Genomic DNA, 121,896 nt, shown 5'->3' with positions numbered 1-121,896 from the left:
GGGACTAGGAACGTAGATCTCGTAACACACGAGAGATTGGGGTCACCAGTGGCCGGAGGCCACGCGTTCTCTGGCGAGAACGCTCGAAATAGATGTCCAGACGGACTGCGTCCAAGATGGACGCGCCACGTGGTCGCGGCAAGGAGGAACTAGGTTATGCACGTGAGGCCCACTCCTCACGAGTAATAAACACGTCGGGTAGCAACCAAAAATAACGAGGTTTATTTGAACACACTCCGAAGGAGAGCTCGCGACACTCGAGAACGAGTCGCGACAGCTATGTCCGGAACCGGCACGGTCCTGCGGCACCACGCCGCAGGATAAACTTATCGTAGACGAGACGCTATATACGCAGCGAGGTTCTCACGAAGAAGGCTCGGAGAAGAAGGAAGAGTCGACGACGAACGCGACTCGTTCCATCCCATGCGACTTGGCGCAGGCGCACAACGTGCAACCTACGCGCCATTCTCCCGTAAGGCTGGCAGTCTTTCTAAATATCTCGTCGGTGGTCCGGTTCTGTTCCAGGAAAGACGGCCCGGTTCTGTGCCATGCTAGAGCGGCGATGTCACGAAAGTGGTAACGCCGAAACCCCGGGCGTGAGCACTCTCATGACTCTCATTCCTCTCTGATGAGACTTCTGTCAATGTTTTTACTCAGTCTATGATTATATGATTATTTCCTTTTTGCTTACAAGTTTCTAAGGTAATCTATTTGGTATACATTTGCCAAAAGAAACAACACAAATAATGGTGGTATAAATTTACAGTTTTCTACACATGTCAAGAATTCTTATTGGCTATCAACGTAAAAATTTAAAGTGTCCGTAAATTCTGCGGCGCAATACAACATTCCATAGTGAACTTTTTATAAAATGATAGATGTTAAAACCATCGTTAATGACACACAAGATGTTAATCACGAGCCAAGAGTGCGAAGTGACAGCACTGGAACGATACCATCAACTCCATCGTCGTCGTCGGATTACATGACAGGAGAAGCGGATGACAGTTCAGATAGTAAAGCTGCCATTCCTTTCAGTCTAAAGTCGGTGGAAACTATATTATCATTATCCAAGGTACAAAATTATTTGCCTCTCATGTTTCCAAATTTATTGCTCATATTTTTGTACATTTTATAATTTAGGCAGCATGCGAAGAAGATCTTAAAGAAATGGTACAAAAATGTAAGCAAATGGTATTGGAAAGCGCAGAGTGCTCCGATGAGAGGAAGTGGCTAGTCAGACGCTTGATTGAATTGCGTTTGAGGGTACAAGAATTGAGAGAAGCGTCACAGGAGAAGTTACTAGAGACTCAAGTAATCTTAGGACACCACTTGGTACCACAAAAATACTATATAACAACTTATGGACCTGTATACTGTGATCATTGCAGCGGAACAATTTGGACTATGCTCCAATCGTGGTACATGTGCAGTGGTAAGATACTTTTGTTGCATATCTTCATATTATACAGGCATATTATTGAGAGCTTGGCAGTTGGCACAGAGGCAGTACAAAAATATCAAAGGTAGTCCTACATTCCAAAAGTATTGCATCAAACAATCGTGCTCTAAAATATTCCCGGTACAGTTGTTACACCTGTATTGTATTTGTACAGATTGCAAGTTTTGTTGTCATTGGAAATGTTTAAACAACATATGCAGAGTCTGTGTGCATGTTGTTGCCAGTGAGGCAGGTGGATACACATACACAAAAGACATTTGTCCTGAACAAGGACTGGCAAGTCAGGGCTATCGATGTGCAGAGTGCAAAGTGAAAATAACATTCAGTAAGTAACAGTAAGAAATACACTGGATATTTCCTAACAGAGCTATTTGCGTTCTCCTTGTTTGCTAATGATTCTCTTTACAACTTGTTCGCACACAAGATATCTTATTTACCACACGATTAAGCAATGTTTCCCTTACAAGCTTTCTCAAAAGGATTATCCTTATCTTGTTTTGGCAGTCCATCCAAGGGTTCAGGTAACAGATGATAAACAGAAACGATTTGTCTTAGATGTTTTATTTATGAATTTTGTTTTGAGTATTTAATTGTTATTAATTAAACAACGCTGTTATAACAGAGAAATTAAAATATATCATTTATAAATATAGACTCGGCGTGGGTAGAACCACGACTTTGTGACTACAGTGGATTGTATTACTGTCAAAGGTGCCATTGGAATACTGCAATGGTAATACCTGCAAGAGTAATCAGAAACTGGGACATGGAACCACGTCTAATATCTCGCGTCGCGACGCAATTATTAACTCTTTTAGAGGACCGACCTGTTCTACCTCTGGAGGAATTAAATCCAAAATTATTCACTTTGGTTCCAGATTTATCATTAGTAAAGGTAAATAATATATCTATCTGCGATCAGTAGACTGCGGATTTTATGCACTTACGACAAAAATGGTGTAATTTGTTTGTCAACATATTATTTTCAATATGTTACAATTATTAACGAGATAAATAAATGTTTACTTAGCTCCTGTATCTTGTAATTGACGTACACAAATTTGATCTTGCATAAAGATATGCAGTCTAGCGATCAGAGAGCGGGGTAACAGGAAATAAATGGCAAAATTCATTCTCAATAGAAATTCCGGGAGGAAATGCAGATGATGAAGCGCTACTTGGTTCTGTGCACTGACGCCAACAACCACGGATTACCATGGAAAATTGGAATACGTACTCACATGATCGAGAACTCGGGCAACTATTCGATCAAAGATCTGATTGATCTCAACAACGGAATTCTTCTGGAAGAGGTTCGCGCCGCGTACGACACTATGCACGCTCACATTACAGAACAATGTGAATTGTGCAAAGCTCGGTAATTTATCAGGATTAAGAACTTGCGATTCACTTTATGGAACATTATGCAATTTATTTTTGTTGTTGAAATTCGTTGCGAAGTGTTTGATTAAAGATTCAGCCACCTTCTGATTTTATTTCGTAACTGTAAGAAATTTATTTTTAATTTTTGTCTTCTTTGTTTTTATCTCCTACATTTGGACAGGAAAAATTACATAGAAATGTCATAATGAAGTTTAATAATTCTTGGCATTTCCAGATAAGAAAGAGGTCGATAAGTTTCATTAATTATTTTAGGGGTCACCTGTGCGAACTATGCGGCAATGATGAGGTCATATACCCGTGGGACGCGAATTCTATCATCTGCCATCAGTGCACGGCTGTTCACCATCGTATTTGCTGGTCGAAACGAAATCATTGCTGTCCACGGTGTACCAGAATACAAACACGGCGCAGTATGCAAACTTCGGACACAGATGATTTCATAGAAAAAGAGAAGATTACAGTGGAATTAGCAAACAGTAAAGCATAGTAGCATTTTTGTCGAAAGTACTATAATCATGACGGTTGACGAAACAAGTTTCAAGTCACTTATGTGCAATTATCGATAGTTTTACTATCTGCTATCGTCGTACGTGAATTCATTTCTACGCAATACCATGTAAATATCGGTGGAAACCATATATACAGTTCTTGAAATTTGCGTCCTTCAAATGGACAAGCTAAACCGATTATAATCGTGACATTACTGCATAATGGGCCTGTAAAAGTTTAAGGTTGTTTTGTAAAATAAAGCCAGCTCACGTTTCATAGTTTCAAATGCATTTTCTCTGACTGTGACATGCAATATGATTTATTATCTGTCATATTATGCGCAACTTTATTTTGCGAAACGCATGACTGTACCGTCAATCAATGCATCATACAAATGTTTAATTCCATTTACTGGATACTTAATAACTAATGTATATATCACTTCTGTCGTTTCGTGGGCTTTGTGGCATAAGCTAGCAAATAAAAGTCCGCGGAACGGCAGCGGAATGGGCAGTCGTCGATCCGCTTGAGAAAGCACAGTATCGGAGCCGTCAAAACATTCAGGTACGCGCACTAAAACTAGATTAACACTTTACCTACTGAAAGTCTATTAATTAGTTTCTTAAGAAATGTACCGTATACAGAAGGTTTACACGCCACTAAAAGTGGCTATTTTACATTACTTCATAAAAATAAAGAGAATGTGCCTATCCAAATTTTTTACAATATACACCTAAGGAAATAAATTTGTTGAATAATTCCTCATGTATGCATCTTTACAGTTTCAATAATCGTAAATGGAAAATATTAGAACGCGTCTCGTAAAGACGTGTGCTAAAGAACTTAATAAATGTTTTCTAAATAACGATTTCCAAAAAAATTATTGAAACGCGTTATTAAGAGTGTCTTACTGGTTTACGATTGAAATTGTTAATTGCTATTGCTTTGAGAAATTGATTAAGCTCGTTGGTAGGTACAGTGTTACTATCGCAAGATCTCTGATCGGAAATTATTCGAAAATTGAATGCAGCTGAGTGCAACAATGTCCCGGTATTGGCTATTCTTCTCGGTCATCTTCGTCATCGGCGGTGGAAGATGTGATTATTTTACCCAACCCAAGACCACTTATGTAGGTCCCTTGGAGAAATTCGTGATTGTGCTCACGAATTCCGGACGAAAGCTCGAAGACGCGATTACCAATATTCCACTGTTATCCGACATAGAGAAAGATACTTCCATCAGCAACGTCTTGAACCCGTACAAAGACAGAATTAAACTTATATTCCCAGGTATGCGATTAATGTTTTACAAAAATGCGATAAGAACGCGTTTCCCGAGATCTCATGCGAGATATTTGTTAACTCGCTAATTTCCGACGGGCGTACTGCAATTTATGTAATTATCGGACTAGACATTTGCAGTTAGTTATTTAATGCGAACGTGCTGACTTGTAAACTACGTACTTTACGTTCATAACAAACGTAAGCATTACGATACAACACATTCGTTATATTTTTAACTGCTGCTTTTATGTTGGGCAGATAAATTATAATTTCACAACTGGGTGTGATGAAGCATTTAAATTGTTCTACTTTAGTGAATCAATGCTCTACTGGTTCAGCCTTTTTCTAATTAGTACATTATTTTTTGTGGCCCGTTGAATGTAAAATTACATTTTGGGACCAGAAATATTCTAATATTTCCAAATTGATGTCCAATATGAAAAATTTAAACGACTCAACTCGCAATTCATGCGAACAATTTTTCTTTCGCACAAAGATCCTAACTATTATTTAAGTATTCAAGAACACTGTTGCAATTTATAAAATTTGTGGTACATGTAAGTTTAGGAACTTATTGGTGCGGCGATGGAGACATAGCAAAGGATGAGACCGATCTTGGACGCTTTAATAAAACGGATTCCTGCTGCAGGAATCACGATCATTGCAATAATTCCATTTCAGCGCAATCACAAGAATATGGCCTTATTAACAACGGCATTTTCACAAGGTATGAGAAATTTAATTTCGCAATAATGAACACGCTGACAACAAAGCAAAAAAACAAAGCGGCAGTTGACAAGCCCGAAATTGCGAAATGATTACGACTCTAAATCTTTCGGGTCTGCAATTAATACAGAACATTTTTCTTTCGCATGAAAATCCACGATCTAGTGACAAAAGTGTTAACCGTGGTTGAACATATTTTGATTTCGTGCCTAGATCGTTCTGCGAATGCGACCATGAGTTCTATAACTGCCTGAAGAACGTCGGGTCGCTCGTATCCAAGGGTATTGGAAGCACCTACTTTAATGTTTTGAGGCCTCAATGCTTCGACGAGTATTATCCCATCATTGGTTGCCAACAGTATTCAAGGTAATACATTCACCGCTTAATCTCACATCATTCACAAAGAAATGAATTGAATTTTAAAGACTGTTAATTTCAGGAAGTTCCTTACGGACGACAAATGCACGCAGTACATTTTCAACACGAGCGCACCTGAAGAGTACGAGTGGTTCGATAATCCAGATTTTTGAACGTTCTTTTATCTCTAGACTCTATCTACAAATTTTAGGATAGTGCTGTGTGATATAATTGACTACTACGGCATGATATGTAATAATAGCATTCAACATTATTTAATGCTCAAGGGGTAATAAATGAAGATTATACAGTAATTTGTACGAAATCGTTATCACTTGCGGGAAGCACAATGCATAAGTATATGCCACTTAAATCGGGATTTCGAACGCGTCCTTTGGCGGAATTCCCCGCTTAATTACGTGAGGTATTGTTTTAGGCACCATTCTGAAAATATAACATAGTCATTGTAAGAAGCAATGTAATTGCTGAAATATCTACGTATATTACAGGTAAGTAAGACATTCAGAATAATAATTTAGCGTCAGTCTTTACGTGCTACAATGATTCAGAGCTTTGTAACATTGACAAATGACTGTGCTTGGTGTTGTTACGTCGGACGTGACCTTGTAAAACAATTTCTGTATGTTATTCCTTTCTTAAAATACAAGAATTTTTTTATCTGTTCTCATCGGAACGTATAATGAGAGATCGGTTTTTAAAGAATGTTTCCATCCATGTTTTATGTAAAACCTATTAATAAGTTCCACTACTCTTTTGATTTTCGATAAAAAAAATTTCCGAGTAATTGTGTTCGCAAAAAACATAACAAAAACCAGAACAGAAGGCTTACGTTATGCAATCGATGATAGGGCACACGGAGAGGCACAGGTTGCAACCGGTGCAATCGTCCGTCACTTTCGGAATGTGCGTGTCTGGATCAAAGTGGATCGCTTGGTAGCCGGAATCAGCGCAAGCCATGTAGCATTTTCCACAGTTTATGCACATATCCTGCCAATTAATAAATTAACTGCTATCAACGAAGAATAAAAAGAAAATAACGAAATTTCGTTGAAACATACATCGTCTATCAATGCCACAACTTGGCGTTTGTTATCCAGCTGTTTGAACGGTCCAATGTGACTCACAGCTTTGCTAATCACGTCTTTTACAGACGGTACAGGTGCAACCGGAAGTGGCGCGGGCCTCGTGATCGCGACAGGCTCATCTAGTGGATTCGAATTCGCTTTGATCTGGGCGATCTTCTGTTCTCGAAGTTCTTGGTACGCTCCAAAGTAAGGTATATTCTAAAATGCAGGTTGATTGTTATGGTGACTCCAATTACAGTCTAAAATATCTGGTTCTTCAATAGATAATGTAAGTTTTGTATTTTCGGAAAATGAAATACAAAAGTTCCAAACAGTGGCCCTGAGTATTAATTTATTTAAGATGCAAATTTCATTATCAAATAACTAGTAATAATTATTAATAACTCTGATCATTTATACGAGTGAAATAGACAAGAGAATTTTGTGAGCGGCACAAAATTTACTGTACCAAAAGAAAGCTTGAAAATCATATTTTATGTAATTATCCTAAGCGTAAATATTAAATTATGTTATTGAGGGTGAGTTGTAGGTTCACGATTGTTGAAAAAATAGTCATGGACCATGGACTTTCAAAAATGAGGAAATAATCGCGATAATGTGTTAAAAGCAAGATTTTCTGCAGAACAAAGCCTCGTACGAATAGAATTTAATCTAAATTTCTGTCTTAATTGTCAGGTGTAGAATACTGAAAAAACCCTGTACGTGAAGCTACCGGCTGCGATTACGTTTTCGCATTTCACCTTCCAAAAATATGAAAGGAATTATGCTTACTTTGCCTAGAGCATGCTGCAGGGAAACCCGTTTCCCCTTTTGGTGCTTAAAGGTCGGTGGACTCTGGCCGTCCCAATCTTTCACCTGTCCGAGGCTCTTCAAGTACAGCAACGCTTTCAAACCGGTCACGTAATCGTCGATCAGCGTGAAGTCTTGATTTTGTATGGCGCTGCAGACCTGGTTCGAGAATCGGTATGATAAAGTCTGTGTATCTCCGAGGGGAGATTAAGTGGGTCATGGATTCACCTGCAGGACCGAGGCACCGCAATGAAGGAACTGCAGAGCAACGTCCGCGGAATCTATACCGCCGATGCCGAGTATGGGGAACCCGGGAAGAGCCGCAGCTATGGCGGACACTGCTCTCAAGGCCTGCGGTCTCGTCGAGTTCCCCGACATACCCCCATAGGTGGTGGCTTTCTGGACACCGACGGCTGGCCAAGGAGTACCATCCGCGTGCAGACCCATCAAAGCTTGCACCGTGTTTATGGCAGACACTCCATCAGCGTGACCTAAAGTAAAGCGTTCTATTAGCCCACGTCCTATGATCCCTACTACTGAAATTGAGGAGATACTTTCAGCTGAATTTCTTTATTCAAGCAGGTATATATCATTCTAATAGTCGAGGAAAATCTAAATAAATTTAATCTTGGTAGTTTTACTAAGCAACGTATACTAGTCTCGTAGTGACTGCAAGTAGTAGTGCATGCAAGTCATGTAGTCTCTGAATATTATAATGTATACTATGACTTTAAATGTATAAAATTAATTTCGCTGTCTTTAAGAAAATTGCAAGATTGTGAGGGTCACGTATGTATGACCCAAACGATGATTTAAGGATGAGTCTTCTAGATGTCTTTTAGTCTTCTAAGGACTATTTCTCACGTAACATGAACATGTTCCTCTGGAGTGTATGGTAGCTAGCATGATGAAGGTACCGACCTTCGTAAGCTGCTTTTGCGATGGAGACTATATCGGTGATGTTTGGAGTCAATTTGACGAAGAACGGTATTTTCACAGCCTCTCGCACCCACCTCGAAATGTTCCTCACCAATACTGGATCCTGAAAAGCAATAGTAGCTATATAATTATCAGCAAAATGGGAATACAATCGATAAATATTACAATAACCGTACTTGTCCGCAAGCCAGTCCCATACCAGACTCTTTCATCCCGTGTGGGCAAGACAGATTCAATTCCAAGGCGTCAGAACCAGCTGCTTCAGCCTTCTGAGCGAGTTCCGTCCAATCTGACTTGTTGTAAGTACACATGATGCTAGCTATGACGATCTGAAGATGAACAAGACATCGTTAACATTGGCATTATCATTGATCGAGAGCCATTCTATGTTAACCCTTCGTACTCGAAAAAATGGTTATACTATTATTCAAAATATTTGTTACATGATTATATTTTTATTTAACCTTCACTCTTGAATTTCTTTCTTTTCAACATTTATTTTTTCCCATTAACGCTTCAAACATTTGACGTTCCAACGATTATATATTAAAATAGAGACATCAATACGTATTCCAGAGTCTTTTAGATTTGTTAAAACCCAGCACAGTAAACAAATTAGTCGTGAACATAAACCCAGTATGCAGATGGCGTCGATAAAAATAAGGTTGCAGAAGGTTAAGAAATTACTAAAAATTTAAGTATTGTATGTATAAATTGGATAAGTTTCGTATGAATAAAATTTTCTTTGAAAGAAATGTTTGGTTTTAGAATTAAAGTAGCTTCAACTGCGAAGGGTTAATCTCGAACCTTGCTCGGGAAGTCTTTCTTCAGCTCCGTGATGCTTTGGCACCAGTAGGCCTCCGTTTTCTCAGATATCAGCTCTATGTTGAGGAAGCTGCCTTGTTCGGGACCATAGTGGTGGCGAGAGGTGGAGCCTTTCGTTATTCTCGGTGACACGTTTATGATCAAGTCCTGAAAAATGAGATTGTTGCAATATCTTAAATCTTTATAAATATTTTAAAAGTATATATACCTTGTCCAAGGAGAACGTCTTCGTGACAGTGAAGCCCCAGCCTGCTTCAAAGGCTCGTCTGATCATGGCGCTGGTGGTGCAAGGTGGTGCAGAAGCAAGGCCAAAAGGATTCTCGAACTTCATACCACACATTTCGACCGATAGATCGACATCATCGATTGGAGTGTGGAACTTAGGCAGCTGGGGATCTTCTGGTATCTCCAAACCATGAGAATTCTATAGGTAAATAATGAATATCGTAATTTAACGCGTTTGAACAATATCTTGGAGAATGGAAGTGCAACCAAATCATCAGAAAAGTGAATGAATGACCTGAATAAATTTATGCATGTACCAAGCTGCCGCTTTCCCATCATTCACAGATTCCACGGTGGTGTTTGCAACGCCAGCGAGGTCTCCGCCGCAGAAGACCCCTGGCACGGAGGTGCTCATAGTCTCATCGTTCGTTTCCGGTAGGTTCCATTTGTTCAGCTTGACGGGCGCCATCGCTTTTATCACTGAAAAACATTCTTCTTTGTATTTTTCTCAGGAGGACTACAAAAGGGGCACGAACTTTTGCAATCATCTAATATATGGATCACTGTGATCAGTGTCCTCACCGCTGATGTCCTGCAGTCCAGATCCAAAAGCTGAGATGACGAAGTCTGCTTTCAGTCTGCACACTTGATCCTCATCCTCCACCCAGTCGCCACTCTCCGTTTCCTCTGTTCGACAGAATTCTATAGCGACTATTTTCCCGTTGCGAGTGATGACTTGCCTCGGAGATTGGAAGGGGATGAACTCGCATTTCTCTACCCTCGCTAGCTCGAGCTGAACGTACGTAAAAACATGATTTGAGGAATAGAGGGAAAGCAGCTTGGACCCTCGGAAGACGGGTATATATTCATTCATCTTTCTAGATTTTCTGTTCGCTCTTCTTCTCACAAAAAATATTAGGTCAGTGCAAACATTCGTGCCTGATTCCTTGTATTTTATTACGAAATCGGGCAGGAACTTTTGGACTGACCTAATATTTAGATCAATTTCGATAAGAAGAAAGCGTTCAAAAAATCTACAAAGAAGAGTATACTGTAAGTAATGCCACCGCCGTCCAAGGGTTACCAATGCAGCGAACAACCGTCACCTCTTCAGGAACAGCTCGAACATTCGTGAACCCTTTCCTAAACACCACATAGACCTTCCTGGCGCCACATCGCAGTGCGGAAGTGGCGCAATCGAAAGCCGTATCGCCAGCTCCGAGGACCACAACGTTCCCATGAAGAGAGGGCAGCTGATAACTCTTGCATTGACATAATCCCGGCTTGCTACCCGTTGCCACTTTCGGTAGGAAGCTCTTCGACGTGAAGAATCCCATTTCCGCTGTGAGGCTCGCAAAAATCGGACTGGTTTTTGCTTCCGGGAGACCGATTCCCAGGAAAATGGCTTTGTATCCGTCATCTTGGAGACCCTACAATGATGATAGTTGTATAAACATCGTTGCTAGAAATTGCATACTGTCAGGAAAGCGTGCAGACACCTGTATCGTTAGATCCTGTTCAGACAGGGCTCTGCCCAGCTCGATCTTCACGCCTAGATCCTTAACGAGATCAACCTCGAAGTTGACGACCTCGTAGGGCAACCGATACTGCGGGATTTCCGACGAACTTAGACCACCGATGTAGGACTGTTTCTCGAAAATCGTAATGTCATCGTAACCCAATCGCGCGAGAAACGTGGCGCAAGACAGGGAAGCCGGACCGCAACCGAACATCGCAATTTTTGTGTCCGCGTGTGCTACCTTCTGCCCTGGGATCCGCGTTTGCGGGATGTTCATCTGCTTAAAGATCTGTGGACCGGGAAACGCGGGTTTAATTAGACTCTAATCACCAGAGAAAGGATTAACACGTTCGCTACCACCGTCACGCATATGTGACGTACACAATCTCGCAGCTTACTCGTAGATAGTCAAATTAATTTTAACGCCGAAGGAAACAAATGGTGGTAGATATATTTTAACAAATTTAGCCGAAACTAGGATAACCGCGGATACCTTAAATGCTCTAAAAAGTACCTATATCGCTATCAAGCTTTGTTTGCAGCTTTCTTGTGCTAGCAACGTTAGCAAAATAAAACGTCAATCGGCGTCTCCGGTCGACAATGTATTAAGTTGGGAATCCATCGAAAAGCTAAACTTGCAAGTCGGTAGCTAAGATTCGCTGTAACCAGTTTGCGACTGAAATAAACTGTGATATTGGAAAACTATATGTATAATAAAAGATAGTACGCTAGAACTAACAGTTTAAAGAGGGGAAGTTGTGCCTCGTTGTGTTTTCACAGAAAACGCATAGATCTCGAATAGCATGGCCCAGCTTTGCTTAGCCATATCCTCTATTTTAGAGTGATCTTACATCCGTTTTTAGTGGAATAGGTCTCAAATAGCACGGCTCAGCTTTGCTCAGCTGTATCCTCTATTTTAGAGTGATCTTACATCGGTAGCGAACTGCTGAAGGCCACCGATATTGATGGGCCCCTCTTCGGACGCGTGCAGGTTGCATCCGCCCACGCAAAGGTCGCTCGTAGGGCAGACCATGCCGCACGTCAGCCCTAGCGGATTGTCGGAGAGGATCGCCTTCGCGGCTCCATAGTAATTCTTGTTGGATATGGAGGTGATAAAGGACTTGATGTCGAGCTGCGTCGGGCAGGACTTCTGGCAGGGTGCATCGGTGCACTTCAGGCATCGCGCGGATTCCTTGAGCGCGGCACGTTCGCTCAGAGTGGTGTGCTTGATGTCGTCGAAGTTCTTTATCAACGGTGGACATTTCTGTAACAAATTCGTTATCGTTCGTACGTATAAAATCTTTATCGGTACCGATCCCCGAGATATCGGACATTCCCGTTACATAATTTTTCTACAAACGTTTGATCATCGCGATCCGCCATAACACTGGTCTTACAATCGCGGAATCAAGGAGACAGCATTCGACGGCAAACAGGCTATAAATAAAAAAGAAATACTCTTACGCTGCATTTTTCGTTCACGTTCCTCTTCCACTTCTTCTTGTTCTCCTTCGTTTGCGCCGACGGGACCAAATTCGCGAACGGCTGTATCTTCGGATTTAGGCTTAGAAGATTCTGTAGAGAAATGATGCGCAATATAAATGACAACTCGATTCGTGACAAACGCGCGAATTTTTGCTTGCCTCGATGTCAGCCACGTCTTTGCTGAGCACTGCGGAGGCTGCCATGGTCTCTCAGCGTTTGTGAAGTGCACTGTTGATCAGGTTCTGGTGTAGACGACAACCGCCGGGCAATACAGTGATTTCTCTATACATATATGACGCAAAGGGTTGGCTGATAAATATCGCGGAACTATCCCCACTACCGCAAATCTCGAGAGGCTTCGGGCACCGAGGAGTGTAAACAGAACACAGGTCAGGTATATCGGTGTGAGACCAGTAGACCACTACTACTCCAATAACAAAACTTCTTTATTTTTCATTATTTTTTTATGGAACTTTCAACAAAATATTCGTGGCACTTTTCTAATTTAAATGATACCAAATATGATATAATTCCGATGATATTTACTTGCGTAATGAACGATGAAAGTTGCAACGCAAAAAAGGACGGAGTAGTGGGTGAAGAGGAATATGTGTGTGGCTAGGCGCAATGACGACTGCATGTTGCGACGATGACCCAACGATGACGCTTCGTGGGCAAACGTCTATTATTTTATATTGGTTGCAACTAGAGTTCACGGTTTTGGACGTGTATTGAGGATACACGTATTCACGTATTTTAATCCGTGTACTTCTTTATACACGGATACACGGGTACTGAAGTAAACGTGTACACGTGTATCGAAATACTGATGTTATAGTTGCATGATCTTCAACTTGTGTAAGACTTATTGGAAAAGCGTACTGGACAGGTTATGCAGAAATAGATGCCCACTGTTAAATGTGTTAGCAGACCGAACCGTCATCACTGCAACCATGGCAAAAAGTCTCGAAATTTCTGAATGCGAATGGACAATAATAGAATCCCTTGTGCCTCAATGATGAGACCTATAATTAAAAAAGTCGTCGAAAAACATTTAAACATACGTGATAATGATATTTTGACTACAATAAAGGAAAGGTTCATTTCCGAAATTACAAAACGTTTCAAATTCGAATGGAATGACGGTGATACTATTTCACTGTTCCATATAGCTCCCTTTTTAGATCCACGGTATAAAAATCTTGAACATGAAACGAAAAGTGAAATGTTCGCTCGAAGACTCTCCTGTTCGAGAAGTGAGGACAGAAAACTCAAAAAATAAAAGTGCCCTTCAATTTCTTTACGATGAAATAAATGATGTTAATCATTTAGATGCCGAATTTGAAATGTACATACATCTCTGAGCCACAACTACGGTTTGATTTGGATCCATATGAATGGTGGAAGGCAAGGACACACAAGTATCCAAGAATATCCAAAATCGCTAAAAAATATTTAACTATGCCAGCAACGTCAGCCATGTCTGAACGGTGCTTCTCGTCTGCTGGAAATATTGTTACAGCAAAAAGGAACCGTCTTTTGCCGGAAAATGTAAACACTTTGGTTTTTCTTCATCAAAATAAACAGTTAATTGATTAAGGTTTATTAACAGAAATTATGCTGTTTGTTAATTTTCGAAACCTATCATGGCAACTCTTGTATACTTCAATGTACTATCCGTGTATCCGTATATCCGTATCAAAATACACGGATAATACACGTGTACCCGTATATTCAAGTTCACAGTTATACGTGCATTATCCGCATATTTTTATACACGTAAACACGTGTATTAAATAGTATCCGGACTTCTGCACGGATATATTAATTACACGTGTACGGGGACGTGTCGGGACGTGTACGTGTACGTGTATAGGGATCACTAATTGCAACACAGCAAGAGATAGCAAGCGATATTTTTTCGTGTACGCGTCTCTGACGCGACGCTCTGTGGACGGTGGGCCTTAGGGAAAAATGAAAGACTGGCGTGGGCTCAGGCCTTTAAATCAAAACTGAAACTTTTTTATTATTAATTATTTTTTCATGAGACTGACCAATATATTTGTGGAATTTTTTTTATTAAAATGATACCAAACACGATTGGATCAGTAGTGTTGTTTTTAGACTCTTCGGCGTCTGAGGCCTGTCGAACTTCGCGGCCCCTCACGTGATATACCCCGCGGTGGTGGGGATATATAGAGAAATCACCGTAACTTTCATCGTTCATTACACAAGTAAATAGCATCAGAATTATATCATATTGGGTATCGTTTTCCTTAGAAAAATGCCACGAATATTTTGATGAAAGTTCCATAAAAAGATAATGAAAAATAAAGAAGTTTTGTTGTTGGATTAGTAGTGGTCCTCTGGTCTCACACCAATATACCCGACCCGTGTTATGTTTACACACTTCGGCGGCGAGCATCGCTTTCCTTTCCTACGTTCGGAACGGATCAAAGAATAGTGTCTCCTGGACAATACACGACGCTGGCAAGACCCGTGTTGTTGACATATATCGAGAATTCACTGTACTCGTAAACTTACGGTAACTGAAACAACTTACTTCGAGCACCCTGCCGACGACGAAACTTCGTGATAATCAGGCTATACTCGACTGGAATGCAACATTCCTCGACACCATTTCTACCGTCGAGAGGCTGGATCAGCGGCCAATCTACATATGTATAATTCTGCACAGGGCCGCCGTAAACTTCTACAGAGCCGAGTTCAAAAAGTGTGCGGGCCAAAAAGAAGAACACTTCTAAATAAATGGATTATAATAAACACATTATTACATATGATATAGAATACTAGAGTATTATTATGTAATTTTTCTGGCCTTTTTCGTTGCAAAGTCTTCAATTATGTTTTAAAGTTTTGTTATAGATATGACGCATAGAATACAATGCAATAAAAAAAGGTAATTATTTACAAAGAGGTACTCCTCTCCGATTTTGATAAAATTTAAATATGTTATAAATTTCGATATTTTGAACAACTTTTTCCTTTTCTGTACTGACTTGAATTTTCCGTATTCGTGCACGCTACATCACGGTTTGAATTATGTAATTCAGTTACAACGTAGTTGAATTACTATATAATTGAAATACAATGTAATTCAATTGTGCAATTGAATTACAACGTAACTGAATTAGCACGACTCTGGCTCCGTGTCAATGTAAGCCTGCTCCGGCGTTTGTTTACTTTTTTTTTTAAACACGTTGTAGAGATCACAGAGAAAACTAGGTCTGACTCTGGTCATAAATAAGGTAAACTTTCAATTTCGAGATACTACTCCTGGATTTCCGTATGCGTGGTCGGGCCATCATGTCCTTCATGTTGGTACCACATTATTGTATTTAGTTCTTCTGCAACAAATTTAAACGTACCATTAGAACCTGGACTGTGCATTCACTGTTTCAGGGAAAAATAAACTTATCTGTCGAACGATTGCTTCTTTTTCTACCGTAATATTCAATGACGCTTTATCAATCTGTAGAGCGATGGATCAACTGGATCACTTTATCGGTGGCATTGTGACATATTACACTGATAGATCGCTCGTTTCTTAAAAGGTATACTGGCTCAAGATTTCTCCTATATTCATTGAAATGGGTGATTTCTATGCAAAATAAAAATTGCGAAATACAGGAATTACAGACATTTATTTCTTCTTCCAAGAATTATATAGAATTGCAAACGATGCAACAATATCCCTAAACTCTTTAAATGTTTTTTGCTGTTCAACATTGGATCTACTAATTTTTATTATTGCTGCATAAGTCTAGTAAACGAGTTTTCTTTAGCGGCGTGTTTCTATAAGTAAAATTTATTTAATCGATCAGAAAATTTAGCGCACCTTCCGGAATTTGTCGAAAATTTTTCCGCTGTGGATTTTAGCCTAATAATTGATAAATCCACTTAGTAGTTAACGCAGAATCTAAGTAAATGCTAAATGAAATTCGCTGGACGATGGGGACCGGAAACTACGACGCGCGACGACGTCCGGCCCGCAGAATTCGTGCGTGATACTGTACCTGCGTGTACAAAATTAATCTGCGGCTACTTATGGCGCATCGATTCGCCATTACGTTTTCATGCGTCTCCTCTGTAATCAAAGAGTGATGCACTGTAACTTCATCCATCAAACATTACTCGATTAAATGGAAACGCACGGAAACAACGCAATTGTAGTTTAGCGGATCTTGAGGTCCCCTAACTGAGGCCTAGCAACCCTACGCGGAAACAATAGGCTAATACTTAGCATACTGAATACACGACTGTACTGTTATCAAACAATTTCTGAGTACAGCAATATCAAGGCATTTCCCTGGAAGGATGGACGTGTTCGCACTGAACCGAACGAAACGCAGGCATATTTCGCCAAATAAGCATTTGCACATCAGTCTGTCGATGATTTATTATATGGGAATGTGGCCTACCAGTGGCAGATATCGGTGTTTGTATCTCGTGTACACTGTTTGCAGTTTCAGCTTTCTGTTGGGAGTCTTTCTCACCACTGAAATCGCACATATTGTCGTGAAACGGCACAGCATGGACGAAGTTGTTGCAGGAGCAACTGTCCTCATGACTAATGCTACCCACGCTTACAAGGTTCGTACAAGATAATTGCTAATAAATTAATCTTAAATGGTAAAGAGAATTCGTTGTCTATTTAAATGAAAATAAAGAGCAAAACAGTAAATCCACCGCTGAAATTGTGCAACATTATTGCATTATTCCCCTTGTCTTATAGTACTGAGCCTCGTGACAAAGAATTTATATGACCTAAACCCTTTCGGACAGCCATCTTTATACTTTGATTTTGTCTAAAGTCTAAATTATTATACTTCATTTTGCTTCATTAAAAACTATACAAATGGAATAAAGTTTTACACGTTCCTCGTCAGTTTTTATAATTCTAGAATTTTTTCAACATTCCTTGGAGCATATGAAAATATATTCTCAAATTTCCTTTTGCTTTTAAAAAATGATTGACGACAAAATAGTCTCGATTAATATAGCTGTTAAAAAATCCGTAAAGAATTCACATCTAACTCAGGGACCAATATTTCTTCATGAACAGATCTTTTTAAGAACTGTTTAAACATTTTTCGAAAATGTCTATCATTGTGCAATGGCGGTGTAACGGTCATAGTAATCTACCAAGCAGTTGATTTCCGGGTTCGATTCCCGGCCATCGCACATTTCTTTTCATTCAAAATAACGCCTTCAATTTCTTGTCGATTGAATTCAATTGAACTGGCGAATTAATTTTCACGGGTAGATTATTTATATTCTACGTCGGCATAACCGCATTCAGCAGCTAATCGACATCACGGACTGCGAAATGTTCAGTCGGGACAATGTGAAATACGAACGAGTTGTAACATATTACACTTGGCAAGGTATTTTTCATCACATCACGTATCAATTCTTCGGGACGATGGCCGTAGTCTCCTGGGGAGCTAAACCAGTGATCGATCTGCTCAGTAAAAGATCTAAGGAGCTACCGTTATTGGGCTGGTATCCCTATAACACGACATCATCGCCAGCTTTCGAGATCACGTCTCTGTATCAAGCTGTAGCGATCATTCTTTGCTGCTTCAACAATATAGCGATTGATACTCTGGTGACGGGACTCATTACAATTGCCTGTTGCCAGCTAACTATTCTGAACCGCAACATTGCTTCACTGAACAGCGAAACTCGACAATCAATTAATATAGAAAATGAGAACGATATTAAAGCTTCTAACAGACAGTATGAAAATTTAAAGCTCTGCGTTGAGCATAGCAACTTGATATTCGAGTAAGTTACCAAGTAAAGTATCAGGTCAGGTAACGCGAGTCTAAAGGTGCGAACACACCAGCAAGTAACTTGCGACATTTTCTTGCGGGAGCAACTTGCAGAAACGTGTACACTTGTTTGCAAATATTACAAATATATTGTTTCACTCTCTGAGTTCACACGTGTCACGAGAGTCGCTCTCACAAAAAATGTCACAAGTTGCTAGTGTATTAGCACCTTTAATATGAAACTCGTATGGTACAATAATTTAACATTTGCAGCTTCTCGAAAGAGGTCCAGAATATTTTTGGCATGTCGATATTCTTCCAATTCCTAGTGAATTGTAATATTATCTGTTTAATAGCTTTCAATATAGCACAGGTATATATCGTAATTCCTATTGTCCGTTGTTCTAAATATAGAAGCGTGCTCTGCATTTATTGCAGATGAAAGTTTATGTTCCCCATATTCTGTTCGGCATGCTGATGTATATGTGCTGTATGACATATCAGATCTTTATATTTTGTTGGCATGGCAACGAGCTGTATCTTCACGTATGTAACCATTGCGAATTGGTCCGTTTGCAAAAGACGATTCGGTTCTATTAAAACACTGCCTTCGCAGAGCTTAGATATTAGTCTCGCCGCGTACACGAACAAATGGTGGCAGAAAACCAACAACTTCAAACAGGCTATACAAATTATAATTACCAGAGCTCAACGACCGCTCATTCTATCTGTCGGGAACATCATGGAGCTGTCGTTACAGAATTTTGTTCGCGTAAGTATCCTACAGAACGCGTCATATATGTTTCTAAACGCGTCAACATAATCTTACAGATTCTGCGCATGTCTTACTCCATTTTTACGGTCCTACAAACTTCGACGAGCGCTTGAATCCGATGCTCATAATAAAGACCTCCCTGTAGAAAATGATTAAAAAGTATATATTTTTGTAACAATTAGTAACATTACATTCCTTTTAACACTATATATATAATATACAATCATATTTTTTTAACGTGTTTCCTCTTGTATACTGCGTATAAAAAATATAAAACTTGATTGTGTTTTTCATAGTATATATATCTGTTGAAGTAAATCACGCTTATTGCACAATTCGTATTTTCCAGTTCGACCCTTTATAATTACAGGACTTCCACCATTACAGCAATTCCTTGACCTCCGCCAATGCACGCAGAGCCAATTCCAAACTTTCCAGTTTTCCTTCGTCTGTAAAGATAATAAATTTTTACGGTTCATAGACAATATGCAATATCGTGAAACCTAATATTAAATATAAATGTACCTGAGCTCGTGTACCAAGTGAGCAGTAATTCTGCTGCCAGATGCAGCCAGAGGATGTCCCAGAGCAATAGCACCACCGTTCACATTTAATTTATTAATATCTAAGTTAAGATCCTTTGCACAGGCTAGCGTTTGAGCCGCGAAAGCTTCGTTAATCTAGTAACAAATATAAATTACTTAACATCTTGTTGTAGTCTGATGAATGGATACTTAAAGCACACTTTATAATTATTACTTCTACGAGCTCCATATCGTCCAGCTTTTTGTTTGTGATTTCAAGAAGCCGTTTGATGGCTGGCGCAGGGCCAATTCCCATAATACTGGGCTCTACACCTACAACCGTGTAGCCTACTAATCGTGCCAGTGGCGTAAGTCCTTCCGTTTTTACGGCTTCTTCGCTAGCCAAGATAACAACTCCTGCACCGTCACAAATACCCTGTAACAAGCATTTACAAGTTTAAACGATGCCAAACGATAATTATGTACTTATGTTTGACGAGCAACTATTTCCTGAACTATCTGTTATTCAAAGTGGTCAGGAATAACTTCTGAACGTTCGATATAAAGATAATACAGTGCGCGAAAACGTTTGGGATTCTCACATATTTGAGAATTCCCGACATTTTCGGGTTCTCGCACACCTCTACAAGCTTCCCCTTGAGAGTAAAGTTCAGGAAATAATTGATCGTAGAACTGCAAATGGAACATTTTGTATTATGTTTAACATACTGATGCAGAACCGGCTGTAACCAGACCATCCTTCTGAAAAACTGGAGCTAACTTAGCTAGAGTTTCAGTAGTCGTTTTAGGTCGTGGATGTTCATCCGTGTCAACGACAACATCCTGTTTCTTAACTTTGACCGTTACAGGTGCCATTTCCTCCTTGAAACGACCGGCATCGTTAGCTAAAATATTTAAAATTCGTTACTTATTTGATCAATCAATGGACAATATGATATGCATAGATGTTAACCAGCTTTCCACATCTGTTGACTTCTCAGTGCAAATTGATCTACTTCTTCTCTTTTTAAACCGTATTGGGCTCCAAGCTTCTCTGCAGTCATTCCCATAGGTAAATTGCAATAAGTATCCAGTAGCCCAAGCCATAGGGAATCTTCGAATTCATATTTCTGTCCTAACATTGTACCAAAGCGAACGTTCCTCACAATAAAAGGTGCTTGGCTCATGTTATCTGTGCCTCCCGTCATAACTACTCTAGATTCCCCTGTTAGAATACTCTGAAAGATATAAATACTTGTGAAAAATACTCCAACATTTTTTTAATAGCATAGCAAAAAACAAACTTATACTTGTGCTCCAGATGCTATCGACTGAAATCCAGAACCACACAGTCTGTTAACTGTTAAGGCTGGTTTTTCTATAGGAATTCCAGATTTTAATGCTGCGTGCCTTGCCAAGAAATTTCCATCGCTGGATGAAGACTTTAAATTAAATTATTATACATATAGCATGACAAATAAACCTTTGATTGTTCATATACAATTTATATATACATACAGATAACACATTGCCAAATATAACACTGTCAATCTTCTCAGGCTTCAATCCCGAAGACTGTAAAGCAGATGTTGCAGCAACAACCGATAATTCAGTTGCACTTTTATTCTTAAATACACCACCCATTGTACCAAATGGGGTGCGTTTTGCTGCAACTATAAAAACACCTGCAAAACAAAAAATATATAAATATCGATGTATCCATTACAGCATTATCATACGTCACATCTATATTTTCAAATGTTCAGTGATTCGAGATCAATTTTCCTAGATCATATTTATCAGATGAGAACCACTGGCGAGGAGAAAGTCCAAAGTTCGAAGAATGTCGATATTTAAAGATAAAAACATTATCTCAATTACTAAATCGTTAACAGGTTCATAAAATTTGTTTACATGTATTACGTTTATCGATAACTTGCAACTCCAATTACTGATTATAATAATACTACATATGTATATAGTTAAAATTTCCTCTTTACCATTATTGGAAAGTTTTATTTCATTTGTCACCGAAAATTTTGTTTAATGTCATTTATTTCGTTGTTCATTGTTTTATTAAACATCTAGAATTGCCGAGTAATAATAAAAACTTCAATAAAAGAGTTCGTCTCAATTGATATAAGTACACGCAACGTATATGTATTTAATGTGAAATGAAACCGACAAAAAAAAATAAACAAATAGAATTGTACATACCTTTTGTTACGACAGACATCGTGTTAGCAAAATTTATACTGCAACAGTGAGATCCAAACAAGGTTCAAAGTCTAATCTACTTTGTACATATGTAGGTAAATATAACAAGTGTCGTGAGCGTGTTGTCTGTACAACATTCGCACCGGGAATGAAATACCTAAAAGACTACTCCAAGAATGAACAAATTTATTCCCACTACTGATTTTCTTATTTAAAAACACAAATGCAAACTCTCTCGTTTTTCTATAACCTTGAGGTTTGACTACTCTCGGAGCGAATACTGTATTTAAAGCTGCACACGCTATATAAATATATATATGGAGTTATCAGACAAAGGGGAACGGGGTTCGTCGGTGACGTTGCATGTAATGTGTTTACCTTGGCTAACATGAATTTTATTTTTTACCGCGATACATACTAATTGAAGTCCAAATTTTTTGAACCTTATCAATGAGAGGCACAAATAGCATGTGAACACATTCTGAGATAAAGTCCTTTATTTTCTTGCTCTTCGTTGTAACATAATTTATTTCGTGTAACACATATAATACTTCTCCCAATTATTCGGGAATATTAGGAATGAAACAATACAAAAAACATAAACTCATAATAACTTAAAAATTACTTATTATCTATGTAATTATACGTTGACGACGTCATGTATATAATAAATGTACTATATAATCGTACGTAAATGTCTTCCACATATCCATGAATTACTAGGTTTGTATCACAGGTAGATCGCTCAGTATTGGTGAGCTGTTTGAGCATCCAATGTTTTCTCTTCAATGTCTTCCCCACACGGAATCCGCTCAACAGTTATAACAAAACTTATTTAACGTTTTAGAACTTAAATAAAATGTTCATGAGTAAACTAAAAATCAGAAAGTCGTGGTATGTCTCTTATCGAAACTGTGTGTTTATAAAGCTAATAAAAGTCCGGCACGTTTGGCACAAGTTAATTTATTAATCAAATGTTTTCACTTATTATCACGTAATTCTTAAGAGTAAAACACATTCCGAGTTAATAAAAAATTCGTTTGTTTTCCATTCGCATATTCTTAAATAGTTTGTACGGCCATTAATTACTTAAATACACCCGCAATAGCGGCGATGATATTGAAATGAATCTAATAGATTTATAAATCGAATTTAGACTAAAATCAAGTATTTTACGTGTACAAGAGATACAATACGCTTTAATACAAGAAATCTTACAAGGAAATTTTACTCTGCTGAATGGTTGTCTACTTTTTGCCGAATTAAAATTGCAGAAAAATAGAATTGGAAAGATTTGTACATTTCTTTTGCGTCCTGAACTGATGGAAACACTGCTTTTAGAGTGTACTTTTTGTGTGACCCTGCAGGATCGGTGACCGTCCAAGTGCATTCTTTGTCATGTACCTTAAAATCAAAATGTTGAAATCATTAGCGATAAGGTCGTGACCAAAGTTTAATAGACCCAAATTCAAAGGAGGGTTTTATCTGGGGAAATTCATCACTATGCATTTATGACATGTAGAAATCTTCAAAATTTACAAGACTCAATAATAATATGTACCTGCTACAGAATAATTGTACTATTAAAGAAAAAATTGCTGCCGTGAATTTGGGCCCACTTTATAGAAATAAAATAACATCCTTACCTCTATTTGAGTGTCTGCAGTGAAAATTGTAGCGCTGACAATTTCATCAGTCTCGTCGGCTCTTAATATTATTCTTCCAATCATATCATTACGATTATAAGACATAAATAAAGTTCCTCCAGCCAGGTGCTTCCATTTACCATCTTTGTTCCTTAACTTCATCAAGGTAGCTCTGCGCATAAAAATACGTTCGACGTCCTGCTCTTCATCCTCTTCTTCTTCGTCTTCATCGTCTTCCTCCTCCTCCACTTCCTCTATATCATCCAATTCTTCGTTCTCTTCGTCATCTGGTTCTTCGATTACTGGTTCATCTTCTTCTTCCGCAGCCTTTTCGCCTGAATTCATAGGAACAAGATTAAAAATACGCGTGCAAACATATGGAATCGAATAAATGAAATAAAGATGCAGGAGTTAAGCAGACATTGATAAAGGCTTACTTGTTATTTTTGTGTTATTCTTGCGTCTTATGAAATATACGTGGATATATTTGATTGTGTATGGTATAACGTCACGATGAATTTATACATATATTAAGTAATAAGAAAAAAAATGTATAAATAATATTTTATTGAATCAGATTTTATTCGAGCGTTCCGCAAATAAAATACGTATTTCTACAACTTGTTTTGCTACAACCGAATTTATTAATACAATGATAATCGACTTCATAAAAAAGGTTTATTTATAATATCGTATGGTGTACTTTTACATGTCTACGCTTCATTTTTTTTTGTCAAATGAAAACAGTCGCATGAACTTAACAAAGATTTGGTAAAACAATTTTGTACATTTCCGCAATGGGAATAAATATCACCATCATATATCACAATCGATTTGAAAATCAAATTCATCCGTCGGAAATACTCAAACATAAAACCTGGTATCGATTAAAAAAAAAAAAAGAAAAAGAACTAACTATTCCATTGTTGTAAATCATCGAGGAATAAACAATCGCGCATTAAAAAAATAGTCTTAAACAATAGTACGTTCTACGTGTGAAAATAAAGCTATACTTCTCTTCGCAGTTTAACGAAAAATATGCTTTTTAAAACAAGTAACACAGATTTGGATGTATCATGCAGCCAAAAGCAATAACAACCATGAACCGAGGAAAGCTTTACGAACTACAGATGTTGTCTTTAATCCTTACGGGTTTCGGTTAGCTTTTGTTGAATTTTGTCGACGGTATCCTTGAACTTTGAGGCCAGTTCTGGATTTTTAAATCTAACTGCTAACTGTTCTACACATGGTTGCTCTTCTGCATAATTCATGCCCGCCCACACCCAAGCGCGATCCGACGTCTTCAGTGTAGTAAAGTGGACGTCCGGTGTGAGCAACAGGTTACATACTACTTTGTGAACTTGCTCTCTACGCAACAATAATCTATAAGTCCCGTGTTCTGTACTGTGCAAGATTTTCATCTCTCCAACACCTCTTTCTTTCCATTCGTGTGTCGTACTGTCATATCTGTATAATTTGGCTCTTTCGCAAAATACTGCAACATAAATATAAACGTCATCAGTGATTCTTTTGACCACTAATTTTGCATATGCCCTAAACCCATGAAGATCCACAGATACCGTACCTTTTTCCTCATCTTCTTCTCCGGTGCGCACCTCGATAATATCGGGCAACGGTACAATAGGCTCAAAATGAGGATCGTGTTCTTGCTCGTTGTCATTTTCATCGCCTTCTTCATCCTCATTCTCAGCTTTCTTTTCGTTCCTTGTTTCTTTCACATTTTCAGACCTGTTTGCAGATTTGGAACCAAAGACAGTTGCTCCGGCTCCAGCAAAGGAGAAGTTCGGATCTGCAAATGTGAATACAGTCAAGTAAGTAATTTCTGTTGAACATAATTTTTTTCAATTGGACAGAGCACCTTAAATAACATCATCCTTCATTTAAGGGGTATTTTCATTTGAAAAAAAATCACACGTGCTCTTCAAATATCAGTAAATATGTGTGCAAAATCCCGATGCAAAAAGTGCAATAGTTTTTTTGAAAAAAATTCGTCTCGAAAATAAGAATACCCCTTTGAAGTATTACATTTAAAGTACTCTAAAATACGCTGCCGTACCTAACATGAATACTTAAGGTACCTTTTTTAAACGCCTGCTGAGGAACGTTCGCGGCTAAGTCTGAGAAGGACACCTCAGGCGCCGCTTGGAAGCTGATCTCGCCTTCTTTCTGTGTCTCGTTCTCCGAAGTTGTGGCTTTCGTGTCGAAGATATTGGTGGTCGCGGAATTCGAGATTCCAAACGGTGACTCGGTTGACCCGAAATTCAAGTTGAACGAAAATGGAGTGGGCGTGACAGCGAATACCGAGTTGGTCGGCTTAGCGGTTGATCCGAATACAGTTGTGGTGGTCGTGGACGTGCTAAAAGGAGACGCAGTACTGGTGGTCATCTCTAAACCAGTTTTGGCCGTGGATTCGAAGATCGGTGGAGTGGCGCCAAATACAGGTGTCGCGGAGACGTTGGTAGGTTTCGACTGAGAGGTGAAACTGTTTGAGAATATCGACTCCGATCCATCCGTGGAAACGTTAAAGGTGCTAGGCTTGATAAGTCCAGCCTCTTTCTTCGATGATCCTCCGAACATGTTCTTCCCCGTGCTCATGCCAAAGATATTGTCCGATTTAGGTGTACCAAAAATGGACCCAGTAGTCGACGTGCTCCCAGCTCCAGAGAATAGAGACGACGCTTCGGTCGTAGTCTGGGAGCCAGCTGGACTGCAGACGTTCAAGTTATCAATTCCAAGAACATTTTGCTTCTCGCCTTCAGGTTTCTGTGTCTCGCTAGTTTGACTCTGAGACAATCCAAACGAGAAACTAGTCTTCTTGTCGCTGGACGCGGTTAAGTTGCTACTACCAAACGGAGGCATTGAATTCATCGTGAACTGTGGTGTACTTGCACCGTACAATCCAGCCGTGAAAACGGACGATGTTGTATTCGGCGTGGCTGTCGTGGAAACAGGCGTCTGAGGAATTGCGATGTTGGAATCAGTAGTCGCTGCCGTGATGGTTGTAGACTTTTCGCTTCCAGTAGCCGTCTTTGAGGATTCTTTCCCAGCAGACGTAGCCTCGAACAAGGGTACTGGAGGTTCCTTGCAACCCCTACACCCAGGACAGTCTGGATTCCGCTTGTATCCATAGAAATTCTCTGGGAGCTGCAACTTCAACGCAGCTTCTCTTTCTTCAGGCGTTACTTTCATCTCGTAGACGACCTCTATTTCTTGACCATTATCTTTCGCATCCGAGCTAGCCTCCGGTTTCTCCTCGATCACCTGAACATCTTTCCCAGCCAGTGCGTCCTCGACTGTATTCTTGAAGTTCTTCGCGATATCCGACGTTTTGAAGCGGCAAGCGAACAACGTGTGCTCGATCTCCCCTTCACTGTAATCGGCAGCGATCCACATCCACGTCTTCTCGTCCTTCGGCGTGAACTCCAGGCTGGGTAGCACGAAGTGGTTCAAGCAGAGCTTCAGTATCTGTTCCCTCCTCATCACTAGCCTGAGTTTACCGGTCTCCTTGTGTCGTAGCAGCTTGATGTCCCCTAAACCTCGCTCTTTCCATTCGTTCGCCGACTTGTCGTGCCTGAACAGCTTCGCTCTGTGACAATATAGCACCTCCTCGTCCTCCTCGCCGGTCTTCACCTCGATCTTATCCGGCATCGGGATGATCGGCAAGAAGTGGATGTCGTCGCTTTCGACGACCTCTTCCTCACTGTTCTCGCCATCGGCGACAGCCTTCGACGGGGACTTCGCTACAAAGTTGAAGCCGAAAGACTTCCCAGGCGAGCCGAACGTGAACGGAGCGTCTTTGGTGGAAGGTGCGCTGCTCGCCTGGGGCATACCGAAGACAAACTTCGCGCTGGAGGTGTCGATCTTAGCTTCCGAGTCTGCGGACTTCGCGTCCGTCGTCTCGTTGGACGAGGGTAACCGGAAGCTGAACCCGGTCGTGTCCTTCTTGGTCTCCTGCGGGATACCAAAAGTGAACGTGGGCGTGGCTGTGGTGGTCGGGGTGCTGATCAAGAAACCATCTGTCTTCGGTTTCGGAGGGATCGATGGATCCTTCGGTGTGTCACAGGCAACGCAATAATTGTTCCCAGACGTGTTGACGATCTCGCAGATCTTGCACTTCCACGAACCAGCGGGCAATTTAAACATTTCTGACAACGGTGTTTGGTTGGAGCTGACCGTGGTCGGGGTGGTTTGCTTGCTCGCGGATGGATTGACGGATTTGCAGGCGACACACTCGTTGCTGGACGCTTCATTCCTCGTGTAACAGTCCGTGCACTCCCACGAACCTGTCGGTGGCTTAAACATCTCTGAAAGTGACACCTGGTTCGTGGCAGCGGCAGCCGGAGCGGTTTGATTGGTGGTTGCTGAAGGACGAGGAGCTTTGCAAGCTAGACATGTGCTGTTGAAAGCTCCGTTCCTCGAGTAGCAGTCCTTGCACTCCCAGGACCCTGTTGGTGGCTTGAACATTTCAGACAACGGGGTCTGAGTTTTACTAGTCGCGTTTCCAGCCGGCCCTTGCTTCTTCATGCTCTCGGCAGAGATGCTGTCCTTAACCATCTTCTGTTGATTGCTCACGATCATGCTGTGGAACTGAGAAGCTTGTGCGGACGTCTTGAACGTGGCCGCGAACGTAGCTGCTTTTTCGGATCCGTAGCAAATAGTCCAATTGACGACGGTATTGTTGGTCTTCCAAGTGAACGGTGTCTTTGCCCGAACACTGTAGTTATAGCAGACCTTCGAGCGGTTCTCCTCAGTCATCAGTAACCGCATCTTGCCGGTTTTCGTGCTCCATAAAGCCTTCATTTGCCCCGTGCCTCTCTGATCCCAATGTTTAGTCTCATTGTTGTAATACTGAAGAGATACTTTAGCTTCAAAGAGAATGTCTTCGTGATCTATCTTCGCGTCTGTACTTTTTACGCCTACCAGCTTGGTCATGCATGCTGGAGGCGTGTGAGGCCTTCTAAGAGTTGGTTGAGACGAGCTCGTTGTAACAGTGTCAACTGTAACAGTTGGTGCAGTTGTGGTCTCAGATTTAGAAGGTGTTGCAGCCTTCGCGAACGAGAAGGTAGATGGTTGAATTGGTGCAGTAGGCTCTGTAGTTGTACCAGGTTTACTGAACGTGAATCCCGCGAAAGGACTGGTTTCGGGCTTGCTGGGAGCCTTCACTGGTTCCACAGGAGTGGTTACTTTCTGAATGATGGGCGTTGTCGTGAACGAGAAACCGCCTACAACTGTTGTCGTTGATGTGGCGGCCGGTACTATAGCCGCTGGCTGCTTCTGGCCGATCAGCGTTGCGCCTTTTGGTTCCGCAGTCTCTTTCTTCTCGACGTTATTCAACACAATATTCGTTTTAATAGCCGTTTTGCTCTCGACAGACTTGTCGGTGGCCTGAGAGAGACTCGCCTTAGCTTTATCAAACTTGTCCTTGAAGGACAGACCTTCGTCCACCGTCTTGAACCGGATGCAGAACTTCTCCACTTTCAGCTCTCCATCCGCAAAGTCGTGTGCCACCCAGAACCAGGCCTTCTCGTTGTTGGCTTTCGCCGTCAGCTCCATATCGGGCGCCAGATAATGATTAGCGCATACCTTCAGCACCTGTTCTCTGCGCATCAGTAGCCGAACCTTGCCCTCGTCGTTCCTGAGCAGCTTAACGTTGCCGATACCACGTTCCTTCCACTCGTTGTCCACGAACCGGAAGAGCTTCGCTCTGGCGCAGAATAACACTTCTTGGCCCTCTTCTCCAGTGGTGACCTTGACCTCCGCGGGCAGCGGTATTACGGGAACGAAGTCCGGTATCGGATCGTGTTCCGACTCGTGCTCGTGATCAGAAACGTTTGGCGAACCGGTCGAACAGATGTTAACATTCTCGCTGGCCTTCGGCGTCGTGGGCATGGTGATGTTGGCCGGTGTGGTGGTCAGAGTCGTCGACAGTGGCGGCAGGTTGACGGTAGTCAACACGGTCGCTTGAGAGGGCATGGATATCTGATAACAATGAGGAGCTACGGACTGTTCTGCGGTGGCCAGCATGGACACGCCTCCTTGTCTGAAATGCGGAGGAATCGTTACGCTAAGTGTAGGCTGGACGACCGGCACTGTGGTCGGCAAAGTATCTGAAGTGGTGATAACAACGTTAACCGGCGGAGCTTTGTTCACCGGAGCGTCTTTTATCGTTGTCTCGGACTTCGGCGTCTCGACCTTCTGGAGCGAGATCTGCATCGGTGGTTGGTTCGTCGGTGGCATCAGGTCCGGCATTTGCGCGGGCAACCTCGGCGGGAACAAGCCCTGCGGGAGTATGTTCTCCGGCATTTTCGACCTGGTGGTGTTCGGGTACAACACCGGCATCGGATAGATGTTCGTGCAGAACGAAGCCGCGTTCGGGTCGCTGAACGACATGCCTCCCGGGAAGTAGCCCTGGAAAGCGGTGGCCGTAGCCGCCGCGGATGGGTAGATCAATTGAGAGTACGGGTTTCTGTGCGACGACTGGAACATGTTCCCTGATATCGAGGACACGGGGCCAGACGGGTTCGCGTTATAGTTCAGTTCGTTGAAATCCTCTTCGCTGAAGCCGCACAAGTCCTCCTCTAAATTCGGGTTTAAGTTCATCGGCTGGGTGGTGCGCTGCCGCTGAACATCCTTCCGTAGCTCTGCCACTTCTTTCGTCAACTCCTCAAGCTTCTCCATCATGGTCTTGCTGATATCCAGTATACTCTTGTTCTGCTCCGTTATAGACTGCATCATGCTGTCCTTCGTATGGATCATCTGAGTGATCGCTCGGATCTGAGCATCGAGACGTTCCGGGCTCGGACGTGCCTCCGTACGATTCCGTGATAAATCCAATATATCATGGTGTTGCGGCCTGTAAGGGGTGCTAGACTGTTTAGGGGTGCGATGATGATTCTTCTGCGGCGTGCTGACCATGTTGATAGACGCGCTGAGCCCTGTGAACGTTGGCAGCGTTGGATTCCCTGCCTGCTGTTCCACGCCACTATGCGCAGAGGAATAACTGTCGTCCGACATCCCGTCGCACTCGTTTCTACTCAAATCACCCCTGGACAAGTCCGGATCGATCCTCTTCAGTTTGTTCTCTATGTCCGCTATGTGAGTGGAAAGCTCCGAATTTAGAGGATGTTTCGGATTCGTTCCTGGACTACGTAATCTATCCAATGTTAAATAGAAGCATTCCCTAGCTTTCGACAGCATAATGATGTGTTGCGACCTCATCTCCGAGGTCAAGCTCTCTTTCGGCATGGAACTGACGATCTCGTCCGCGAGCATTTCGTACATTTGGCCCTGCTGGAACGAGGCCTCCGGACATTTCAGTGCTTGCAACGCATCGATCGCTTTCTCAAATTGTTTGTCCCGCACGAAACGCTGTGCCAGAAGCAGCTTGCCTTCCTCCAAAGCCTTCACCAGCTCAGCGTTGTTCATCTCCTTTCCTTGGTAACTGAAGAACTTCGAGTTCGTCACGCGAAGGACCTGATTGTTTTGCAGTCTTTCTAAAAGCGGCATCGCAGTTGACCAATACATCTCCGAGCGAGCCTCCAAGCTCGGTATCTCGCTGTTCTCTTGATTATCTTCCTTCAAGGTCTCCGCTCTGTAATGGAATATCCGTGCCAAATGAACCAGAAGAGCAGGATGCAGCCCGTGGTTCCCGATGCAACGAACCGCTTCCAAACCCCGCTGCAGTTCCAACCTGATGTCTCCGAGATCTTCGTCCAACGGTTTCTGTTTGTCAATCGAGTATACTTTGTAAGCTGCCGACCACCATTTTTCCTGAGCGCAGGTGCAAAGAGTGTTGGTGAGGTCGGCCGGCAAAGTGGGTAATTTTTCAGGATTCGTAAAACCGCTTAGTTGTTGCTCTTCCATTACAGCGCTGGCACAGAAGATCGCTGCGTTTAAAAAGGCGTCGATGTCCAAACGACTTAAGCTATCTGGCGATGCCTGGTTCAGGTTGAAGACAGAAAACTGTAGGTCGTAGAACACGCGAGACGTTTGATTCGGCAGGGGCCCGCTGTCTTTATTCTGTGAACAATGGGGTCGAGATCTCAAGCCAAGCCAGATTTGATGGTGCAGCGAGTCTGGCCAAACTTCCTCCGAGATTTTATCGAATCGTTTCAACTCATTGTACGAACACAGACGCAACGGTGGATTCGGAAGGGAACTCTTTGCGAAGAACGATGTTGTTTTACCGTCCTGATATAGTCTACCAATGAAGATCCTCTGGTAAACCCGTTCACGCCACAAATTCGTGCAAAACTTGTCAATTTTATCCAGTAGCTTTTTCGTGTTGTCCCGAGCAAAGTCCTGTAATATGTGCCCTACTTGACTGCATCTATAAGATCCTTCTCGGTACCATACGTGCACTTGATCCTTTAAACGATCCTTCAAATGCATAGTCCACACAGCTGTGAGATCTATCGGTGTCACATGTAATGCAGTTAACAAAAGAGGTGCGCATAAACGTCCAGCTTCGGACCAACTGTCCTCTCCTCCCTTGGTCTTCCGTAAAAATAAACAAGCCAAATGAAAATGTAATTGCCCCCACATGTGTAATAACATATTCTCAATGAAAACTGGGTGATTGGAAAAACTCGCCGACTTAAACTCTGTTAAACATTGGTCGAAACTGCAACACAAATTATTTCATTCAATAATGCGGCTTACATACGTGTGTTCAACTGTAGAAAAATACTTACTTGAATATTGCTTGTGTAGCATCCGATATACTTTTCCTGATAAAATTACCTTGCTCTTTCAAACAAAGAGCTGCATATCTTTCTAACACGTTAATGTAAAATATCCAAAATGTCCAATCTGATTGTTTGCTCTGTTTACACTTCATAAGTAATTCGCTTAATAACTGATACCAAACAACACTGTTCCTATGACTATGCGTTGATTCTATTTTGGCAGCATGATTATACGCATCTTCGAGCCTGTGATTTCCTAGGTAGTGTTTTATCAATTTCACTTGTAGATGCACGTCTGTTTGCCGTACCGACAATTCAGCTAGAAAAATGATATTGTTGGTATAAATTGGCATTTAAAGCGTTGGATCTGGAGCCGATTAAACAGGAAGTAACGCGAGAGGGTTCAGCCAATGCATAAGCATACAAAGTTTTAGTTAAAGTCACAAAAGAGTAAAGACATAATTTGTGAGCAAAGGATTTTAGTTTGTTTCCTAGGAGTCGTATGCAAAGGTGCATTTTGCAAAGTTTAGTAATATATTGATTATTTTCAAAAATACTTGTTGCCCACAAGGACCAATGGTTAAACAAAAAATACAACTTCACTCCCTATGGACTAATACCACCCAAACAGAAAGTTTAGTCTCGTCTCCAAAGACCGCTGCCACACCCAACATGTTAACAAAATAAAAATGTATTACTTACAGGTAATCAGCTTCTCCAAGTCGTCGTTGTTACCACTTGGTTTTTCTAAAGTTAACATTTTTTCCTTCAATTGAAAAACTATTGGATGATGTGGAAACTTTTTGTCGGCTCTTTCTACCCAGTACTTAATTCTATTCACATCGATTTGAACGTTTACATCAGTTAGAAGTTCACAAACTGAGAACACAATAAAATAAAGGGATAAGTATACAGTTTTTACAATGTAAAAATAATTGATTCAAGAGTCAAAAAATTACACCTTTTAAAACAAGATCATCTTGCTTCGGTTCCAATTCAAGACATTTTTTGTATTGCATGAAAGCTGCTTCCTGTTGTCCTAAAGCTTCGAGGGTCTGACCCAACAATTTGTAAGCTCCAGCACATTTATCCCTTATCTCCAAATAATTCGAGACATATTTCTTTGCAGATTCATAATCCCCGACTTGATAGTATAGCTTGGCTATGTTGTAACATCTTAGATGTTTCTATAAATTAGGGTAAAGTCAAATTTATATAAGATCGAATTATATCGCATTTAGAATAAAAGTGATGGTTCTGAGTAGCGATAGGGGTACAATTTTTTATATTATTTTGTATTTGTTTTAGTAACGTTATTAATCAAATTAATGAAAAATTTTCAAATAAAAATGAATTTGGAGATAACTTTATTCACAATAATGTTTGTAATATGATAACAATTGCAAAAAATAAAAAATACGAAAATTTCAGTTATCATTTGAAGACGACTACAATTGCCGCGCCTTGAGACTTTTGGCCGACCGGCAACGCGGACAAAAATATTCCGTGCGGTTCTAAGATATAGGCAGGCATCAAATAGCCAAAAGAGGTGGATCGACAGTCAAATAGTAAATAAACAGTACTATATCCCTTTAAAAACCGCTAAATCGTCCTATAGATATTTATACATATACGTATACGCATTGTCTACAGAGGCTAGTCAAGGACTTCAACGCTATAAAATATACTTGACGTTAAATAAAAAGCGATGCGTCTTGATATTTCGACGCGCTTCATTCAGAATAATAATAAAATCGGTGCATAAAATCACAGGGAACAATTGAACGAGACACAGTTCACGACAATGTCCGGCAGTGTTTGGTAGTAACGACTTTTTAGTTAAAAAAATAACCTTACCTCCTCTGAATTTTTGAGCTTAATAAAAATGTCTTTCACGTGTCGGTCGACGTCCTTCTTCGAACGAAACATTTTTGTGGAAGAATGCGAAGCCCTTCTCAATTCTCTTGCGTCGAATTAACACTCAGTATCTGATTAAATTGAAATTCGAAACACCGTTATGTGGTGTGAGCTCCACGATAAGACTTCCCCCGCACTGCAATTTCTCTTTCAAACGGTCTCATCAAAATCAAGCGTGCCAACTTTCGTTCTACCCTTGGAGCACGTTTGCAAATAACGTGAGCGCGATACAATTTTAACTAACATTTTTCGTTGCACGATGAATTTTTTACAATTTTTTTCTGCCAAATGCATTGCATGAAGATTGATAATATCTTGTTAACATTCTTGCATATCGAAAATCAATGTTACATCATTCGTCGCAACCATGCGAAGTTGAGCGCGGAATTCAAACACGTGAAACGGATGGGCAACATTACGAACGCAATCGCAGAGTACGCTCTGTGGTACTCTAAAGATGGTAACCGGTATTTATTGTTGTTTTTTCTATTTAATATACTTCTCGAAGATCAACGTTGTTTAAAATTTATAAATTTTCGCAGAAAATGTAGTATTTTAATTTATTGCGGCTACTGTAGAATATGAAATTTTGACAACTTAGAATACTTCGCAGGAGAACAATATTTTACAGGATGAACATAAATAGAATACTATATCATTGTACCATGCTCGTTGTCAAATTAACGCAATTGATTATAAATTTGGTAAAATCACATTTGAAAGAATTTATACAATTTAGGCATAGAAACAATGTAAATATATTGCACCAAAGTGAAAATTTCTTGGTAGTATCTAAGCCATACGACATGTATATCAATAGCAATAATCCTGAGAAAAAGGTATGATATTCAGTCAGTCAATATTCCATGTACACGAAAAGAACTGATCTCATTAACGCATATTTAAAATTTTAGAACACACTACAGTCTGAATTGAAAAAGAGTTTACCAAATCTGGCTAATCCGAGTTTGTTCCATGAATTTCATTTTGTACATAGATTGGATTATGTGACTAGTGGTGTAATATGCATCGCATTGAATAAAAAGGCTGCACGAGCTGCTTCGAATGCATTTGAGACACGAACAGCAAAAAAGTTTTATTTAGCACTACTTCATGGCCATATTAACAAACCCCATCTTGTTATAGACAAAGCAATTGGTTGGTAATTTGATAAAAAAATTTGTCAACAACTTCATAATTCGTATGAAATGATGTTTCTTTATTAGGGATTGATATTAGGGAAAAAATGGGGAATCATAAGATGTGTATTAACGATAATGATTATTGCGAGAAACCACGTAAATCTTGTACAATACTTGTTGTACTAGAACGTGGTTTCAGAAATGGAAAACCAGCTACTAAAGTGTTGTTATGCCCAGAGACTGGTAGACGCCACCAATTAAGGGTACATTGTTCTTATATTGGCCATACGGTGATAGGAGACTATACGTATAGCGAAAGAAAAGATGTAGAACCTCATAGAACATTTCTACATTCCTTCAGGTATTACCATTTACACATTTGTTTCGCATAATGTATTGTCAGCATTGACGTCTGCTTCTTCTTTAAGGTTGATACTAAATAACGATGTTGAAAACTTAGATGTAAAGAGTACAGATCCATTCCAAGCCTCTGACCCGAGGAATCAATGGTCGCCGACAAATGTTGCTCGAGTTTTAGATGAGAGTATATTTTTCGAGATTCATAATCTTATGCAATAAAACTGCAAATTGTTTTATAGTTCATCTTGTATTACTTACACTACTGCTGTAACTCCAGATCCTTGTACTTCAAATGGGATAGTTAATTCTGGCAAATTCGATGATTTGATACAGGCATACCTAAGAGACTCTATTCTGTAGAAATATATAGAGCTAGTTATCATGCTCAACCATGTGGCTCCTAAAGCTGGCCGATCGCTTGATTTATCATTCAGTATATTGTCGTAAACTGCTGCTGTTACCTAGAAATTGATTTCTTGTATAGTTTCTAACGACTCTATAGCAGTCTTTGTTATATAATATAGCTTTATGAATACTAATTTACCTGATTAATACAGACTATACAAGTATCATTTCTGCACAATTTGTGCAGTTGTTGACCAATTGTTCTTAATCGTTTTGCTCTACTATTGGATTCATCTTTCCAGTCTTCTACCCTAAATGGTGCAGCAATCGAATCTACAACTATTAATCTTATCTTCTGTGCAGACATTAATATAGGCACTCTTTGCAGCAAACATGTTTCCAGTTCCTCCTATAAATATGACAAATGCAGTGTTCCATAAAAAACTTCTATAATTATTTTACGAGTTATACAATAATTACCGTTGTCGAAACGTGTTCCACAAAGATTAAGTCACCGGTTATTCCGTATTTCTTAACGACTTCCAATTTTTTTATCAACTGTTGCAACCGTCTCGATGGAAAAATAGATTCTGTACAAATGTACACAGCACCTGCGTTAACCATTAAGTTAAGAATTGTGTATCTTTGATACTGATATTGTTATTTGTTCCTGAAATATGTAAATCGAACAATACCGGCTGCGAAACCACCTTCTGTTGCTGGTAATTGCACGGTAAGACAAAGCTGCAAAGCTAGTTGAGTTTTTCCTGTATTTGCTGCACCATAAATTTGTGTAATTCCGCGTGCAGCGATACCGCCACGAAGTATTGCGTCGAATTTCGAACAGCCGGTCGTAAGGAATTTTTCACGTTCCTTCAGTGTTTTCGCGCTTTCTGATATAAAACGATAGATATATAATTACAACGCATTGATTTTTAGTAAAAATACATAAACGAAGAAAATCAAAGGAAAAATATCGGTGTCTCGTGTACAGCTTATAAGAGACATTTACAAAAATTTCGAAAATAACATTACCAAAAAAATCATCTTTTGATTCCATTTTTTTAGATATAAATTTCAAGAGTTTCAGTCAATTAACACTTAAAAAATTCATTGTAATATAAATAAATTCGCTTACGAACGAATATGAAGTATGTTTTAAAGTAGACTTGTACAGTGTTTACATTTCATTGGCGGTTTAAAAGATGGCGGTTCATTAAAATACGAACCACGATATGCAAGTATGTGCAAAAATTGCAGTTTAAAGGGGCCATAATTGTGGAAAACATGTATTTGGATATTTAAGGAAAAAGACTTTAATTGTTGCTTTATTAAATACAGAAAAACAAATTAAACATTACTTTTTACAATTTACTCGTATTGGCAGGTTTCAAAATATTTCTCTCCTAATAACAGTGACTATTATTTTTTCTTTAGAATCCTTTCCTTCCGTTTTTTTACATGTTTCTTTGTTTTACTTTTCCTTTTTTCTGCTTGTTGCTCTTTTACAGCCTTCTTCCGTGCCTGAAACGAAAACCTTTTAGATACCGAAATCTCATTTAAATATACTTTGCAAGGACTGTAAACGGAATATTACCTTTTTACTTTCTGGACTCTCGTGTCGAGGTCGAGCTGAACTCACAAATTTCGTTTCTCCTTCTCCTACATTTTCCTCTTCGCTGTCTTCCCCCTCCTCTTCGGAATTATCAATATCTTCCGATAAATTGGACGTTTCTTCATCGTTATCGGTTCGTTTTCTTTCTTTGCTGAGAATTTCCGGAGTGTCCAGAGGTCTGGACAAGTCTGCTTTTAAACCAACAAGGGTTTTATATATCAAGTCTTCTTTTCCGGATTTGGCAAGACTTATGTCACGCTCAATATCAATGACCTAAACATGCTTACATTAAAATGGTGTACCTGTGAAAATTAATATGCAGATAGAAGTTCGCATATACCACTCATTATAGGCATGTGCGTTCTACTATTCTCCAACATTACCTGAGTTAAATTTTGCGGAATATACGCTTGTTTAAATACTTGTTCTTCGATCTGTTCTATAGGATTAACCTGTTGATCTTTACACTGTGTCATTTGCTCTGATATTTTATCTAAATAACTATCCATATTCTCTTCGGTTACTGTTGGATCTGTTATGAAGTCAAATAATGCCCTGACATTCATTACAGCTACGTCATTCTTCTTAAAAAATTCTATAAGCATAATTTGAACAATTTAATTCCCAGAAATAATGTGTACCTTTCAGTCTGTAAAAAATCTTTATGTACCAGTTATATTTGTACAGTCTTTTCTAAGAAATTCGAATGCCATAGGGTGATCATGTTCAACTGCCTGGGATACATCTATTATTACTATAGATCCTTCATGATACAGCATGTTGTATTCGCTCAAGTCAGCATGAACAAGCTTGCATTTGTTATACATTTTCCACATTGTTTCAATGCATTCTCTGTACAATTTTCTTGGTTTCGAAGATGTGAGGACGACATCTTTCAATTTTGGCGACGGCCAGCCATTTGTACCTATGAAATCCATCAGCAGCACGTGACTACGCAATAAAAGCGGTTTCGGAGCGTTAACTCCTCCCTGTTGAAGACGCGTCAAATTTCGAAATTCTTTCTCGGCCCACGTTCGTACCATTTTACGCGGATTATGTCTGCAATATCCGTGACGAAACCGAAATTCGCCGGTAACATATTTGTCTCTATCCTTGAATTGTAGGATTGATGTTTTATATATTTTTATCGCAAATTCTATCCCCGTTTTCGACGTTGCGTGATAAACATTAGCTTCTTTTCCTGTTGAGATACAACCATTAATTTCTGCGATTATGCCCTGATTTAAAAGCTTAAATAATATCATCCTTGTACGAGGATCCAGGACTTGCTCAACGGTTGCACGATCATGCTTGTCTTTAGTCCTGAGTCTATCTTTCTCTGCACGTTTGTCGTTCTTGATTAGAAGATTAGCAGCATGTCCCGGTAATGATGGCCCCTCATATTTCTCAATACTAATTTTATTCGCGTAGCGACGGAACAATTTATCCGATGGTTGATAATTTGTGATCTTATTGGAAACATTTTGGGCATTAGAATGTTTGGTTCGAGTGTCCTTCACGATATCTTTCCTGTTCTCATCTACATCCCAAGCAAGGGTATCGTCATCATCCAAATCATCGTCATTATCTTCTTCTACTTGTTCTTTCTTGTTATTTGATATATGCAACTTATCTACATTTTTAGATAATTCGTTACAAAATAGTGGTTGTCCTTTACTCTCCTCTATTCTATAATAAGGCAGTATAAGTAAGACAAATATGTATTATTAGTAGAATATAAGTAAATAATATACATACAGTGTTTCATTCTCATCAGCATCACTAAATTGACCTTGCTCATCTTGTACCGACATAATGACAATTATTTTATAATATGTATCTTAGTAAAAATATTAACAAATATTCTATAAAGTGACGACTGTTAAAACAGGACTGTTATTAATCACGTTTTCCTAAAGCTTTAATAAATATTAGGTTATATTTTAGACATGTTAAGGCGCTTTTCAATCGAAAGAAAATGTACAGAGCCCTTTCCAAAGGAGCAAACTTTAATGTAATTATTAATTGTAAAATATACATTCTCTTGTATTATACTCCTATATTAAGAACAATAAACTAATTATACTACGTTTTAATTAAAGTTTTGTATCCTTTCTGAATATTCAAAAATTCATCAACGTATGAAGAAATTCAATTGTCCTTCTTTACTCTTCTTTATCCGTGATTAATGCATGACAACATTATTTTGTTTACATGAATCTCTATTTAAACTGTAAAATTGCGTTGCAATGACAGAGAGTAAGTTATTTATTATAATTTCTTGTTCAGAAACTATTAAACCCGTAAAAGAATTGCAATTTCTTGAATACATTTAATATAATGTTGCTAAATATCAAAACGTTTTATTCACAGTTATACTATATTAATTACAAAATAAAGAATGAATGAATTATGTACAGAAAAGGTTTACGATCGAAATCCGCGTTGTATCTTTTTTTATCAGTATAAATTGTTTGATGTATTAGAAACTTAATTTAACATGTTACGTTCAAAAATCTTAACAATACCTGTGAAATAGTAATATAAATTCTGTTTCAGATTCTGTGAACATTTATTTTTTTACGAGAATGTGTAACGGTATGATTGTTCTGCTTTATTGTTGCGTTTCTATGTTAAAAATTTTTCAGAATTATGTTCACCTATAAATATAAATTACTCTAACGCTGTAAGAAATTTTTTTTGCATAAATAATCACATAAAATCACTTAATTTTTTCAATGATTGCTCTAATCAAATTTTTGTTTCTTTAAGGTTTGTAAGTAAAAAAAAAATATATGACAATGCAGAATATTATGCGATCTATAGAAGAATGCAATGCCATTCGGTATGCATCATACAGAACTGCAGCAAAGATGCAAATCTTACACAAAGAACTTAGCAGTAAGTTCAATGTTACAATAATGATTGCAGAGATAGCATCGCTTAACAATGACTAAATTCTATTTTTGCAGTGCAATATATTCAATTAGAGTTAATTGCGGGAATCTTCGAGCGACACAGACTTTCAATCACAGAAAATTGTGTGAATCTAGATCCAAGTGAAATTGAAGATGTTCTCTCTGATATTTACTTTGCAGCTTGTAAGGAGAATAATACTAACTTCGATGTTGATAACACTACAAAACTAGCAGTGGATTATATTTTAACTACATTCGATAAGTACGTTATCTCCAGTATTGTGCACTTTCTGTTGAACATATAATAATTATTTCAAACTTTTTTTTAATTTTGTAGACAATATACTAGAAGCGTTTCAGTACTTTCAGTGAAAGTTGCTTTAATATTAATGAGCTCTGGAAGATTACAAGAGAAATATGGCTACTTTTATCAACAATTAGCTGATCATAATGCATGTTTGTCTAAAGCTAACTTGCACATGTTATTAACGAATATTTGTAAAATAACCGAAATGCTCGGAGAAAGTGCTGCTTATGGGTATCAAAGTATCCAATCTCACATTGATAACTGTTTTTCAAAGGTATAACAGAATTAATTGTCAAATATATCCGATTTGAAGTTAATCGATTAAATTTTATAATAGTCTCAAGGATGCCTTGGAGTCACAGAGTCAGAGTTTGCAGCATGGATTATGCAAGAACCTCCTTTACTTGTGTGGATAACAACGTTTAATCGCATGAAGTCTGCAGAGCACAGTACGTGTTACACTATAATACTAATAAATCATTTTACATTACATGAAATTTACAGAAATTTCCTTTATTTCAGTTACACATAATATAAGGTGTTCTTCCTGCAAAGTAACACCTATTCAAGGACCACGTTATACATGCATGAAATGTACAGCATATCATCAGTGCCAACAGTGTTTTCTGTATGGTAAGGTATCGGGAAAACACAAATTGAAACATCCAGTTCGTGAATTCTGCACTAAGGTACGTCCATATATTTTTAATCTTTTTATGCAGAATAATAAATATAAATACTTTTCAGACATCAAATCGCGAAGTAACGAAGCTGATTATTGAGCTAATAAGGAATAAATTAAGACTCTGCTCTACCAGATCAATCGAAATGAACACAGAGGATCAAACACCACAGATACCTAGGTAATTATAAGGGAGATAAAGTACGAGCACTTTAAAGTGTTCTAAATAAAAATGTCTTTCTAATATTTGCTAAAGCAACGAAATAGGACATACGGACAACGAGTCAATAAGAAGTACAATGAGAAAACGAGTTTTAAACGATCCGCAAAAAGAACTGCAGAGTATAATAACTCACCTAGAAGAAGAGAATAAACAATTGCAAATTGAGTTACTTGATATACGAGGTACTAAAGCAGAAAGACTCCAACGACATCGAGCTACTATCGAATCACAGTTGCAACGTTTAAAAATATTAAAAGTAAAATAGACTTAATTATTTACAAGATTATAAAAATTATAACAGTAAAACTGAAACATTGTTTGAACTATTTTTAGAAATATTTGTTTGCTGATAGAACTCACATGCCTCGTATAATGAATTACATGCAAAGTACACCAATGATTCCTCCATTGTCGTCGAGATTAGTGGCTTTGCCCATAAATTTTGAGTTGAGTCCAATTATTCGACAAGAAAGCATAGAACAGAACACAAATCTAAATGATACTGATATGTTGCAACCAAATAATTTTAATCCAACGCTATCCGGCGAATGTATCACCGAAGAAAACAACGATGTCGAGGAAGCCTCCACCAGCACGAATTTTGCCAATACACTGGAACCGACTCATATAGAACTGAGTACATGGATTGGAGGTACATATTAATATTATAGCATACTTTTCTCAACAGTTGTTCGAAAATATTTGATTTATAGGCAACAAAAGATCGGAGATAAATGCCACTGACAGCGGTTTCTCGCAATGGCTGGGGGGATCTAATGATTCTGGATCGAAAAAAGAAAAGTATTCAATGAAAACGGTGACACCAAGCACCGAAAATGAATCACCTTTGATTATTTCCGACACCCTTATGGGTATTTACAGAGATAATACACCGTCTTCTCTTCAGCGGCCCGATAAACATTCACAACATAGCAGTTTGCAAAACATACAAGGAGATTTAAATGATATATTAGATAGGTTGCAAAACATGGTTGCAGACGACTGTTTACTGGATGGTATGTTATATTATGGCAGTACAAATTTGTTTTGTTATACATAAATGTTTTTATACAAATTACTGTTGCAGATTCTTATGTAGCTAACGATAATTGTAAATTGAAACGTGCTACAACGGAAATGGAAGATTTATTAACAGGACTTATTCAAGGTATGGAATCCCGTAAAAGCAAACTTACTACTATCGTGTGACGAATTTTTAAATTACAAACAGTGTTTCGTAATTTTTTAAATAAATGTCTCCGTCCAAGAAAGTATCGCTACAAGTCATGCATTTCAAATGATATCGATTTATAAGTAACTGACATGAAATGTTGGTAAGGTATTGTACATTTAATAGATATAGATGATGTGCAATGGTGACAAAGATTAAAACAATTTCCTTTGTATTAAAAAAGAATGGGAATGACATTATATACAAGTTTATAATTAATTTGAAAACGTTAGTTCTAGCTTAATCTTGTGCGTGAATTTCATTTTTTCATTAAAAATTTTTAAACAATATAATAATAAATTATTTTTTACACAATTTCAAATGCAAATAAAGTTATATATATATTAAGTTAAACGTATATAACATAATAGTATATATAATAAAGTAACGCAGGAATATTTTCTTTTTCGTTTAGTGCATATATCTTCGAAGTTTAAATAAAAAAAATTTCTTTCACGTCATAAAATAAACACGAAATTTTGATGTAAAATATATATAAATACGTTTCATCGTATCGATGAATAGACTAGATGATTGAAAATGATGATTCATATGTCAATAGAATACACTCACTTGCAGCATAAAGCGTATGAATGGTATTACATGTCTGTTTCATGTAATAATGTATCTGTTAAGTAAGTAACTTTAAGCAAACGTGAGATATGTAATTTCTCTGATGGTAGATTTACTGTCCATGCCATTACACGAACACCACGATTATACCAGTTTTGTATAACATACCTAAAATAAATAACATAGAAAAAATATTTTGTTCTTTGTAACATGAATCATAATGAAACATCGTATAAATACGACTTATAGAAATACCATAAAGGCTTGTGTACATACTGATTTATCGTATCTTTATGTAACAAAACAACTGAAACACCTGCAACATAGTACACAAAATGGTAAAGTGCCCACTCATAAATATGATCTAGTAAACAAGCTGCCATATGTTTAATTGGATTGTTAAAACGCGGTGGCCCTGGTTTCTCAAAAGCAGAAAATGATGTTCTCGAAAAATATTGTGGTCTCCATGCTAAACTTGTCACAATTTTCGGATTCTTTCTCCTAATCTATAATAACAGAATCGTTATTTAATCTACTATACTACTACTACTATACTATAATTATATATACTATAGTATATACTATACTACTTCTACTATAATTATTAAGATTTTGTTTTGTTCAATTACCATGTATATAAAAATAGGATTAAAACTGGATATAATTCCTCTTTGATATAATTTCGGATACTTATTGTACGCATCTAAAACTGTTTGTACAACTTCCGTTCCAGTTTCTTTAATATCTATAATGATCCTTTGATCCTGGTTTAAACATGTATCTAAAACATGTTCCAATGATGGAATATTTTCATTTCCATCAAACTTATCCCTATAAGTAATGAATTGTATTAAAAATTTTCTTCTTGGTTACAAACATTTTCGAACAGAATTATAAAGTAAGTACTTAAGTGGATGATTATGGGTGATATCCAATTCCTTTAATTGATCCCATGTCATATCTCTTATGCTTCCAGCTCTTCCAGTAACTCTATCAATCGATGGATCATGAAAGACTATAGGTACATTATCCTTTGTAAGACACAAATCAATCTCAACTGCTTTGCAGCCCTTCTTTTTGCTCTGAAAAGTATATTGTGATCATTATTCCGATGAAGTTTACAAATAGTAACGCCTCAAAATAGTAATATTTCTGTTAGTAACTACTATATTAGTATTCGTATTTACATTATGAAACAATTAAGCAATTTTTCTCGCTACAAAGGTACCTAGTACTCCAGACTAAATACAGTCAAACCTCTGTAGTTGCGGAGCACAATTGTATTAGTTGTAAATATAACTATACAGAATCATGTTACAGGTAGAGATGTGCGAGAATCTGAAAATGTTGGGTCGGGACAGGTCGAGAATTTTATTTGGGTTCGGGACAGGTTTTCAAATATATCGGGATTCTTGACAATAATCTTGTTCTGACCATTGGGTAATCGACATTTTCGGGTTCTCGCACAGCAGTTCTCTAGTTACAGCAGTATAAAGGTTTGACTGTAACAATAGACAAGATGATATGTTAATTCTCCTGCTAGAGTAATTTCTAAATATAAAACAAAAAACCATGATTAAATGTAAGATTTTACATTACGAAAGGCTGTTAAGCTGTTCTCAGGATAATCATATGCTCCACCACGATGGGCCACCACTCGCATGCAAAACTGGTCTCCGTTACCGTGATCCTTGGGTACGTTATTATCTTTTTTTTGTAAAAGGGGATTCACTCCAAGCACTTCGTTTCTTATCTGTAAATTTGGCTGCGGAATTCTGGCTACTTTTAATCCGATCAGAATAATTAGGGTACCCCACATAATCCATGGTACGCAAAAATTATAAAAAACACTGATTACAATGCTCCAGATAGTTTGTAAAAGTATCCACAATGAAGCGCTGCATAAAATTAGTTCAACAAATCCATGCATCTTTTAAAGGAACCTTTAGGCTTGTTAACGTTTTTTATTCTTTCAAAGAGAAGATAAGAGTGTTATGAACTCTATGCGAAGAGGGACGCTGAGCATAATACTGTTTCACAACACATTATATTACTTGAGTGTATGATACTGCACATTTTTGTTGACACTGTTCAAGCTTGATAGTGTACAGTCGTGTTTGACAATGGTTTTCGCACTTTCTCGTATCTACAGTCAACAGGATGACAACCGGACGCTTTTTGTGTACCTGAAACATTTAATTAATTTTCAATCGTATACGATCGAAACATTACAGTACAACGATACTATCGCATGCCGTTACTATTTTCTTCGTTTCCTATTCCGTTAACTTTATTCTACTCTACGATACAAACACGATACACACACGGATAACAATTTATAAATTCAACCGGCTCAAAGTTCGGCCGATATCTTACGTTTTTGTAATTGCAATACAGTCACGACGAGCAGCTTGAACCGTCGTTGCAGTATCAAGCAATATTTGTTAAACAAATAATACGAAATACGTGATGTGTTTTATAGTAAAAACGTACACAAACGATGCATGACACAACACTCACATTAGCATGCTATACAAAGCATGACCTAACTCGGAAATTTAGGCTTCCTCTCCCACTCCCACTATTCGCCGGAGTACAAAGCTCCGACGCATAGCATTGCGCGTAAAACAACAGCGAGATTACATTCTCGACAAAGTTTTGTAATTACCATTTATCAACATCTTTTTCAAACGGCAAACGGTATCGAATGCGAACAATAAAAAATCATATTTAATAAACAACTCGTTTGGTTATGTGTAAACGATTCACTTGATCAATATAATGCTGTAACTAATCGAAATGTCATGATTAAAAAGTTATTATTTACAGCAAGGAAAAGAATCATGTCACGTTGGCGTGTAACCAACCATGCAGACAAAAGGAATTGAATCGAGAGATTCGGAGTGATATATTGACTAACTGAATACACAATGTCTGATACATTAGACTTTCTGACAAAATATCACAATATATCCAATAAATTAAAAAAGTAAATATATCATTACATGTTTTATATTTTCTTGCTGATCTTGTTATTGGTAATTTCATTTTAGACGATTCTTGAGGAAGCCAAATGTTGCTGAAGCAAGCGATCAATTTGGTAAATTTTATTATTTGCATTATATGTACATCGATTGTAAATACATAGTCGAAGGTGTACAATAATATTCCTCTTTTCAGGACTCCTGGCTGCGGAATGTGAGCAAAAAGAATTATGGCAATACGCAGGCTTATGTTTATTAGCTGCAGCTAGGTGTCAAGGGACATTAGATAATATATCATTCGAATTAAATTTTTTGATCAAAGCAGGTAGAGAATTTCTTGTGGCCAACAAGAAAGATAAAGATATAGGATGTCCTTCCATAGGACAGGAGAACACACAGGTTTAGAATACTTTTGTATTTGTAAACAAACACAGCTTATCATAAAATATTGAATTTTCGATTACTTTTTATTAGGCTGCTATAAGTTGTTTTGGTCATGCTCTAGCACGTTGTCAGAATCAAACAGGATTTAGTACTATGTCTGCTGGATTAGCTTTAGAATTGGCAATAGCTCTAGGTCCTACTCCGGCAGGTATACAACAATTACGTAAAGCTATTGACATCTTTCCAACTGTGAAAGCCATTAGTACATTAGTGTCTTATCATATTAAACAAGGTAATTATTTTTGTTAATGATTACGATTAATTACGACACGAATTAAAGTACTATTTATTTAGGAGATTATGTATCTGCTTTACAAATTCTTAACGAGTTTGTCGAGTTTATCGAGATTTATATTAATACTGGAGCAAAAGGCAACTACAGTGTCATACTACATAGGTATAGAACATAATAGGAATAATTATGTTACATTGTAAGAAGAAGTATAGTAATTACTTTTATTCGTAGGTGTGAAGTAACCAGACTATTACTGCTACTTATACTTCAACCATCACCACAGAGGCTAACACCTTCTTTGGCTCAAGTTCTTGAGAAGTATGCTTGGATAGAAGAAACTCCAAATATCGGCAAGTAATTTTACACCGTTCTTAAAAATATTATTATGACAACAATGAGTAGGTATAATTTGCATCAGTAAAAACATAATACTTGAAAATATTGTTGCATTTTTTTCAACTTATTAAGTGGGTGTACAACGTACTCATACACCTTTTAAAAACAAATAACTTTTTCAAAATTGGACCAAACAACTTGAGTTTTTTTAAGATGTTAGAATTTATAATTAAATGAGTGAATAATTTTGTAAAGAAAATTAATTTCTATTTCACTCCAATTTGTCGTAATTCATTTTACACATTCTAATTGTCCAACAAAATTACAGATTTCAATATGAGCGAAGATGAGTTGCTGCTATTGCAATCTTTAGTGTTGGCATCTCAATCGCATGATTACCAAGCACTGCTGGAACTGGAAGGTGAACTGTGGCCCTACTTGGACGCAGAACAAAGGGAGTTGCTGCGCAAATTGATTCAAGTATTAACGACGCAATGAACGAACAATGTAGAGATGATAAAAGCAAAAAAAAAAAACGTTATAAATATTTTAATAAACGCCCACCCAGCGTTTCATCTTTCTCGTTTTTATGATGGTCCAAAAATAGATGTATTTGATGAAATAAGTTGTTGCTTAAGTTTAGTGGATTTTAATGAGTCAGTCCTGTACAAATCGTGAAGATGATGCAATCGGTAACAGCTACGGGTTTTCTACGTGTGCCATCGTCACCTCTATTACATACTGGCATCGCCCGAGGAGGCCAGGCAAACGGTGCGACGATGTCGGTGTGAAAGGAAGAACTTGTTGCAGCAGAAAGCAAGGACTCAAGAGGGTCGAGGTTTCCGAGTGTGTGTGCCTCGACAATGATTAGTATGATGGTATTGTAAAAGAGGGGATGCGTCGCGTTCCACGAATATACTATACTCTGCTTTCTTATACCAGAAGACGAAGCCAGTGGTCGGGAGGTAGTCAGTGATTACGCGGTCGCGTCCTCGAATCCTTCTGTACCAACTTGACGTATATTTTGTCGCTTTTAATCTTGTTATCGAGGTAAACATTCATTACAGACACATTTTGTAAGAAAAAGATACTCGAAGCACATCCATACTCTTTGTAAAAAAATACATCTCTATTAATATATTTGTATACTTAAAACAGAAAAGAACTTCGATTTTTTTTAATTAAAGCGAATTAAGTGTACAGCGTTCGAATTACTGTGTTAGCTGAAAAAATGTTTGAAATGCATCGCACGCGTTTGAAGATACCGTTAAGTACACAGGTGTAGAATGAATAATTTTTTTTTTCAATTATAAAATATCGAATAGTAGTATTTTTCACCATAGTATTTTTTTACTGAATTTTTTCTTTAAGTATATCATTAATTCAGTTCGTTAAATTTTGAATATTATTGTAAGTTAAAAATGTTATTAAATTGAAACAATTTTGATTTAAAATAAAAATTTGACTAAATCAAGTTTTATATTAATTGTAGACGCGTGTATTGAAAATAAAAAATTGACCGTACCCGTCATAATTATACTAGTATACCACGTGTGCTAACGACCTTGAACTCCACATAGTTCACTACAGGTGAAGCACCTGTGCTTTTCGTCTCACACGTACGATCGTCTTTACAGGCGAGACGCGTTGATTTTTGTTTTAAAAAGTTACTGTAATTTAATTTTAAAAATATCTCGGTAATCCTGCTTTGATTCTAGAATGAGCACCGATTGGAGAACTATTTTCGTGACCGGCGGTGCCGGTTACATCGGTAGCCACTGTATCGTTGAACTTTTGGAAAGTGGGTACGATGTTGTAGCAATAGATAATTTTGCTAATAGCGTGATCGAGGGTTGCGGTGACTCTGCGGCTCTTAAAAGAGTTGAGCAAATAACGGGGAAGAAAGTTACCTTTTACAACTGCGATCTCATCGACCGAGACAAGCTGGAAACAGTTTTCAATAAGGTACTCGGCAACAGTGGGAATACTTCAGAAATTCTTGAAATGACTCTAACAATACTAATAAATATTTTACATTCCAGCACAAAATAGATTGCGTAATCCATTTTGCGGCTATAAAGGCGGTCGGTGAATCGATGCAAGTTCCTCTCCACTACTATCGAAATAACATTATCGGCGCTATCAATTTACTAGAGGTAAAATCCGATTCAACAGGCTGTCAAGCAACCTATAATAATTGTATGGTCGTTCTGTTCAGGTAATGAAAGCTGCTGGGTGCTTCCAATTAGTTTTCAGTAGCTCTTGCACCGTGTACGGAGAACCGAACGAACTTCCAATTACAGAGGATCATCCGACTGGCAATATTACAAACGTGTATGGCAGGACAAAGTACTTCATCGAAGAGATGCTTAAGGATATATCCAGAGCCGAGAAGGTGCGCTTAAACATATTGCATTTCATGTATAATTCTTTGTCTTTGACAAAGGATCCAGAACTAATGAAAAGATGATTCGCTTTTCTTCAACAGACTTGGAATATCATATCTCTAAGGTACTTCAATCCAGTAGGTGCTCATCCCAGTGGCTTGATTGGAGAGGATCCTACGAAACCGTTCACGAACTTAATGCCTTACATTGCTCAAGTCGCTTTAAGGCATAAGCCTGAACTTGTTATATTTGGCGGCGATTATCCTACGAAAGATGGTACAGGTAGGTAGAACAAGGACTCCAACAATTCTAAAAGTGCGAATATACAAGCAAGTAACTTGCGAGACCATTTGCAGAACACTTGTTTGCAAATGTTATAAATACAACTGGGCAGGAGATGATTCTACATTTAAAAATAAATCAAAAGAAGGAATAACATTTTTTCGCTTGATGTCTCGTTTTCGAGAAAATCGAGCAAAGATCCGTCGGGTTCGCGTGTTTTAGTATATGCAGGAAATAGTCAGACGATTTCTATCTAATAGCATACGTATTCGCTGCATTTTCAATGTTAGACCAAAATTTTTTCTTATGTTTTAACGTAGAATCGCCCTCTGCCCGGTTGTACTACGATTTCCGTCCCACCATATATATTGTTTCGCTCTCTGATAGCAACTGTCGCAAGTGAGTTCTCTCGTAAAAAATATCGCAAGTTACTTGATAGTTTATTCGCACCTTTACTTGAATTTCGTACAACGCATCATCGGTATTCGCGTTTGTTCACAGGTATACGTGATTATATTCACGTAATGGATTTGGCGGCTGGTCACGTGGCGGCCCTAAACGCATTACACAAACGACAGTTGAGGCTAAAAATCTACAATTTAGGTACCGGCAAGGGGGTGTCCGTGCTCGAACTAATTAAAACTTTCGAGAACGTGACGGGGACAACGGTGCCATACGTTCTAAAAGATAGGAGAGACGGTGACATAGTGTCGACGTATGCTAACACGGATTTGGCAGAGAAAGAATTAGGATGGAGGACCAAGTATAACGTCGAACAGATGTGTAAGTCAATTAATGATTTACTATGGGTTTCAACCACGAATGAAAACTAAGAATAAAGAACTAAGAATGTTTTTAATAAATAGGTGAAGACTTTTGGAGGTGGCAAACAAAGAATCCACATGGCTATCGTACAACAGTTAAAAATGGTGTTGGCGAACATGTAAATGGCACTTCATAACAATATAATTCAATTGTTATTGAAGTACGATTAATTTATGATTGTAATAAAGGACAGTACCATCGAAATATTTATTGTATCACTGTGTTTAATTCTACTTACTTAATTTATTTACATCTGTTTTGCTACTATTTTGAGCTTCTCGTAACTCCTCTATAACTGTATAGAGCGACAGATGCTGAAATTTTAAAACTTCTAGTCCCCAACTTGTCCAATTCGGAAGCAGGTATCTTGCAAATATTTCTAAACACTTTGGCTCATGTGGAAGATACGCTTTCATGACTTCTATAATTTTCAGTTGTATGTTTATGTAAGATCAATTCTGGATTATTTTGTGCAAATTAGTATGCTTACCTGTAATAGGTGGTTTGTGAGAATGCACCGCACTCGGAACGCTTATTATTAATTTTCCATCAGGAATGTTTACTTTATTGTTATTTAATACAGATCCCAGCAATAGCAATTCATATGGCTGCTTTCCAAGCGCCGAATTAAAATTACATATTGTATTTCCTGCTTGAGTAACCTGAACCATAATTTGAATTAAATGTTAATTAAATTTTAGTACAGTCAACCCTCCTACAACGCGATTAGTTCGTACTGCGTTATAAGAAACTCAGAATTAGTACAAATCAGATCAAATTAAATTAAATTTGATAATAAATCAAGTCGCAATTTTTGCTCCGCGTTATATGAGAGTTTACTGTAAACTATAGATTTCAACAATCTTGTTTTTATAACTGCACGTACTTTTATCCAGTACCATTTTGCTTTAAACGTCACACCCCACGACGGAAATATATCGTTAAAAATACTATTCAAATGTGTGGGTGCATTGGTACACCAGATTGCCACAAGTCCATTTGCGCACAACAACTTTCCAATTGGTATCTTGGTTAGTTCCTCGTTGTACATCATTTTATAACTGTTAACAGAAGAATATAAGACTCAATTCGCGTAGAGTACAGAATATATTTGGTAATAGACAGCTAGTAGTACTTTGCAAAAAATAATTCCAACTAAATAAAATGTAAAATATAACACTGTTCAACAAATTTTAACTTTGGTCGTTTGTTATTGTAATGCAAAATTGATATTGAACAATGTAATCAATCTAAAATGCATCAACATTGTTTTGATATTGTATAACAATACTTTTATGTTGAAAAGTTGCATCTAAAATCTTATTTACCCATATTCTTGAAAAACTGAGAACAAGGAAAACTTATACTATTATCAAAGTCCTTATTCTCATTAAACTGTTCAGAAAGTTTGTTTTTTTTTTCTATTGGCTTATACTGAACCATACAAGATCACCTAGCTTCCAGATATTTGGTTTTTTTCCTTCTTATAGACTTGTTCCACCAAGGGGGATCCAACAATATAAAATCATACTGATTGTTCAGCTCCAATTTCTTGTCGATGTCTCTCACATCATAACAGTAAAATTTACATTTCCTTGGAAATGCAAATTTCTTTTCTTTCGCTCCTGATACAATAGCTTCGTCTGCGTCATTGCAACCATAAAAATATTCTTCCTCCATGGAGAATGTGTCCTGATAAAATTTCTGTGATCCTAAGCGTGCTGCCTCATTATTAGTAGGAATCACATCGGAAGCAAATAAGCCTTCCACTTTTGCAGACATTACTATTTGGTTAAATGCTTGTTTGACATAATTGATCTGCAAAATATATAATGATTGTTACAGTTGCTCACGAAATCTTTTATAGATCTGTTTACATACCTCCTTCAGATCATTTTCTGGCAAAAGTTTCGATCTTTTCCGTTTTTTACTCTTATTTTGCAACAAATTTTCCTCGTGTCGATCGAACTTAGTTATTTGATTCTGGCGTAAATATTGCGAATTAATTTCAAATAAAGTCTCATTGAAGATTAACTTACACTGCGTGTTGCAGTCCTTTACATTTTTGTAAATATCATTAAGATATTGCAAGTGGGATATTATCCATCCCTCTTCTGTGCTAAAAATTACGCTCATAATTGGCTATCGGTGTACTGAATTAATCATTACGAATAATCATTTACTTTTAATACATTTGATCGTCGGAATTCTCCTCTCTGTTGCATACACATTTTATATGTACTGCGAGATGCATATACACACATATACGCTGCACAAGTTGTACAAAATGTATGTATGTTTAGGTTATCCCATACATCATGTTGTTTCTTATTACACTTCGTGAATATAAATGTCCGTCTTTTGACCAGGCGATATTTTTATAGAAATTTCTTCTAGTGCCATTTAAAAAATATTCTACAGTTAAAAATATACCTTCAGCGCATTTGTAACAATATTTTATATTTAAAACAGGTCGAGGAATGAGTATGAACTAAATTTAAAGTTCGCGCTCAACGCCAGACAACAATACAACTTCCGATACATACCTAACTTCACGGTATAATAGTTGTTATAGCAACAAACCTATTCCGTTATGCTAGACAATGGCGGCTACGTCAGAAAGTTGTTAGACTAGGTTGTATGATTACATTACATGTTTTTCTTGATATTTTATTAATTAGACAGCTAAGTGAGACATAGACGTTATCAATTAGAAAAGTGAAAGATTACAATTAAAAAGCAAACATGAGAATCGCTGTAGAAGGTTGCGCCCACGGGGAACTAGATATTATTTATAATACTGTTCAAGAGATGGAGAAAGCTGATAAAAGAAAAATAGATTTGCTTATTTGCTGTGGAGACTTTCAGTCGACAAGAAATTTAAGCGATCTCAGTTGCATGGCTGTACCTGATAAGTATAAGAGTATGTGTACTTTTTATAAGTAAGTGGCTCATTTAAACTGTTTTATACCACAGAGTCTCTCGAACTATATTCTCGACAAGATTTTTATAAGCTGTGTATATATGTAATTAATTACAAAATACACTACAGATATTATTCCGGGGAGAAAGTTGCCCCTGTACTAACAATTTTTATTGGAGGTAACCATGAAGCATCAAACTATCTCCAAGAATTACCGTACGGTGGATGGGTAGCACCAAACATTTATTATTTAGGATACGCTGGTGTTGTATCGATAGGTGGTATTAGAATTGCTGGCATATCAGGCATTTATAAAGGCCAGCATTTAATGCAGGGGCATTATGAAAAACCACCGTACACTGAGAGTACAATCAGAAGCGTGTATCATATTAGAAACTTAGAAATTTTTCGACTGAAGCAGGTACTCCATACACTGAATTTTCGGTGCAAATGTTTTATATTGAATCAGATTAAAAACTTTGCTTATTCATACTGTTTTCTTTCATATAGCTTAGTGGCAATATTGATATTTTCTTATCCCATGATTGGCCAGCAGGAATAACCAAGTATGGGGATGAGAACAATTTGTTAAGAGGAAAACCGTACTTTAGGTAAACTAGTAAAAAAATTCTTTTAGCATATTATCACTTAAGTGGACATTTAATTGGTAAATCAATATTAATTTTGCTTTGAGCATTAGAAAGTTGCCTACTTAAGAGTTGAGTATTTACGAGAAGTACACAGGCTTTGCAATACTTTTATTACAGAAGTGATATCGAGAACAATATGCTTGGTAGTCCGCCAAGTATGGAACTCTTGGAATATCATTATCCAAGGTATTGGTTCTCTGCACATTTACACTGTAAATTCGCAGCTCTTGTCCCCGAAAAAGATGGACTAAGGGTGACTAAATTTCTAGCTTTAGACAAGTGTCTTCCAAAAAGAAAATTTCTTCAAATACTCGAATTAGAGCATGACCAAAATGTACCACTAAAACTGCATTATGATTTGGAATGGTTAACGATATTGTACTTAACCAATCACTTGTTGAGTGTGAAAAGTGGTATTCATTACATGCCTGGACAATATGGTGACACTAGATGGGTGTTTACACCATCTGCAGAGGAAAAAGAAACTGTTCTGAAGAAATTCAATCACAATTTAGAATTACCATTAAATTTCACGCAAACTACAAAACCATATGATCCTGACACTTCGGAGGTTTCAGTTGAACCACCGAAATTATTGATAAATAATCAGACCACACGGTTCTGTAATAATTTAGGTATCGACGATCCATTCGTTTTGCTGCAATTAATGAGCAATAAGGATTTTAAATCGAATGGATCGTCAATAGATACATGCCATGATCAAGTATCAGGCTCCATTGACCATTCTGTTTCACTGGAAGAAGAAAATATTTTAAACTCTACTTTCGATGGTAGTTTAACCGAGGATTCATTTAATCGGACATCACCATTAAATTTGTCCCCTAAGAGTAACAGTGAAGAACAGGATGTACAAGTAAATAACAGCAAAGAAGCTGTAGATGAAGATTTAGACAATTTACCATCGACAGTCAATTTAGACTATATAGACGACAGTGAGTGGCAAATTTGAAATCAGTAAAAATACTATTTCACTGATGTAATCAAATATTTTGTTCATATTTCAGGTCATAAACCTATTATACAGATCGAACCAAATTGTAAGAAATTCAAACGACGAAATTATGCTATATACTCAAATACCCTCTAAATGCAATTTAATCGAATTTAAACGTCCTGATTACAACATTGTTGTATGTAAGAAATTTTAATTAATTATGAGAGAAATGTATATAAAAATGAACAAATCCGTCTTTTAGAAAATGTTTTCGTATCAGAACAGGAAGATATTGATCATACAATTGTATATTTGTTTTTTTTTATGAAATAAAAAAGTCTTTATCGAATTGCTCTTTTTATTTCTACTTCCTTACCATATGCTACTGACATTTGCCGCCATTGTTGTTGACTATAGCGATGAAATTTCAAATTTTGAGGTTAGGAATCGTTTGTATTGCAGCTACATACATACAGTGACATGTTGATGGTTAAGTGGAGAAATAAAAGATTCACATTCTCTTTCACGGATGATTATTAAACAAAAGAACACAATGCCTTTACAACAATAACTATTGGCCTGAGTATACATATATAATTTATTACGTCCATATAAACTGAGCATTGTTAACGCAAAATGGATAAATTAACCCTTATTTCGGGGACGTTATTCCTTGCTGCAGATGTATTTGCAATAATCAGTCTCGCTATGCCTGACTGGATTATTACCGATGTTGGCGGTGAGTGCTTCGAAATGTATTATCTACATTAACGTTATGTTATATTACATTATTTTCATCTGTGTAATTATGTATTATCTTAATCGTTTTCATGTTGTAGTATTTATATAGTTCTACCATGCCATTCAGTAATAACCGTTAAGATAATAACGTGTATAAATAATTTGTTGTGTGTACTTTTTCATAGGAGATACAAGATTAGGGTTGATGTGGTCTTGTATCACATTGTACAATCGACCTCAAGTTTGTTACAGTCCAGATTTACAGCCGGAATGGTTCATGGCTCTCTCTTGCATTTTCATTGGTTGCATTTTGATAACGGCAACAATAATTCTATTAGCTAGTTCTCATTGGGATCGCAATGTTATTCCCTATGCAAGATGGGTTGGATTTACAGCTAGTAAGCTCATATAATAGTCTATAGACAATCATTTGAACCAAACTCAAGATACTTATCGATTACCAAATATGTAATTATCTTTCAGTGGTGTTGTTTTGTCTGGCGGCAGTTATATTTCCAATGGGCTTCCATATAGTTGAGATTGGTGGACAACCATATCAATTACCAAATTCTCATCAAGTTGGAAATTCTTACATACTCTTTGTTTTAGCTTTGTGGATCACAGTAATCTCAGAATTGTTTGCAGGCAAAGTTTGTCTACCACATTTCTAGCATTTGTTATTTAATACTTGTGTACGTTTTATATTACTATCACCTATACTTGGTTTAGTATATTATTTCTATATACAAGACTTTATGTTGCACGTCTTGCCAAGTTTTCAGCCAGACAACCAGGGTTCGAGTCCTGTCGACTAACGCATTTTTTAAAAATTTCATATTATTCCTATACAGATATTTAATACATTATACAACTAAGATTAATGAAAAATAAAATTAAGAATACTATGACTAATATTGTCGATATTAATTATAATATCTATTGGAAATGTATGATAGAGCAATTGTTAAATATACTGCATCTGAATAAATTGTACATAAATAGATGATAGAAACACCACAGATGTCGTTGTGTATTCTTTATTCATTGGAACATACTGTTTGGTATTAAAATTGAGTAATAATATATAATAAATTAAGTGTAAATGTTTTATATAACATTCTCAAATAAATGGTAAACAAGTTTCCGTAACATATATACATACTTTTATTAGTTTCTATAAACTGTAGATATATATATTTACAATTCCACAGGAAGTAAAAGAAAATTATTACTTTGTATTCTGTCGCATAAATTACAACTGTAAAATTTTACTTAAAACATATCTTATCTACATTATCTGGTGAATAACATGTAAATATTGTATATAAGATGTTTTGCAATGGAATTCTATAACTTTGCTGCTTTATTAAATTACTACATTTGCATATAAATATTACTTCATTTAAATTATAAGATTTTAAAAGTAATTCGTTAACGACGGAAAAGGAAACAGTAAAGTTACAAAACCATACTTACATTCAAGCAAAACCGAAAAAAAAACAATTAATATTTGTTTCACATAAAACCAAATTTCAATTAGATAAGTATTAATTTTCCTAAGTTTATAACACACATTTTAATAATAAGAAACTTGCAATAATTTAAGCCTGTTTATAATATAATGGGCATAATACCACCAATTATATGTTAATCGAGTATAAATTCTTTAAATTATTCCATTAAATTTGTTACAAAAATTAGAAAATATACTTTTACACGTGTTAAAATGTAAAAAAGAAAAAAGAACGTATGAATGAGTACATTTTTTTCTTTTGCTTTTCTTCTCTATTTTTCTCAAAAATTTAATAATTGAAGATGCAAATCTAACGTATACAATGTAGATTTGTACACGAATTCGGTATTGTTTATACAATCTCCCTTACTATCGGTGTTAGTATTCCATCTTACCAATTATTTCTTTTCTAAGCGTTTTCGAAAGCGTTTCCAACTATATAATTCTCAGTTATAAATACGTATAGAAACTAATATTAAAAACAAAACAATACTGGAAGCAAAAGAACACAACGTTTAAACGGAGTTCCAGCAAGCAAGGGATGATTAAATAGCATAGAATATAAAATAGAAGAAATTATTGGCAAGTTGGAATATATATTTATAAGAGCGCGGGAAGGTTATGTACAAAAATAACTTAAGGCATAAGATGTCCTTTCTTCAGATATATATAAAATTTGCATTTCATAGAAATTTTGTCATTAAAGTAGAAAAACTTTTATCTATATTTTTCGTCTTCTTTTCTACAAAGTTATGTATATATTTTGTTTCTCACGTATTGTATACTCACAATCAGATAAGAAAGATATGTACAAGAGATCTCGACATTTAATATTTTTATAAAATGTAATGTGTAAGCGCTTAATTATGTAACTTCAATAGAACTATGAGTGCCAAAATCAAAACTCTTATTCAACTTCAACTTTAACTGTCTTTTTATTTCGTGTACCAAGAAAACTATGCATAAACCTTGTAACAACAATTCTTAGTACAAATATTCGATGGAAGTACAGCATGTTAAAAGGAAATAGCTTTTTGTTTTCTCATGATATTGGATAATAAACACTCTCTGTATTTAGGTATAAATATCAACAAGAACCACAAAACTGTAAAAAGCCATTCTTTCAAGTTGCCTCTTTTTAGACTTAAAGTACAGTTTCACCTACACGTTTAAATCGTTTTTTTCTTTTTCTAACGCGCTTTACCGCTATTGGATTGATTATTCCCGATAGTGTCGCATCTTCGATAGTATAATAAATATGGAACTCTGGGAGGAATCGGCTTTAATACGTTACCTTCTGAAACACCTTTTAATGAACTATCATCGTATCTGACCCAACCACCGTATCCAACATGAAAGGCATCCGTGACGTAGTGACCCTTTGTCGCTTCTTTTCCATCGTGATAAGTAACAGCGAACAACTTATAATGCTTTTGTTTTGGATTTAATTTTTTCATAGCATTTGGCGATAGGAATTCTGTAACGAGACAGATTCGGTATTATATTCTGTATATAAAAAAACAACAATAAATTTACTTACTACTATCGAGCTTCAGGTCGACCGGAAACTCTACGCTTTTGAGAATTTTTGAGCAACCATCAAGTTTGTAGTCGAACCACTTTAAATGTAAAATAAGGATCACTGGTAATTCTTCCAGAGTAACTTGCTTCCAAGCTTCGATTTGCTGCTTTGTTTTACTACACGTCATTCCTTCTAATTGGTCTTTTCCAACGAGAATTTCGAGTGCGCTCTTCACGGATACAGCTTTCTAAAAATTAATCAGGTGGTTAGCATATTATTGTGTAACGATTAGAGGTGTGCGAGAAAAATGTTGGGTTTTCGAATATTTCAGGATTCTCGAATATATGGGGATTCCTGAGCACATTCGGGTTCTCGAAAATTTTCGGGATTATACGCAAGAATAATCTCGGGAATTCCGATATATTAGATAATCTGTCGAAAGAATTCATTCGAGAATAAATAAAGCGGATATTTCGTTTTCTAATAGAACAAATACCTCGATATCAAGTTGCAACGTGAAAAAAGGTTGGACGTTATCTGTTGGTTGTTCTCCTGCTCGTGACACTCTTGATCTCAATTGTCCGCGGAATATATCAGACAATGGTGTCCTACCGAATTCAGTACATCGTGTGATAGATCCCTTATTTTTTGGGCCCATAACCTACGGCATCGATAAGATCAATATTTTTCTTTCGCAGTCTGATATTAATTTACTTGTGAAACAAAAAGCGTACCTTCCATTCTTCTTCTCCATTGTTATAGTTTATATTAGTCTCAACACTAGTCGTTACGTTTTGGTCGTTATTTACTAATTTAATAAGCTGAAAGAAAGAAATTATTATTATTTCTTGTTGTAGACATAGAACGTAAAAGTAAATGAGTGATGTGTGCATACTTCAAGCATTTCATCATTGATACCATTCAGAAGGCACGAAAGGAACTCTTCTGCATCTTCTTGGCGCCCTTCCACGGAAAATACGCCCGCAGCTGATGTATTTTTTAACATTGTATATACATAAGAAGGTTCAAAGGCCACTCCACTTTGTATATCTACTACCGTGTCTTCCCCTCGCTTGCTTGCTCGGTCTTTTCTGGCCAGTCGTGCACCGTCCGACAAAGGTGTAAACTCGTGTACAAATTTGATCCTGTATAGAAAACGAAAAATGTGCAAAATCTATCGACACCATAATACAACTCGAAAGATCTGATACGCATTTGAACACTTACATATTATCAACAAGTGGAGTGGAAGACATCTTACTGGGATTTTTAGAATGTGGTAAAGCCATTAAAAGATTATAAAAAGGTGGACAAGCTAGCAAAGCTTGCAATATACTATTAATGTAACAATAATTGCTACGATTCGTTAATCCTCGAGGTAACAAACTTACAGTTTGTTTATCCATTTGATAATTTAGTAAAAATTCTAGAACAAAGCATTTCAATAGATAAGCCATATTTAATAGAATATACACGGTGGAGAATTTAAGAAAAGGTCACCGACTATTTCATCAACCGATTAACACTTTGACTGCCACAGTCGTCACCAGTGACTGGCGTCATTGATTTGCTTAAAAACGATTGTCATAAATATGCTATGGATTTTATGCATTTGTGACGAAAACAAGCAGGCGAATCATAAAACATTGAAACGATCAGAAGAATTTAAAAATATCGATAGATTATTTGCAATTTATTACTAGAGCGCGGATCTTTATGCAAAATAAAGTTTGTCCGCATCAATTGCTAGAAACATTTCAATGACCGATGACCGAATACTTATTTATTCGTTCTGAAATGAACGAAACCATAGTGTAGCGTGCAAACTTCATTATCAAGTAATTGATAATAATTACTCATGACTCCGATCGTTCATACGAGTGAAATAGTACTTGTGCGAAACACACAAAATCCATGCGGCAATCAACGTGCTAAATGCCTCATCCTGTGCTTGTATTAATTTCGTTTAACACGAAACTTACCACCCATTCTATAGGCAATAGGATCATTATACCGATTCTGCAACGATTCCGCTTGTACGTTTTTGTTCTCGTTCACTATGTTTTGCGGATTGGACGCTGTGTTATCATTCGCAAAACTCGGTGTGCCCGTACGTTGAATTTTTTCCGATTGTGCTTGTACTTTTGTAATTACATTACTTTCTGTGATCGGACTAGCGGGTAGAGGATTAATGCGTGCCATAGGCTTGTAATTGGATAGAGTAGATTGTGCATCTGTGTTTCCTTTTTTCAAAACACTCGCCCAAGATATACTAGATACACTCGGAGGTGGTGTAGCAGGAACTGGAGCTACTGGAGTACTACTGGTGGCAACAGAAGAAGAGTTGTTTGGTGTTTTACTAACAGTTTCGTCCAGCACACTCTTCACAGGAGTATCCTCCTTTTGTGCTTCGCTCTCGCCTTTGGATATAGGTTTGGACAGTGTTTTAACAACAGTGGTTTTAATACTAGAAACAGTTTCGTTTTTATACTCCTTGTCAGTTTCTCCGTTCTGCTTCACCTCGATACTGCTATTGATATTCACGCATGGCACATCGTTCTTTTCAGCTCCGTTGCAATTCTCATTTACAGTCGACACGATATTGTGCTCTATTTTTACGTTCACCGGAGGTACTTTCCCGTTTGCATTGGCATTCTTCCGGATGGCAGTATTGTCGTCCATGCTATCATTGCACTGTTCAACATTACTGTTATTTACAGTAATCACTGTAGTGACTATATTGGTCTGAGAAGAGTTGTCTTCTTCATTTATTTGGTGAAAGGGCTGCTTCACTGGTGCATAAACGTTCTGCACTTGCTTCTCGTGCAATTTCGTAGTCTGTATCTTTGCACAGTCTTGCGCAGGTTGAGAAAGCACGGGTGCCGCTTGCCGGATACACCTCATGTTATTCGAAGGATGATGGTATGGAGGATATCCATACGTGGGCTGAGCATGCGGGTGTGTACTTGTGTGCGTATGAAGATTCGGCTGATATATTGCTAATGGATAATGCACATGACCAGAGAATTGCTGTTGCTGAGCTTGATCAGGGTACATGACTACAAAGGACAGCTGTGGATGAAATTGTCCTTGTTCTCCCATGTATCCCGGTTGCATTTCATTCGCAGGATTCATTCCACGATTGAAGTTGTCTCTCCTTATACCTCTTCCCCTGCTATTTCTTCTATTATTTTCTCTATTACAATTGACATCGTGAATTTCACCGCCGAGGTTGTAGCCAGGATGAGAGTATGTCATTGCAGGCATAAAGGGTTGTATGTGGGCGTCTGTTGGAATAGGGTATATAGGTGGTCCCTGCCACTCATTACACATTATTTGTTGCGTATATGAAGGAGGTGGTGGTATTGCTACATCAAAGAAATCATTGATACATTAATCATAGGAATTATATTGCATTAATAGACTGCAGATATTTATGCAAAGTAATGATTTTAATAAATCAAAAATATTGTAAGAATATTCGTAAATTACATTTTAGATTTCACTACTTTATATTCTGTTTACCCTCTTTCGTTATAAATACATAATATCCACAGTCTCTTAATAGAATTATTTACAACAGGCTGACGCAATTACCATTGTGATACCACTGATTTTGTAACTGTGGAATTTCTGTGATAGAAGCATTGATATCATTACTAGTTTCGACCGTGTCCCATGGTAATTTTAAGGTATCAGTAATGACAGGAGACTTTAGAATACCAATTAAATGATTCTTATCATTCTCGTTTAAATCATGTAAATCCAAAAATTGAAAATCAAGCTGAAACACATAATTAGATGTAGTAATATAAAAAAATGTACTATAAAAAGAAATACTTTGTAATGAAAGAAACACACTTGTAAGATTATTATTGTACAATTCATTTCAATCACAGGAACGAAATATATAGAATGAATACATAGAATTCATTAATAATTTTAGGTCAATCAATAAATACTCAGCAGTGTTACCTCATGACTATTTTGTTTTTTCTTTGAAAGTAAACATGCACTATTATTCTCTAATTCTTCCGTAGAAAGTTCTAGCATGCAAAATCTGGACGAAAATCGATATTAATAGGAATTAATAGAAACTGGCAACAGTCTATGCGATAGCTTACAGCATTGTTTAAAAACAAATGTCTTTTATCGATTTTTATGTAACGTGTTATATTGTTCGCACTTAAACAAGATATCCCATTGGCTGCACTTTGTTCTATAATCAACGATACTTTCAATTTTAATATGTAACCATGAGCCTAACCTCAAATCCTATGGCGCACAGTACGACCGTCGAGAATAATTAAGAGATCGTTCTAGCACAGTGGTTCATTAATTACAAGAGAATAACGTACCTCATTTCGAACATCCATGGTTAAATCCAGGCGCGGTATAAAACATTAGAAACAATACCAACAGAGAGACATGAGGCTCCGGTGATTTGTGTCGGCGATAAAAAGGGGTAGACGGTGGGTTAACGAAAATATTGCTTTTCGTTCTCGTGGAGATACCGCAGAAAAAGTATCCGATAAAGAAATTAGAATATCCGTATTGTCTCTGCGCAACGATAAAATGGAAGAAGGGATCGCGAACTATTAACAAATTACACAATATGAACCATCATATTTCGGCAGTTGCGTGTAGTTAAAATGGGCCAAGCACGTTGCTCCACTGCTGGTTTCTTCTCTTCCCGAGATTGGCGTCGCCACTGTCATTGCTGCCGCTTCGCAGGGATAGTTATTGAAACTGACTTCCCGCTCCCCTGTCTGTTCCGCCTCCTTACCAGCTCTTTGCTACAATATACAATTTAGTTTTCTGTGAATCTTTTTTCTGAATTCAGTAAATAGTTAACACAGAAGACGAGTTAATTCACCGTTCGATTTCACCTTTCAGTAAGTTTCTACTGCGTTTTCGTTTCTTCACATGTTTATTTGATAATTCTTGTACTCGATCATATCGCGACTATTATCTTATAGGGGTTCTTATACCAGTTTTTGAATTTAATGATTTAGGTGAGTTAATTCATCGTTGAGTTTGATTTAATTTTTCAGAAAGTTTCTAATCCTATAATTATTTTTATTGAATACTCAATTTAAGTAGATTGCGATTAAGGGAGGATTAAACGGAATAATGGATTCCATTTTTGTATAGTACATGATGCATCTTTTATAGGGATCGAACTTTTATATGAACTTTTTGATCGTGTTCGCCAAAAGTTCTGTTCCCATTCCGTTATAATGGATTATTTATTTGGCTGCGAATTGAACGAGTGTGTTAGCAGACATGGTATAGGTCGAGGAAATTTATCGATGTGTTGATTTCTTCTTTTATGGTAAGTTTTCACTTTCTAAGAAGATAGCAGTGCAGAAATGGCTTTACATTACATTAGGTTTTACATACTTTAGTAGGCCGGCCTGTAACCGGCATGAGGCATTTATAGTATTATACAGGGTATTTCACCTAACTTGACCACCTTAAATATATCACTTATTTTGTATGATAGAAAATATGTCAAGGGGAGAAAATATTCTGTTCGAAGGTGCCAATACGGTGATGGGCAAAATTTTTTTCTCAAGGTTATTTTTTTTCGAGATTTCAAGGTCATCGTATTTTTGTTAAATGGGACTGCATAGTTTCACTACAACAGTCTTATAGCTTATAAAAGAACGAATCCAACGCAATATGTTGATCTTCGTGTGACATTTAGCGAGGAAATTATGAAATGTTTGTCAATAACTTCAGTACGCGTTCGGGGACGGTAAATGAAGGAATTTCAATTTCATTGAAACAGTGTACCGTGTAATTGTCCCTGGTGCTTGTAAACAGACATTCGTATTCTCCTTTCATCGGTTGAAGTATGTTTACAAGCATTATTATCAATGCGAGGTGCAACACATTGCACCTCGTTGGATTCGTTCTTTTATAAGCTATAAGACTGTTGTAGTGAAAATATGCAGTCCCATTTTTAAAAAATACGATGATCTTGAAATCTCGAAAAAATGACCTTGAGAAAAAAATTCGGCCCATCACCGTATTGGCGCCTTCGAACAGAATATTTTCTCCCCCTGACATTTTTTCTATCATACAAAATAAGCGATATATTTAAGGTGGTCAAGTTAGGTGAAATACCCTATATATTCAATTACGAATATATTTCATTGTCCCAGGTTCCAAACAATGTGGCGTAAAATCCGAGGGCCAGAGGCTGATCCTCGGAAATTCGGGGGTGATTCCTGGGAGTAAGGCCCGATAGCCTGACCGCCGGCAATTCCGCCCTTCCGATCAGCGAACCTCTTCCCTCGGTTAGCTCTATCGCCCTACTTCAAGGATGCAGATTGCTTCGAGCTGCATTGGTAGAGGTGATACAGGGTTGTCCAAAAACCCAAGTCAGTGGATATTCCCTGCTTTTCTACTAAAAGCTTTAACATAACACAAGGACATACTTTTCACATGATCTAGGAAATATTTATATTAATTTACGTAGAATCTTCATTCGTATTAGGAGTTTCGTTTTCGAAACAGCATTTCTAGTTTCTATTCAATTTTAGAAAAAAAGTGCGCGCTAAATGAATTCTAGCGCCACCTATGGCAAACACCTCAATTTGAAAGGTTTCGAGCTCACGTGGTAACATTGTATTTCTACATTCGATAACTGTGAAGTCATAGCACAGACGAGGTGCAGGAGTAGACCAATCCGAGGGTTTCTCGAAGGCTACGCCCCCTGTACCCGGCCGTGCGTCTCGCTCCCAGTGACGGTCCAAGTACTCAATGACAAGTATCAATAGGTTTCCACACTACCCATGAGGTAATTTTCAGTTTTCATAATTTCAAGTCTTCTTCCTTGCCAAGCAGGTCTAAATGTGCGCAAAAATCTAGTTTGCCTAAATGTCAGTAAAATTTTTACAATATAAGTAAAACTATTCTCCACATTTATTTTCTCGAAATTTTACGCGATGCACTGGAATAGGCTTACAGGAGATATCACCGAAAAAAAAAACGTATTGTCAATAGTACCTCATGGGTAATGTGGAAACCTATTGATACGGGAGGGCCACGCGCAGTTGATATGGTACGGGCCTGAGGTGGCTCGAGAACATGGACAGTCTCGGGGAGCGAGACCCTTCGATAAAGCTTCGGATCGTGCCAGCTTGGTCTACTCCTATACCTCGTTTGTGATAAGATGATTGGACTGACTTACTCCTACATCTCGTCTGTGATATTAGTTCCGACCGACACGGTAGGATGTGACACAGAAATGGTAAGGGGGTTCGAGAGTCTCGTGGACGTGAGAAAAAAAATACACTGGGTGATTGGTCCTATACCTCGTCTGTGGTAGAGTCTGCTCCTATATCTCGTCTGTGATATGATACGAAACCCTATGAAGTGCTCGGTCTATTCCTATTCCTCGTCAACACATTAAGTGTTCTGTCTATTCTTATATCATGTTTGAGATAAAGTCGCGGGGTCCCGTTTCTAATCTTTGAGCGCATGCATTATGTATCGGTGGAGCTGATACACTATCTGTTTGACCATGTTCCCACGTTGAAAATAGTTTTCCTTTCTATCGCTAGTTACGCAATAAGCGTTTCAAAGATGTAGATATCATACTCTCTGATAACGCCAAAGAGGAACCAGTGTCCCTATATCTCTTTCTGTTGTATTATTCAACGATTTAGCGTCACGAACAATTACAATGTTCTTTCTTATCGACCGACACATTGCCGACACCCCACACTCTGTTAGGTGGTCACCAAGCTTACGCTGGACGCCGTATGGTGACCATGCAATCTATTTCCATGGCGGTTTCCTTCGATCTTGCCATTTATGTCCTAGCACGGCCGGTCAAATTGACCTTTTCAAACTTCTGCGTACAATTTCGTAGATACAACATTATCACATCGCCATTTATCTTTACGGCTCTTCTTAAGGTATGTATACAATGTGTTTTTCAGTATTTATTTCTCGTTTTATTCTTTTTTCCAAGAAATATATGTATCTTGTCCTATCTACCGCGGCCGGTTAATTTGACCGCACGAGATAATATTCTACATTATCTATTCTTCTAAACCTAAACAATCAGTATAAAAGAAAGACTATTCTCTATGTGGCATAGCCAACTCAAAATAAATGTGCCGCCTTATTGAATGAGACGCTATCAAGTTACGCACGTGCCTGGTTGACAATACTGTTTTATGGCAAATGCATCTAAACCATAAAGGTGAACGACACAGTACAATTTTGCAAATCGAGGAGAGAGCATCGTAGTATTTTTTATATAATTGCAATTATATTAGAATAAATTTGTATCGTTATTTTATGGAAGTTGTTCATCTACTAATTCATTCAGCAACAAATTGACTATTATCTACGTTTAATGCATTAACAATAGCTTTTGTTACAGACCGTTCATTTTGACCACGCACGGTAGGAACAGGTATACAAGAAGTGTCGGTAGGTTTAATGTTAAATGCTATACACATGTATAAACTTTCTATATTCTTTTCCTTAAAGGTTTCACGCTTTTTAATAACTTCTCATTTTATTTTGCATTCCATTGACACGTCTTGTATTTTAAAATTAAGGAAAGAAGAATATGTATATCAGTAATAATTTTTTAATCTTGCCTATCAAACTTTCATTGAAGAAATGATGACGTGACTTACAAGGGAAGTTATTAAACCCATAAATTAAAACAATTATGAAACTTTGCACATAAGTAGTTATGCCTAATACAACCCTATTTTTTCGTGATACTTCTCGCATTAAAGGGGTGAAATCATATTAAAAAAAGATGAAACGTAAGTTGCATGGTATTATTGTGTAAACAATTTTTTTTTAAGGGTGAGGGAGAAGGGAAAGCGGAAGCGTTTCTAAAAAAAAAAAAAATACATTTTAAACCATTTTTTTACACAGTTTGGTAGACACAATAATACCATGGAAGTTGTCTTCATCGCGAAGAAAGGAGAAGGGAGGCGAGGTCGAACAAAGGGGGGAAACGATTTTGTTTTCGTTGGTGGACGTAAAAATGGTATTTTTCAGTCGGTTGGTCGATAAACGACGAGTTGAAAATCCTGTCGGTCGTCGGTGCACACGTATTTTCCTTCATGGCCTAGATACGAAACCCTTTTATACGTCATTTACGATATTTATGTTGTGCACCGTCGGCAGCAGTGTACGACCTTACGTTTAGTTTATATCCTACCGCCACGAGGTGCGAGTAAAAAATAGCAACATTTTTTTTATTACGCGATCGTATCGGCAGCTTGCGGCACGCACCGAATATTGCGTTATGAAGTAACACGACTGCCGAGGAATGCTTTAAAACGACCGGTCTGTACGGGTGGTTTCAAAGCACACAACGGCTCGATAGAAAATCGTCTCTGTCGGAAGAACGACCACGATCTGTACACGTTTTACAGTCAATTTCCACGAACATTTATGATTTATTATCCACGATACGATCGCTGACCGCGTCGTCGCGTTCCCATTTTTCGAAAATCACGTATCACCGGCTCCGCGACACGCGTTTTGCAACATTCTATAGAAAATCGGGGCTGCGTGCCGCCAAGCGAGCGCATGCAACTCTCGGATTAACTTTGATGCAGGCTCCTAGCACCGTTTCTTTTCTGTTTTATTATGTTTTATTAAGTCTTCACCGACTTTTTACCGGCTCATCGATTCTGCCTCCCCATTTCCTCATTTAGATAAGGAAGCTGTCGTGCGTGGAAATGTCGACGCTAATTAAAACCGCGCACATAATTTAGTTCCTTTTATTTAACGATAACTGTGTTTTATCTTGTAACGATACTGGGTACATGAAATGGCACAGTTATGTTTCAACTGCTGCAATCGTTATTTTTATGAGAGATTAGTGACCCAAGGGTACAATAGTGCATTTTTTATATTCTTTGCACTTCGTTGACATCGTTCTTCTCGAGTTATCGCACCGATAACTATTTTCGTTGGTTCAATACTATCCTTTGTCTTTATGTTCTTGCAAAGTAACAAAAACCGTTCAAATAAACAATCCTCTGCGAGGAAAAAGAGTGTTCTAGCCATTTTTGCATGAAATCAAAAAACATTTCCAAGTCCGTTCACCTCACAACATTTCTGGTTCTCAACCGGAAAAGTTGAACTTGCCGACGTGTCAACAGGATAGAACAGAGAAAATGTTGATACTGTTCCGATCGCGACACGCTCGAAAGGGTCTCGGTTTCGAGACACGATTAGGGCCGCGTCGGATGACAAATAAATATGCTAATCGCTCGCGTTCGGGGAACCTCAAACGCCGAGCATCCTTGTGAAAGAAGAAAGTTAAACGAAGTTGCTCGCTGGGGGTAAGTATTCTACATGCGCGGTTAGAGTATCCACGAACGCCGCAACAGAAGGAAAAGAGGGTATACAGAGGCCTCTGGGAGAGAGAGAGAGAGAGAGAGAGAGAGAGAGAGAGAGAGAGATAGAGAGAGAAAGAGAGAGCGAGAGGGGGGAGGACGGGGAAGTTCTCTTAAATAATAGAAAATTCAGGGGAAGTTGATAAGCCAGGGCCGCGTTCAAACTTTTCACTCGGCGCCATCCATTTCTTATTATAATGAATGCATATCGGCTTAGCCGGAGCCGGGAAGCTGCGGCCATAAGAACCCTTTCGCAGTTTTTGCGGCCCACGATCCTTGCCTCGCAATGCCATCGATTCCAACTCGAATGTGTTTTCGAGCTGTGCTCCTCCTTTCTACATTTATATTGGCGAGAAAAAGAAACGCACCTTTACTCGTGTTGTTTCGCCGTTCGAACGGCTCAGCCATTTCACCCTTTATGATAGATTGTTCCGATACTTGATTGACTATTTTGGTAGAGAATGATGTCTTAGAGTCGAAGAAAGATTAGGACCCATTGATCTGGCTGTTCGAGTTTCGATGTTCGGATTTTTATGCGCAAGAAAAATTGTCTGCGTCGATTGCAAGAAACAGGAGAGGGATGAAATTTACTTTTTCCTTTGGTAATTGAATGAGTCGGTTTTGAAGCAACAGTGTTCCTAAATTCTTCTGATGTTTCTACTGTTTCGTGTTTCACTTGAAAGTCCTTCTACTTTCGATCTGTCTACGCATGTAAACAAACGACAACAAGCTCTCAGGAAACAAATTTTGCTCACTTATCTTCTCAGTATGTAAACTTGTTTTATAGCAAAACGAGTGTATTGAACCTATTAGAAAATCCAATAAAAGACGTTCTCGTTCGCAAAGAATTAATTTCATAGATATAGTATGCAGTAATTTTTTTATTTTGATAAGAGACCTTAGACACCACCCTCCTAAATTACGTTGTATTCATTCAATTAACGATCGAATTAAACGAAAGACGAGCTCGTTCGTAAAGGGTTAATTCGATAGGTATACATATTCCGTAAGTTTTTCATTTTTTAAGTACTAGGCATCTTTGAGCAATATTACCGCAAATTCGATTTTTGGTAGAATTTGGCTACCTTCGCGTGGATTTTTGCGTCCATTGTGAGAAACTGATCGCAGTTAAGGGTAGCACTCCTCGGTTCGAGTTTAATTCGAAATGTCAGTGGCAGATTGCGTTCGGCGAACCACATGTTGCCAGCCGACTTCTCGCGATATCGTGCTCGCACACCCACGCGTCCGTCGAACCACATTGTGCGGCATATTTCGCCGATTATTATTACCGCGGGCAGCGTGTCTTGCGGCGTGACGGCTGCACACACCCGACGCCACGATTCGCCATTTTCTCGTTGGGATCGATCCTGTGTTTCCCGTGAAATCGTTTCCATCCGATTGTTCCCTGTCCTCCTCAACCATGGACACAATTCCAATATTATTCTCGAAACATTTATGTAACCGTAGCCGCGAAACATGAAAAATTCAGAGACTATAAAATGAAACTGAGAACAACAAACTGTTCCAGCAATAAAATCAACTTCCCAATAGAATGTGATATGCAACGCTAGCTAAAGAACTGCTTCACGAGATGGAACACGGTACAACGAGTTTTAGACCAGTCCCATTCAGGAAGCCCTGGGGCGGGCAAGGGCGCCCGCCGATGCCCGCAGGCATAGCTGAGGGCAATGTGACGTCAGCGGGAAAAATATTGTCATAGGCTGAACTATCGAAAAGAGGCGTGCTTCGTTGTCCGCCAAGTCGCTTATGACCGGGGAACCAAATTCTCTGCCCGCACGGGCGATAGCTGAACGGGACTGTTTTAAGTTTTAGACGATACGGAAGACAAACGAACTCGGTCTGGGTGAAATTCATCGGTCCAGACGAGCGAGCAACGACGAGAACAAGAAAAACGAAGATCCCCACGAAGGATGGTTCTTCAGACACGTCGAACGATAGCGACAGCGTCGTAAATAATCTGCAAATAGAGGCAGTTGATCGCGGAAGAGGAAGGAGGCCCCTGACGGCGGAGCTATTGATAACATTATCATAAAAGCGGCGTTAAATGGTCGGTCGCGAGGTTACGCCGATCCGGTGGCGGCAAAACGGCTCTATAAATGCGTTTACTTTGAGCCATAAAAGCGGAGTGGGTTCGGCCTGGCACCGTTAACGTGCGCCCGCACACCGACACGTCTATACGTGCACGTGCACACGCAGCAAGAGAACGTGTGTGTGCGCGCGCGCGCGACGTCCATGGAAAGGAACGAGACGTCGAAGCACACCAGACCGCTTTACGGTAAAAGCCCTCTTTGAGGGATCCGTTTATTGGTTGCTAAACATCGATATATTGCTTTCGGGGTTGCGCAAAGAGGCACGCTCCGATCCTACGGCTCCGATCCGATCCTACCCGACACTCTCTTTCACTGTTGCACTCGCGTGGACAGACGCGTACACGTCCACGCGTCGCGCATACCGTCGATTTACTATACTAAAACGTAATACATACTTAAGGCGACGCTTTCTGAGCCTCTAAAAGCTTCGCGAACCCCCTAGGACCGAGCTCCGATCTTCTGAATCAATTTTCTGTCGATTATGGAATGTGCTACATCAATGCTTAAGTATAATTGAACACCTATCAAAATTTAATAAGCTTAGATTTTGAAAAATTATTTTGTTCCTGCGCCAAAGATTTTTCGTATGGGCTTGTACTCTTTAGCTCGAATTTTTGTCGTGAATGTAAACAAATGGCATCCTTTAGGTACAAATTAGCAATGAATTCACAGTTTAAAATAGAAAATTGAATTTACTCTTGACTATAGCAATGCATGAAATACATTTTGGAATGTGTTATAAGTAGACTGTGGATTTTATGCATTTATAGCAAAACTGGGCAAATACAATTTCAAATGGTGAAACAGATAGAAGAATTTGTTGAAACCTTTTATTTTGCATAAAAATCCGCAGTTATAAGGTTTCTAAGCACAGTAACTTGTTCTCTTTGTTATGTTATGTCATGTATTGATATAAACTGCTTCAAGAAGCACGTAGCTTGACTTGAACAGCATTCCGCGCATTAAAGGTCGATTTCCATTATCTGTTCAGATCCGTTCCGGCACAGATTAGTTCCGTTCAGGCAAAAACTGCAATTTTCACCATCTTTAAACGTTTATAGCTTATTGCAACGTTGACCGATTTTGATGAAATTTTCAGAATACGTATCACTGACACAGATCTACAAAACGTATCTTTTAACTGTTCAATATAGACCCACATAAGAAAGTTCACTATTCTTCGAAAGAAATATTCTTTACGTCTATCGCCTGTCGTTGCCGGTCGCGGACCATGGATGCAATCAGACCGGTTGAAGGACCATGGATGCAATCACGATGGCAAAAGACAAGATGATCGCGGAGAAATGAACGGAATCAACAAGGACCGTCTCCCCGTGGAATAAGTGTCCAGAATGATTCCATCGTGACAAATCCAACAAAATCGAAGTATAATCTAGCGATCGCGAGCGGATCGTATCATCTTTGAACCTATATCCCGCTAAAACCTAAACGCTGGTATTCGGCTCTCGTCCTCGTGTGACGTGTGTATGATACTTGTCGCGCGAGTTCCTTCGAGGACGTAGCCGCCAGGACGAATGATCGATTCGACGGGATAAAAGGGCGGAATCAACGGAGGATCAACGAGCATCTCGCCACGAAAACGAGACCCGGCTCCACCCCCTGTTCGAGACGGGATCGACCGACTTACGTTTGCCCCCCGTCGTCGACGAATATTTTATCCGTTCTCTCTCTCTCTCTCTCTCTCGAGAGAGAGAGAGAGCAACGTCGTCGTCGTTCCAGAAAACGTTCGACGGTCACGTTGTTTTGCGCGGGGGAGTAACAAAGGCGAACAGCTTCGACGGTAAATCAGAGAGTGCGTACAAGCAACATCACTCGATACTCTTAAACGATATCATTTACCGTGAAGGAGACCAAACGACCTCCAGGAAAATTATATGGAGAATGTCGTTACGCTAACGATCCGCCTGGTGTATTTCCATGAAATTGCTTATTAAATTGCCGACGTTTTTCGCGATGATTTAACGGGACCCGAGGCCATTTGTCTCCGCGGATTTTATTGCCTACCGCGCGCGCGCGCTCGCTCGCTGTTAATAAAGCAACCCCGGGTTAGGCTTCGCCGCGGAAAACTTTCTGGCATAATTTCCCTCCACCCTCGGAAATTCATTCTTCGCTCGCGGAACTTTTTGTTACAAGGAACGATAGCGAACCGGGATATTCAAAAAATTATGAAACTTTGGCGACATGTAGTGCGTATGTAGGCGTGTGTACCACGCTATTTCTTTTTGGCTGTTCAAATTCACTTTAAAGGGACGAAATCGACCGTTGAAAATTAAATTTTTCTCCAATTATATCAAAAAGTTATAGTCCTTGTTCAAAATAATAACTTTTGGTCCGGTAAGTTTTTTCCTATTGTAGAACGGACATGTTTTCTCAGGAAATTGAAACGGGTAATCTAGAAAATGCTTTATTGACTGCTCTCTGTCGAGCAAACGGATTATTCGAAGACGAAGTCCTGGTTGTCCGCGGTTTTTATATATTTGGCCTTAGAGTGTGAGTCGTCGTTGATCAGCTGTTGCGTGTGACGAAGTATGAGGCGACGACGGTGCGTCATAATATTGTTCGAGGAACGATACTTTTTCCTCGCGTAACGGACATACATGCGTGTATACATAATAGCGCAAGGTGTTTCTTTTACACTATGTTTAAAGTTACTCTCAGTTCTAGGACTTCATCCGGAATGTTATGTTTATAAATTATCTCGGACATAAACTACTGCCAGGTGTGAACGAGTCGGATAAGTTATTTCGATACGAGCTTCGTAGTCTCTTGATTTTTCACTGAAGAGCGTCGCAATGTCTTTAACCCCTTGTAGTGTAACAACGTGTCAGACTCGTGATCAAGATTTCGAGCAGAATCTACTAAATATGTATATCATTAATTTCCTTTAAATCGAAATAAAATTCTACTTTGCGGTTGTCCACACGTAGCCATTGGAAAATGTACAGGCGTACACTAAATATAAATATTCTTCCTCTTTCAAAAAATCGTGAACGACGTAGAAACTCTAATCACTGCGACCACAAAATAAATTGTAGTGCAAAGGGTTAACTAGACCGTTAGCTGGCGTTTCTTAGCGAACGGGTAACTCGAAAATTTCATTGCAAAAATACACAATCAAGCACAAAATCCGTTCGACAAAGCTAAAAACAAAGGACAAACATTTGAAGGGTCCCCATCTGCTTCCTAGCAAGCAATTAACTGAAATTATCAATTATTTCTGTATGATCCAACAAGATATCCACTCGTAGCGAGCAAACATGTAGAAGAATGCATTCGACAAAATTAATGAGCAAAGATTTGAATAAATGCGGACACCACACCGGCTGTAAAGCTCTCGAAAATGTCCGTCCGGCGAGGGTTAAACGAACTAGACGATATGAATCATTATTGCATTCATTTCGCTAATGAACGTACCGAGAAAAGAAACGAGGAACGAACACACCCGGAATCGTTTTCTCGTGGTTGACGGTACTATACGCGTTCCCGAGCTCTCGGGAAGAATTATGAAGAAGCTGCCACTGACACTAGGATGCCAGAGGCGATATAAGACCTTGTCTAAGAACCCTGGGCCCGCGTCGTCGGCCAAGAAGCTCGATTCCTTCTTCCCCCGGCTGTTATCGTCCTCTCCTCTACTAGGAACAACCGCGCGCCACGGGATTTTATTATACAGGCGTAAAAACCCGCATGCTTCTGGACAGGATGTCCGACACAGCCATTCGGCTTCGTACTTAATTTCTTGCGCTCGTAGAAGATGCCCTCCGCCAGTCTCTCTCCCTCTCTCTCTCTCTCTCTCTCTCTCTCTCTCTCTCTCTCTCTCTCTCTCTCTCTCTCTCTCTCTATTTGCGCATATACTTCTACTCGCTGGACGAATAATTTTGATACATTCCTCGAACGCTCGTAATCCTCGCGATCTCGCGCAAATCTTAACAGGGTTTTCGCGGTTTTACGGGGAGAGACCTAGGAATTCGGAGCCGTCCCGCTAATGGCTCCCTCGTAACAACGTTTCTAATTATTGATTCATTTTTGCAACTGCCTAGACTTCACATTACTTACAGCTTACTTATTTGTTGAGTGGCTCTAACGAGAGTTCCTTCTTGGGTCCATTTTGACCCAGAATACCAAAAATCATCATTTAATTACTCAGTTTCTGACGATTCAGTTAAATGAACAGCTGTACATTAGGAATAATTAGACAGTATTAGACAATAATTTATACTTTATTTCGTAGGAAGACGAAGCTAAAAGTACTATGTTTTCATAACACCAGGGCTTGCTTGCGTTTCAGGAAATTGCACGTGCCATAAATGCATAAAGATCTAGGAAGTACCTCCAAAAATACTTTTCGAAAAATTGATATCAGTAAAGCAGTGAATCATCATCAATGGACGGGGAACTTTATGCATTTATGGAAAAAAATGGGTAAGAACAGTAGGAAGGTTAAAATGATATAAGTATGCCAATCTATGACTTTCAGGTTGTTAAAGTTACTAAAGTAGTAATGCAATGTCTATCTGGCTCCAGTCTTCTGCAATTAACGCAGACAATTTTCCTAAGATAAAGAACATTCCGAAATGTTTCTCGAATTTTCCTAGAAACACCACAAGTTTCGAGAACGTTTTAAAACGAGCCCAGCGAAAGATTTCTTACTTGGCGGTCGCATTAGCGAGAGATCAATTGGCCCAGGGGATCGATCGAGAAACGAGTGCCAAACGAGGATTAACGAACCGCGTAGATTCAGGAAAACATCGTAAATACTCGTCACCGTTTTATCTGCCGTCTGTCTATAGCGTATCGCTGACAACATGGCAGTGCCCGATGCACTCGTTCCTCCATACTGGCGGGCTCGCGCATACCGGGGCAGGAAGAATCCTCTTTCTCTTTCTATCGAGAAAGAATATCTAATACGAGGAGAGAGAGAGAGAGAGAGAGAGAGAGAGAGAAAGAGAAAGAGAGGAAAGAGGAAGAAGAATGCCAGAGCATTGTGCGAATCAGCTTCCTGTGGGCAAGACGACGCTGGCAAGAAAGAAGAAAGACGGTCCCGGATGGAAGAATCGAGTCGTCGAGTGGCTGGGAGGGGTGAACGGGGGTGGCTAGTAGGAAAAAGAAGCGAAACGACGGTGAATGAGGATGAAAAGGGGTGAGAGGAAAGGGTGGGTTTCCGGTACGACCCCTGTTGACCAGTGGGCAGCGGCTTTCGACGTGTATATACGTCCTCGCCGACGGGAAAAGGCAGCGTTCGGTGCTCCAGATTCGCCCACACCCAGGATTTCGGGGGAGAATCCTTGAAAACCGGAGACCAGGACGCCATTGGCCGCCCCGAAAGCACCGTCTGAGCTCGGCCAATCGGCGGCCGGGCTGATAACGGCGGCGGTTCTTCTCTTCGTTCCGCCTCCTCAAGACGGAGCGAGCTTTTGCCGCTGCACGGTAATATCACCCGGCGCGGCGCAGCGCGGCGCGCCGTGGTGTATCCAGGCCAACCTATATCCAGGTCCACTCGCCAACCCTGTATGGATCGACCATCTTCTTCTTCTTCTTCTTCCTCCTCTTCCTCTTCCACCGACGAGCTGGAAATTTCATCCCCGTCTGGACCGAGTCACCGTTGGCTCGAGGTCGTTTGCTACAGCCACCTCCTTACGCTGCCATTTCAAGCTCCTCGCCCCCGGAGCTCGCTCTGCTTCCTTTTTCCCTTTTCCCAACGACTTCTTCTATCAATTCCGACTGCGAGAAAGGATGTCCGAGCTCGCCGAATTATTTTTCCAACCCCGGAAACGGACGAGGAATCGCAACGGGAGAACGTTCACTGGTTTTCGGTTCGTCTGGATAAATCGAGGAGGCTCCTATTCTCTGTTTCTCTTCTATTATTTGTAACACTGAACCTACCATGGCCGGTCAGATTGACCCTTTCAAATTTCTACGTACTATTTCGTACATACAACATTATCACATCGCTATTTATCGACGACATTTCTTAAAGTATGTATACAATGTATTTTTCAGTATTTATTTCTCGTTTTATTATTTTTTATTTTCAAGAAATATACAGTGACTCCCACTGATATTCGTACGCTCTTAAAAATCGCATAACTTTGTCAATATTGGACTATACTACTTGAATTTTTTTGAGAAGTTAGAACAATTGGATTACTACATAACGTGAGAAAAATGTTTGATTAAAATTGCAATTGGTCGAAATTGCAGAGAAAATACTAAAAGTTGTATTTTGCAACTTTTTTATATGGACACATTGAAAATTTAGACAGTACGATTTGTAGATCTGTATGAATTATACATATCCTGAGAATTTCATCAAAATCGGTCAACGTTGCAATGAAATTCCCTGAGAAGGCCAAAATTCTGCGACTTTCGCCCTTAAGTTTTCATCGTTAAACGTTTGTAGCTCAGTGCACGAGATAATATGGCATTTACTATTCTAAACCTAAACAATCAGTATCAGAGAAAGGCTATTCTCAATGTATCATTGCCAACTGAAAATAGATGAGCCGCCTTATTGAATGAGACACTATCAAGTTACGCACGTGTCTGGTTGATAATACTGTTTCTTGGCAAATGCATCCAAACCGCAAAGGTGGACGACGCAGTACAATTTTGTAAATCGAGGAGAGAGCATCGTAGTATTTTTTAAATAATTGCAATTATATTAGGTCATAAGTTCGTGCCGTGGATATGTTTATATTATTCACCATTGAAAAGTATTTACGATGTCTTTGCCAAAAAGGTCAGAAGAGATTGTGGAATGAAAGGGTGATTGCATATTTTATTTTTAGAATTTAAATGGTACAAGAGTAAACGGCACGAACTTATGGGACGACCTAATATTAGAATAAATTTGTATCGTCAATTTATGGAAGTTGTTCATCTACTAACTCATTCAGCAACAAATTGACTATTATCTACGTTTAATGTATTAACAATAGCTGTTTTTAAAGACCGGTCATTTTGCCTTGCTGTGCATGGCACAAAAAAAAAAATGTTTTTGGGGGTTCCTTAGGTAACCTATCGGTATCTCTCCTTTATAACATCATGGAGATAGGAAACGTTCCTGTCACTTGATGAAACAGCATCACACATTCTTATATGTATTATTATACGAAAATTATACATATAAAATTCTTCTTAAATAATTTATCATGTTATACGCAAATGTAATTTCTTGATGAAAATATATTAGAAATATCTTTGTTCTGAAAATTTTACCACCGGTTCAAGTATAAAAATATTTGAAAAAATATGGTTTTTTCCACGATTCTTCCTCTTTGAAACTCCGTCTTCTAATTCGCGGAGCCTCAAAAATTGCAAATATTGGGTACTTAGAACTGTTATAAAAATATATTAAGTTGGAGGGAACGTTAAAAATATATGTTTAACATTTCCATGATTTTTGACAACTTGTTGCCATCTTTCAGATAACCTGTCCATTCTTGTTTCCCAATGACTCAATAGCAACATTGCGTTTTTCATTTACCGGCCCCGTTTCATACGCATTTTCGGCTGTATTCGAAATATTGACTACAGGGGTCACACATACTACGTAGCGTATGACGTTCGACGTCAAAACATTAGGCCTACGTGCGCGGCTGAGGTGGGGATAGGCAAACCTAACGATAGACTCGATTTGTTTACGTATCGTCCCCGGGCTGTTCTGGAGAGGTTTACGACAGGTCATTACTGTTAGTTTCTCGCCGTTCCAAGGAAAATTCTTTTGCAGGATATTTTTCTGCTCGTCCACAGTCAATGTTTTTTCCGGACGGCAACGAACCTGAACGTTCAGAACCTCCGCCGTGTTTACTTGAGTTGTTTGACGAATTGTTTCACCGTACAGATTCTCAGATGATGTTCTTTTTTTTGTTACCATAGTAATAAATTGTTATTTTTTTATTCCCCACCTATGACGAACTCTGAAAAGTTCTAGTTAATAGCTTTTTAAATAAATACAGCATGTTCATTCTGCCTTCGTGCCGCCACGCCAGTATGCACCGACCATAATACCGAAGCAAAATTTTTTCAAATAAATACTTACCCGAAGGGTTAACTGTGTAAGAATATTGACCATGGCGAGTTTTATCATTCCAGCACTGGACTCGGGAGGATACAGCGGTGTTTCTCGTCAGCTTGTTAATACAACGACGACGGGACGCGGTCGCAGATGTTTCCTTTCCGGGGCACATTGCCCTGAAGCCTCATTATTATAGACGATACGGGACAATTTGTTCTATACAAATTAACTACGTCGTTCCGTATTAAAAAAGACCGCCGTAGTTAATAGCTTACTATCCACCGTCGCGTGTTCACCAGCCATGGTAAAAGAGCTACAACGCATTTCTTATTTGCATCGATGGGGGATGCGTTATTAAAACTTTGATCGGCCCAGTGTGACCGATTTGAAACTCCGGGGCTCGCAAACGAAATCGAGGGAAAGCAGATGCTCTCAATAAGAAGGACGGTAATGACAGTCCTTCGGCTAGATAACAAATTGATGCAATTACCACGCCACTTTCGTATTCGCGATTCTGCCATCATGAGGGCCGCAAGAAAACAGATACAAGTGAAAATAAATATCAAATGAGCGGGTATAAATTGACCGCAATTAGATGGAGACATTAAAAACCACTTAGTCCATCGTCAACGTTCGCACGAAGAAAACTAGACTAGTTTCGCGCTCGAAAGAACAACAGCACGTCCGCCATTCTTTCCAAGAATGCTTTCTTCATGACTGACACTAACTTGCTGCTGATTTTTCAAAGACATTTCAATTTTATTTCATCAAGACCTGCAATTCATAGCAATTTCGTTTAGGTATTCTCCGCTGGCGTTGCGGATTAAATTTAGAAACTCTTCTTTGGTGCTGCTGATTAAATTTCGATTTCGTAGGAAGTCTTACATTCTATCTTACACGGTGCTTAACGTAGACAGTGATCCAATTCGAAGAGGAACTTTCTCGTTCACTTTTAATTACTTGCGACGTCCACCGGAGGCCGATTAAAATTAAGAGCCGCGACGCTGGAGGACGGTCTCGCGATTAGGGTAGCCGCGTTATCGCGCCTCTGGATCGCAGGTGGCGTCGCATCGTCGGTAACGTCTTGGTTCGCGTGCGGGTTCCGGTTCGAGGTTGTTCTGGACTGGTTCCCGACCTGTTTTTTTCGAGGAAGGCCCGAGTCTGTGCGTCTCCGGCATGAGTGCCGTAATGCGTGCTACCCCTTCGGGTTGACAAGATAGAGGGTGACGATAAGGCTGTTGCCTCGTGGTGAGCGAAAAAGGGTGCGTGACCGTGGTGTGCCGCGTGACGCGTGTAATAACCGTAGCGCGGCTTCTTGCACGCACCCCGCACCAGAAAACCAAGTGTGCACACTTTGCTACCCGTTCCCGGGCTGCGTGTGCACCTTTACCGGCACGACAGGTGCCCGTTGCCGAGGATTCTTAAGGAGAAAACCTTAACAGACCGGGACTACGGCCCTGGCTTTGATGTCGGCGCGATTCGAGACCTCCCACGCCCTCATTCCGCTTCTATCGCAGATTCCGCGCACGTTTTATCAACGCCCCGAGCTACCCGCTACCCTAAAACGGGATGATAAAGGGTTTACGGGAGCGTTAAAAGTTTATGCCAGCCACTGATTAGCGATAGAACCGCGAAGCACACCGTTGGAAAAATAGAAGACAGACTGAGAAGGACTGAGCTCGTTTTCGCGAGAACGTTGTTAACCCTTTGTTAGTTGGTTAAAGGATTAACGGTGCACTTTGATGCTCCGTTTAGATACGTCTAGCCAAACAATAAATTTCTGTTTTACTACAGTTTGTTGCCTACTTAACGCTTCTTTATCTACCGGCACGCTATTGACCCTTTGAGGACGCTGATAGCTGCCCAAACAATTTTACCTTTCTGCGACTAGGAATCATTTTTCAAAAATGAAAATATATCCATCATATTTTTACCAAATACTTACAGATTTCCCCTCAGTTCACTCCTACACTTGGTTCTTCTGCACACAGCTTCGTTTCACCTAGAAAATAGATACATTCGAGCCATGAAGAAGCGAAGTGACCTCAGGAGTCACCCTTTTCAAGGAACCTTTCAATGCAATAAACGTACTTTCAGTGTATGTATGTATTGCATGTATTTATCCCGACTTACTTCGGCTACCTTAGAGGCAGATAGAACTCAACTCCGGAGTATAGCAGTGTAAACATGTAAACATATCTTTAACGATCGTAATTTTCCTGAAAAGTGGACCTTGTACAGTGTTTTCTCGATATATGTCAACAACACCAGGAAATACTATTCTTTGATCCACGCTGGACGTTCGAGGACTTTCGAGCTTCGTGGCTCCCCACGGGGTATACCCCGCGGTAGTGGGGGTAGTTCTGCGACTTTTATCAGCCAGGTGTTCGCGACATATATCGAGAAAATACTGTACCTGCTTTCTGTACCGAGTTCTGCAATGTGCAAGTGGATCGGGTATCGCAACAGATTTTCGGAGGGCGACAATGAGCGGTAGACCGGCTGCCCTCGAGGAATATGGAATCGGCCCTGCTAATGAGTTTTGGCGGGGCACGCATGAGCTCTCTCGAGCTCGCGACGAACGATCGGAGCGTAAACGGGATCGACGCCGATATTATACGACGACAATCGATTACGAGTCGTAACTGCGAACCGCCGTAAATAGGAGATCACGAATCGTGACCGGGACAAACGAACCAACGCGACGTACGTACGAGGAACGTACCAGTACGGATGGACGGACGGACGGGTTGCCGAGCATACCGTGCACCACTGCACATACGTTCCGCCTCGACGCATTAATCGAGTTATTAATTATGTAGTCTCATGCTAATTGTGCCTGTAATCTGGCCAGCGCTATTCCCGTAAAATATCCATGCGATTTACGTTCGACTGGAGCCCGATTTCGGCTCAAATGAGCCGTGCCTCGTTCCAACCTGTTCCGGCGCCGGCCGCCGCCTCCGATACTGTGCTTCTTGCGCGGAACATCCGCAACCTGCACTTCCGGATACGCGTATCAATGGCGCCTTCGACGCACCGTTTATCGCGACACGCGCTGCACCTGCCCGGTCCAATGATTGTCGCGAATATCCTCCATCTAGCATCGGTGAAACATGCAATTTTTGTGCATCGAAGAATTCAGTAGCTCAGTATCAATATACGTAAATCTCGTAAAAAGAAATATGCGGAATAAAAATCGTCTCTCTCGGTTGCATCGGACTGGAGTAAAATAGAAAAATTCTTTTCTTAACACATTATCTAACGACGATCCTCTCCTAATTTTTGAAAGTCTAGAGGCGAGCATTTTTTAACAGCTCCTTCAACAACTACAGAAATTTCAATCGTGAACCTACAACACATCCGTAGTGACGCAAACTGATACTTTCGCTGGGGATTATTATACTGGGTATCCAATGTTGTATTTCCTTAATAACTCCTTAACGAAGCCGCGGACAACATTTTCGCAAAGGGAAAAGTTACTTCAAATGACCACATGAATCATCCTTTTCAAGGAAGTATATTTTTGGGATACTCTGTATATTATATATTATTCTGTAAATTCGAGACCGTCCGTCCCCAGAGGCTGACGTAGCGTTTAAAATGTTAACCCTTAGCACTCGAATGGCGACTGTAAGGCTCCACTAAAAATTGCTGTATCATTATTCAAAATATTTTTTACATTATTAAATTTGTTTGTATTTAATAAATTACTAAACATTTCAGTACTGTACGAGTAAATTACACCATTTTCGTATGTATAGCATGAAAAAATATATATCGAAAGAATTATTCTAGGTCGGAAGAAATATTTCATTTTAGAGTTAAAATGGCTTCGAGTGCAAAGGGTTAACAGCACATGAACGACGCCAGACTTCAACGTATTCCTATTGAAATGAGGAAAAAGGGAAAAAGGAGTATCGGTGTTCGCGCATCCACATTTGAACTACAATAATGTAAACGCGACGACGTCGCATCGGTCTGGTGTCGTCCATGTGCGATGTTGTTAGGTAAGCGAAAGCCTAAAAACGATTGAAACTAGAAATCAATTTGTAACCGACTTCTGCTACTTGGAATCATCGGGATTATCATCGGGGCCGATCCGTTTTCCCCTAAATCTCGATCGGAGCGTCTGTCGGACCGTTTCAGCGGAGAAGTCGTCGCGCGAGTGTTTTCGATAGGACAGTCTTTCCGCGCGGATACATCCAGCAGTATTTCACGAAAGCGTACCGATCGGAGAGTCGCATAATGCATCGCGCGGAGGCCTTCGAGCGAGGAACGGAAGCGAGCACGGTGCTTCTCGGCTGCCAGATGCACGTCGAACGCCGATAAATCCTCGAGGAAGATTTTTGTGCACGCGCGAAGCTTTATCGTTTCCTCGGTTTGTCCACGGGGCGCGGCTCTGCTCGGAAGATCGACGAGGAATTAGGCTGCGGTTATACTAAGCGCGATTTTTAGCTTCATGCGACGTATACCGGTCGACTTAGTGCTGGATCGAGCCTCTAGCAGGCCCTAGATAAAATTTCAGTTGGGCCCCGTTTATGTAAGTTGCGTGTGAAGAAATCTTAACACATCTTGCGCGGGAAGCGACTAAAGTCGTTTTTCACGGATTATTGATGGATTATTGTTATCGATGGGTTTTTGTGATGTTTTTACAATAAAATCGGATAGACATGCGTTGCAAAAAATACAAAACGTGCGTTGCAAGAATGAATGCAACACGGTAAGACTTTGGCGGCAAAGTGCCCGGCGCAAGATGTGTTAAATAATATCACTTATTTTTAACATTTACTTTTTTCTGTACTGAAGCCGGCCACCTTCGAATTACGGAAGAATTGTAGAACGTTGTGGACACTTCCCAAAGTAAAACTTCGTGATGTTGTACAGAGCGAATCGAGTTTTTTTAGACAAGCTACGCTCACGCCGATCGAAAGCTACCAGCTTCCAGTATAAAATCACCGTTGGCTGTGCGATTTTTCTTTGGAGAATCGCGTTCAGTATAACCGCGCCCTTAGAGAATCGGGTCGGTTCGATCTTCGTACACAGGTAGTCGGTATCGAGGAAGATTTATCAGCGGCCTGGAGACGGGGAGGCTGATCGGGAAAGACAACCGCGATTGAGTTACGTTGATTTTATTCCGCATTATTCCTCCCAGAGCGCGGCCACGATACGGAAACCGCTTCTTGGCCGGATCGGGGAATCTTATTTTCCGCAGCGCGCGCGCGCGCGGAAGAACCGCGGCTCCTGAATCCGCTCCGGAGAATCCCGTTGCCGCTCGCGCGCCCGGATTAACGTCATTGCGGTTTTTAAGCAGGCAATTTCCTAATTCGGTTGCCCCGGGGATCCCTGATTTATCGCGGTTCTGCCAGTTATTCCGTACCCGCCGGTGATTTACGACCCGGTTCCGTACCCGTTCCACTTTCCGCGCCGCTTTTCCCGTCTCTCGCTGCTTTCTTCTTGCCGAAACGCAGTCGAGGCGATGCCGTTTCCGCGATCCGCTTTGCAGCGAGACCAGGCGTTTGATTAGGCGAGGCTGCAGTTTTCTATACGTAAATCTGTTCGCGCGACGACAACGCTGGTTTATGGTTCTTAGTGTGAAAGAAACATCTTGTGGTATTATGTAAACACGTGTCTATGTCCGTTACACGAGGAAAAAGTGTCGTTTCGCGGACAATATTATGACGCGCGGTCCTCGCCCCATATTTCGTCACACGCAACAGCTGATCAACGACGACTCACGCTCTAAGGCCAAATATATTAGGAGTACCCATAAGTAATCAATCATTTGCAAAGAATTTGTTTTGCCTTTAGTTCTGTACCGACCGTTGAAGAGGAAACACGTATTCTTGTACAGTTTTCGGTAAAGCAGCCTGTGTTCAAAATATTCTAGAAGGTATAATGTTTTTTTACAACCCTGTAACAAAGTGGCGACGTCCGTACCTTCCGAGGATCATATTCATGATTGCATACTTTTTCATTTTCATGCGGGATTTAATTATATATAAAAACCGCGGACAACCAGCCTTCGTTTTCGAATAATCCGTTTTGGAAGAACTAGTTAACATTCGCACTCGAGAAAGAGAGAGAGAGAGAGAGCAGTCAATAAAGCATTTCTGCAGTACACGTTTCAATCTTCTGAGAAAACACTTCCACTCTACATTAGCTACAAGTGGTGGAGGCCGCGTTGACACAGCCCTAAATTCGTACACAAGGCAATAGGTGAAAATTTAGTTCATATAAATGGAGTTCCACTGTAACATAAGCAACAAATTGGTGCAAAAGTTAATTAGTCAAAGGTCATTGGTCTAAACTAGTCTAGTGATCAATATCGCCGTTCCACAAGACGATAAACGATCCTAACTAGATCTCCGACTCGGCAAATTCGAATTCCGTTGAATCGCGTTGAAAGCGTTGAAATCGCTCACGATGTTTGTTCCTTTCTCTCTCTCTCTCTCTCTCTCTCTCTCTCTCTGGCTCGTATCCCTGTAAGGGGATGCGAGGTTTCCCGAGGGACACCGAGACCGGAAACCTCGTGCAGCTTATACGATAGCAATCCTCCTCGGCTCGGAGGATGGAAAAACGGTTCAACGTCCCTGGGCAGATTCATTGAACGCTTGAACGCGAGGAGAGGTTCACGGTGCGTGCCACGCATCCGCGTGAGAAATTCGATGTGTATTGTGCCCCTTGGGGGAGGGGGGGGGGGGCGTCGAGGGAAACCCGTCTCGGGCTACTCCCGTGGATGCGTTCAAGTCAATAATTAGTTATAATCTCGGCGTAATCGTGGCTCGGCTCGGCTGCGGCTCTGCGATTAACAGTTATAATCAAACCCGTTATCGGCGAGCGTAATCGCGGCACGGTAGCGGCAATTAGACTGGCTAGAGACCCGACGCGCGGACAGACATACAATGAGCGTAATGAGAAACGTGTCTATGGTGTCTGGTCTGGGCTATGGCTCTCTCTCTCTCTCCCTCTCTTTCTCTCTCGTCTCCCGTTTCCTGGAGCGCGTACACGCGTTTCATATTTAGAGTTATCGGTGTGAAAACCCAGTCACCCTCTCCCGTTTCGAATCTCATTTGTTCGGCCGGCTCGCCGCTTAATGACGGACTTAATTATCAATCCGACGAGGAACAGAAGGTTGATGCTCGCAGCCCCGGGGGTTGATGAAATCCGAAAGCATAACGCGCCGCGCCGGTGCGCGGTTTCCGGTCGGCGCTGAGTTTCGCCGAAATCCTGGCCAAGTGCGAACAACAAGCTTTATGTATATTGCGATTCATTTCGGAATGATTGAATCGTGATTTTTCACTGATACCAGTTTTTATTGTACGATTCTTTCAATATAATATAATAATAATCTTCAAGAAACTGCTACGTAAAAGGCTAAATATATTTCACATCCTTATCAGTAACTAACATCGTTCTTCTTTGTTTAAACGAAATTATTTTTCTACTTGCAGATGCAAAATAAAGACGTACTGCACCAATTGCAAGATATGGGAGCTAGATACACTTTGAATTCTTTCTCGAGTAAGTTTTAACACAATTGTCTTAATTTTTCTCCTGTTTTGAACTGCGCCAACCCATTTTTCTTATACGCGCATAAAACTCGCAGTCTACTTGTACATTATTATCATTAGACTGCGGATTTCATGCATTTATGGCAGAAATACATTTCTTAAAACCAATCAATACATCGCGTCAATAAACCATACACCGTACCAATACATTTCTTATGTCTTTATAAAATCACTCGAGAGGAAAATGAATTCCTGCTTAGTTTCTATGTCTTGCAATTAATCAAAAGAATTTTGCATAAACATCCGCAGTCTAATTATGATTTTAGAGTGATAATAGCGCTATCTATTCCAAAAATGTACCGTGGGTATAAAAATATTACTTTTGGCCCCCGATTTCGTCGAAACTTGCCACTGTGCGCCTCTCCTCCCTCTCTTTCCCTCTATCGTTGCGTCTCCCTTACTCCCTCTTTCTCCCTATCGTCGTATCTCTTTTGCTCCCTATCATGTGTCTCTGGTTACTCTCACGCGTCTCTGTTGCGCTCTCTCCCCTCGAATCTTTCCGTTTCGCGGTCGATCGAATCGTTTCGCTCGCTCCGTTCGCCTCGGTCGATTCGCTTCGCTTCGACTCGCCTCGCGGGTCCTATATTTTTGCACGGGGCTGCGCGAAATATAATGGGCCATCGTGTGGCTTCGGTTATGCCGGGCGACCGGGGAAACTGTTGTTTCTCCGCGCGCGCGAAAACACAAGGTACGCCAACGCGCGCGCGAGAGAGCGCCGCCGCCGCCGCCGCTGGTTCGGTTTCGATTCACGGTGGACTGATCATCGCGCGAAAACACGGGCGGTTTGTTTTTGCAAGCGGGAAACTCGATTGGGGGGTCCGAACGCACCGACATGCCGTGTTCTCTCTGCTGTTTGTGAAAACATGCTTCGAGGATTTTTCGGAACGAGCCCCGTCTTTCCAACAGCGATCCGAAGCAAATCTTCGGTGGCTTACTCTTAGTCCAACTCGCACCGCGATATTTCTCGGCGACCTTTTGATGACTTAACCCTTTGCACTCGAAGCTGTTTTAACTGCAAAACGAAACATTTCTTCCGACCTAGAATATTTCCCTTTCATATTCGAAATCTTATACGTTTTTTCTGTCATTGACCTTGAATGACCTTGGAATAACATAGTCACTGATTTCCTAATGAAAGGGACTATCATTGTAGGTGTTGAAAAAAGGGTGGTTCCATTTAAAAAAGTCAAGGTGACCTTGATATCTCTAAAAAAATGACATAAAAACGAACATATTTTTTGGCATCGTGACAGCCCCATTGTACCATTCAACTTTGTCCTCACCATATTTTACGTATCTTTAGAAGCAACAAAGATATTTGAGGTGCAAACGTTAGGTGACTCACCCTGTATATATTTTTCGTGTTATACATACGAATATGGTGCGATTTACTCGTACAAACAGATTGAATAATGTAAAGAATATTTTGAATAATGATACAGTAATTTTTAGTGGCGCCTTACGGTTGACACCTAAGGGTTAACCCCTTGCACTACGATTTATCTTACGGTTTCAGTGACGCGAACTTTTTTGTAATTCGTAAGTTCCTAAAAGAAAAAGGAGGAAATTTCTATTGTATGCCTATATGTTCTTCAATAGCTGTACATTATCAACGCCAGAATAGAATTTTATTCCGGTTTAAAGGAAATTAATAACATACATATTTATTAGACTCTGTTCAGAAGCTTCATCACGAGTATGACTCGATATTGTAGGGCAAGGGGTTGGATATCCATGCTTCAGATCCGAGGAAACATTGTCGAATACGATGGTTGCCGACGTTAATGTTGGCTAGAGTCGCAGTGACAGCGACAGCGCGTGAATGCCCCTTTGCAATGATAATATTCGTGGATTTACAAATCGTAGTTAACCGGTAACACTTATGAAACTGTTAATATTTTTCTTCTTCAAGTCGATTGTGAGACGCTGAAATTAAATGAAAATGTATTTTCTATTTTAATCATCTTAGAAACTCGAAAAGAATATAACATTTTTAAATGCCTCTAATCCAAAGCATAGTTCATAATCAGGAACTATTTTTAGTACTGAATGTACACAGGGGCTCAATCTAGTTGCTGATGCGAACTAGGCTATTGTCTTCTGATACTATTAATAGTCACATACAATAGAATTTATTAAAAAACATCGTTTAATAAAATAAAATGTCATCGATTCTTAAAAAATTACAACTCTCTACACAGTTTTGAGGAAACGTTCGAGAAATGCCGGCTACTGCAAAGAGCTATATCACTCAGATTTTATAACACAACTTTGCACGATACAATCAACGTACTAAGCATATTTGCACTACCAACAAGTGTCTAGGTCGATCATCATGTGTTACACCATGCCCAATGAGCTCCATGATTTCTCCCACCAGCATTTGGCTATCTGTGTAAACATAGAAGAACCAAATCGTGAGCCAAGCCATAACAGGGTCGGGCATGTAGTTCGCAAAGAAATGGCAGGACGTGGGAGGGTCGCGAGAGCAACGGTAAACAGTGGAAACATGAGGAGAGAGAGAGAGAGAGAGAGAGAGAGGAAAAGAGGGAGGGGAAGGAGCTGGAGGGAGAAACACCCTCAGATCGTTTCGAGGTTAACGAGGAGGGCCGTGATTCCAAGGGGGTGGCTAGAAGAGACTGCGAGGGTGGTAGCACAGCAGATAATGGCGGGGACAGCGAAGGCAGCGGTAATGGCAGCCCCTGGGACATCCTCGCGATTCGAAGGATCGACTCCGGCAAGGGAACGCTCGTTAGCACCTTCTAACTGTCCGGGATCACGGCGTTTATGGATCCTGTCAGGAGATGTCCAAACCCCTGTCTTCTTCGTCCGGCTCCGTCTCCTCTTCGCTAATTGTATCTCCTAATTGACAGCTATCTAAGCGACGCAATTTTTCTTATCCGCTACGCCATCCCTTAGGTCCTATCGTCCATCGACAATATATGGGCCCCGTAAAATGATTAACAATTCAGGTGTTCGTCTGCTGAACAATCAATTTCTTCCTGTCGAAATTGATTGCATTGCTTCATTCAATTTTATCAAATTATATTGCTTTTCAATTGATCATTTTTTTCGATGAATGCGTTCTAAATGCTTGGAACACACATTTTTAATTGGAGAAAGAGTTGCAGTAGTCTGCGGATTTGATGCATTTATGACAAAAATGGGTAAGAAAGACACAAAACAGTGATACGATACAGAACTATTGTATTACTTTCAACCTATTAAATACATTAACACTAAACCTACAACGTATGTATCTTTCAGTATTTATTTCTCGTTTTATTTTTTTTTCCAAAAAATATATGTATCTTGCCCGCACGAGATAATATGCAGTATCGCAGTATTTTATATATAATTGCAATTATATGAAAATAAATTTGTATCGTCATTTTATGGAAGTTGTTTATCTACTAATTCATTCAGCAACAAATTGACTATTATCTACGTTTAATGTATTAACAATAACTTTTTTCAAGAACCGGTCACTTTGACCACGCACGGTAAGAACAGGTATACAAGAAGTGTCGGTAGGTTTAATGTTAAGCAGGGAAATCAATTTTTATTTCGCTCCAGTTTGTTTTAATTGAGAGAAGTTTTGTTTTGCATGAGGATCCGCAGTCTATTTATCAGTCACTTTGAACTTGTTATACAAGTATGTCATCAACAAAATGCAAACGTTTATATATATACACATGAGATTTAATAAGAAATCCTCAAGGGACGACCTAACAAGATAGAATAGGAAATGTCGTCCTAAATGCTTCAAATTCACATTTCCTTGAAAACAAAGGATCTTAAGCAAAAAGTGAACATATCGGAGAGATCATACACACTTGTGAAGTTTAATAAGGAAGATTTGGGGGATGATCCAGCCGATCCGGTCCCGTAGTTCGCGGGGGTTGAAAATTTTCGGGTCCGTTTCCCAAGGAATTATGGTCCCGATAAATAACGCAGCGCGCTTGTCCACGCCGAAATTATAATACTCGTAAACGTCGCGGCGGCCGCTTTATGCGCGGCGAACGATAATTTACAAAGAACGCCGGCTCGCGCTTAATTATCCGGCGGCGGTTGCGTGCACTGCCGCGCGGCCTGGCCTGGTCGCGGCGCTTTTCCATCGGCCGGTTTTCCATTGTGCTTTCAATTAATTTTAATTAGCCGGTACGGTGCATCTTCGCGCGCCGATCGGCCCGACGCTCCGGTAAAAATAATATACACTCGGCTTCCGAACCCAGCTCGGTATAAATCAGCCGCGCGGATCTCTGTTGCCCCGCAAATTAGAGGATTTCATGGTTTCGGTTTATAAATACCGGTGTGCGCGACGGGGGAAGTTCACGGGGGATGGAGAACAGAAAAAGAGAGAGAGAGAGGGAGAGGAAGAGAGAAAAAGGAAAAAATAAAAGAAAGGAAAGGAGACCTTTGTCCTTTCTGGTAAGGCCTCCAGAAGGCGATATCCAACGGCGATGGTCGTTAGATCGCCGTTATCGCCGTCGCCGTTAGTTACTCCACCTATTGTAACAATTTCATAGAGGTCCGTGCAGGGTGTGTAAAACCCTGCAACGGCCTCGCGTGTCGGAAGACGATAGTCGTCACAGTGACTGTTATATCAAACGGGGTCGAGATTGCGATAACGACTGGAACATACGTAGGATACACGGTTTACGTACCTACACTCCCGCGGATGTAGTTAGCGGGAACGTACTTTCGTCCTACGCACGAGAGGGTTGCAATGTCGTAGGACCTTTCCTCCTCCTCTTTCTCCTCCTCCTCCTCCTTCTCCTCCTCCTCCTCCTTCTCCTCCTCCTCTTCGTCCTCCTTCTCCTTTCTCGGCAACCCATTAAATTTTTCCTCCATGCGACACCGATAAATTGCGCGCGGGAAAGGGTTCTGTGTCGTAGGTAAATATAGTTTAAATCACAGGCCTGGCCGGCTGCGTTCCCGAAAGGAAACGTTCTATTAATATAAAAGAACGTTCTACCTATTACGGTCCCGCGAATTCGCGTGGAAACTGGACTTTTTTCCAAGCATTCTTGTTGCGTGATTGTTGTGCAAGGATTTGGAGAAGTTTCCGAGAACGTAACTGGCAGTGTTATGCAAGTGACACCCCTCAATTTTTATCTACAATTATCTGTTTATTATTAAACAGATTTGTAGCTTTTTACTTTAGATTTACAGTCTAGCAGGACTTCGAACACTGAACCTACCAAGCACAAAACATATAAAAGTGTATATTGTGTATATGAAAGAGTTAAATTTAACTTCTTTTATTTATTAAAATTTTGTACGATTTTCATTATAATATGAGCTTAAATAAAGAAGTCTATGAAAGCGTTTTTATAGTTTCAATAATTGTGAAATAGATAACCACTCATTTGACCCTGGTAGCTTTAGTGTTAATAGAGTACGAATTTTCCTCTGGTTACAGTATGAAAAACAGTCCATACTAACCGCAGAGATATTCACAATTTATTCACTGTTCTTTTTTGGGGGGATGGAAGAGTCTTCAAAGTATTTTTTAAAAATCTGTTCATATGGGATAATAAAGGATTGAACCTTAGTATCGTATGATCAAACTCTTTTTTCTATAACTGATAGTGTTTGAGCTAGACAATAAAATACAGTTTGCAATGTTCAGCTTTGCGAGCTACATCCCTCAACCCTCCTTCATTCCCTGTCCCCTGCAGTAAATGATAATTAAACTGCAGAGTTGTATACATTTATGGAATTTACGTTAACAGTCATTAATCACATGTCCACCCAGTGTTTACCCAGAAATAAATATTCTCTAAATTTACATAACTATCTACACACTTAACGATAACCAAAGAATCTCTAATTCGAATTTCTTCTAGCGATTTAGTCGAACAGGGGTGAATTTAAGGTATGAAAGTAGCTCACAGAGTTAATGGTTGAAAATTCGACTAGGTCGTCTATCCCAAAACCTCTTTACTAATTACAAAACATAATTTCACCCCCGTAGACAGCTTCTTAACAAGCATACAGATAACTCCATTTTTGTGGCCCATTTCCAACCCCCTCGACACGATCCAGGGTCTCCAAAAAAAAAAAAAAAATCTCAGTTACACACATTTGGACAGCAGTCCTTCTACCACCACAAATTTCCCTTTTAAGGATTACAACCCCCCGAAGGTTGGGGAGCATGCATCGCGGTTCATTAAAAAATTAGGACGCACGGAGGCGTTTCCGGTGGACACCATGAAAAGCATATACTGAGGACGGGGGAGGGTGTAATTTCTGCGCCAGTGGTCGGTAGGTGGTACGTATGTAAAGGAAGCCCCAGTTCTACGTAAGCCGGAACGCCGGCGTTCGTGGTCGAAGCCAATCTCAGTCGACGCTGGCCATTTGGCGTTTCCTCGGTCGTGCCGGTCGTGCACACACGAGCTTGCCTTTTATTCCGTTTAACCCCTGCCTCCGAGCACCCTGGCTCGCCAACACCACCCCCGAGTCTTAACCTCGAGGCTAGACCGAGAAACACACGTTGTAGAAGCGAGCGAGAGAGACGAAAGAGAGAACGAGAGAGAGAGAGGCTAGGGCAGCTTCCTAAATGATTAATTACCGATCTCCATCGCGCGGAGGGATCCCGCAGGAAGGCGGGTCGTTGGACGGCCTTAAAGTAAGCTCATTTCTAAAACGGATATTCCGTGTTCCGCGTGCCATGGAACGGCATTCGGTGGCCCCCGACGGTTTGCTGCCACTTGCCCGCCAACCCCTGCAACCCCCTTCGTATCACGCTCTCTCTCTCTGCCTTCTGACCCCCTTGCTACCCCCTGCGAGTTGCGTAAGCTCCGCAGAACCTTAGACCGGGAACCTCGGGCTCCTTCGTTCCTTGCGCTGTTGTTCCTTCTTCGCGTGGCTCTAGCAAGCCACGAAGAGATCGCGAGCCTCGATACCGCGGTCTGGCCCCTCGCGTAAATGAAATGCGCTACGTGCCACGAAAAGGGAGAAAAAACAGTTGCCGCCTTGTTTCGCTGATCGATGGCCCGGCACACTAGTTCTCGCACCCTGCTCCGTTTTATTAACTGCCCCTATTTACCGGCTCTCTGGCCTCTCCTGTGTCCACCATTGCTGGATCTCGCGGTCGCTGTTCCTTCGTCTCGGAACTTTCGAAGAACTCGGACCCTGTTCTTGCGAGGGTACCGACCAGCTATGGTGGGTGTTCGCAGGATAACCTCCTGGTAAGTATCAAAAAATCTTTTCTTTACACCCGCAACTATTAGAACTTTCTTGATACGCTAGGTCTCGCACCCTGTCACGTTTTATTAACTGCCCTTATTTTCTGCCCCTTCGATCAGAAATTCTACGAGAATGTGGGCCGCGTTAGTAACCATATTTTACAGTACTAAGTCCAGAAGATAGAGAATGCCACGAAAGTGACGAACTCGTGCGAACAAAATGACTCCACAGAAAATTTCGATAAAAGTGAAACGGCGAAACTGTGATAGAATTATATAAAAATTTCCGTGGCTCGATTCCGTAATATACAGAATAAACAGCGTTCCGTTTACGAAACCAATCCCGCGTGTTCCATCTGACATTATGCGACGGACGCAGACAGGTGTCGATTGCAAATGCGTACTAAGGTGCGAATACGTGCGGAAGGGCGCAGATATGCGAATACGTACGAACGTGCGAAGGTGTGAACACGTTGCAGAGGTGTCTGAGCGTTCCCCAGGTCGCAAATAATTTTATCGGCTCCCGGAACGAGATCATACCGCGGGAAGACGAAATGGAAAAAGAAACGATCGTCTGCACGGAATCTCGACGATTCTCTTCCGTCGATCCTCTTCCTCTCCGTTGCCCCACTGGTTCGTTTAGACAGCTTTCTCTCTCTCTCTCTCTCTCTCTCTCTCTCTCTCTCTCCCTCTGTCTCTGTTTGCGCTCGTACTCGCGCACCCGTGCGCGCGGGCGCGTTTTCGTGCGATACGCTGTGTTATCGTTTGCATTGCAAATGGCAACCCACCCCGCCCACATTCAAACACACCGAGGAGAGGCCACGAGGAGCGTGCACGTTTTATGGTGGAATCGGCCGCGTGTGTGCGAGAGCTTCGATATATCGAGAGAGAGAGAGAGAGAGAGAGAGAGAGAGAGAGAGAGAGAGAGAGAGAGCTACGCGGATGAGTCACGGGGAATCGGAACAACCCTAACGATGCCCTCTTAAGGGGACGGACCTGTCGAATTTCGACAAATCTCGCCGACGTACTCGAATTATTTTTCGCCGTGACTGTCCTGTGACCAGGAGGGACCGCAACCCCTGACCAACGAAATGGATCACTATACGCTCTTCCGTATATTTTTCATATTATTATTGAACGTAAAACAGCTCGAGGACACACCTTAGTTCCTCATTAGGGGTGCTGATTCGATCATGAACATTAGTATCACTGTAGTTTTCATATTTTTATTAAACGCAGAAAAGCCCGAGGACACACTTCAATCCTTCATTTAGGATGTTGATTCTATTATGGACACTGTATGATTAAAAAAGTTCACCTTTAACCCTTTGTGCTTCGTTGAATCAACCCCCGAACATCGAATTAGGATCATTACATATGGGCTTCATATTATTTCGCATGTTTTTAGTAAACGTAAAAAAGCTTGAGGAGTGAATTTCAACCCCACATTAACAGTGCTGTTTCCATCAAAGACGTTGCACGATTGAAATATTGCATTTTTAACCCCTTGTACCCGGACCGTCGAATTAGTATCACTATACGATTTCTACGTTTTTAATACTTTTAGGAAACACAGAAAATTCTGTGAAAATAGTATTAAATTCTTATAAGCACTGTCCTCTCGTCTAATTTCACGTTGTGGCGAATAAACGACCAGGAGCAGCAACAACCAAGTAAAAATCATCGTGGCAAACATCGCGAGCTCCTCGTTCTCTCACCGACGAAGGAATCGAAAGAAGGAAAATATTTTCTCGAACCTGGAGGAGCCTGGTTCCTTCTTCTCCCTTCCTCGTATTTTAATTCGGCGCGCATGTTTTTCGCGTGGCATCCACCCCCGCTTCGCAATTCTCTCTCTCTCTCTCTCCCTCTCTCTCTCTCCTTCTGCTGCTCCTTGCGGAGGACTTATTTTTTTCCTCTTCTTTATCCGGAGCCAGGTTTACTTAAGATATTAAAGTACCTCACCCTTCCGGCCCTCTTTCCCTCTTTTCCCTTGCTGTCTCAGGGGTGGTACCTCTCTTCTGCTTTCGTCCCCGAGGGAGTTCGGCGCCTCACTCCTTCGTCGTCGCTTAATTTGTAAGCGGATTTTTGCACTAATCAACGGATTTAAGAAGGACAAGAGGCTGGGAAGTCTCTCCTCCCCTCTTTCCGCAGGGGGTTGCAGGAGGACCAAAGACAGGGGACAAGAAAGTCATTTGAATTTATTTTAATTATACTAACGAACAAGCCGCGGGACGAGAGGGCCTAACGAATTATTTGCTCGAATATGATTGCGTGGAATTTCTAACGAGGGATCGGCCGATCTCTCGGCGTCTTTTGGGGATCGTTGCCGACGGTTGACGGACGTCCGTCGGATTCGACGGATTCTCCGTGGTCTCTTATCGTCCCTGGGAAAACGTTTCGCCGAGACGCGGGACACGCGTCGAGAAGGAGAAAAACCGTTAGACTGCACTCTACGTCGCTGGTCCGGCCACGTTAATAAATCATTTCGTTAGCGACGGAGACGTTAAAGAACGCGACGGGCGATAATGGATCGCGCGATTATTCACGGATCTCGTATCGATCGCCGGCGATATTGCAAGTGACTAGCGTGACCGTTGCGCGAGACAAATGCCCGCCTCTTTTGCATCGCTGTTGCGACGGTGGATAGCAGGAGGAACGAGGCCGAGAGAAAAGTTTTATGGATTAGGCTTTTTGACGGTCGCCAAGGTCCGTCGACGGACATCAAGGTCCCTCTGACGTGTGAAGAGAACCACGATTAATTTCCTGGGATTCGTCCAGATCTTTAGAGTAATTAGATCAATGGTTTAATCCTTGTTTTATTCGAAAGTCTCCGGGATCTAGGATTTTTGGGCCGATTCTGACGCATCAGAATTTTTCTTGAATTTTTCTCAGCGATTCTGATGCATTCCATTATTTTTCGAACTGAGCGGAATTGATACCGATGTACTCTAGTATTTTTTGTAATTGTCTGGATTGCTGCTAATGTCCTCCAATACTTTGTTTAACTGCCCGAGACGATTCTGATGCGCTCCAACATTCTTTGTTTAACTGGCTAGCATGTCTTTGATGCAAATATTTTTTCAATTATTTGCATTGTTTCTGATTCAGCCCAATATATTTTGTTCACTGTTTCTTCACGCTAATGTTTTCCAATATTTTTTTAACTATCTGGATCTTAGGTTTAGCTAACGTCCCCCAATATATATATTTTCAATTGTATGCATGTATGCTAATGTTCTCCAATACTCTGTTTAATTATCTCAATCGATCCCGATGTATTCCAACATTTTATTTAATTATCTCGACAGTCTTTGCCGCGCTCCAATATTTTTCCAATGTTTTCTGACGCACCCCCGTATTACTTTAACTGCCTAGGTTGACTCTGATGGAACGTTATCTTACTTTGAATTTTCACGAAGCCTAAGCTCACTCCGTGACGCGAGTTACTCTGAGAAAATGAATGCTTTCCACCTGGCAGCGTTAATGCCGGGCCGGGCCTGTAGCCCGATTTTAATAGCGCAATAAACACTGACGATTCCCGCCGGTCGTGATTCTTCCGAGCATCTCGTTAAGGATCGAACTCGATAAAAAGAGGAAGGGAAGGTCCCGCGGAGGGGTGAGAGGAGGGCTGGACGCACCTTTCGAGGACGAATGTCTGCTCGCAGGGAAGAAAGACGAAGAAAGACACGTCGGTGGATGAGGAAGGAGGTGGAAGGAGTCGGGGAGGAAAAGAAAGCGTGGTTTCCTTAATGAGAAGTACAGAGTAAAGCTTTCTTTGCGCGTCCTTTTGCCTGGAAGAGCGGTCCCCTTGCTGACCGAGGACCTGGGAGAGGGGGAGGGGTGAGTTTCGAAGCCGCTTGTGTAGCAGAAGAGAGTGTCTCTCCTCTCGGCTCGGCTCGGCTCCTCTCTCGCTGGAAGTCGAATCGGATTCGCGGCTCCGTGTAGACTTTTTTTCTGGCCGAGTGGCCGCCGCTGAAATGCTTCTTGTGTAAGTAAAAATCTAAAGTGACTACCGAGATCTAAGTTTTAATTAGTTTATCTTGGCCGCGTGGCCATTGAATATTTATGAGCTATCGCGGGCCCGCACCGCGCCGCGCCGCGCCGCGCCGAAACGAACCGAACCGGGCGGGAGCCGCGAGAGAGCAATCAACAGAGAAACCCGGGGAAAGAGAATCGAAGAGAGAGAGGGAGAGAGAGAGAGAGAGGAAGGAAGAAGGTCGAGGAGCGGACCCTCTCCGACCGGCGCGGGGGATGTTGCCAGCAAAGGGGACGAAGAATGAGATTCCACCGGCCATGGAAAGGAACCGCCTGTGGTTACTGTCATCCCGTGGGATTTCGCTTTCGATGCTTCCGTCGAGACGCTATCCTGCAGGATATAATTGCATGGCCCGGGCTGCACGGCCCGTGCCACCCCGAAGAAAAACGGTTCTCATTTCCTTTTGGCCTCCACGGAGACTGCGGACTGTTCTTCTTCGAGAGAGATCGGGGAGTGAGTGATGCGGATGAGTAGATGGGTTCAGAAGATGATTGGGAGACGAGTAGAGTGGTACATGAGTGGATCAGAGGAGGAGGAGATGAATAGATGAGTAGATAAATGGGTAAGGGGATTAGGAAGTCGAGAGCAGAGCGGATGAGACAGTTAATCCTGGGTAACTAATCTTTCGTAAAAACCACGATTGGAACAATTTAGTTTTGTGACGACGATTCTTCGCATGTTTCGATTAGTAAATTCAACATCATGTAGAACCGTCTTAGTCTCAGCGGCGGACCGTTAATTTTGGGGCCCTCGGCTAACACCGTCTGGGGGCCTACCAAACATTTTTGTATAATTTATGTTTTCTTCAGTTTTTATTTTAATTTTTTTCCCGTAGATCGGTGGATAAATAGATGAATTGATGAGTAGACAGGAACGAGTGTGGACTGGTAAATCAGTGGAAAAATACATAAAGAAACAGAGAAATAAGGAGCAGATTGAACAGATACCATCTAATATAAATCGCAGATTGCAGATTCCAACGGTAGAGGACCATAATCACCCAATGCTTCACCCGTTCCTCCCAGTAGTAACTGAGCAACGACGAGAACAGGCGTGGCCCCGAGGTACTAAGGAGCACGAAGAAACACTAGAGACAAACGTATCTGGGCCAAGTGGTAGTCTTTTTCTGAACCTCCGTATAATTCGCGGGTCGAACGAGCGAACCTCGGTGGCAGCAAGAGGGTGCAGCTGCAAGAGGGTGGTAGGGCAGCCTAGGAAACAGAAGGTGGGGGAGGAAAGACGAATCTTCGGGCATTGGTTCGGGTCCACCTCCACGGACACCAAGGAAGGAGGAAGAATCTATAAGTACATAAATCTGCGGAGTCAGTATAGAAAGAAGGAATGAGAGACGCAGATCGGGAGAACGCTGTGGGATTTATGGACCGTCACCGTAAAAAACAGAAGCAGAGCTCCGAAGAATTTTTATTTCCATTCGGGGGAATATCGCGTGGCCAGCTCCGAATTCGCTGATTGTGCGAAACGGAGGCCATCACTGTTCGTAATTCGCGTTAACGGATCATCCTCCCGAACAACTTGCCTGTCCCTGGAAGAGAAACACGATGGTAAACGGGAAGACAAAGTGGGAGGATGGCACGGGGGGATCGCCGTCGATAAAAGAGTTCCGTCGGGACGGGTTTCTCGCGGGCTGCTCGCGAATATTCCCGACACGTTTATCTACACGGCGGCGCACACGTGCTTAACGCGACGCGCCGCGTTACAGATTGTCGATTCATATTTACATTTTAATAACTCGCCCCTTCTACCTTGTCGCTCCGGTTCCATCTCTCTCTTTCTCTCTGTGCACGGACGAATTCGAGCGTCACCGCGGATGGATGCGGGACCGCCTCTTCCTTCCTGCGCCATCCATCCGCTTTTTCTTCCCGCGAATCGCGATTCCCGGCACAAGCCGCCATTAAAAAGAATCTGCTTTTAATGCCGGCCGCCCCTGTCAACGGAAATCTTTGCCAGCCGTCGCGCAACGAACACGAAACAACGCTACACGTTGCAAATATGGTGTTCTACTGATAGTAAAGTCCATTTTGTGATGCAGCGAGACCTTCCGGAGCAGTGGAAGATAGATTAGTCGTGCTCTCATTGGTTGGTGACTCGCTGATGATGGATGGTGGGGGTTGAAACGCGACACTGCCGAGGAAATATTATATTAGGCGATAAATGGTTACATTGCTGGTTTCGGAGATGGGATGGGAACTTAAGGAGCAGTGGACGCTAGTTTATGTGTGCTCTCATTGGCTGGTGATTCGCCAAAGCTGGAAAGTAGGGATTGAAATGCGATGCTATGGAGGAAAAAATATATTAGGTGCGAAATGGTTATACTGATGGTTTTCAACGAGACGTTTGGGAGCAGTAGAAGTTCGTCGGGTCGTGCTCTCATTGGATGATGCCTCACTGATGCTTGGTGGTGGGGATAGAAATGCGATACTATGGAGAAAAGAATGTATTAGCTGCGAAATAATTACACTGGTGACTTTGGAGATGAGGCGAGAGCTTAGGGAGTTGTGGGAACTTGTTTACGTGTGCTCTCATTGACTGATGCCTCATTCATGCTTGGTGGTGGGGATAACAACGCGATGCTATGGAGAAAAGAATGGGTTAATGCAAAATTATTGCACTGATAGTTTTGGAGTTGCAGAAAGAGTTTAGGGAGCAATAGAAGCTTGTTTAGCTGTGCTCTCATTAGCTGATGAATCGCTGATGCTGAGTAGAAACGCGATGCTATGGAGAAAAACTGTCTTAGACGCAAAATGATTAGACTGATTCTTGTACTGTGTTTATGGAAATGAGAAAGTGGCGTACAAGAGATTTTAGAAGACGTGTTAGTAGTATTGAATACAATAAAAGAATACAAGACCGAAACTAAACAGTGTTTATTGTTTTATAATTAGTACTCTGACAATTCTTTTAGATATTAGAATTGTACAATGGAACTTCGTACGATTGACAAATGAATCGACGAACGAATGTATTATACAATTGGAACTTGAATCTTTTGCATACCACTGTACACTTACATCGCTGCTGTGAAACGGTCGAAAACAAATAAATAATAGACAATTTACGCATTTGTGATAGCATCAAGTTATGCATAAAAGAATAACAAAATTTATTGAAAGGCTCACACTGTACAAAGAACGTATTATTACAATGATTTATACATTTGGTCGATTATTTCTCAAGCGTTAAAATTGCCTAATTTCTCAGCAACAAACATTCATTAACGCTCTGACTGCCGATCGAACAGTCTAAAAAATTCAATAAAATCACGGTAATTTATTTAATGAAATAAAAATTGCCAAAAATTCTTACATTTTTCAATCAAATGCGATACGTTCAATATATTAGCGCAAAAATTTATTTTTAAGTCTGGATAAATATGTCATCTGACATGGCAGTCAACGCGTTGACAAGACATTCACAGCTCAAAAAGACCCATACTTCCCTCTCAATCAGCATAACTAGACGGTCGAGAATCGACGTGTAATCGAATGCGCATCAGATATCGAAATTAACTGTTCCGCCTCGTAGACGCATCGCAGCATGTAACTCTTTCATAATTATTATATCATCGAGCCGCGGAGAGCTCGGTTGCTTGTTCTCCCGCCCGTTCCCGCGGGCTTCCTCGTTTTTAATCGTGCGCCACCGCCGCGATTATAATAATTCGAATTTCAAATGCGACCGCGGTATCCAGCTGCGCTCGGTGACCACGCGCGCGTACCCCCGTTATAGTCAAATATTTTTCTGGTCATTGGATTCTGGTCCGGGAGTGCCAGAGCCCGGCGTTGGCTCTCTCGCGCATGTACCGGCGAAACGATAATTTTTGATATATTTAACATTATACCGTGCACAGTAGCCGCGCGATCCCGCCACCGACCTCGTAATTATCGCCGAGCGCCGGTATATTCGCGCGTGCCCGCTTATTATTACGTACAGCCCGAACATTTTATTCGTTTTAATAATCACCGAGCCGGACGCACGCTCGCTCTTTTACGAGCGCTGTAAAATCCCCGAGAGCGCCACCAGGAAGTGCTACCGAACCCGTGTACAGGGTGTCCCGACTGATGCTCTAATTAACACGTCGCCTACCGGCACCGCAATTAATCAGATCCGTGATCGACGGTTTTTCTTAGAAAATTGTTTCCTACTGATAGCGATTTTCTTCATGGAGCAGCAAAGTGTCTCCAATAATCTGATCTGAACGTTTCCTTTGGAATTTTTTAATAAATCGTGATGGCGATTCTCATCGTCTACTAGTTTCTTTTGGGATTTCTTACGAATTTGTTTCCAATAATGTGATCCGAACGTATGTTTTGCGATTTCTTAAGAAATTGTTCAATTACAACAGCGATTTCTATTCTGATACCTAGAACGATCTTGAATAATGTAATCAAGGCATTTCTCAATAAATTCTTCAATCGCAACAGCAATTTTAATCGTAACGCACAGAATTGTCGCCAACAATATGATCTAGCGTTAATATAACGTCTGTCTGAATTAAGACATTAATCCAATCATTTCCCACAGAATCGCCCAATAATTTCAACAATTTTGCCAAGCAATGAAAAATCTGGAGCTGGTAATTCCAAAAATACGTCATTTTTAAACATATCATCTGAGAATCTTCTCCTCACAGAACTAAACGCTGTATCAAAGTCTTGAACAATATAAAGAAAAAGAACGAAAACACTTTTGTCACCTACGTAACTAAATAATACGTTTCCAACTCGAGAAATTTATAATCCCGAAGTCGTCAGTGTGTCTGTACTCATGCTGAAAGGGTTGACCGTCGCTTCCCAAACGAGGAGGTGAAAGTCAAGCTAACCGGAAGCTGTAAGATACTACAGTACACTTATTTCCGGAGTTCGTGAACCGTAGATTCGCGATCAGGTCGTCGCCATCCGGAAATTGTTCTAAAATTATTCGTCTGGTGCGCGTCCTTTGGCCCGTTTTATTATCGTGCTATCGCGGATCCTGGTCGTCGGACGAGGAAGAATGAACTCTGTCTGTCGTGAGACAGACAGAAAAGGAGAGGGAGAGAGAGAGAGAGAGAGAAGCGGGGAAATCATTTAAATTTAAAAGGACCGAAGTTCGAAGTTTCAGCTCCGGGCCAAGGGAGAAGTTCGTTGTCCCTTCGACGGGGCCCGCATCGGCCGCATTTGCATGAGAAAAGTGTTCTACGATTCCTTCGATTACGCACTCGCCACCACGGCCCTGTCACGGCTCACATTCTGGGAAACTCTTTCAGACGATCTCTCTCTCTCTCTCTCTCTCTCTCTCTCTCTCTCTCTCTCTCTCTCTCTCTGTAACGATGAACTTTGCCGATAGACGCGACACCGTACACGTGTTCCATTCACAGTGGGGTTGGCCGACGGCTCCAGCTCCTTACCCAAAGCTGTTTTTACACTCGACGCGTTTGATCCCGTTTCTTCGTCGCTCAATTTTTCTTCCCGCCGGCTCCTCGATTATTCACCAGCTTCTCCGGATACCGTTCCCGCCGGGCTCGCCTGAAATACAATGTAAATGTCTCCAGAAATTGCTTGTGAAACGCGCACCTCGACCGCGGTTAACCCTCTCGCTCCGCCGAGCCGACGCAAGATCCCCGTTTCTGATCTGTGAACCTTGCCAGAGCTCATTTTCAGACATACTATATTTTATCGTATTCTATCTTTCACCGCTTTTGTAAAAGTTGTGTGACCTGAATGTCGATTTATCCTACACGAACGCGCGAACAATCTTGGTTCAACCCATTGCTCGATAATCTCGAATGGGACCCTTATTTTTCACTTTTGTGAAACTGAAATGAAATTCTGTGTCTCTATTACTGATGTTTAAATCATTCAGTGAGAGTATAAGAATGCAAACAGTATTGTCAGGTATGCTACCGCTGTTAAAATGTTTTATTAAATGCACGTCACCTGCTTCGAATAAAAACAAAAGTACAACGTTCTTGCGCGACAAAATGTTCTCAAAAGTCTCGAAAGTTGTGATCAACAGTGTATATACATTGTTCCAACCTGCTCATATATGCGACTCCCCGTAGCGAGAGGGTTAATTATTTAGGACCACAATCACCATTACCGGTCGAGATTAATTGAATTTCAAGAGACACGCAACAGATCGATTTCCACCGCAGCGCACGCTTGTGTGTTTCAGCGTATTTGTCGGAGAAGGTATCGATAGGTATATCGAGCTCGTCGTTCGTATCGCTTTTTATATTCCCTGGACAAATATTTCGCGCGTGTTTCCACGTAATCCTCTGCCCTCTCCCATAGGCGGCACGACCCAGCCGGGCTCTCTCTCCCAATGGAGGTTGATATTGGCGGTTGATTATCAATTTTCTACCAATTTGGTTCCACTTGTAGCGGCGCCAGCTTTTGTCCCGCTAATCACCCCTTGGCTCCCGCTTGCGCCCCCTTTCTGCCCCCCTACTGGGTACATCCGATCCGCTTTGCATATTACGCCACGATATATCTCTACTATTCTGCATGACTTGACGAGTCCCACCCTGCCTTTCGCCTTTCTTCTCGCGCACCCCCTTCCGACAAAAATTCTCTCTTCTCTCGCCCACCGGCTAAAGAGCGCAATTGAAAAAAATAACCGCGTTAACTCGCGCCCCCCTTTGCAAATATTCGCGAGAAGGGGAGGGAGGGGGGGGGGTGGCGGTGAACTCTTTTCTTTTAATTAACGGTGCCGAGAGGGGCGAACAATCGACTCCAGATTTACTGTTCCGCGAGCAGTCGAGTCCTGGAAGAGGATGCGGATGCATCCATTGCCACATTAAAAAATTATCCAAATCTGTTGCCGTTTTTGTAAATATTTTCCATAAGCTCGACGCAGGACTTGATTAACTCAGGACGAAACCTTTTGATAAATCGATCCAATAATTTTTGTAGAAGACTTTGACTGGTTTCCGGACTTCATGCTCCAATTGCAACGGATTCGACTGCAAAAAGGTGGACGCCCCTAATGGAATTTCCGCGTGGATGGTAAGAAGACGCGTGGTTTTCCGCTCGAGTCGAAGAATGCGGTTGCAGCTTTTCGCGAATTAACCGGGGGAGGCGGGCGAATGCGTTCGCAAAACAACAGAGGGATCAAACGTGGACGCTTATGGGATCAGCGATCTGAAAACGTTGTGTTGTTTCAGGTGAGCCAGCTCTCACGCGCCACACCCTGTTTTCCACGCTGGTTTCCACCCCCGCGCGGTTCCCTCCGGCCTCAGACCGCCTGTGCACCCTCGAACCTCGTTGCGACCGATCGGAATTTTGAAATCGCTCTCGGTCTACCGGCTAACTAAATTCGAGTTCCTCCGAAAAACACCCGCGAACGTTCCCCGCGTCCCTTTGCATCGGAATCCTTACCCTACCATCCTCCAGATCGTTTTTTCATCCCTTAATTCTTCGCTTTCTGAACACTAGCACCGCCGGACAAGTAAAATTCACTCTTACAATGATTAAAATTGTGCAAAAATGTTTTCATGTGAAATTTTTTGATTATAAAGTATAGAAGTAATCGTAAAACAAAATAACATATCACTTTAAATAATATTTCGATTCGACATGATCTGAGATCACGAGAATTTCATTTATAGAAGGTCTTTTCGAGTAGGGTTACAGGAGGAATAAGTACTTTAGTAATAAACAGACTACAGAAGCTACAATGACATTTATCTATTTCTTCAATAATTGTAATAAGCAACGATTAATTATACAGAATATCTAAATTCTGTGAATGTTCTTACTGTTTTGAATGTGAATTCTAATTCTCTGTTTCAAACTCGCAGTCTAGTGATAAAAATTAGGGGAGAATGTAAAGGATGAGAATGAGAGGCAGGTGAACGACGAGTTACCTCATTATCCATTCTAACAAGCCAACATCAATTATCAACGGAGGCGATCATGCTTTCGCAGCTTCAATCTATTAAACCGACTGTCGTTCTTCGTTCTACGGACGTTCATCAAGATTTATTCGCCATTAGCCGCGCAATCAAGGGGCGTAGCGGTGAAATAAAACTTGCGGGGGTGTGTCGCGGCGGCCATAGTCGCGGCTGCTCAAAATTCCGCGGAGCTGTCGGCAATAAGCAGTGTATCACAGTATCCGGGAGCATTAAATGCCGCTTGGCGCGCGTTTTCTCGGCTTAAGCGGAATGAATCGGTATCTCCACTCGGCAAAACAATTCCGTCGCGAAACGGACTCGTTGGACAATTTATTGTCGCTCATAAAACTGCGTTGCAACGAACAGAATCTTTCTGCGATTTATCTGGTGGTCCTAACTGAACGCCAATCAACGGCGAAGAACGCGTTAAGCAACAAACTACTGACTAGCGAGTTTCCTATGGCACAGCGTAACACAGTACGACGCAGAGATTGGCATAACGATAGTATAGAAACGACGAACGAAAGAAACAACGCGTAAACAGCAGGAAAGAATGTTAGTCTGCTGCAAAACTCTGTTTGGCATCCGCGGCGCGTAACATGGTCGATAACCGTGCGGATGACGATGAGCACGGAAGCGGAGAGCATGATCGCTTCTGACAACGATGACCAATCGACAGTGGGGGAGGGGAAGGGCGAGGTGGGCGCGGTAATGGGAAAGCCATGCACGCCGGCCCGATTCGCCACTCGCATAAAATTAACCAGTTCGTTCGTTCGTTCATTTTAATTAACGAAACACCGGGGGCCACGGGGGCGCGGTACGTCTGTCTCTCGGTTTGCACGGGAGCGTGCGAAAAACCGAGGCTGCGCAATCTCTCTGCTCCGGTCCTCTCCGCGCCGCTCCGCTTTATCCCGCTCTTCACTGCTCCGCACCGCTCCGCTTCGCTTTACACCGCGTTGAATCGCGTCGTGGACCCGTGTTCTCGCGATTATTTTGGCCGCGTTTATCGCAGAGAATGATACGAGCCACCCTCGCGAAATTATCTTCGCGTCATCGCGTTTTGCCGAACGGAACGAACAGAACAAAGTCGATTTCTGCGATCGCTTGGCGAGAGGAGATTGGTCGCTCGCGAATTCTCTAAGCGTATGATTTAGGCATCCGAACCCAATTAAAGATCGGAACATTGATAGCATGCAATTGCATGTAGTTTTATGAACTTTTAACACATAAACCTGATTTGTTAAACAAAAAGTCCATTCTTGTGAAAACCATCGCAATTGAATTTTTGTAAAGTACGGAACAATTCCTGATCTGTCCTTCATTTTCTCGAAGAAAATATGCGTACCGTACGTATTATATAATTCACGGAGCACTAAAAGTGGCTATTTTACATTGCTTTATAAAAATTACAAGAACGTGTCAATCCATATTTTTGGCCATTTTTTTTACAATATATACCCAAAGTATTAAATTTGTCGAATAATTACATCTTTACGATTTCAATATTCGGAAATGAAAAATATTAGCACCCGTCATTTTGACGGAGTCCGCAAACCTAAGAGCCAGGACATACATAATAATATTTTTCGCTGGGAAAGGGCTCATTCGAAAGAGGAAGGTTCAATCTAGCGCGCGCTGGTCATGAGCTGACGAGATTATGCGGATATTTGGTAATATAAGCGTTAGAAGTAGGCCAAAAATTGACGATGTGCATGCCGTGGAATCCAAGCATTTTTATGCCATTGGATGAGTTTTCTGGATGAAATCGTGAATAGGGCGCGCTAGAAAATATCTCCAGCTACAAATTGAGCTACATTTTGTCTTGATTCTCTGCGAAATAAAGCCAAAAACTTGAACCACGTTTCTGGCGTCAGAACAAATACAGAGTAAAAAATGTGACAAGTTTAGTCACAGACTTAAGACCCGTTGGATCAAGACCAAGACGGATTTCAAGTCAGTGGCTGAAGGCTGACTCTGCAAAAGTCACGTGACTACCGTTGGTATACGTGACGAATAGCGGATTTAACTAGAGAACACAAAGGTGGACAAGTACAGAGGTTCCTCAGTATATTCCTTAGTACCTACGGTGAAGATCGTGAAGACCCTGAAGATCCTGAAGGGTTAAGGCAAAGAAGTCCTAATCACGCGTTTATCGTTGCTGATGGAACGGCGACGAGCCGCCCGCGCGGAATTATCTCCTCATCGCGCAAAGCAGAAAGAAGAGGAGAGTAGATGAGAGGAGAGGAGCGGAGAGGAGACAGGGTTGGCGTTCGCCCGATCGCGAGACGAGAGACGGTTCGCTCGTGAATTCCTGGGGCTTGGTCCCGCAGCCGGCCGTTCTCAAGTTCATGCATCAGCGTGCTCGTGTCCTCTCCCTGCTCTCTCGCTCTGCGGACGCTCTCGGCCGTCCTCTCTCGCTCTCGGAATATGTACTCTCGAGCACCGTCTCCTCGTCCAGGAGACCCTATAAGGCCGTGTGGAGCCGAGCGAAGCGGCGCGGAGCGGGCTGGAGCGGGTTCGAGCGGCTCGGAGCGTTCCGGAGCGGCCGGTGGCACGATGATGTCTCTATCCACGACGGAATAGCGGGTCCGTTAGGTGTGCGAGAGCCGATGCAACACGTGTGCGCGCGGATGAGCCCCCGGCATGACCGTGTGCATGTGCAAGGACTGCGAGCACACAGGCGCCGGGCAGGCATGCAACGAGCCCCGGGGTCGCGTGGGGTCAGCCAGTCACGGAGTTAATTAGACGCCGTGGCTTCGGGAGCTCACGTGGCACCACGCTCAGATATCAATCGCCTCCTCCTCGACGGACCCGTGGCTTGCTTCTCTTAAAAAGTGCTTCTCTCCCAACCCCCCCTGCACCCCCTCCGACGCCCACCCTCGACACGAAAAATGGGAGACCGGACAGATAGAATCGTGGCGCTTAGAACGGTCCCTCTCTCTTGACTCTATCTCCTGCTCGCTACCGGCACTCTCTTCCCCGCCTTATGCCGTGTCGAGGTTAATTAAGCCGCGAAGAAAAGTTCGAGGCCGGGCTTTACCTCTAAACACGATTCCGCGTGGTTGAGAAACGATAGCGGCGATAGAGAGTGGCCTGCGGCTTGGAAAAGGCGACGACAGTGAGTTAGGGTACCGTTGAACCTCGACGAAGGATTCGATTTATCGTTGTTGACGGTTTCACTGTTTGTTGTCAGCATCCGAATCTTTTAACCCTTTGCACTCGAAGCTATTTTAACTCCAAAACGAAACATTTTTTCCAACCTAGAATATTTCCCTTCTATATACATTTTTTCGTGTTATACATATGAAAATGGTGCAATTTGCTCGTGCAATACTGAAGTGTTTAGTAATTTATTAAATACAAACAAATTTAATAACGTGAAAAGTATTTTGAATAATGATACAGAAATTTCTAGTGGCGCCTCACAGTCGCCATTCGAGTGCTAAGGGTTAATCACTTTGTCTGGGAGTCTCGATCGTTTCAAAGGAGCATTTTCATTCACCTCTAGCTATCATGCGTGGAGATGACGTCTCCAATTAAAGGTACCAATATCTGAAGAATGGACAGCAATTTTACAATATTTTCAGAACGTGAAAAATTTGTTAGAGGAATTACAGTAAACGAATACTAGACCGCCAGTAGAAGGGTTAATTGAAACATTTGAAGTAAGAAATGGAATTCAGTAGTATAGGAGGCTGATGTTACGAAAGGTTTCTTTTCCCAAAATTAAAGATCCAGTGTACCAATATTTATAAATTGGGGGGGGGGGGGGGGCGGCAGCTAATAGAGTAGTAGACAGCGCCAGGAAAGGAGCAGATTTTACGTCGAGGAGGAAACAAGCTTCTCCTCCTTCCAGGTTCCTCCACCGACTCGATTATCCCGACTAATTCGGGTACCCCATTTGGTAGCGAGATAGGAAAGCAGCGAAAGCTCTCCCTCCCTCTTCCCCTCGAAAGCACCCCGTTTCTTATTCGTCCATCAGGAGAGCCGAGATCACCGTTGGACTTACCTATCCGCGAGCCCCTTGCAGCAGCACAGTCGACTATCTGCAATTAGCCAGCCACATTTATATGACCTGATTACGCTCGGCTCGTTTAATCCTGCGGATTCGAAGTCCGGAAACAGCTTGCCAGCTGCTCTTCCTCCTCCCTCTCTCATCGTCGTCACCGTCGACGTCGTCGTCGAATCGAGATCTCCCTTTTTCCGCGATTCGTTTATCTCTGGCTCGCGATTCCGAAATAAGTTTCGCAAAAGTCCCTTTACACGCCGCGTAATTAGTGCAGGCCCGACGCCTCTCTCCTCCACACACACACGCACACATACCCTGACTCAGGGGCTTCATATATTTATCGCAGTTCAGCCAGCGTGCTCCGAAATTGGACTCGCTTTATCAGTATAACACAGTTGTTAATTGGTTACACACCTTTAATCACTCCGCACACGTTTACTCTGTTACTGTGAATTGTAATTTTTCTTACGGAAATGTATAAATTAATTTAGTATTTAGAGGTTGTGGCTTACACATTAATTTACAGCTCTTTCTTTGTTTTCTTGTTCTTTTGCGAGAAACTGAAGCACATTCAAACTTTGAAAATAATTTACGTTTTCTACGAAGTTACTGGAAACTGATGTATTTAGGGACTAGTCTGAATTTGAAAGGAAGTTACAATTGGTTGATTGCGAGCGCTAACAATTAATGCGTATCTAATGCTTTATATTTTGATCACACTTTCAAATTTTATTAGACCATTAAGGAGTTAGTCACTTTCAGATCGGTAAATCAGGCTTGATTGAATTGATAGCATTTTATTAAATTGTTAAGGGATTAAATGGCCGTTATCCGGTGCCCAAAATTTTATTCGACTGTTAAGGAGTTAAACAGCCATTTTTTGACAGGTAAACCAAGTTTGACTAACTCGACAGAATTTTATTAGATTGTTAAGGGGTGAAATGGTCACTTTTTGATTGGTACCCCATTATTAGACAGTTAAGGGGTAAACATACTATCGAGAGATGAAATGTTAAAATCTTTGACTAAATTCTTCAAGAAGCGAAAACCAAGGGTCCAAGTCACGGTCCTTCTTGCAGTCGAGTCACTCTGAATCGTTTATCTGTCCCGACAAGGTCCGCTTTCGTCCCGGTCCCTCGCCGGTAGAGGCTCGCATGGGTTCTCGGTTCGCAGCGGAAAATTACGAGAGGGTTCTCGGTTCGCGAGCGAGTAAATTTCCGCGACGGGTATTTACAAACGAGAACGAGCACGCGAGTGACACGGGGGCTAGAGACTCAACAAGAGAAAGCGAGAGAGAGAGAGAGAGAGAGAGAGAGAGAGAAAACCGTGGGAGAGGTATATAGAGAGGAGAGGGTGAGCGTAGCTCGGGAGGGCGAGAGAAAGAGGACACTTCATTAAGGCGTAGGATGATAACGAGGAGGATTCGAAGAACGTTCGAATGCCCGGGTACGGTTCGCTTTAGCGTGAAGGGTCTCGCTTACGCGTCTACTCGACGCGAGAACAACGCGCGAAACGTCTACGGGCTCGTAGCAGGAGATACTCGTGGCAAGAGAGACGAGAGAGAGAGAGAGAGAGAGAGAGAGAGAGAGAGAGAGAGAGAGAAAGAGTGGATAGAGAGATGAAAACTCGTGGAATCGTGAAACGAGAGGACGAGGGCGCGGCATGACGGAGGGTTCGGGTGTAGGTCCGCCGCCCCTGCTGGCTCGTTGGAGATGGAAGCAATAGGGATCAACTAGTATGCAAATCGCATGTAAATATCGTTCACTCTCCCGGTACCGAACCAGCTAAAGCCTCTTTCTCTCTCTATCTTTCTCTTTATGTCCGTGTCTCTCCATTTCGTGTCTCTTCCACCTCTTTCTCTCTTTTTCTCTCTCGCTCTCTCTCTCTCTCTCTCTCTCTCTCTCTCTCTCTCCTGCTCCTGGCTCTCCCGGTTCTGGAGTACCGAACAGAAGAAATCAAAGCAGGGGACAAAAGCGGGCGCAGACGTGATCGTGACGGAATTCTTTCTCGTTCTTCCGTCAACCCCCTCCCACCCCCGCAACAGCCACCCTCTAGAAGGTATTTGCTTTCCTCCGACGCGGTTGTACGAGCGAACTGGGTGTCACCGAGCCGCGATTCTTCGCCGGTCCTCTCTTAATTAATTTATTTCGACTCCGGCGGCTGCGAGCATGATCGTTGTCCGACGATGACAGACCCCTCTCCCGTGGAATCGCTGCCAGAAATTGACAGCGCGGAGAACGAGGTCCGCGTTCGTAGGAATTGTTTGAGAGGCGTTTTGTCGCGGCAGGAAATTCATCTTGCCAGTAGATCGCACGTATTTATGTATTACAAAATCATTTTTGTTGCGGACTTCAATTCAGCCAACTCTTCGGTTCACTTGTAGTGAAGACGTGTAAACGATTTTATAACTGATGGATTCTGTACTTTGTTCATAAATGAAAGAAAGATATTGAAGAAAAGTCTTTGCGGTCTGGACGACTTTCTAAAATGATTGTTTAAATGTCCATAATACTTTACACTACACCTGCCCATACTAAAAGTATGATTAGTATTCGACGTCTTATAAAAACGACATCATTGAATTTATTTGCTTTCGCTGCGAGATTTATTATAATTGGACTGCGAGCTATGCAATTTAGGATGGTAGAAAGATTAAAAGAATCGTCAGAGCCGTTAACATATTACAGTGATTTCTCTATGCATGTCGCCAAGACCTGCATGATAAATGTCGCGTATTTATCCCCACTACGGCGGGTTATACCCCGTGAGGCCTCGGACGCCGAGGAGTGTAAACATAACACGGCTTAGGTATGTCTGCTGGACGATACACGTCGCTGGCAAGACACGTGTTGTTGACGTGTATCGAGAATTCACTGTATTTGAAACTTGTAAGGATTATTAAAGAAAGAATTTCCTTATATGGCAATTTTTATTTTGCATAAAGATCCGCAGTCTGATTATTTGCCTGAATAATGAAGCATCTCTATAACTCAAACAATTAGTAAATAAAAATTCTAGAACCGAGCGGTGGCGGTGTGTTCAGTGTTAAGGGCCAATTTGATTTTCTTGTGGTTTTCAAGAGTGATTGTTCAGCATGATAAAAAATGTCAGTACGTTTCACCGATTGTTGCCAGCATCCAAATCTGTTAATCGCGTTGTCAGGGAGTCTCGATCGTTGTAGGCGGAAAATAGAAGCTGCGAAACGCGTCGGAATGGCGGGAGCAAAACGTCACGGGGGCGGAAGCCCCGGTTTATCGAGAATTTTGAGAATGGTAATGCGAGGGGTGTCTAGGGGTGAGAAGTGGATGGCGGGGAGGAAGAAGAAGAAGACGCGTTGGGCCGCGCGGAAGCCGAGAGGTTTCGTGGAACGGTAAGAAAGGGAGAGAAGTTCTCAGGGACTCTCGAAGTAATCCTGCCGGCGGCGGGCGGAGGTCGAGGAATATAGGATGAAAATACCTGGAGTTAGAGAGGTCTTACTTGTGTCTCCCACCCTGCTGGCACACCCCCACAGACCGTCGTACACCCCCAAATAAGACAGAAGTCGTCATACAATTCCCAGGACTAAAGCCGGCCCCTGTTAAGACCCGCGGACGATTATTCGCTTCTGTGAGAGCCGATAATGGGCGGTCCCTAATCGCGAAATATTTGCGTATTTTACTTTTACTTACACGAGAAACACCGATATCAAACTCCTAACAAGTTGGTGTCTCGAAATTATTTTGATTCCAGAATATTTTCGTTACATAGGTAATTGTTCTAATAGTTAGCCATCTAAGGCCAGTAGTCAGCCATCTTAAGCGTTGCTATAATTAATACATCATTTTATAAATTCTTTTATATATACAGTGAATTCTCCATATATGTCACCGAGACATGGCCGATAAATGTCGCGGTATTATCCCCACTACCGCGCGGGGTATACTTCGGTCGCCTAGCAGTGTATGGTCGCGTGGATCAAAGAATAGTATCTCCTGGCCGATATATGTCCGTGGCTAGACCCGTGTCTTGGACATATATCGAGTAAACACTGTATAGGGACAATCGAGGGCAAGGGTTAATTGTTACGCTGCTAGGTCGAGCGTACCAAATTTGCTAACGAATGGCGACTGTAAGGCGCCACTAAAAATTGCTGTATCATTATTCAAAATACTTTTTACATTATTGTGTGTATTTAATAAATTACTAAACATTTCAGTGTTGCACGAATAAATTGCGCCAGTTTCGTATGTATAACACGAAAAAAAAATATATAAAATGGTAATTTTCTAGATTGGAAGAAATATTTTGTTTTGGAGTTAAAATAGTTTCGAGTGCAAAGGGTTAATATCACAAATCACCTCGTGGTTTCCCTAAACAAAAGGCTGCGATTTCATCTAATGTTTGTGGTGATCGAGACGGCAGTCAAAGCGTGAAACACGGAAGGCATCCAGATGTCGGGCTTTTCGTTGGTCCGTCGTTTTGCCAAGCGGTTCCGAGTCCTCCGAAAGGAATTCCCGTCGTTTAACGTCTCCCGGGGGAGATCGACGATCTCCCGCAAGATTGTCCCGCGATTCCGCCGAAACTTTATATTGTCGGCGTAACGCGAACGTCACCGACGAGGACATTATGTCACAGTTGCTGAGAACGGCCGCCTCGTTTACGATTGGCACCAGCCACCGTCCCCCCGTATCGCTCGATTATGCCCGCAGACTCGCGGAAACTTACCTCGAAACGCGGCAACTTTTCGCGAAGAGGATCCCCGCGGACTTTTAATGCGACTACTTTATGCTCCCTGCGAAGACCGGAGCTTTGAAAAAGTGGACCCTAAGCCGGAGATGCACCGTCTTTTCTGGGAACTGCGAGGAGTAAATTAATACTTCGCTGCATCGCGTTCGGAGACTGCGGACGATTCTTACTTTCTTTAAATATCTCTCGATCCCGCAAACTTTTCTTAGACCACTGGTTTTTCATAAGCATTTCTGTATACAGTGAATTCTCGATACATGTCAACAACACGGGTCTTGCCAGCGTCGTGTTATGTTTACACTCCTCGGCGTCCGAGGCCTCACGGTAGTGGGGATGATTCCGCGATGTTTATCATCCAGGCCTAGGCCTAGGCTATATATAGAGAAATCACTGTATTCTTTCATTTTCCTCATATTGTACAGTCTACCCTCCTGCAACGCGATTGACGCGTACGGTGTTCTAAGAAACTCAGAATGAGTACAAACCAGATCAAATTAAATTCAATCCGATAAAGACCGGAATTTTTGCTCCGCTTTATAGGAGGGTTTATTGTACAGGTAACTCTCCTATAACACGGTAGATAGGTTCCTAGAAAATTACCGTGTTGTATGAGACCCAGGGCCAGTACAAAAAGGGGGGTTACGATCCGAAAACATTAAAAACAAATATTTTTTTAAATTCTACATAAACAACTCAATTTTTATTACAAATATAAACGTATGTACAATACAAAACAAAAAACATTATTTTAATTTAACGCAACTTTAATTTAATTGTAGCCGTGCTGTAGGAGGGTTCCCGCAATTTATGAATCGTGTTATAAGATGCCGTGTTGTAGGAGGGCTATCTGTATTTTAATTTTGTGAACTCTATACAATTTCTTCTTAGGCTAAAACCTGCTCGCAGAACCCATTTTTGTAGTCGACCATCCCCCAAAAACTTTCCTCACCTTCAAGTTAGAACCTAGAGCAAGAGTTAAATTATTAGCGAACAACCACAATAAGTTGATTAGACAAAAACCGTCCACCAAGCGACAAAAATTGAGAGGCACTCGCAAAACCGTTGACTGTACCAACGCCAACGCCTGCCGCCGTACCAGAATTGCGAACAGATTCCACGGAGCATGTTCGACCACAGTAATCGCCGAGCGATAATTAAGCAATAGGGGGTTGAAAGAGCAGGAAGTGCGGGAAAGAAAGAGCCGGAGCCGCCAGCAAAATTCGCCGTTCGTGGAAGATGTCGGAGTCTTTGAACAGCGATACCTACAACTGCCGATTCGGCGGGCGACATTTTCTATGCAAAAGAGTCGTGGTACGGTTTTCGCAACGCGAAAGAGCAAGAGGAAGAGAGAGGAAGAATGGAGCGCGGGGGTGGAGAGTCTGGGGGTTGGAAGGGAAATCTGTGAGAGCAGGAGGCGGTGTAGCGGTTGCAGCCGACGGCACGTTTTAATAATGCCTTCCCTCCGTCGACCAAGAACGAGGAAGAAGTTTAACGAAGATTGTGCCAGATACTTTTAATTGCTATTCCTCCCTCCGCCGAGGCGCGCGGCCGATGCCGGAAAATGAAGGGACGGCTGGAGGTCCGCTGTCCTCTCTCTCTCCACCCTTTCCAGATCTCTTTCTCCCTTTCCCTCTCTCTCTCACTCTTTCACTCGTTCTCTCCCACCCCTCCCGCTTTTCAGTCTTTTTATCCGGGCGTCCCGTGGACCCTCGTGATTTTATCGTCCTTGTATCCTCTCGACTCCCGTCCGCCGAAGAGGTTTGTTATTCCACCGGCAGATAGGCGACAAAGGAATTAATCGGGTCGTCTCTTCCTACTCTCTGCCTCTCCAGAGCCCCGAGACCCCATCCTTCTTTCCCCCGCGACCGTGCCGCGCCCATCTTTGTCGTTCGAGTGCCGTCAATTAAATTGTACCGTTAAAAACCGGAGATAAATTGAAACGGTGCGAATACCTGGCTCCTCCCACCAAAGGCACGCGATTAACCGACGGCCCGCGGCGATTCGCGACCTTGCCGCCGCGATTTTTAATCCTCGAGATACCCGACGTACATGGAAGAGTCATCGGCAGCTGGTTTTCCGAAGATTCGATTCCACTGTCGCCGTCGTTAGCGTAGAAAGAGTACTAATGATCTAGTTAATAGACTTCTGCCAGTATCAGTGAATTTATCAAGCTTTTGCTGACATGTTAGAAATCAATGTAGCGTACGACGTGTAATCCGAAATGCATTTACCTGTGTCATCTGTGTTGTCCAAGGTGAAAGAACGAAGTGAGACGAGATAGAATTAACCCTCTCTAGACGAGAATTATTTCTACTACAGATAAGGACGTTTTCGATGGTTGGAATCCGAGGAGGAAATGGGAGAAAAAAAAAAGATATAAAATTCCCTACACTGTTCGCAAATGATAAAATAATGTAGGAAGCATTATTGAAACATCAATAAATCATTTTTTAAACCGAACACGAGAGACGATTACTTGCGAGAAATCGTTGGAGTCCCAGCAGAAAATCGTTCCTTATTTTTGCACGTAATAACCGGGGTTGGTCGTAGCCACAGGGGGTGCATAGGGGGTGCAGGCCGTCAAAAGAGATCGATTCGATTGCCATTCCCGGGTGCATCCTGCAGGATTCGCGTGGTTCCTGCCGGTTCCCGGCTATTATGGCGAGCGGCGGCGGTGCACGCGCGCCCGCGCGGCTCCTCACAATGGCGGCCGAAGGCTTACGCCCGACTATAATACGAAGTCTAAAAATCAAAACACATTAATCTCCGGCACGTGGCGGGGATCGCACGGCCGGCCAACAAAACATTCTCCGGCGTTATGGGACCACGTGGCAGATAGAGAACGAGCAAGGGAAAGAGAGAGAGAAAGATCCTGCCGGGGTACTTTCGGCGACACTTGCGGCGCCGTTCGCAGTTTCAATGCAACGAAGCCTGTTTAGCTGTCCCTCCTCTGTCCAAACATCGCCGCGAGTTTATTTATTCGAATAAGCTCTCCGACGGCAGCCCTGGACCCCCACGCTAATTTATTTGCCGAGCAAAGTGGCCATCTAGGGGCGAGAGATACCGGGGAACAGGTACGCGCGAAAGAATCCCAGTCGCGAAACGTGTTATTCTGCTTCCTTCGAACGATTATGGTTCTCTATATGATTTAATTCGGTGATATTTTTGATTGCAAGCGAGGGTAGCTCGACACATTACAGCGATTTCTCTATACATGTCGCCAAGGCTTGGATGATAAACGTCGCGGAATTATCCCCACTGCCGCGGGGTATACCCTGCGAGTGTAAACATAACACGGCTCGGGTATGTCTTCTGGACGATATATCATATATATCGCTGGCAAGACTCGTGTTGTTGACATATATCGAGAATTCACTATATTTCAAATTTCTCTTACTCGTTTTTCTCATAAATGCATTAAATCCCCAGTCTAGACACGAGCTTTCGCCTTTTGTCCTTGCGTTCTCAATACCTTTCTGTGTAAACATAACACGGCTCAGGTATGTCTCCTGGATGATACACGACGCTGGCAAGGCCCGTGTTGTTGACATACAGTGAATTCCCGTTGTAAGTCAGTGCAAGCTTCGCGGTTGAAAGTCATTGGAACCACCCACCCACCCAAACATTGTATCAGAGAAAGACATTTTCTCAGCCTTCTTGTCACATTTGCGTTTTCAGCGTGCACTGTGTATTTCAAATGCAACGTTCGGCGAGAACCTCAGATTTCGTCTAAATGTCTCCCGCAAGTCCGCGCAACTGACTTATAGCGGGAATTCGCTGTACATCGAGAATTCACTGTACTTACCGATGATTATTTAATACACTAGAGGGTTTCCAAAAATTTTTCGAATTACATCTCTGACACATTTTCAAAGCCCGGTGCTAAGAAAATTAAAAACACTGCGCTCACAGCTAAATAATTATTGCAGGAAAGGATTTGGGATTTGGGGTTTGGGATTTTGAGAAAACCCTCGTGTCAAAGTATGCTGAACAAAATAAGGCATAAAATGAAAAATAATTTCCGATGATGGCCCTAGACGACAATGTACATTTTATGGGAAATAGCATAATCTTCGGATAACATAATTCGAAGTTTAGGAAAGGGAGCAAAAAGCAGTGACCTCGAGATACAAAAACGCCTCTAAAGCCCGAACTGCTCATCAGAAATGAGCGATCTTGGTATTAAACCTGAGAATGCGTAGAAAATGTTAGCTAAAAAATCGAAATCCGAAATTTTTCACAAAAATCAAAAAGCCCGAGTGCCTAAGTGCCCGAACGTTCGCAACAGCGGTGGCTGGTTTTGGGTCGAAATCGTCGGCGATCGAAGTGTTAAGGGATTGTTATTATACTCTGGTGAACGTTGACGGATGTTGACAGGCCACGTGGGTGTCCCGACGCCTCGGAATCCGCGTCAGATGACGAATCGACGTAATCTGTCAACGATGATTAAGAATCGTGGCAGCGGACGAGCAGAACCAACGCGCGGCGGCGTTGTCTCCTTTGAAACGGGAAGCCGGCCGCAGTCACGGTTGTTTCCGCTTTCGCTCTAATACGACGTTAGGTCTTTATGAAACACGTCCGATCCCTATGCACGCGTCCCTGCGTGTCTCTCTCTCCCGGAGCGTGAACGTCAAGCGGACGTATTTAGCGACGGAGGGTCAATATACCAGGGTGCAATGCCGGTGTTCCGTGAACAATTCTCTCTCTCTCTCTCTTTCCTCGCCATTCTACAGCGTTATTATCGATTGTAAATTGTAATAGATATGTCCGAGGGTGTCTCCCCGCTGTCGAAGATAGAAAGAGAGAAAAAGCAATCCGGAAACTTAATCGAGCGATTCTTTCGAAGCGAGAACACGTACGAGATACACGAGCACAGTCGCCGCCGTTCGCTTATCTAATTCAATTTGGCAATATCGCGCCCATTGAGAGAATAAATGATTACCGGGAAGATACGAAGTTATCTGGCCCCGTGGGACGCAGTAAATTGCCATTACCCGGCGTTCCCGCGCGACCAGAGAGCGAGAGAAGCCCCGCGGCCTTTTTAGGGTGGCCGCTGCCACGATCTTAATTATTAATCGGTCCCGTTAATCACGCCAATCGGCGTCCATCGACGATTACACCCCGCGACGCCTGGAAACGAGCGGTTCCTGGATTTTTGAGTTATAGTCACCGTTTCTTATTTCGTCGTTCCGAGGTACAATTTGCACCTTGTGCTCGGAACTCTATCTGCATTATTATGGAAAAATTGCTCAGCTGTTTCGGACTCTAGGTGATTTTGTGTAATTTTGATTCGTGATACGTCTTAATAATTTTGTGCAGTGCTGATTTCATTGTCCGATGGCTCGTTGACACCAACATTCGGCAGCCGTCTAAAATCTGTCAGGCTTCTCAGCGGCTGGACAAAAAGTTTCAGATCATGCTCAGCATGATGACGCGCGAGAGTCCGACGCGGTTTCTATGGGGTTGCGGATCGTAACTGTCGAGGAGACTGGATTGTACGGATGTACAACGTTGCACAGCGATCACGGGGTCCTATGGCGGTGCAAGAAGAGAGAGAGAGAGAGAAAGGAATAAGGGGTGAAAGTTGACTGTATGGGTTCCGAGGGGTGCCGATAGAAAATCGTGACGAGCAGAGGGGGCGCGAACAATGCGTCGGGGATTTAGCGTGACACCGACGACGGCGCAAACCAGTCTGTGACTCCGGAGGATCATGATCGGTGACGATTTTTCCGAAAACTTTCCAAAGACACCCCCTATGCTACGCTGGAACGTCATCGAACGAGAACGTGTTGGAATCGACAGAAAACTACACTTGCAGTATTAATATTGTTCATTTTGGTCATAAATGCATAAAATCCGCGGTCTAATTATGTCATACATTGGTACATAAAAATCGCGGAATGTCTAAAAGTTCGTTGCGATTTTGATCAAAGCACGCAATGCAAATTCAACCTGATTTTTTAAAAAAGAAAATTTCTGTGTAAAAGACACCTTAGGAAACAATAAAACTTCAAAGAACAGGTGATCATATTGTTTCTACATGCTCGTGTTATTTATAAATATTAACCCACCGTTTGCAACCAGGTTTATGTACGGAGCGAAATGTCTCGAATTTCTTTTCGATATTTACTTCTTCCCATTAATGATTTGAACATTTGACGTTCCAATATTAAAACAAGGAGTTCAGCACGTATTTCAGAATTTTTTTAGATCTCTTGAAGGCCTAGAAGGAGGGTTAAACATTTCGAAAGAAACGTTTGCGACAACCTGAAAAATTCAACCATGTCACTTTTCGAAGGTAGCGCATATCGCATTAAATGCGATAACGAAATCAGAAAACAAAATCACATTATACGTAGAACACTGTACGAATATTCATGAACGTGCACCCGAGCCGATGATTTCAAAAGAATGACCTTCAGCGTCCATTGACGTCAGAAGTCGAACTATCGTGGAAAACGTTTTCCAGATTACGTCTTTTTACAAACTCATCCACGATAAACATTTATTATAACTCAAGGGAAGCCCCGCTGAAGGACGTCGATGG

The 121,896-nt window shown here is 40.9% G+C and overlaps 16 protein-coding genes and 1 long non-coding RNA gene across 24 annotated transcripts; 10 read left to right on the top strand and 7 right to left on the bottom strand.

The window, feature by feature from the left end:
- Nucleotides 1-599: 599 nt before the first annotated feature.
- Nucleotides 600-3,661, top strand: Def8 (differentially expressed in FDCP 8 homolog). 2 transcript variants are annotated; one of them, XM_076805877.1, is made up of 8 exons: nucleotides 600-702; nucleotides 767-1,075; nucleotides 1,144-1,435; nucleotides 1,617-1,787; nucleotides 1,930-1,983; nucleotides 2,116-2,357; nucleotides 2,605-2,840; nucleotides 3,119-3,661. In XM_076805877.1, exons 2-8 carry the CDS (start codon nucleotides 872-874, stop codon nucleotides 3,351-3,353), a joined length of 1,434 nt encoding a protein of 477 aa, XP_076661992.1. In that variant the 5' UTR covers nucleotides 600-702; nucleotides 767-871; the 3' UTR covers nucleotides 3,354-3,661. The 2 variants fall into 2 exon arrangements, with proteins under 2 accessions (XP_076661992.1, XP_076661993.1); XM_076805878.1 differs by lacking the exon at nucleotides 1,930-1,983.
- Nucleotides 3,662-3,899: 238 nt separating this feature from the next.
- Nucleotides 3,900-6,035, top strand: LOC143365579 (phospholipase A2-like). 2 transcript variants are annotated; one of them, XM_076805886.1, is made up of 5 exons: nucleotides 3,900-3,919; nucleotides 4,329-4,644; nucleotides 5,206-5,365; nucleotides 5,578-5,730; nucleotides 5,804-6,035. In XM_076805886.1, the coding sequence occupies exons 2-5, from the start codon at nucleotides 4,380-4,382 to the stop codon at nucleotides 5,892-5,894; spliced, it is 669 nt and encodes a 222-aa protein (XP_076662001.1). In that variant the 5' UTR covers nucleotides 3,900-3,919; nucleotides 4,329-4,379; the 3' UTR covers nucleotides 5,895-6,035. The 2 variants fall into 2 exon arrangements, with proteins under 2 accessions (XP_076662001.1, XP_076662002.1); XM_076805887.1 differs by lacking the exon at nucleotides 3,900-3,919 and having other exon boundaries at nucleotides 4,386-4,644.
- On the bottom strand, nucleotides 5,968-13,074 carry Su(r) (dihydropyrimidine dehydrogenase su(r)). Its single transcript, XM_076805875.1, has 16 exons — nucleotides 12,768-13,074; nucleotides 12,589-12,699; nucleotides 12,056-12,388; nucleotides 11,105-11,413; nucleotides 10,712-11,035; nucleotides 10,188-10,398; nucleotides 9,901-10,085; nucleotides 9,589-9,804; nucleotides 9,363-9,527; nucleotides 8,732-8,884; nucleotides 8,538-8,658; nucleotides 7,845-8,107; nucleotides 7,599-7,775; nucleotides 6,801-7,025; nucleotides 6,572-6,729; nucleotides 5,968-6,165 (listed from the first exon to the last, which is right to left on the bottom strand). The coding sequence occupies exons 1-16, from the start codon at nucleotides 12,810-12,812 to the stop codon at nucleotides 6,090-6,092; spliced, it is 3,072 nt and encodes a 1,023-aa protein (XP_076661990.1). The 5' UTR covers nucleotides 12,813-13,074; the 3' UTR covers nucleotides 5,968-6,089.
- LOC143365582 (uncharacterized) lies at nucleotides 9,764-10,259 on the top strand. The gene is made up of 3 exons (XR_013084567.1): nucleotides 9,764-9,810; nucleotides 9,951-10,040; nucleotides 10,121-10,259. It is a non-coding gene; the product is annotated as an uncharacterized LOC143365582 (long non-coding RNA).
- Nucleotides 13,075-13,352: 278 nt separating the features above from the next.
- On the top strand, nucleotides 13,353-14,442 carry LOC143365581 (E3 SUMO-protein ligase ZBED1-like). Its single transcript, XM_076805891.1, has 2 exons — nucleotides 13,353-13,865; nucleotides 13,942-14,442. Exons 1-2 carry the CDS (start codon nucleotides 13,818-13,820, stop codon nucleotides 14,206-14,208), a joined length of 315 nt encoding a protein of 104 aa, XP_076662006.1. The 5' UTR covers nucleotides 13,353-13,817; the 3' UTR covers nucleotides 14,209-14,442.
- Nucleotides 14,443-16,805: 2,363 nt separating this feature from the next.
- LOC143365567 (odorant receptor Or1) lies at nucleotides 16,806-19,379 on the top strand. The gene is made up of 6 exons (XM_076805864.1): nucleotides 16,806-17,223; nucleotides 17,897-18,420; nucleotides 18,681-18,780; nucleotides 18,846-18,953; nucleotides 19,024-19,179; nucleotides 19,239-19,379. Exons 1-6 carry the CDS (start codon nucleotides 16,948-16,950, stop codon nucleotides 19,293-19,295), a joined length of 1,221 nt encoding a protein of 406 aa, XP_076661979.1. The 5' UTR covers nucleotides 16,806-16,947; the 3' UTR covers nucleotides 19,296-19,379.
- On the bottom strand, nucleotides 19,325-22,201 carry Yip2 (yippee interacting protein 2). Its single transcript, XM_076805865.1, has 8 exons — nucleotides 21,924-22,201; nucleotides 21,225-21,391; nucleotides 21,017-21,148; nucleotides 20,680-20,944; nucleotides 20,436-20,611; nucleotides 19,942-20,142; nucleotides 19,708-19,862; nucleotides 19,325-19,631 (listed from the first exon to the last, which is right to left on the bottom strand). Exons 1-8 carry the CDS (start codon nucleotides 21,940-21,942, stop codon nucleotides 19,547-19,549), a joined length of 1,200 nt encoding a protein of 399 aa, XP_076661980.1. The 5' UTR covers nucleotides 21,943-22,201; the 3' UTR covers nucleotides 19,325-19,546.
- Nucleotides 22,202-22,402: 201 nt separating this feature from the next.
- LOC143365561 (E3 SUMO-protein ligase RanBP2) lies at nucleotides 22,403-34,362 on the bottom strand. The gene is made up of 9 exons (XM_076805855.1): nucleotides 34,135-34,362; nucleotides 33,239-33,464; nucleotides 32,980-33,156; nucleotides 32,284-32,596; nucleotides 25,669-32,213; nucleotides 25,155-25,379; nucleotides 24,720-25,064; nucleotides 23,570-23,904; nucleotides 22,403-23,327 (listed from the first exon to the last, which is right to left on the bottom strand). The coding sequence occupies exons 1-9, from the start codon at nucleotides 34,204-34,206 to the stop codon at nucleotides 23,151-23,153; spliced, it is 8,415 nt and encodes a 2,804-aa protein (XP_076661970.1). The 5' UTR covers nucleotides 34,207-34,362; the 3' UTR covers nucleotides 22,403-23,150.
- A 167-nt stretch (nucleotides 34,363-34,529) lies between these two features.
- LOC143365572 (RNA pseudouridylate synthase domain-containing protein 1) lies at nucleotides 34,530-35,915 on the top strand. The gene is made up of 5 exons (XM_076805870.1): nucleotides 34,530-34,661; nucleotides 34,737-35,033; nucleotides 35,109-35,352; nucleotides 35,421-35,697; nucleotides 35,765-35,915. Exons 2-5 carry the CDS (start codon nucleotides 34,827-34,829, stop codon nucleotides 35,913-35,915), a joined length of 879 nt encoding a protein of 292 aa, XP_076661985.1. The 5' UTR covers nucleotides 34,530-34,661; nucleotides 34,737-34,826.
- Nucleotides 35,916-35,950: 35 nt separating this feature from the next.
- LOC143365573 (DNA repair protein XRCC3) lies at nucleotides 35,951-37,232 on the bottom strand. Its single transcript, XM_076805871.1, has 5 exons — nucleotides 37,077-37,232; nucleotides 36,737-36,934; nucleotides 36,522-36,652; nucleotides 36,241-36,450; nucleotides 35,951-36,157 (listed from the first exon to the last, which is right to left on the bottom strand). Exons 1-5 carry the CDS (start codon nucleotides 37,099-37,101, stop codon nucleotides 35,951-35,953), a joined length of 771 nt encoding a protein of 256 aa, XP_076661986.1. The 5' UTR covers nucleotides 37,102-37,232.
- A 107-nt stretch (nucleotides 37,233-37,339) lies between these two features.
- Nucleotides 37,340-39,597, bottom strand: Riok1 (RIO kinase 1). 2 transcript variants are annotated; one of them, XM_076805858.1, is made up of 5 exons: nucleotides 39,415-39,597; nucleotides 38,327-39,345; nucleotides 38,040-38,251; nucleotides 37,639-37,929; nucleotides 37,340-37,565 (listed from the first exon to the last, which is right to left on the bottom strand). In XM_076805858.1, the coding sequence occupies exons 1-5, from the start codon at nucleotides 39,468-39,470 to the stop codon at nucleotides 37,464-37,466; spliced, it is 1,680 nt and encodes a 559-aa protein (XP_076661973.1). In that variant the 5' UTR covers nucleotides 39,471-39,597; the 3' UTR covers nucleotides 37,340-37,463. The 2 variants fall into 2 exon arrangements, with proteins under 2 accessions (XP_076661973.1, XP_076661974.1); XM_076805859.1 differs by lacking the exon at nucleotides 39,415-39,597 and having other exon boundaries at nucleotides 38,327-38,607; nucleotides 38,697-38,902.
- Nucleotides 39,598-39,816: 219 nt separating this feature from the next.
- LOC143365564 (dystrotelin) lies at nucleotides 39,817-43,012 on the top strand. The gene is made up of 11 exons (XM_076805857.1): nucleotides 39,817-39,915; nucleotides 40,216-40,557; nucleotides 40,629-40,836; nucleotides 40,912-41,155; nucleotides 41,219-41,330; nucleotides 41,404-41,570; nucleotides 41,629-41,744; nucleotides 41,820-42,042; nucleotides 42,120-42,438; nucleotides 42,500-42,802; nucleotides 42,874-43,012. Exons 2-11 carry the CDS (start codon nucleotides 40,452-40,454, stop codon nucleotides 42,993-42,995), a joined length of 1,920 nt encoding a protein of 639 aa, XP_076661972.1. The 5' UTR covers nucleotides 39,817-39,915; nucleotides 40,216-40,451; the 3' UTR covers nucleotides 42,996-43,012.
- A 19-nt stretch (nucleotides 43,013-43,031) lies between these two features.
- LOC143365566 (glycerophosphodiester phosphodiesterase 1-like) lies at nucleotides 43,032-53,577 on the bottom strand. 3 transcript variants are annotated; one of them, XM_076805863.1, is made up of 6 exons: nucleotides 46,084-46,212; nucleotides 45,185-45,776; nucleotides 44,497-44,672; nucleotides 44,220-44,421; nucleotides 43,867-44,096; nucleotides 43,032-43,758 (listed from the first exon to the last, which is right to left on the bottom strand). In XM_076805863.1, the coding sequence occupies exons 2-6, from the start codon at nucleotides 45,518-45,520 to the stop codon at nucleotides 43,617-43,619; spliced, it is 1,086 nt and encodes a 361-aa protein (XP_076661978.1). In that variant the 5' UTR covers nucleotides 45,521-45,776; nucleotides 46,084-46,212; the 3' UTR covers nucleotides 43,032-43,616. The 3 variants fall into 3 exon arrangements, with proteins under 3 accessions (XP_076661978.1, XP_076661977.1, XP_076661975.1); XM_076805862.1 differs by having other exon boundaries at nucleotides 45,967-46,119; XM_076805860.1 differs by lacking the exons at nucleotides 43,032-43,758; nucleotides 43,867-44,096; nucleotides 44,220-44,421; nucleotides 44,497-44,672; nucleotides 46,084-46,212 and adding exons at nucleotides 51,322-51,504; nucleotides 51,574-51,745; nucleotides 51,970-52,144; nucleotides 52,537-52,901; nucleotides 52,965-53,577 and having other exon boundaries at nucleotides 45,521-45,776.
- On the top strand, nucleotides 46,292-48,087 carry LOC143365570 (40-kDa huntingtin-associated protein). Of its 3 annotated transcripts, none has more exons than XM_076805868.1 (8): nucleotides 46,292-46,579; nucleotides 46,644-46,690; nucleotides 46,771-46,788; nucleotides 46,897-46,973; nucleotides 47,049-47,250; nucleotides 47,313-47,415; nucleotides 47,485-47,603; nucleotides 47,918-48,087. In XM_076805868.1, the coding sequence occupies exons 1-8, from the start codon at nucleotides 46,521-46,523 to the stop codon at nucleotides 48,085-48,087; spliced, it is 795 nt and encodes a 264-aa protein (XP_076661983.1). In that variant the 5' UTR covers nucleotides 46,292-46,520. The 3 variants fall into 3 exon arrangements, with proteins under 3 accessions (XP_076661983.1, XP_076661984.1, XP_076661982.1); XM_076805869.1 differs by having other exon boundaries at nucleotides 46,293-46,579; nucleotides 46,900-46,973; XM_076805867.1 differs by having other exon boundaries at nucleotides 46,296-46,579; nucleotides 46,771-46,973.
- LOC143365569 (UDP-glucose 4-epimerase) lies at nucleotides 48,532-51,286 on the top strand. Its single transcript, XM_076805866.1, has 7 exons — nucleotides 48,532-48,639; nucleotides 49,308-49,554; nucleotides 49,632-49,745; nucleotides 49,808-49,984; nucleotides 50,078-50,258; nucleotides 50,760-51,041; nucleotides 51,125-51,286. Exons 2-7 carry the CDS (start codon nucleotides 49,309-49,311, stop codon nucleotides 51,217-51,219), a joined length of 1,095 nt encoding a protein of 364 aa, XP_076661981.1. The 5' UTR covers nucleotides 48,532-48,639; nucleotide 49,308; the 3' UTR covers nucleotides 51,220-51,286.
- A 103-nt stretch (nucleotides 53,578-53,680) lies between the features above and the next one.
- On the top strand, nucleotides 53,681-57,371 carry LOC143363019 (lariat debranching enzyme). Its single transcript, XM_076803598.1, has 9 exons — nucleotides 53,681-54,025; nucleotides 54,136-54,427; nucleotides 54,517-54,617; nucleotides 54,774-55,609; nucleotides 55,682-55,714; nucleotides 55,950-56,060; nucleotides 56,240-56,350; nucleotides 56,538-56,750; nucleotides 56,836-57,371. The coding sequence occupies exons 1-9, from the start codon at nucleotides 53,829-53,831 to the stop codon at nucleotides 57,021-57,023; spliced, it is 2,082 nt and encodes a 693-aa protein (XP_076659713.1). The 5' UTR covers nucleotides 53,681-53,828; the 3' UTR covers nucleotides 57,024-57,371.
- A 128-nt stretch (nucleotides 57,372-57,499) lies between these two features.
- Usp10 (ubiquitin specific protease 10) lies at nucleotides 57,500-64,115 on the bottom strand. The gene is made up of 9 exons (XM_076805856.1): nucleotides 63,746-64,115; nucleotides 62,985-63,171; nucleotides 61,370-62,755; nucleotides 60,615-60,813; nucleotides 60,283-60,532; nucleotides 60,122-60,208; nucleotides 59,884-60,048; nucleotides 59,406-59,634; nucleotides 57,500-59,342 (listed from the first exon to the last, which is right to left on the bottom strand). Exons 1-9 carry the CDS (start codon nucleotides 63,761-63,763, stop codon nucleotides 59,056-59,058), a joined length of 2,808 nt encoding a protein of 935 aa, XP_076661971.1. The 5' UTR covers nucleotides 63,764-64,115; the 3' UTR covers nucleotides 57,500-59,055.
- Between the last annotated feature and the right edge of the window lie 57,781 nt (nucleotides 64,116-121,896).

This window comes from Halictus rubicundus, chromosome 2, assembly GCF_050948215.1.
Source record: "Halictus rubicundus isolate RS-2024b chromosome 2, iyHalRubi1_principal, whole genome shotgun sequence".
NCBI lineage: Eukaryota > Metazoa > Arthropoda > Insecta > Hymenoptera > Halictidae > Halictus > Halictus rubicundus.
Note: the sequence above shows the minus strand (reverse complement) of the source record. Positions and strands in the feature narration are given on the sequence as shown.

Excerpts from the sequence above, each read along its gene's own strand:
- LOC143365561 (XM_076805855.1), bottom strand. The coding sequence starts at position 34,206 with ATGTTTCGTTCGAAGAAGGACGTCGACCGACACGTGAAAGACATTTTT. Across the intron at positions 33,157-33,238 it reads AGATGATCTTGTTTTAAAAG|TTTGTGAACTTCTAACTGAT; the intron begins GTGTAATTTTTT and ends TTGTGTTCTCAG. Across the intron at positions 32,597-32,979 it reads CTTGGAGAAGCTGATTACCT|CTGAATTGTCGGTACGGCAA; the intron begins GTAAGTAATACA and ends TCATTTTTCTAG.
- Yip2 (XM_076805865.1), bottom strand. Across the intron at positions 20,945-21,016 it reads CGATAGCATCTGGAGCACAA|AGTATTCTAACAGGGGAATC; the intron begins GTATAAGTTTGT and ends TATATCTTTCAG. Across the intron at positions 20,612-20,679 it reads TCAACAGATGTGGAAAGCTG|CTAACGATGCCGGTCGTTTC; the intron begins GTTAACATCTAT and ends TAAATATTTTAG.
- LOC143365567 (XM_076805864.1), top strand. The coding sequence starts at position 16,948 with ATGGACGTGTTCGCACTGAACCGAACGAAACGCAGGCATATTTCGCCA. Across the intron at positions 18,421-18,680 it reads CATAGCAACTTGATATTCGA|CTTCTCGAAAGAGGTCCAGA; the intron begins GTAAGTTACCAA and ends TAACATTTGCAG. Across the intron at positions 19,180-19,238 it reads CGTTACAGAATTTTGTTCGC|ATTCTGCGCATGTCTTACTC; the intron begins GTAAGTATCCTA and ends ATAATCTTACAG.
- LOC143365566 (XM_076805860.1), bottom strand. The coding sequence starts at position 53,219 with ATGAGCGTAATTTTTAGCACAGAAGAGGGATGGATAATATCCCACTTG. Across the intron at positions 52,902-52,964 it reads CAGAAAATGATCTGAAGGAG|ATCAATTATGTCAAACAAGC; the intron begins GTATGTAAACAG and ends TATATTTTGCAG. Across the intron at positions 45,777-51,321 it reads AACAGATGTAAATAAATTAA|GTACACAAAAAGCGTCCGGT; the intron begins GTAAGTAGAATT and ends TAAATGTTTCAG.
- LOC143365570 (XM_076805867.1), top strand. The coding sequence starts at position 46,521 with ATGTCTGATACATTAGACTTTCTGACAAAATATCACAATATATCCAAT. Across the intron at positions 46,691-46,770 it reads TGAAGCAAGCGATCAATTTG|GACTCCTGGCTGCGGAATGT; the intron begins GTAAATTTTATT and ends TCCTCTTTTCAG. Across the intron at positions 47,416-47,484 it reads TACAGTGTCATACTACATAG|GTGTGAAGTAACCAGACTAT; the intron begins GTATAGAACATA and ends TTTTATTCGTAG.
- Usp10 (XM_076805856.1), bottom strand. Across the intron at positions 62,756-62,984 it reads AAATCAGTGGTATCACAATG|CAATACCACCACCTCCTTCA; the intron begins GTAATTGCGTCA and ends TCTTTGATGTAG. Across the intron at positions 60,209-60,282 it reads TCAATGATGAAATGCTTGAA|CTTATTAAATTAGTAAATAA; the intron begins GTATGCACACAT and ends TCTTTCTTTCAG.
- LOC143365579 (XM_076805886.1), top strand. The coding sequence starts at position 4,380 with ATGCAGCTGAGTGCAACAATGTCCCGGTATTGGCTATTCTTCTCGGTC. Across the intron at positions 5,366-5,577 it reads AACAACGGCATTTTCACAAG|ATCGTTCTGCGAATGCGACC; the intron begins GTATGAGAAATT and ends TTTCGTGCCTAG. Across the intron at positions 5,731-5,803 it reads GGTTGCCAACAGTATTCAAG|GAAGTTCCTTACGGACGACA; the intron begins GTAATACATTCA and ends TGTTAATTTCAG.
- Riok1 (XM_076805858.1), bottom strand. The coding sequence starts at position 39,470 with ATGTCGGTACAAGATGAGCAAGGTCAATTTAGTGATGCTGATGAGAAT. Across the intron at positions 38,252-38,326 it reads AGACTGTACAAATATAACTG|AATTTTTTAAGAAGAATGAC; the intron begins GTACATAAAGAT and ends TTATGCTTATAG. Across the intron at positions 37,930-38,039 it reads TTCCGCAAAATTTAACTCAG|GTCATTGATATTGAGCGTGA; the intron begins GTAATGTTGGAG and ends AAGCATGTTTAG.
- LOC143365564 (XM_076805857.1), top strand. The coding sequence starts at position 40,452 with ATGACAATGCAGAATATTATGCGATCTATAGAAGAATGCAATGCCATT. Across the intron at positions 41,571-41,628 it reads TTCGTGAATTCTGCACTAAG|ACATCAAATCGCGAAGTAAC; the intron begins GTACGTCCATAT and ends AATACTTTTCAG. Across the intron at positions 42,043-42,119 it reads AACGTTTAAAAATATTAAAA|AAATATTTGTTTGCTGATAG; the intron begins GTAAAATAGACT and ends AACTATTTTTAG.
- Def8 (XM_076805877.1), top strand. The coding sequence starts at position 872 with ATGATAGATGTTAAAACCATCGTTAATGACACACAAGATGTTAATCAC. Across the intron at positions 1,788-1,929 it reads CAAAGTGAAAATAACATTCA|CTTTCTCAAAAGGATTATCC; the intron begins GTAAGTAACAGT and ends TTCCCTTACAAG. Across the intron at positions 2,841-3,118 it reads TGTGAATTGTGCAAAGCTCG|GGGTCACCTGTGCGAACTAT; the intron begins GTAATTTATCAG and ends TAATTATTTTAG.
- LOC143365581 (XM_076805891.1), top strand. The coding sequence starts at position 13,818 with ATGAAACGAAAAGTGAAATGTTCGCTCGAAGACTCTCCTGTTCGAGAA. Across the intron at positions 13,866-13,941 it reads AAGACTCTCCTGTTCGAGAA|ATGCCGAATTTGAAATGTAC; the intron begins GTGAGGACAGAA and ends TTAATCATTTAG.
- LOC143363019 (XM_076803598.1), top strand. The coding sequence starts at position 53,829 with ATGAGAATCGCTGTAGAAGGTTGCGCCCACGGGGAACTAGATATTATT. Across the intron at positions 54,026-54,135 it reads AGTATGTGTACTTTTTATAA|ATATTATTCCGGGGAGAAAG; the intron begins GTAAGTGGCTCA and ends AATACACTACAG. Across the intron at positions 55,610-55,681 it reads TTTAGACTATATAGACGACA|GTCATAAACCTATTATACAG; the intron begins GTGAGTGGCAAA and ends TTCATATTTCAG.
- LOC143365569 (XM_076805866.1), top strand. The coding sequence starts at position 49,309 with ATGAGCACCGATTGGAGAACTATTTTCGTGACCGGCGGTGCCGGTTAC. Across the intron at positions 49,746-49,807 it reads GCGCTATCAATTTACTAGAG|GTAATGAAAGCTGCTGGGTG; the intron begins GTAAAATCCGAT and ends CGTTCTGTTCAG. Across the intron at positions 50,259-50,759 it reads TCCTACGAAAGATGGTACAG|GTATACGTGATTATATTCAC; the intron begins GTAGGTAGAACA and ends GTTTGTTCACAG.
- LOC143365572 (XM_076805870.1), top strand. The coding sequence starts at position 34,827 with ATGAACATAAATAGAATACTATATCATTGTACCATGCTCGTTGTCAAA. Across the intron at positions 35,353-35,420 it reads TGTTATAGACAAAGCAATTG|GGATTGATATTAGGGAAAAA; the intron begins GTTGGTAATTTG and ends TTTCTTTATTAG. Across the intron at positions 35,698-35,764 it reads ACATTTCTACATTCCTTCAG|GTTGATACTAAATAACGATG; the intron begins GTATTACCATTT and ends TTCTTCTTTAAG.
- LOC143365573 (XM_076805871.1), bottom strand. The coding sequence starts at position 37,101 with ATGGAATCAAAAGATGATTTTTTTG. Across the intron at positions 36,653-36,736 it reads AGAAGGTGGTTTCGCAGCCG|GTGCTGTGTACATTTGTACA; the intron begins GTATTGTTCGAT and ends TGGTTAACGCAG. Across the intron at positions 36,158-36,240 it reads GTATAGTCTGTATTAATCAG|GTAACAGCAGCAGTTTACGA; the intron begins GTAAATTAGTAT and ends ATCAATTTCTAG.